Below are 142,742 nucleotides of genomic sequence, written 5' to 3'. Positions count from 1 at the left end.
TGGGCCTTGTTGATCCCTGGGGTCCTGAAACCTCCTCCATCCTCTGGGTGCAAAGCCCTGGCTGCTCTCAGTGGAGCTGCTGGCCTCACCCTCTTGGCCACAGCTCCTGGGCAGCACCACAAGTGTGCTGCTCTCCTGGACAAAGTGCAAGCACCAGCTCTGCCTGCACTTCCCCTCTCTGCCCCTCCCTGTCCTGCACATGGCCTGACATCAATCAGGAGGTCACATGCTAGGGCCTCCCCGTGCCCTTGAGGTAGTCCATCCCACAGTCTGCTCCAGCCTGAGTGAGCCCAGGTCCCACCAAGTGCCACATCATGCACAAAATGGTACAAGTTCTTTGCTGTGGTGTAGTGGAGGTGGTCTCCAGGCCAGGGTCCAGGAGGATTTCCATATCTACCTGCAATCTCACTAGCCTCATCTGCAGGTGACCTCAGAATCAGTATTCTTACATTTGTTGCCCATTTAGTAATTGAGTTATTTATTTTGGGGTGTTAAGTTTTTTTCTGGTCTTTCTGTGTTTCTGGATGCTAATCCTATGTTGGGGGACAAACTGGCAAATGTATTTTCACATTCTGTAGGTTCTGTCTTCATTCCTTAATTGGTTTCAGTGCTGTGCAGAGAGGCTTTCTATGTTGATATACACTTATTGATTCTTGGTTTTATTTCTTTTATATTTGGAAACCTGTTTAGAAATTTAGTTTTGGGCAAATGTGTTTATCTATGGAGTCAACAGTTTATTCTAACAATTGCAGATATTCTGGTCTAATTCTACCTCTTTCATTTACTTTGCTCCAAATAATTGCAGGGTGAAAGAGAGCATCTACTTTACTGTTATTGAAACCAAGTCTAAGTAAAAACATCATAGGAACCATCTGTAACAATGTTCAGGTGTTCATTGGCAGGTGACTGTGTTTTCGGGAGGATCTCAAAATAGTTGTTCTACACAGAGAGACTATTTCCCCAAATCCTACAGTTCAAGGACAAAAAACTGAGGTATGAATCACAGATGATGAGGATGATATTGAAAGGTAGATAGAGACACAGAGAGACACCAGGTAGACACATAGATTGCAGATAAATAACTTTATACACAGATAACAATTATATAAGATAGTTTATAGACATAGATAACTATGTAATAGATCATACGTGGCAGAAATATAAGATGATTATGGATAATATATACATAATAGATGATAGATAATGAAACAGAGAGAGATTAAAAGATAGATGATGAATAGACACAGAGAGCAACAATTGGTCTCATGTCCTTAATTGTACAGGAACACTGACACAATTTAAAAGCCTTCCTAACTGTGGCCACTTGGCATTGTAGTCAGTCTTCATCAGCACATTTGCTGGACTAGAGGAGGAAATTCTGGGCTTAAAGAATGGGAACCATTGAGAGGACTGAATTCTCCCAGGGCTGCAGCCTTTGTCACTCACCACAAGCCCATGCCAGGGCCTCTCCTGCTCCTTCTCACTCTCAGGTACACATTTCCCACCATGGCCAAATCACATGGGGTCACAGGGGCAGCCTGCACTGTCTGCACTACCAGGGGCTGTGTTTTTGTCACTGCCTCCAACATGGAAAGACCATCATGGCCACCACCTGTGATAATGGCCAGGTGGCCAACTGCTAGGTCTACAGTGCTATGGATGAGGGCCACTCCACAGGCCACAAGAGCTTAGACTGTCTGGTCTTTCTGTCAGAGAGACCAAAGAACAAGTGGAGCATGTTGATTCCCCAGTGTGACATACAGCTGATGGGGTCAGGGGAGGCCTGGTGCAGCCTGTGAGGCCCCTGTGACTCTCTTGTGCAGCCTCTGGGTTCACCTTCAGTAGCTACTGGATGAGTTGGGTCAACCAGGCTCCAGGGAAGGGGCTGGAATAGATCTTATACATTAGCAATAGTAGAGGGGTCATCAACTATGCACCTGGTAAAGGACCAATTCATCATCTCAAGACAACTCTCAGAACAGGTTCTACCTCTAAATTAGCCAGCTGAGAGCCAAGGGCACAGCCATCTATTACTGTGCTAGAGACACATTGAGGGGACTTCAGTGTGAGCCAAGACACAAACCTCCCTGCAGAGTACCCAGGGCCAGCAGGGGGCACTAAGCACACAGGAGATCACTACCAGGACAGGAGCAGGTGCAGATGAGGGTTGGAGGTTGATTTCCTGCATCTGGGGGCCTCTCCATGTATCAGCTTCCCAGGGGAGATTTGTGGGTTTGCCTATACTAATTCTGGATATCTCTTAAGATAATTATTCTGTTTTTGTTATGTATTTCCTCTTTTAAAATAGTGCATCGGTATTGTACTCATTTGGTATTTCAGCCAGCTTTTTTGACCTTGCCATTAAAGGATATGACCAAAACAATTTTAGGTAAATAAAAGTTTATTTGAGGGCTCTCTGTTTCAGAGGCCTTGATCTATACAAGGCTGACTCCATTCCTTGGGACTCAAGCTGAGGCAGAAAATCATGCAGAAGAGTGTGGCAAAAAGAAGCAGCTCATATGGGGATCAGAAGCAGAGAGAGGTCTCCACTTGCCAGATACAAATATATACCCCAAACCACACCTCAGTGAACAACTGTCTCCAGCCACACACCACCTTTCTCGAGTTACCACCCAGTTAATCCCATTAGGGATTAATTCACTAATTAGGTTAAAGCTATAACCCAATAATTTCTCCTCCAAACCTTCTTGTATTGTCTCACACATGAGTTTTTTGGGGACACTTCACATTCAAACAATAACATTGGGATTCATTTTGATATGATTATATAATTCATTAAATATAAAAGCTATTTTTCTGCCCTAGTGACTCCTCTTTCCTTCTCCTCAAATTCCCCAATTACTTTATTGATTTTTCTTCCATGTTTTATACGTTTGTTTAAATAAACACTATGTATATGTTTACACCTCTCTCTCTCTCTCTCTCTCTCTCTCTCTCTCTCTCTATATATATATATATATATATATATATATATATATATATATCTCCTGGTTCCTCCTATTTCCTGTCCATCCTTACTTGCCCTTAGTCACCTTCATCCTCTCCACTGATCTCTTGTATTTTCTTGGGATTCCACCTGCCTTTATTTTCCTTATTTGTTCTAGCTTCCAAATATGAGAGAAAACACTGTACCATGACTTTCTTGCCCTAATGTTCTCCATCTCCACTCTTTCATCATAATTTCATGCTTTCTAATGACTGAGAAGAGCTGCATTATTGGTATATGACACACATTTCCTTTATGCATCCATTATTGATGGGCATGTGGGCTGGTTGCATAACCTTGCTCTTGGGAATTGTACTATGTAAACCCAGAAGTGGCTGGGTCATAGTAGTTTGCTGACTTTAGGTCTTTTGGATAAATATCAAGTAACAGGAGAGCTGGGTCACAATGTGGCTTCATCCATGCTATTTTGAGAGATCTTCACCCTGCTTCCCTCAGGGTACCTCTCATCTGCAGTTCCACCAATGTGAGAGTGTACCTTTCCCCATGTTTTCTACAGCACATATTTTTATTTGTATTTTGATAACTACCATTCTGATTGAAGTGAGAAGTAATCTTATTGTCATTCTCATTGGCATTTCTCTGATTGCTAGAAATGCAAATTTTTTAAAAATATTTTTAGTGTGTTGTATTTGTGCTTTTGAAAAGTGTCTGTTATTTGCCCATAAGCTATTGAATTATTTGTTTTTGAAGGTTGAGGCTTTTGAGTTCTTTATATATTCTGGGTACTAATCCCTCTCTGAGGAGCAGAGCAGAGGTGTTCACCCAGTCTCTAGGCTCTCTCTCCATGCATATACATTTCTTCTGGGCCGTACAGAACCTTCTGATTGTCACCGTCCTCATTGACTGATCTTGATTTTTTTTGCACTTTATAATGTTGTTGGTTGGTTTATTTTTTAAGACTCTTACCCATGTGTTCACATCATTAGCCAACATACATGGTTAGTTTCATCTTTTCTGACTTGGATGATTTTCAACATTCTTACTGGCTTATTGCTTTGTCAGGGTCCCAGACTTTAGTGGAACAGGAAAGTTGAGGGGGGCTTTCTTGCCCTAGTTCAGTCTCAGGGGAAAGCCTTCACAGTCTCCCACTAAAGCAGGATTCACTTCACTGTTGTGTTCCTCCTGCGAAACTTTCATGTTACTTTGATCTTAGAAATTGCTGGATTTCATCCAGTGATAGGTTCTGTGCTTGTGCAGATACTCTCTTGTTGGCCTCTGTTGTGCTGAGGAAAGAATCACAGTGAACTGCTCCTTTATCTGTCGAGGCATCCCAGGCCCACCTGACAGGTGTGGCTCACTTACTGTGCTCTGCTCTTCAGTTTGCAGCTTGCCAGGATTTTTCTGAAGAGTTCTAGCACTGAGTTTACCATGGCTATTAAAATGGGTTTGGTTACTCTTCAGTCAAATACCTGGAGATTGTAGTGTGGGCAGGCTGACTCACCACTCTGACTAGGGTGAGAACACATGAAAAATCAGACTGGACTTGTGGCTATAGACCTGACCATAATCATTGCACACACACAAAAATACTTTCTCTACCATGGAGCCTGTGATGCTGAGCAGGTGTGGAATTTGCCTAAAACCATCTCCACATTCACTGCATGTGAAAGGCTTTTCTCCAATGTTAACTCTTAGGTGTGCAATGTGATTGGCATTTCTTCTAAAGATTTTTTACTTTTACTACACCCCTGATATCTTGTTACATTAGGATCTATCTGGTTTATAAAAAGGCTGGACTGATGGTGAATATCTTCTCACATTCACTCCATTCCTAGTGCCTTTTCCCCTATGAAATGCCCCTGCACTCTCAGTGCTCCCTGGAGGCTGCCCTCTGGTGAGTCCCCTGGACCCTGAACACACTTGAGCTAGCTGAACGTCCTTCCCACCTCCCTGCTCTCCAGACCTCTCCCACAGGTGGTTCTGCAGCTGCTCAAGGCTGGTACCCCATCCTCCTCTTTTAAGTGTTACTCCCCAGGGCACAGCATGGGGTACTGAGGGTTCCCACTTAGCTCTCCTCCTGTGGTGCCCTCTGTCCAGACGGATCCTCCACAGCCTCTGCTCTGTGCCAAGATCCCTTCACTATCCACAGGTGGTTCTGCAGCCTCAGGAATCAAGGTTAATTCCTGCCCCACAGAAGATGACATCAGACTCTCTTCCTGCTGGTGATGTCACAGTAGCAACCAGAGGCATCTGGTCTCTGCATGGGAACAAAATCCTCTTCTGTGTTGCCCTCTTGTTCTGGTCACTCTTAGAATGTCTTTAAAATATATGATTTTTCAACTCTACCCCTGACTAAACAAATGAGGACATTAAGTATCTCCTGTTTTGTTATGGGCTCTATAAGAAGAGGACAGACTGGAAGAGAGAAATGTAGGAGGCTGACCTTCAGGCCCGGAGTTCTCATGGTGGAGCAGCTGTGCAGGCACAGACACAGGCAGGCCTCAGACGTCCTCTGAGAACTTGAGAATCTCAGGCATCCCAGGGGTATGAGCAGCTTCATCACGAGGTGTTTAAACAGGAGTAGTGCAGAATAGAGTGACCTCACTGATCCTGGGGGAACAAGGATGGGAGCTGACCCTTGACCATGCTGCCCTTGCACCTGCAAGAGCCCCACAAGCACACCACACCACTCATCCAGAACCTTTCTGTGTGGCTGCAACTCACCTCTGCATGGCTGTGCACTCCTGCAGGAAACATCCCTTATTGGTGTGATGCTAGCAATCCCTGCACACTTGGCCTTCCCATTTCTGGATGGCTGGCAGGAGGAGGACCAGCAGGAAGCATGAAAGAACTCCCCAGCTTGTCTCCCGGTGCCTCTGAGAAGCACAAGGCAAACACTCTTCCTGGGAAAGATGGTGGCACTGCCGTCTGCTCCCTACTTGTACCCTAGGACTTCCTCATGCAAAGCAGCTCCCAATCTCAAGCTGAAAGCCCAGCCTTGGCTGAGCAGCCCCCCTCTCCTTCTCATTAATTCTTCATTGCAGCCTGGAGGTTCTGGTGCTGCTCCTCTGCCTGGTGACACCTCTCTTTGAGAATGTACAAGGATTTCCTGAGAAGGTTGTGGTTATGCAGGTGCTATTGTGATTAACAAGAGGTGATGTTTCTTGTACCCAGGTGTCATGTCCCAAGTGCAGCCCAGGAGTTGAGACCTGGCCTGGTGAAGCTCTTGCACACCCTGTCCCTCACCTGTGATATCACTGGATTCTTACTTCCCACCTATGGTCTGAGTTGGATCTGCCAAGATCCTGGGAAGGTCCTGGAGTATGCTAGAAGAACATATAGTGGTGGAAGCAGATACTATTACACACCTGTTCCTGAGCCCCCTGCTGTTCCTGAGGACTCCCTGATGTACCTGTGCATATGCTGGTTCTTTTCCCCAGATGTCTTTCCCAATTGCACCTGCAGGGGTTGAAATCAATACTCCTGAGAGTCAATATCACCAGGGACATTTCCAAGAGCCAGGTATCGTTAGAACTCAACAGCTTAATACCTGAGGATATGGTTGTGTATTCCAGTGGGAGACACCCAGTGAGGGAACTCAGTGTGCGCCTAGTCACTAACCTGCCTATAGGGGAAGCTCAAGACCACCATGGGGATCTAAGGACCACCAGGTGGAGCTGAGGACCAGCAGGGGGAGCTGAGGACCAGCAAGGATCTGAGGACCAACAGAGGAAGCTGAGGACCAGCAGGGGATCTCAGAATCAGCAGGGGACTCAGGGGACTCAGGGAGCTCAGGACAAGGAGGGGGAGCTCAGGGCTATCAAGGGTAGCTCTGCCCCAGGATAAGGTAAAGAACTGTCCAGAGGAGTGTTTGTATTAAGATATTTTGTCTAATTATACAAATTCCAATTTCTCTGTCTGATTGCAGTTCTTAAATGTTAAATGTTATTATCCGTAAGTAATATTCTGTTTTCCTACTCTGGGCCCATGTACTTGTGAGGTTCAACATTTTTCATGAATTTCAACATTAAATTCTCAGCCTTGATAACTATATCAATAAGTCTAAAGAATTTTAAATATTGTGTGATTCCTTCTCCTTATTTGCTGTGCACACAGAGAAAGAGGCACACCTGAGGATTTGAAGCAGCATCATAGGAACATAAGAACACGAGGCTTGCCTTGCTCCAGACTTCTAAAGCAAGAGTGTTTCAGCTTTGGAGGCCAAGTCAGACTTGCTCGTCCCTAGGATCCAGGTCAAACTCACATTTGAAACTGTTGTAGTTTTGCAGTTTTCCATAACATGAGCTGCCTGAGAAAGCATTTCCCACCCACACCCAATCCCAGGAAGATCCTTCACTGTATCCTGTTTTACTGTCTTCTGTTAAGAACAAAATTTCTTCTGACCACATTGGAGGGCCACATTCTCTGCAATGTCTGTGAATTTGGATTTGGTTATTTGCATTCATCATAAAGAATTTCCCAGGGGCAAGAAGGATGAAAAAAGCTGACAGAAAGCAAATGAGTTACAGGAAGTTTTTCTTCAGCTATAACTCACAGTGATCTTGGCAATGGATCCTGTCTTAATTAGTCAGCACTCTCAATGTTCACAAACTAGAGTAGAATCATCTGAGCTGAAAAGGAGGCCACTCAGAAAAGTTCCAAAGGAACGTGAGTCCTGGCTGCAGAACTCATGGAGGAGAATTGAGAGACAAGATATTGAATCCATGCACCTTGATCATAACAGAAATGCAGAGCTCAGCCTAAGTGAGACTGGATGGAAATGTTACCTCAAGCAGGGCCATATGAAGCCCTGGCAGGATAGAGTCTACCGTCTCACACTTGACACAGGTGAAGTGGGAATGAGAATCCTAAAGAAGAGTCCAGATTCCCCAGGTCAGGGCTAAGATCATCTGAAGATGTCTCCCCTTTAGTACGCCTGGAAGAATAGCTTTTTAAGTTAGAAGATTTTCTAGGACATAGAAAGTTCACCAGATGGCACTCATGAATTTAGGTGGTAAAATCATGGAGATGAGCAAGGTCTTGGGCTGTGGGCAAGGCAGGTCTCACTGCAGTGACACTGCACAAGGAACTGGACCTGGGGCTCCCTCCCTCACCCCATACTTCCCTGCATGCCAGCCCTGTCTGATGTCAAGCTATGCTGCTTGAGTAAACTCAGTGGTTCTCAGCCTCAGGCTGCAGCTGAGAGCTGCCTTTTCTCCCAGGACTCACACCTGGCCCAGCACCTCCCTGCTGTCCTCTCTGGGTGGAGACCAGAGGGCAGGACAGATGAGGGTAAGAGCTCAGAGCAGATTCCCACCCACTGCTGTCCACAGGAATTGGCTGGACAGTCAGGAGGACAAGCAGGACAGAGGGTGGGGGAGGGCATTGGGCACACAGCAGGATGAGACCCTGCTCACTCCTCTCCTGCTCAGTCTGTAGCCCCCAAATCTCACAGAGATGAAAGAGAAGAACTAGTCCTGAGAACAAAGGGGGGCTCTTCTCCTGGATGTGGGGAACCCCATCCTCAGCCCTGGGCTCTGTTCAGTCATCACTGAGGGCTTCTCCTTCAGGGCTGGGAGGTGAACCTGGGGCCTCTTACATGCTGGGCATGTTCCTGCCACTCTGAGACCCTCCCAGGTGCAGGGAGGAAGGGCTTGAAAGAGGCAGCCTGGGCTCAGGAGGGTAGGCTCCCCCTCTGACAGCCTTCCAGAACCCCTGAAACCACCTGCTCTCCTCTCACAGGTAAAGGTCCACCTGGGTTCAAGACAGGGATACATCTCAGGAGCACAGAGGACCTGGGCAGCCTGAACTCAGCCTCTCCAGATATCAGAAGAGCCTCACCCACATGCAAATCCCTCCTCCTGCCCTGGGTTCAAATGCCCTCTGTGCTGTGGGAGCTCCCAGCTCTCTGCTCAGACAGGGTTTAGTTCTCTGGAAGGCAGGTGTGGTCTAGAAGATGAGGCTGCTGGGTCTTGTCCTGTGCCTGGTCACAGCTCCCCAAGGTGAGTGTCCCCAGTGTCAGATCTGTATCCATGGGGAGGTTGTAGCTGCAGGTGACTGACAGGGTATGACTGTCTTTGTCCCCAGGTGTCCTGTGCCAGGTGCAGCTGCAGGAGTCAGGACCTGGCCTGGTGAATCCCTCGCAGACCCTGTCCCTCACCTGTGCTATCTCTGGTTACTCCATCACAACCAGTGATTACTGGTGGAGCTGGATGCGTCAACCCCCAGGGAAGGGGCTGGACTACATAGGGTACATAACTAGTGGTGGTGGTACCAACTACAGTCCATCCCTCAAAAGCCGAGTGTCCATCTCCAGAGACACGTCCAAGAACCAGTTCTCCCTGCAGTTGAGCTCCCTCACCACTGAGGACACAGCCACCTATTACTGTGCCAGAGATACAGTGAGGGGACCTCAGTGTGAGCCCAGACACTAACCTCCTGCAGGGCACCCATGGCCAGCAGGGGGCGCTCATCACACAGGGTCAGTTCCAGAGCAGGGTCAGAGGGAAGAAAGTGAAGTTCCCCTCATGTCCTGAGGTTTCTTCCCAGCCAGCACACCCCCTAACACTACCATGAATAGAGATTATTTACATCTTTCTTGTCTCAGAATCTCAGAAGTTTGTCCTTCTCTAAATCAGGCTTGTATGAAATTCTCTTGCTCAGCACAGGCTACTGAACAATATTTCTTGATGAACATTAATTTTTTTAACCTTTATTTAATTAATTTATTTATTTTTATGTGGTGCTGAGGATCGAACCCAGGGCTTCATGTGTGCTAGGTGAGCACTCTACAGCTGAGCCACAACCCCAGCCCCCCCCCCGAACATTAATTTTTTAATGATATTTTCTGCCCAGTGTCTGCAACGTAAACTTTATAAACTTATCTTTTCAGTACCAGGGTTTCATATCAGGGGGCCCTACCCTGAGCTCCATCCTAGCCCTGCCTCAGTTTTATTTTAAGACAGGTTCTCTCTAAGAGGCCCAGGCTGGTCTTGAATTAGTTATCTTCCTACCTCATCATCCCGAGTACCTGGGATTAAAGGTGAGCTCTACCACATCCAGGTTAACTTTATAAACATTTGATGCCATGTCTTATCCCCTCCATGCTCAGATGGATCCCCTGTTCTCTCCTCATGACACCTTCCCATTCTCAATCTGCTCAGTGTGCTTCCTGTTATGGGTCAGGTCATAGAACACATGTTACAGTAGAGCCCACATACTGCCAGAACCTTTCACCCCTGGGACCTTTGGCAATGTCTGGAGTCAGTTTTGTTTTCTCTTCTGTTAAAAAAGAAATTTTCCAAGGCAATTAGTTGTTAGGTACCATTGTAGCTGCCAAACCTCCAGCCATCACACAATACTACCCACAACAAGGCATTATTTGAACCAAATGGCTATGTACGAAACTGAGAAGCAGTGATAGAAAGGCCTAAACCCAGTTAAAATGCAGAGAAATATGCATATTCAGAATAAACTTTCATGTATGTGAGCTGTCTATCCTAGTGATGATGCTCTGTGACACCCAATTCCAAAACCCAGGGCTCCAAGTTCTGTATGGCCTGTGGACAGGGGTGACCTGAGAAAGGTCTTGAAGAGAAAGGGGCTCCCTTGGCAAAGACCCAGGAGGGAGCGTGGTCAGTTATGTAGGAGACTGTGGGAGCTGTAAGGTGGCTCTGAAACTAGCTCCAGGTCCCTGAAGACATGCTCTGCTCAGGACCATTCTGTTCCCATCTTGGTGTGAGGTGACCTCAAGTCCAAGAAGCTCCAGGACACGTGCTGGGGAGAGGCAGCTTGGAGCCTGCCTGGGTTTCCAGCCACTGTGGCTGGATGCAGGGTCACAGAGAGGGACACCCTGGGCTCTGTTACTACTCACACCAGTGTCTACCCTGTCCTGAAAGTCCAGCTCCAGTCTGGGTGAAGATGAACAGTGGCAATTTTGATATCCCAGATCATCCTAAGCTACTCCAGGTTCATTCCAGAATATTAAATTATTGGGAATATTTGAAAAATATGGGCTGGTTGACAGCTATGGCACTGATTTTAAATATAAAGTTTGCTAGTGGCTAAAATTTATACTACTAAAATTTGTAACAATGCTTGTCAATTCTACATCTATCGTTAACAATCTCATTTTTTAAAATTTCTTTAATTTTTTGTGCATTATAAAAATGAAAATTGTGTAGTCCGTTTTGATGTAGTTTTAAATGCATATACACAATTTTATAGCAGAGCAATTTTACCTGTGTACCTTGTATATCTTAAATTTCTCTGCCTGTCATCATCTTTTCAATTTATTATATATGTTTGGTCATACTAAAAGAAAACACAGGGGCCTGCTGGCCGGGAGCACCTGGGGAGCTGCGGGCAGCGGTCGGGAGGGAGCACGGGCCTGGGCCTGGCGCGGGCGGCTGCACGAGCAGGGCAGCCGAGCCCAGCGCTCCCTCCCCATGGCCGGGAGCAGGCCGAGTAGGCGGCGACGGCGCTGAGAGGCCAGGGCGGGGCTGCGGGGGGGCCTGAGGACTAGTGGAAGATGAACGCCCTCCTAGAGCAGAAGGAGCAGCAGGAAAGGCTGCGGGAGGCCGCGGCCTTGGGGGACATTCGGGAGGTGCAGAAACTGGTGGAGAGCAGGGTTGATGTGAATTCCCAAAATGAGGTCAACGGCTGGACTTGTTTACACTGGGCATGTAAACGCAACCATGGTCAGGTGGTCTTATACCTGTTACAGTCAGGTGCTGACAAAGAAATTCTTACCACAAAAGGGGAAATGCCAGTGCAGTTAACATCAAGGAGAGAAATCAGGAAGATCATGGGAGTGGAAGAATATGATAATGATGACGACACCCTTCCTCAGCTGAAGAAGGAGTCAGAACTGCCCTTTGTTCCCAATTATTTGGCCAACCCAGCCTTCCCTTTTATCTATACTCCCAGAGCAGAGGATTCAGCCCAGTTGCAGAATGGGGGCTCCTCCACACCCCCAGTATCCCCCCCTACAGATGGCTCACCTCCATTGCTGCCCCCTGGGGAACCCACCCTGCTAGGAGCCTTTCCCCGGGACCACCCTTCTTTGGCACTTGTTCAGAACGGTGATGTGACTGCCCCCCCTGCCATACTCAGAACACCAGAAAGCACAAAACCGGGTCCTGTTTGTCAGCCACCAGTGAGTCAGACCCGCTCCCTTTTCTCTTCTGTCCCATCTAAGCCACCAGTGACTCTGGAGCCTCAAAATGGGACTTATACAGGACCGGAGCCAGCATTCCAGCCATTTTTTTTTTTTACTGGAACATTTTCATTTAATATGCAAGAGCTTGTACTCAAGGTAAGGATTCAGAACCCATCTCTTAGAGAAAATGATTTCATTGAAATTGAACTGGACCGACAAGAGCTTACATACCAAGAACTGCTCAGAGTGAGTTGCTGTGAGCTGGGTGTTAATCCAGATCAAGTGGAGAAGATCAGAAAGTTACCAAATACACTGCTAAGAAAGGACAAAGATGTCGCTCGACTCCAAGATTTCCAGGAGCTGGAACTGGTTCTGATGATAAGTGAAAACAATTTTCTGTTCAGAAATGCTGCGTCCACACTGACTGAAAGGCCTTGCTACAACAGGAGAGCTTCAAAACTGACGTACTAATGCAGCAGGGACTTTTATCGCTGAGTATTGTGACAATGTATGTCACCTCTGGGGCAAGGACAAGCCATTGATCCAAAAGCCTCGGATGCCCACGAGGTTCCCTGGTGCCACTGCGTAGTGTACACTAACATCGTTGTTCTGCCAAGGCAAGAAGCCCCTGTCCCCCAGCAGCGGTGCCACTCTTCCAAGCCTCTTGGTGCACAATAAACCTATTGCTTGAAGCTCTGAACAGCTGAGAAGTGGTCTGGAGAGGCAGAAGCCGGAGGTTCTATATCCAGTGTGTTTTATGTGCAGAATGTAAGAGAGTTGTCTAAGCAGAAGCTGAGAGAGCACAGAACCTATTTCCGGCCACTCCTGTTGACAGTGCACCTGAAGGGCAGGGCGTGCCTTTCTTAGTGTTGCATGCTCTTGACTCTCCTGAAATTGCAAACTGACTAGAGAGGAAGACTGGGGAAAGCACGGGTACTGGACAAAGGGATTTTGGTGTGACTTGTGCTGTGAGGTTTCTTAGAACATATTTATAAATGTTACTCAGGTGAAAAGTATTTAAGTATACAGTTACCTAATTGTAAATAGGCTGTTAACCAAAAGCTTCCCCTCCCCCACTTTTCCTTTGCGAACACTCACAACTGCTTCTGTCTCCACTATCATCTCTGCTTTACCTCCTCTTCACGGTCACTAGAGGGCTCTCTGAGGCTTTCTAAAAAAGCCACTGCATTTTTACTGAGGCGATTCCTGTCATCAATGTATTTAATTGCACTGTTTGAGAAGAGCACAAGCATTGCCAGTCCGTGTTCTACATTCTCATTTTCCACTAGAAATGAAAAGCAGTTTTTGAGCCTGAATCTGTTGCTATTTTACAGGTTATTGTGGGAAATTGAACTAAAGGAGTTAGCATCTTTATTTTTGTAACAAAGATAAAGGTTATTTTGAAATTATTAGGATTTTTACACAACTCTGAAATCTGTTGCTTTTTTAAACAAATCGTTTGATCTTAGGAATTCCCCCTACTGCCACCACCAATCCACTCAACAAAATCAGTTGTGAGTCTACCAGACTTAAAAACAAAACTTACCTGATTAAACTATTGAGCATGGCATAAGAATTTTGTTCAAGAATGCATTTGAGGATTCTTTTCATTTTCTTCAGCATCATTAAGGTGAAAGAAAAGCTACTGTCTCGTTGAAACAAACAGCTTAGCTTTAGAAATCAGAGCTGCCCAGGTAGACAGGAGAGCAGGGGTTGAAGCCAGCTGTTGGAGAGCATCCCTGCTGTCTTAAGAAGCTTTCTCCCCATAGTGCCTATAGTTTCCAAAGAAACTTAACTTCCTGATTGTGTTAACTTAATTTTATTAGAACACTATAATTGAGTAAGAAGGTGCAGAAGATGTCAATGGAAGAGAATGTTGTACTAAGATAATGGCCTCCTGCTGCTGCTTAAGTACTGAAATGAGGCTGAGATATTCCTCAAGGCCAACTTCTTGGAGTCACTCTGTTTAATGACTTCCTCGTATCCCCTCCCCCCTTACTGCTGGTGACTTATCCTTGTGGAGTGTGCATAGCATAGTGAAGGTTACTTTATTACCTACTTTCTCTTAAGTGCTTTAAAGAAACCTCCCTTGTGTTTCAACCAATCAGAAACTACATTATCTAGATGTACTAACCTCTTCCTTCACTTTGAAAAGTTACAACTTACTGATACAATTAACTATGGTTCTATCCTTCAAGAAATGGTTCAGTATTAATTCATGTCTAAATTACTGGGGTTAAAACTCTTTTAGCCACCTAGATTAATTAGAGATTCTCAGAAGCAGTGGAGGCCCTTGGTTAGGAGGTGGCCTACAGAGTTGTTCTCCAGGCTCAGAAGCAGAGGGAGCAAGGGCTCTGCCCTACCCTGACCTCTCTCTCCATAGAATCCTCTGTGGTCAGTGACTCTGGCAGTGGGATTAGACTGCACAGTTGCTGGTAGGTGAGTTTAAAGTCTTAATCTATGCATTCAGAGAAATATTTTTATATGCTTTGTGTAATTTATAACAAGAGTTTTTTTAGCTTTGTTAACTGTGAATTCTCTCCTTCCCCACTGCATATTTAAAGCATGTGTTCACACTGGGTGTAAACATTCACAGAGGATTCTTTTCTTTGTGCATTGCTACTCTTCAAACATAACAGGTATTATTAAAATTAAATATTAACTGACCAAAAAAAAAAAAGAAAGAAAGAAAACACAACAGTTTTCCTTTGTTATATGTCTCTGAGGTTCTTATTGTACATTGTACAAATGTTGGTGTTTTAATGACTAAAAAGAACCCAATTGCATTCAGAGGGCATTTCTGAATGATTTATTTCCCCCAATGGTTTGATTTCTGTCTTCTTTCCTTCACTGAAACCTCAGGACTTGCTCTGCATTCTCACACAGTTCTTTCCTCGCCCAGGTGGATGCTGGGATCACTTTCCCTAAACACAATGCCCCTAACTTGAAGACAGCCTGTATTTGATGGCTTAAGCCTGTTTCTCTGAGTATAATACATGGATGTACTTATACAAATTAGATTTAGGACTTGAGAGTGTAATACATTTTGAAGGATCTGAATAAATAATGATGTGTTGTATATTGTTGTTCACACATGAGGGTGTTTGATCATCAACATCACTGTGAATGTCACCATTTCTTTCCCTCAGACACACAGCTGGCCATTCCAGCTTTATTTTCATGATTACATTAAAACCTTGTAAAGTCTTGTGAGGCAGAGGAGACAGCACCCTGACACAAGGGGTGCCAGGTGCCATGATGGGTCCCAGGCTGGGCACGCCCAGCTGTCCATCACCTGTCCCTCCTGAGTCTGGGGAGCCCACCAGCTGCTCTGTCCCACTCACTGTGAAGCACAGCCTGGCTGTGGGCCACAAGTGCCCTGTGAGCTGCAGAGCCCCAGTACAAGGCCCTCTCTGCACGTGGCCCTCACCACCCACCCTCACCCCCACCCTCCCTGCACCTTCCCATCTCCAGAGGCCACTGTCCTCTCTCTTTCCAGGACCTGCTGCAGTAGGCTACCCACATGAGTGATGGTGTGGTGATGGTCTCCCTCTGCCTGACTCATTTCAGCTAGGACCATGTGCTCCAGGGCCATGCCCAGGGCCAGGAAGGACAGGATGCCATTCTTTTGGCTATAAAATATTTCCTGGTCTGTGCATAGTGGATGTTCTTCATCCATCTACCCCTGAATGACTCCTTTGTTGATTGTGAAATGTGTTTCAATAATCAATGGTTTTCCAATAATTATTTGATGTACAGATTACATTTCTTATGGAAAAACACTCAGTACCTGGGTGGCTACATCATGGGTGAGACCTGATTTTATTTCTGATGAAGCTTCATAGTGTTCTCCATGACACAGTCTACATTCCCAGTAGTACCCTGACCCCTTCCACTGTGAGCATTTGTTATCTTCCTCCTTTTCAAGGAGCCATCTCACCAGGGAGGATTGAAATCTCCCTGTGGTTTTGTTTGCATTTTCCTGGTGATTTGTGATGTTGAGCGTTTGATAAGTTATTTGTGTTATTTCTATGTGATCTTTGATAGATGTGAACATAGGTAATTTACCCAAGTGCAGTAAACTGTGGGGTATTTGCTCTGTGTTATCTTTGGCTACTGAATTGTTGGCTTTTCCCACTCATTCTGCATTTCTGACCCTTGTTGGAGCAACAGCTTTCCAAATAAATTTTCTGCTAGTGTGTAGATTTTCTCCTCAGTCAGTAGCTTCCTTTGCTGTGGAGAATCCTGCTGCTTGATCTGTCCACTTTTACTCTATGGCCTTTGTTTTTAGGTTCTTATCTTATTTCTCCTCCTGTGTGAGCACCTTTCAGTGTCTCCTAAGTTTTCTTCCATGGCTTTGACATCTCAGGACCTGTGTGTAAGTCTTGCATTGATTTGGAGCTGAGATTTTACCTGGTGAGAGTGGGGGTCTAATTCTAATCTCCTGCCTGTGGTTGTCCAGTTTTCCCAGAGCTATTCAGTAAAGAACCATCCTTCCAATAAGGATTCCTGACCTTTTTGCTAGACCCAGTGGACTACATGTGTGTGGCTGCACCCTGTCATCAAAATCTCCTTGCATCTGTGTGTGGGTTCAGTGCAGGGCCAGCTCTCTAGGCTGCTGTCACCTGTGGTACATGTTGATGTGCAGGTAGAGATGAGACCAGGCAGTGCTATTTTGGGCGAAGGTGGCTTTGCATGTTCAGTTTCCCTTTGGCTCTCTGTGAGTTTTAAGTTTATGCTTTCTCTTTCTGTAAAGAATGTCACGGGAACTTTGGCAAAGGATGCATTGAATCCTCAGGTGGTTTCATGGGGTGTGTACAATCAACAGTATTTTTACTCCAATTCCATGAATTGGGATATCTTTCCACTTTTTCTGTATTTTATCTTCAATTGCTTTAAACGAATTTAGAGTTTACCTAATGGATATATTTCATTTTTTTGGATTATTTAATTCTAGATAATTATGTAGCAATTTTGAATAGGACTATTTCTTGAATTTTTCAACATGATTAATTTTTTTTTAAAGAGAGAGTGAGAGCGAGAGTGAGAGAGAGAGAGAGAGAGAGAGAGAGAGAGAGAGAGGAGAGATAATTTTTAAATATTTATTTTTTAGTTTTCAGTAGACACAACATCTTTATTTTATTTTTATGTGGTGCTGAGGATCGACTCGAACCCAATGCCCCATGCATGCCAGATGAGTTCACTACTTCTTGAGCCCCATCCCCAGCCCACAACATGGTTACTTTTGATGTATAAAATGTCACATTTTGCATGGCAACTTTGTATTTTGTGACTTTACCAGTTTGTCAGTTGTAACATTCAAGGTGGACTCTTTAGGTTTTTTTTGGTTTTTTGGTTTTTTTTTTTTTTTAAGGAAGTGTCTTATGGAACTAAACACTAAAAGAATTTAAGTAAAAGGCAGTAATCTGTATGTACACAAAATGATCATTCCATAAATATTTACATGAGGGAAAAGAGAGAGAATCACTAAAACTGAATTGCTACAGGTATGAAAATCCTTTCTCAAAGCATTTTTATTGAGGAATCATATAAGCTTTTAAAATTAAAATAATTGCAGAAACATAAATCTTAATTTCAGTTCTCAGTTCTTACTATTTAAAGGAACCAATAGGTCATAAACAGCCCAAGATTTCAAGAACCAACTATTCAGTTCAGTTTTTAATATCAAATCTTTTTTTTTCAGCTTTCATGATGAAATTAAATTTACAGAAGAGATAAAGAGCATGCTGAAAGGTATAAATACAAATTCCAGTTCATCCTCCTTTATAAAGGCTAGTCAGCCGCTCCACTTCTTTACAGGTGTCCATGCTCAAGGCATCTGCCTTCCTTCGGAGTCGATCATCACGGTATACTTTTGCTGCATACTGCATATCTGTTTTTTGCTTTCTTTCCAGAAATTATTTCAAATATTAGTCACATAATTTTCTTCTACACTTTTTTTTTACCGTTGGTAATAACATTCCTTTATATTCATTTTTAAAATGTTTGTTGACATAGTAAACAAGGCCCAAATTTTCTGTTTGCATTTTAATGGTTTGCTCTGATCCAGATCTGGGATATAAGGAATAAGGAAGATTGGAGACCATCAGTTGGCTAATAATAACACAAGAATCAGTAGGGTAATGGGCATCAGCTGGATAAACACAGAAAAACCTCCGATTCCTCTTTTTCTTCTCTTTCATGTCCACTATGTGGATGCTGATGTTGATGGCTATAACCAGCTCGGCCATTTGAAAATGAGTGTACACTACCTGAAGGAAATATATATTGAACAAAAAATATATTGAACAAGTCTTCTGGAGTTATATCAGCTTCACAGCCTCTATGGAAATTAAATCTGCCATTGTCTTGGTGATTACATGCTTGTTCTTCACTGCCTGTGAGATACACTGTTTTCCTTTTTCTGGATTGTTTAAAACAGCAGAAGCATTTCCAATCTTCTTAAAAGCATCTGTTGCTCCAGATGCATAGTTTTGTCTGGATGAAACTTCAAAGCAAGCTTTCTATAAGCTTTTTTCAAATCTTCATCACCAGCATCTTTTGTAACTCCAAGTACTTCATAGTAATTTTTACATTTGTTAATGCTGAGAACTCCCTCTACTTGGTCTTTGGTAAAGCATTTTCCACTTTCACCACCACGGGATACGCTGTCCTTTGTGCAGTGGGGTTTGCTGGGATCACTAGTACCTGATGGTGTTCCGCATGAGGACTATTTCCAGCAGTGCTTCATTTTTCATAATTATCTCCCACAGTGCTCTGTTCCCAGCTACTCAGGAAGGCTGAGGCAAGAGGACTGCTTGAGCCCAGGAGTTGAAGACCAGCCTGAGCAACAGCGGGCCCAGGGCAGAGGGTAGAGCTTCTGAAGGGAGCGCTGGGTTGCCGGGGATCCGGGCCTCCCTGGTGATCTCTTATTCCGGTTCCCCTCAGGACTTGCGCCTGGTTCCCTTTCCTTGAGAAGCGCGGCTACAACGGGGAAGCCGCCACTGCTGAGGAGGCGAGGCCAGCTAAGGAGCTCACAGCAGCCCAGGGCAACAGCAGCCATATGCAGAGAGGGGCGGGGACCTCTTTAGCTTTTTATGTATATAAAATTGGGTCATCTAAAACTGAAGTTCCTTGAATTCTCCTTCCCACTTTGAAGGGCCTTTGCTTCCCTGTCCTGTAAATTGCTATTGCTAAAGCTTGCAGTGTGATGTTGACTAGAGGTGGGCAGTCTGGGCTTCCCCCCTGCCATCTGAGAGACCTCTGGTTGGCCCTCATTTGGATAAGCTGGAGAGTGGGGATCTACAGCAAACCCTTAAGTTCAGACGCACTTCCTCCTCATGGTTCTCACATGTTCTGCACCACACAGGAACATGTGCTGGGATATGACCTCAGTAGTGCAGTGGGGACATGGTGGAAGGTCTCAGGGGCAGGCTATTGGGGAGCCTGGCCCAGGGTGTCAGTTGTTCTCTCTATCTGTGGATGATGTGGACATGCTGAGAAAGACAGGGCAGCAGCAGCATGGGCAGTAGCTGTGTGCCCAGGAGGATCACAAGACACATGTTCCAGACAGTGAGATGCTGTTTCCGCAGGTCCTGCACTGCCCAGGAGCAGGAAGGGAGGAACAGGTCACAGATGATAGATAGATAGATAGATATGCTCAGACAGAGGGCAGACAAATAGAGAGATACATGGTAGATAGATAAGGTATTTCATTGACAGATAACAAGGAAATGATAAAAGATGATATACAAATATAAATAAGTGACAAAATAATTTATCAAAGCTGATATAAATATAAGAAAATGATGATAAATAATATATTCATAATAGATGATTGATGATTCACAGAGAAAGATAGATGATAGATAATAGATACATAGAAATATAGATAGATATTTAGCTAGCTATAATTGGTCTCAGGCCCCAGATGATACAAGAACACTGCTCCAATTTTCAAGTCTTTCCTGTTCTTGACCACGTATCCACTTCCATATATTTCTTTCACCATATTCCCTGGACAGGACAAAAAAGATGCTGGGCATGGAAAATGGGAGAAATGGAGAGGTCTGAATTCTCTCAGGGCTGTAGCCTACTTCACTCAATAGAAGCCCATGGCCAGAGCCTCTCCTTTCCTGTCTCACCCTCAGGTACAGGTCCTGATCATGGCCAAATCACCATGGAGACACAGGGGCAGCCTGGCACTGTCTGCTCTAGGTGTGTGAGTGGCAGGTTCCTTACCCATTGACACAGCCCTGGGCTTGAGACCATGTATGCAGTCCCTGTGCTTGCTCCATGGCCCACTCCTGACTGGTCACTGCAAGGACAATTAGCATGGAGAGTGTGCTCAGCTGGGTTTTCCTGGTGGCTGTCTTAAAAGGTAAATAATTGAGAACCAGAGACCCTGAGTGTGTGAGTGGACAGAAGTGAGAGAATGAGTGTATGAGTGAGAGTGTCCTGACCAGGATGCTTCTGTGTTTGCAGGTGACAAGTGGATATATAGCTGTTGGAGTCTGGGGGAGCCCTCGTGCAGCCCTTGGGGGGGGACTGCAACTCTCCTGTGCAGCCTCTAGATTCACCTTGAGCAGCTACTGGATGAACTGGATCTGCCAGGCTCCAGGGAAGGGCCTGTAATGTTTTGACAATTTAACTAAAATGGTGTTAGCCCCTACTACCCAGACTCAGTGAAGTGCCAATTCACCATCTCCAGAGACAAATGCAAGAACCTGCAGTACCTGCAAATGAGTAGTCTGCGAGCCAAGGACAAGGACACCTATTACTGTGCCAGAGACACAGTGAGGGGTCCTTAGTGTGAGCCCAGAAACAAACCTCCCACATTGTGACCAAGACCAGCAGGGGGCGCTCAGCAATAAGAATCTCAGGGTCAGGACAGGAGCAGGTGCAGAGAGTGGTTGAGGACTGGTTTCTTGTTGTGTATTGAGGCTTTTTTTCTCTATCCCCCTGGGTCCTAGGCAATTAATACCTTTTTAATTCAGTTTGTATATTTCTATGATATCTTTGACAAAAATGTTTGTTTCCTTGTTTTTCAGGGTGCCAGGAACACCAGGGCCACTTAGAGCCCTATATCACAGGCTCCAACTTGAACTCTTGAAGAGGGAGGTTCAAATGGATTCCCACTGGGGCTTCCCCTCAATTCAGAGCCTCCCCATGGATCTTTTCTAGATTTATAATCCTGTTCATCTGCTCTCAATTCTACATTCAAAAGTCATCACTGTAAGGGAGCAGAGATTCACCATGCATAAGCACAGGGTGTGGCCACACCTGCTCCTGTGAGTGACCTCACAGTGAGACACACAATATCCAGAGCCCTCTGCAGAGTTGTTGACAGCACTTTCTGAGACACACAATCAGTCACAGAGTAGACTTTCTACTCTGGATTCAGAGTGAGGCAAAATGGACAGTGGGGTCCGGACCCAGCTCATACTAGGACACTCAAAGGTCGCAGCTCAGGCCCATCATCAAGGGTTCCTAAAGGAGGGCCTGATTCCAAGTACTGTCTCTGAAACCAACCAGTTATCAGAATTTCTGCTGTCATCAGGTTGCAGAGACACAGGAGAGCTCCATAGTTCAGCACAGGGCAGCCTGGCCCATGTCACAGACAGAGTTTATGGAGCCTGATCCCTCCAGAGAGAAGAGCCTTTAGCAGCCAGAGGAAGAAGAGGAGATAACCAGGGTAAGGGGGATCCCGGGTACTTTTCTGCTCTCAGCACTGTGTTTGAGCCCTCCTGCAGAACCATGAGGGACTTCTCCACAGTGATATCCAGGCTGGGGCCTTCCACAGACACAGAGAATTTGAGAGACACTTTGAATTCCCCACAGTGATGCTGAGGGAGTGCTGGACTGGTGCAGCAGGACTCAGCTGTCCTAGGGATAGGGGAGAGAGCGAGCCCCCACAGTGTCAGGGGTCAGCAGGGAAAGCTCCACCTGGATGGTCAAGAGTAACCAGCACCAGAGGAAGACATGCTCAGGAGCTTTCTCAGCTCCATACCCAGAAGTGAGGCCAGTGGGGCCACTGGCTTCAGAACCCTGAAGACACACTGTGCCCACAACCACCCTGACTCCATCTTGCTATGAGGTGATCTTGAGTCTGAGAAGCCCCCGGCCATCTGGCTGCTGGGCAGAGGCACCTAGGACAGTGCCTGGGTTTCCAGCCACTGTGGCTGGATTTCAGGATCACAGAGAGGGACACATAGGTGCCCACCCTATTGAGAGTCCAGCTCCAGTCTGGGTGAGGATGAGCATCACCAATATTTAGTTCCACAATACTCCCAGGCAACTCCTGCTTCACTTCATAAATTTAAATTATTGTGCTTTTTCCCAAAGATTTTATTTTTAATTGATTTTTTTCCCAAAAAAATTTTGATTGAGAGTCATAACACTTTTTTTGTATACAAAATAGATAAGTTTCTAAGTAACTTAGAGTTTTATATTTTATATCAGTGGAATCCATTTCTTTTTCAATCAACAAAACTTTTATATTTTTAATTATTTGTAATATTTTATATTGAGCATTATCATCATCTTCTCAAATTATAATTTATTTTTTCATACCAAATACAAATACAATGATTTTCTTTTGCTGTATATCCCTGATGTTTTCATGTATACCTAACTAACAATCATACCTTGTACAATATTGTTTTCATTGGTGAAGAGAAGTGATTTTGCATTTGATAAACATAGAATTTTTTCATTAATTTTTTTCCTTAGTGGTTGAGTTTATGTCTCCTTTGCCTCATTCAGAACTCAGAACTTACTCTGGGAATCTTGCTCAGCTTCTTCCTGAGCCCTGGTGGATGCTGAGATACCATTCCCTAAATATGGTGCCCTTCACTTTCAGACAGTTTGAGTTCTATAGCTTAAGCCTGCTTTTCTGAGTAGAATGTTTGGACAAAGTTATATACATTAGATTTGTGATATAACAGTGGAATACATATTGAAACCCGAATAAGCATTCATAGTGTATGTTGTGTTTCACACAACTTGCTGAGACTGCTTCATGTCCCTCTTGTCCTCTTTTCTGATCTCAGTGTCCTGTCTTGTTGGGCTTGGCTTGGATTTTATGTTAGCAGACAGGCATTTTGTTGGATTTCATGTGTTTTATTATAATTTATTATAATTTCAGAAAATTACTTTAACCTCCTTTTTTCTTTTTTTTTTGCTTTTTATTAAAAGAGAGAGACAGAGAGAGAAAAATCTTTAATATTTGTTTTCTAATTATCGGTGGGCACAACATCTTTGTCTGTATGTGGTGCTGAGAATCGAACCTGGGCTGCACCCATGCCAGGCGAGCGCGCTATCGCTTGATCCACATCCCCAGCCCCAGACCTGCTTTTTTCTAAGTGTTCTATATATATCATCTTGAACCTTGTCCACTCTGTATTTGGAGATTTCTGTTGTATGGGGCCCTCAATAGCATTTGGTTTCTGTCTTATGAAAACATTCCTTGGAACCACCCTGTGCTTTGATCCCCTCACATCTGGTTCCTGGCTCCTTAAATGACATCCAGCTCCCCTACTTCTTTCTGCACCTGAAGCTCTGTAACCTGATAAATTTTATTCCAGGCTGGGATTGCCTTAGGGGACTTAATCTGAGCTTCTCTCCAGTCTGGCTTTGGGCTCACATGAAGGGCCCCTAGGGAGGCCCTTGTCTGTCCCTACTGCAGTGGGGAGGTGGTCTTGGCCCACATTATCACCTCCCACCCACCACAGAAACCTGCCTCTCCCTGTTGCCAACTCCCTGTGATGCTTCTCCTCTGAGGACTCAGACTCTTGTTCTGGACTCTTCTCTTCAGCCCAGGATGCTGTTCCTGAGGACAAGGAGGGGTGGTCTGAGGAGTATTTCCTCCTTCTGTTCCTACTTTCTGTGAGGTTCCAGAAGAGCCCCTGGTATTGGATTGGTGGGTTGCCCTGAGTGTAACTGTTGCATGTGACAACATCTTTCATTACCTCACTTGGTGAGTCTTACTTTTTTCTCCAAGCATCATGTTCCCAATTCAGTCCATTTTCCAAGAAGTGACATTATTTCTCTCTTTCTTGTTGCTGTGGGAACTCCAGTGGGCACGCAGGTCACATTTTTCTCTGTCCACTCTTGTGTGGACAGCACCTGGCTGGTGCTACACCTGGCTCCTGGAGCTATGCTGCTATAACATTGGTGTGTGTGCATCACTATTCTCTGATGATATTAGGTCTGTGGATCAGTACTGAGGAGTGGAAACTGGTCCCATAGTAGCTTGACTCCTAGTCTCCTGGGTCTGTGGGCTCTCCTCACCCAGGAAGGAAGTCCACGGTACAGGGTAGAGGAGATTATGGCTGCAGAGTCACTAATCAAGACCTTTGGAGACCAAGAAAGAAGCAGTTCTGATTTTATTGCACAGTTACCTTGTATATATACTCAGGCAGCAGCTAAGCAATTTACAGGTAGTCACCAATATAATTTCTGGCCAACTTTCCTCCACAGCCCTGGTAGCCAGGTCAAATTTGCAATCAAACCTATAGTATGTTTGCTGTTATCCATGGACATTAACTGCCTGGGAAGGCAATTCCCCCCAGACATCCATTCCCAGGAGGTTCCCTCTACCTATCCTCTTGTTTCTGTTTCATGCTGTGAACAAATATTTTTGTGACCAGCAATGGAGGACCATGTTCCCTGCAATGTCTCTGCATTGTGATTTTATTATTTCAAATTGTCCCCAAGAATTATGTTTTATGAATCCCTGGACTTCAGATGTGAAAGAACACTGGGATGTGCCTTACACAGAAAGAATGTGAGAAACAGAATTTTTTTTTTCAATTGTGACTCAGAAATCTTGGCCAAGGCTCTAGTGTCAACAGGTCACCAATGTCAATCATCCATGAGTATGAGGAGAAATCACCTGAACTGAGCATGAGGCCACTCAGGACAGTTCCAAAGCAACCCACGTTATGGGAGAGGAAGTCAAGGAGCCTGCGAGACCAAAATATTGGATCTACGATATTTTGATCATAGCTTAATGAAAGAGAGCTATAAGTGAGCATGATGTTAATGTAGTAGATGGACATGAAATCTCAGGTAGGGCCAAGTAAAACACTGGGGGCTAGAACCCACTGGTTTACACCTGGATGAGGGGAGGAGAAAAGAGTGTCATGCCAAGGGTCTAGGTGCATTGCTGTGATGGTCTAACTTGAAGAATAGCTTTCTAAATCAGATGATTTTCTAGGACTTGGAAACTACATATAATGGCACACCTGGCTTTTTGGTGAAAACCTGGAGACCAGCAGGTCTTACCTGAGCCACCCCAATACCAAGAGGTGGGTGCTGCAGGCTCAGTGTTTGCAGGAAGTTCATGGTCAACACCACAGGGAATAAGGAGAGGAGCCCACATGTCTTATTAGGGTGCTGTGCTCACTCAAGCAGGAGAATAATTCCTGAACCTCATCAGGAAGTCAGCAACTACACCTGCCCTCTCAGTGACCCACCTCACTATAGACAGTGTCCACTGTTTTCTCCAAATGCTGGGCTGTGGGCAAGGCAGGTCTCACTGCAGGGATGCTGCACAGGGAGGGGGACTGGGCCTCCTCCCTCACCCAGCCTGCCCTGCATGCCATCCTGTCTGCTGTCAGCCTGGCTCTGCTGCTCTGGGGCACTCAGGGGCTCTCAGCCTCAGGCTGCAGCTGAGAGCTGCCTCTGCTCCCAGTACTCTCACCTGGCCCAGCACTTCCATCCTGTCCTCTCCTGTTGAGAGGAAGAGCTCAGGAATGTTGGTTTCTCCTCTGAAAGCCTTCCAGCACCCCTGAACCCAACTAATTTCCTCTCACAGGTAAAGCTTTACTTGGTTTCCAAGGAGGGACACACCTCACGAGCACAGAGGACCTGGGCAGCCTGACCTCAGCCTCTCCAGATGTAAGAAAAGCCTCATCCACAGGCAAAGTCCTTCTCCTGCTCTGGGTTCAAAATGCCCTCTGAGCTGTGGGAGATCACAGCTCTCTGCTCACACAGGGCTGAGATCTCTGGGAAGGCAGGAGTGTGTTCTAAAAGATGAGGCTGCTTAGACTCTTCTTTAGCTGGTCACACCTTCCCAAGGTGAGTGTCTCCAGTGTCTGACCTGGGTTGATGCAGAGGTTGTGATTGCAGGTGACTGATAGCATGTGACTGTCCTTGTCCCCAGGTGTCCTATGCAGGTTCAGCTGCAGAAGTCATAATCTGGCCTGTTGAAGCCCTTATAGACCCTATATGTCACCTGTCCTGTGTCTGGATTGTCCATCACAACTAGTGGTTATGGCTCGCACTGGATTGATCCTTCAGCCCCCAGTAAAGGTGCTGAATGAATAGAGTATATATAAAATAATGGTGGTACTAACTAGAGCCCATATTTCAAAAGCTGAGTGAAAGTCCAGAGACATGTTCAAGAATTAGTTTTTCCTGCAGCTGAACTCCCTGACTTCCCAGGACACAGTCATCTATTACTGTGCCAGAGCCACAGTGAGGGGACCTCAGTGTGAATCTATACATAAACTTCACTGCAGGGTGCCCAGGGCCATCAGGGGGTGCTCAGCAAGCTAAGGAGCAGGTTCAGAGGGAGGAGAGAAGAGTTTACCTCAGTCCTTGAGGCTCCTCCTCAGCCAGGACCTGCCAAGACACAATTTTGTATGGAAATTCTCTAGTTCATTCCTGTCTCAGAATCTCAGATGCTTTTCCTCCTCTAGATCAGGCTTGTCTATAATTCCATTGCTCAGCATAGGCTACTCAACATTATTTTCTGATGAAAATTAATTTTTAATAATATTTACTGCTCAGTGTATTTAATGTGAACTTTCTAAATTTATTTTTTCAGTACCAGGGATTGATACAATGGAGTCATAACCCTGAGTTCCATTATAACCCAATTTGAGTGTTATTTAAGTCAGGTTCTCCCTAAGAAGCCCAGGCTTACCTTGAACAAATTATCCTACCTCAGCATTCTGAGTACCTGGGGTTAGAGGTGAGCTCCACCACACCCAGGTTAACTTTATAAACACTTGATGCCATATCTTACCCTCTGCATTCTCAGCTGGATCCCCTTTCTCTCCCCATGACATCTTTTCATTCCCAATCTGCTCAGTGTGCTTCCTGTCATGGATCAGGTCACAGAATACACTTGACAGCAAAGCCCACATAGTGGGCCAGAAACTTCCACCCCTGTGGACCCTTGACAATGTCTGGATTCAATTTTATTTTCACTTATGTTAAGAAAGGGTTTTGCAAGGCAACCAGTTGTTAGAAACCATTGTACCTGCCAAACCTCCAGTCATCACTCAACACCACCCATAGCAAGGAATTATCTGAACCAAATATCTATGGACTGAACAGGGAAGCAGTGACAGAAAGCCCTAAACCTGGTCAATGCACAGAAATATGCATATTCAGAGTAACTTTGGTGTATGTGAGCGCCTACCTGTCATGATAAGGCTCTGTGACATCCACACTCCACACCCAGGGATCCAAGCTGTACATGGCCTGTGGACAGGGGTGAGAGAAAGGGGCACCCTTGGCAAAGACCCAGGAGGGAGAGTGGACAGCTCTGCGTAGACTGTGGGAATAACAGGTCAGCTCTGCCACTGGCCTCAGGACCCTGAAGGCACAGTTTGCCTAGTGCTGCTCTAACCCCATCTTGCTGGGAGAAGACCCTGAGCCTGAGAAACTCCAGGACACCTGGCTCCTGGCAGAGTCAGCTTGGATCCTGTCCAGGTTTCCAGCCACTGTGGCTAGATTTCAGGATTACAGACAGGGACAACCTGGGCTGTGTTCCTGCTCACGTCAATGCCCATCCTGTCCTGAGAGTTCAGCAGCAATCTGGGTGAAAATGGTCATGGAAAATTGTTATATCCCAGATCATCTTAAGTTACTCCTGGTTCATTCCAGAAAATTAAATGTTTTTTTTTTTTTGTTTTTTTTTTTGTTTTTTTTTTTTTTTGTATTTGCCAAAAGACGTTGATTGAGTGTTATAACACCGATTTTGCATATAAACCTTATAAGTTGCTAAGTTAGAGTTTTATATTTTATATCAATACAAGCCATTTCTCTTTCAATAAACAATATTTCCATATTTTAATATTTTATTTGAGAATTTTAATTATGTAATTGTGTTGCTTATTTTGGCATATTCATAGATGTATGAACAAAATTTATTGAAGAGTCTTTTGTTTCCTGCCTGTATTTTCTATATGAAATTTCTCTACCTGTCATTATCTTCTCAAATTATTATCTATTTTTATTTATACCAAATACAAATACAATGATTTTTCTTCTTCTTCTCTGATGTTCTTACATATACCTAAATAATAATCATAGTTTGTATAATACTTTTTTCATTGGTAAAGAAAAATGATATTGTATCAGATTAACAGAATTTTTTCAATTGCTTATTTTCTCAATGGTTTCATTTCTGTCTACTTTGGCTAACTGAAACATCAGGATTTGCTCTAGAGGGCTCACTCAGCTCCTTCCTGAGTCAAGGAGGATGCTGGGATCTCTTTTCCTAAACATGACACCCTTACTTGCACACAGTCTGTATTTGATTGGTTAAACCAGCTTTATTGGTGGGAGGTACTGGGGATTAAATTCAGGGACTCTTGAACAATGACCCACATCTCCAGCCACATTTTATATTTTATTTAGAAATAGGATTTCACTGAGTTGCTTAGTGCCTCACTATGGCTGAGGCTGGCTTTGAATTTGGTTCCTTCTGCATTAGCCTCCCGAGCCATGGGGATTGTAGGTGTGCACTACTGCACCTGCCTTGTGTCTACTTTTATGAGTATAATATTTGGACTTGGTTGCCTAAATTAGATTTAGGGATTTGACAGTTAAATACATTTTGAAGGGCCTGAATAAGGAATGAGCTGTTGTATTTTGTTTTCTTTTTCATGTGATGGTGTTTGATCACCAACATTACTAAGAATGTCAGCATCTCTCTCCATCAGAAACATAGCTAGTGATTCAAAAATTATTTTTATAGCTACAAAAATATGAGTTCTTGTGGAGTTCTTTTGAGGGAGAGAACAGCACCCTGACACATGGGTGCCAGGTGCCATGATGTATCCCAGGCTGTGCACACCCAGCTGTCCATCACCTGTCCCTCGTTGGAGAGGGGAACCCACCCAGCTGCTCTGCTCCAGTCTGCAAGATTAAAGAACACCCTGACTGTGGGCCAAAGTGCACTGTGAGCTGTGGAGCACCAGGACAAGGCCCCTCTGCATGGGGTCCTTACCACTCATCCTAACCCTTGCTCTCTCTACACCTTCCCATCTCCAATGGCCATAGTCCTCTTTTTCCAGATGCAGTAGTTTCCCCATATGATTGATGGTGTGGTGATGGTCTTCCTCTGCCTGTCTTATTTCAGCCAGATCCATGTACTCCAGGGCCAGGCCTAGTTCCAGGAGGGTCAGGATGCCATTCTTGTTAGTTAAATGACATTCTTCCTCTATTTATATCATATTTCCACATCTTCTTTAATGAAAAATGTGATGATCATACAAAGTGCTTCAAGAGCCATGGAACTGGTGTTAAGAACAAACCTCTTGGACTATATATACTAACTCCTATGCACATTGGGCAGAGGCTTGTCCCTAAGCCTTAGTCTGTCCCACCCGATGTCTCTGCTGGCCTCTGGCTATGTGGCACAGGGTGGCATCTCCTGCCTGCTGCCCTCAAAGCTGGCCCTGCAGATGGCAGATCTATGTGCTGTGGCCTTAGGGGGCTTTCCTCCAAGGCTCCACTGGCCATGGCATAGGGGGACTCTTACAGGGGCAATACCTGGAACAAAGCTCTGTCTGAGCTCCAGGGCTACCCAGGACATCCTCTGGAATGCAGGTGGGGGAAGACCACCTCCACACTTTTACACCCTATATGCCTGCAGAGTTAGCCCCACAGGTGCTGTCAGATTGGCTGTTGGGTGACTATTTCAGCTCCCAGATCTGAGCTGGCACAGACCAACACTTTGCCCAGTCCCAGGACTGCATTCACATCTTTAGATCTTTACTACAACCACCTCAGACCCCTGCACCAGTGTGTGCTGAGTCCAGTCTCTACTGCTCTGAGCAGCTCCCATGGCTGATGGTTTACAATGAGAGAGCTACATTGCAGCAGGTTCTGGAAATGCAAATATCAAGGTGCTGCTCCTGACCAGGCCTTCCTGAGGCTGTACCACCTCATGGCAGAAGGCAGGAGGCAAAGAGAGGCAGATGGTTATAAATGACAGAATGGTGCTGGGGTCACACTGGGGGTGCAGTTTGCAAGAAAGGCTCTCTACCAGCCATATGAGAAACCAGGTGGCCATGCCCATGATGTCAGTTTTATTATCTATTCTGGGACCACGTTGACATGGTGAGGGTTGCAGAGCAGCAGCATTGTTTTCAGGTGACTGTGCTTCCAAGATGATCCCAAGACAGTTGCTTCCCCTAATTCTGCAAATCACAAGAGGAGGAAGGGAGGCCTAGTTCACAGATGACAAATTAGCAAGGGGGTAAGAAAGATAGATAATTGATTATTGATAGAGTATATATAGATAGATGAAATATAATGGTAGATAGATTGATAGATACCACATACATACTGAACTAGAATAAATTAATCCTCACCCTGAAAACATCATGAAGTCCATATGGACACTGGCTGGTCCATCTCCCAGGCTTGTCACAAGAGTGAGCTAGACAGGGCCCTATGTGGACTCAGCTTATGACAACTGAAAGTGAGGACAGAGATTGAATTTCTCCCTGTGCCCACCACAGATGGCAACAGCATGTGGACCTGAGGGCTTTGTGCCAACTGGATGCTCCTGAGCTGAAGGAGGCCCTCACAGGGAGGCACAGCCTTCCCACTGCAGGGAGCCTCTGAGGACCTCAGCTTGATGCCTCCCTGGAGAGCAGGTGCAGCAGAGGGGAGAAGATGCTATCCAAAATATTTGTGAAACCAAGTACTTTGCATGAATTAGAATTTTGAGGACAGGGATGTTTGAATCATACATTACAGTTGTGTTGTATATTCTTTTATCTCATTTTTACATTTTACATCTTTTATCATTTTCACTTTTTAATTTTATTTTTCTTAATATTAAGTGTTTGGCTTATGTACTTATTGTCTCCCATTTCTGATCTCCCCAAAATCACTTTCTCTCTTCTCCTGCTACTAACCATCATCTTTTGATTCCTCTTTCTTACTTCCTAAGAACTAATAACTCTATAATCTCACCTTCTACCCCTTCAACATCTCATTCTTTGTCCACCATCAGAAATTGTAAATCCTTTTGCAAACATACTGTTTATATTGTAGAAACATACTGTATATTGTGACAAAAATATACATCTTAATAGCAGCCAGTTTGTTTAAGGTTGTATATGTTTTGTATTGGGATCTGTTAACCTTGTTCTTCCCATCAAAGAGAGATATTGGAACCCTGCCAGGACACTATAAGCTTATAGGGTAAGGTGATGAGTTGGAATCCAACAAAATCCCTGCACATAAAGTGGGAGCTGAACTTAGAGAACACTCTCATATTAGATGCACAGTTTGGGGACTGGGCCATTTAGACAGAATTTCTCTCTCTCTTCACAAATGCTCACCATCACATATGTGACAAAAGTCAGAGCACATATTATATCCAATCTTTTATAAAAATATTTTTTAGTTGTTGATATACTTAAATTTTTAATTTATTTATATGTGGTGCTGAGGATCAAAATTAGTACCTCACACATGCCAGGCAAGTACTCTGCCACTGATCCAGAACTCCAGCCCCAATATTGTATCCAATTTTACTGTTGTTGTCTTTGCTTGTGTGTCCTGGATAACAGGGAGTATAGAAGATAAGGAAGGCTATACTTCATGTAAAAACCACCAAAGTGTCAGTATTGTGTACTCTCAGGATAGAAAAATGATATCTATGTTCAGAGAGCAGTGGAAGAGAAAGCAGGGGCTGTGCTGGGCTCAAACATGAAGACTCAACACCCAGAGCCAGAGTGGATTCCAGGAGTGAGACTGGGCATCAGGAAGAGAGAAGAGTCCTGGGAGAAGGTGTTGGGCTCAGGAAGATGGGCTCCTGTCAGGTTTTTAGCCCCCGCCCCATTCCCTCCTGACCTGTAGGAGATATTGGGAAGAGCACTTCCTGACCAGGATGAACCAAGAAAGGAAAGGATCAACTGACCGCTGGCGCTCAGTCCTCCCCAGCAGGAGGACAATCAGATGCCTCAGGGAGACCAGTCAAAGCAGGATCTCAGCTTATTGATAAAACATACACAGCTAATATAATGTACAGGAGCCAATCAGGATAAAGATCAGCAGGGTGGGGGAAATTCACATGTACACTCATCCTACAGGTAGGAGCTGTCCACGAGGGCAGAAGGGTTCTGAGCCTATCCTAGAGGTGGTCTGATTTTTGGTCACCACCCAGGCAATGCCTTCTGGCTGATTGCCAGGTGCTATCTTAGCCACATGTGGCCCCAGGACCAGGAAGCGGGTAGCAAGTTAGGTTTTCTCTTTTCTGATGCAAGATGCCCCACATGTTGCATGCCCTACATCAAGTTAGGTTTCCTCCTTTATGATGCACATGCCCCACATGTTACATCATGCCCTACAGGCTCCTCCTCTGATAGCCTTCCAGCACCCCTGAAACCACCTGCTCTCCTCTCACAGGTAAAGCTCCACTTGGGTTCCAGAGAGGGACATATCTCAGGAGCACAGAGGACCTGGGCAACTTGCCTTCAGCTCTCCATATATAAGAAGAGCCTCACCCACATGCAAATTCCTCCTCCTGCTCTGGGTTCAAATGCCCTCTGGGCTGTGGTAGCTCCCAGCTTTCTGCTCAGACAGGGCTGAGGTCTCTGGGAAGGCAGGTGTGTTCTAGAAGATGAGGCTGCTGGGTCTTTTCCTATGCCTGGTCACAGCTCCCCAAGGTGAGTGTCCTCAGTGTCAGACCTGGGTCTATGTGGACATTGTGACTCCAGGTGACTGAAAGGGTGTGACTGTACTTGTCCCCAGGTGTCCTATGCCAGGTGCAGCTGCAGGAGTCAGGACCTGGACTGGTGAAGCCCTTGCAGACCCTGTCCCTCACCTGTGCCATCTCTGGATTCTCCATCACAATCAGTGGTTACTGCTGGGATTGGATTCATCAGCCTGTAGGGAAGGGGCTGGAGTGGATAAGTCTAATATGTTATTATGGTAGCACTGCCTACAGCCCATCCCTCAAGAGCCGAGTGTCCATCTCCAGAGACACATCCAAGAACCAGTTCTCCCTGCAGCTGAGTTCCCTGACCACCCAGGATACAGCCACATATTACTGTGCCAGAGACACAGTGAGGGGACCTCAATGTGAGCCCAGGCACAAATCTTCCTGCAGGGCAACCAAGACCAGCAGGGGGTGCTCAGGGTCAGGACAGGAGCACAAGCAGAGGGAGGAAAGAACCTTGGCCCCCAGTCCTGAGCTCCCTTCCCAGGCAGATCCTCATGAGAATAACATTCATAGTTGTTTTAGAGAAGTCTCCTCCCCTTGGACATCACTCACGTCTCCTTATCAGGTATTATTTGTCAGGAGTCCCCTCTCTCAGTGCAGGCTGCACAGTCTTGCCTGTTGTTGGCCCTTTCTGTGCAATGACATGTACTGCATGGAGCCACCACATGAGCTGTGTGAATACTTCTTGGTTCAGGGGATTGCCTCCACTCTCAGAAGGTCTTCACATCTTCCCCTCCCAGTGTCTCTCACAGTCCAGTGTTCCCAGTAGTCTTCCTGTGACTGATCGAGATGCTAATGGGGCCAGCACAGTTTACTGATTTGGGAAAGCAATTAAACTATGATTTGGAAGTTTATAATAAAATTAGTGCCTATGTTAGAAGGGCATGGAGGGAACTACCTACTAAAGGAAAGAAAATCTTAGATTTCAGTCAAATACAACAGGAACAAGAGGTAAAATTCTTGGATTTTATGGCTCATCTGTATTAGGTTGCTAGCTGCATAGTAGGTGACTCTAATTGTTCTGAGGTGCTGGTCAAACAACTAACCATTGAAAATGTCAATTATATTTCTCAAGAGATAATATAGCCACATCCTAAGAAAGGGATATTTCTGAATTTATTCACCTCTGTTCCTATGTAAGTCCCATGCATTTACAAGATCTCACAATTGCAGGGACATTAAAACAGGCTCTACAACCTCCATCCAAGAGACACAATTCTCAGAGGCAGTGTTTTAATTGTGGAAAAGCTGGATACAGGGCTAGGGACTATGGATTGCCATGAAATCAGGGAGGTTCACATGATTTTCAGCAGCACCATTGGAGGGGCAACCACATGGCATAGGGAGGCCACGTCCAGAATGTCATAAATGGCCAGCCTCCATTTAAGGCACCACTGGGAAACATGAGGCAAGGCTGGCCCTGCCTAACAGTAAGGGCATTGAAGTATACTCAAAAGGAGGAGCCAATGGCTCCTAGTCCTATGTCATCATGCCTGGCCCAATTTCTTTATGCACTAGCCCAACTGGCCCAACCATACAATCCCTCAAGAAGTTTCTGGTCCAAAGGCCAAGACCTTGGAGCTCTGACTAGCCATGGAGCTAATTTTAACTCCTGAGATAGGTCCTAAACTAATTTGTACAGAGATTTATAGGCGACCATGCCAGATATGATATGTTTATTACTAGGATGCAGCAATTTGATTCAGAAAGGTATTCCGGTATTACCAGGTGTTGTTGAAGCAAATTTTGATGGGGAGATTAAACTTACATTTCAATCAAATTGCATTATTCAGCTCTCTCCAAAAAAATATAATTGAACAGATTTTATTTTTGCCTTGCTGCTCTATAAAGGGAAATCTAGGGACTGTCCAAACAGAATTCCAAATCCTGAGTTCCCCTACTGGGCCTACTGACCTCAACTGATTAGATAAGAGTACCCTCTATTGGATTTTAAAAACAACCATAAAAATTTCAAAGGCATAGATATAGGAGCAGATAAATCAATTATCTCCAGCAGGTACAGGCCCTGAAAATGGCATTTAAATATTGCACCTGTCAGTATAGAAGGGATTGGTCAAATTTCACAACCTGCTCAGAGTGCTCAATACTTTCGATGAGAAGATAAAGATGATAATTAAGGACTCTTTAAATCCTATGTCCTGGATACATTGCCAGTACATTTGGGGGGACAAGATATTCTAAGCAGCATGGATGTATTATTAATAACTTCAAATTCCATATACTTGATCAAGGATTTATTTCTCTTAGAGGATTTGAAGGGAATCAGCAAGAAGGTTATTTGTCTATGACTCAGTCTCCTCAGTGAAGACAATTTAATTCACTCAATCAAAAATTTTGATAGGAGCACTGATTTTCTCCTTGGCCCCAAAAAAACAGCAGAAAAAATTAACTGGCTTACAAAAGAGCCAATTTGGGTTTGTCAGTGGCCCTTAACATGGGAGAAATTTCAAATAGCGAATATTGTAGTCCAAGAACAACTTCAAGTTGGCCATATAGAGCCTACTTTTCATCCCTGGAATACTCTAATTTTTGTGTATAAGAAAAAAAATCTGGAAAATGGAGGCTATTATAAGATCTTAGGGCAATTAATTGTATTATCAAGCCATTGGTAGCCTAACAGCCTAAAAACTTCCTTCTTCTATAGTCATTCCTTTTGATTATTATTTAGTTGTAAAAGATTTAAAAGATTGTTTTTCACTACACCATTACATCTAGATAATTGTAAGAAAGTTGCTTTTAGTTTTCCAGCTGTAAATTTCAAACAACCAGTTAAGAGATTTTGCTGGAAAATTTTGCCTCGAAGTATGTGTAGTAGTCCAATCCTTTGTCAGAACTTTGTAGCTCAGGCTGTTGCTCCTGTAAGGAAAGAATTCCCTGGTGTGTATATTATCCATTATATGGATGATATTCTTTTGGCTCATGCTAGGCCAGATGCATTCTTAAAAATAGAAACTTCACTTACTGCAATAGGCTTATGCATAGCACCTGAGAAGGTACAAATGACCTCTTCTTTTGAATGTTTAGGTAATGAAATTGAAGGATGCATGATCTGTCCTCAAAACTTACAAATAAGAGTTGATGGTTTACATATCTTAATGATTTCCCAAAGTTACTAGGTGATATTAATTGGCTGAGTTTAAAAGTTTAAAACTAGTCTGTGAAGATTTGAGTTCTTTGTTTCAGATTTTACAGGGGGATCCTTCTCCAATTTCTCCTTGTCAACTTACAACAGATGCAAAGATGGCCATAAAAAGGTTGAATTTGCTATTAAAACTTCTCAGCTTACTAGAATTAGCCCAAAGAAGCCTATGTATCTGTTAACATTTCCCACTGCTCATACTTCTACAGGAGCGATATGACAATCACTGGGAATTATTAAATGGCTCCACCTAGCTCATTCTCCTCAAAAATTATTGACCCCATTTCATGATTTTATTGCTCAGTTGGTTATTAAAGGGAGAACATGAGTTTTACAAATGGTCAGGTCAGAACCTAATGTTATTGTTGTACCTTTTTCTACTCCACAGAATGATTGGCTTTTCCTAGCCTCTAATATTTGGCAAATAGATTTTGCAAATTTCCCTGGTCAAATAGAAAATCACTACCCTCATGACAAAATTATTCAAGTTGCTTGGTAACTACCTTTATTTTCCCAAAAATTGTATATGCTTAACAAATAGTTGAGCACTAACAGTATTTACTGATAGGTCAAGATCAGGTAAAGCAGGTTTCTTTAGCTGTGCTTATACAGAGATAATGCAGACATCATATACTTCTGCACAACAAGAAGAACTTCAAGCTCTCATTTGTGCTTTAGTTCCTTTTTCAAATGAGCCAATCAATATCTATTCTGATAGTTTATACGCAGTTGGAGTTACAAAAAATATTGATACATCGACTATTAGGTACACCATAACAAGAGTTATTAATTTTTTTCATACTTTACAAAAGACAATTCAAATGCATCACCATCTGTGTTTCATAGGCTATATATTAGCTTATTCAAACCTTCCAGGTCCTTTAGCATCAGATAATAATAAGATCGATAAACATACTGCAGTTTGTTACTAAATGTCTTTATATGATTTTGTGTAAGCCTCACATTCTTTGCATCATCAAAATGCTTCTACTTTACAAAAAAATTAATATTAATAGAGAGAAATCTCATGAAATTGTTCATTAAATGCCCACAATGTGTTATACATATTTTATCTTTACCATATTTTCATCTTTACCAACTGGGGTTAATCTCTGTGGTTTATGACCAAATCAGTTATGGCAAATGTATGTAACTCACATCCCTCAATAAAGCAAATAGTGTTATGTTCATATTATTGTGATATTTATTCTAGATTTATTTTTACTACAGATCATGTACAAGAAAATAGTTCATTGCCTAGCTGCTTTTGCACCATCAGGATTTCCTTTGCAGATTAAAACTGACAATGCTTCATCTTATACTAGTTCTTCCTTCCAGCAATTCTGCCATCATTTTTGTATTGAATATAAAGCAGTTATTCCTTATAACTCTCAAGGTCAAGCCATTATAGAATGAGATCATTTATCTATTAAGCTACAATTACAAAAAGAGAAAGGGGGGAATAAGCCCCCCCCCAAAATAACCTTAATCATGCTTTGTTTGTTTTAACTGTTCTAAATTGTTACTCTGAAGGTCACACTGTAGCTGAGTGAGAGATCTTCCATTGCAACAGATCCCTTGGGCCAAGTTTGTGGAAATATTTACAAACAAGTCAATGGAAAGGACCAGATCCAATGATAATGGGTGATAGAGGTTATGCTTGTATTTTCCCAGAAAGTTTATCCTACCTGGGTACATGAATATGCCATTAGACATAGAGAACCTAAAGCCAAGATTCAAAGGGCTGAAGATCAATCCAGAGATGTCAGCCTTGGCTCCCAGCAAGAAAAAGAAGCTTCCTGTACCACCCTATTTACCTGAAGGAAGAGGGGGATGAAGAAGGCCTAGAGAGACCCAACAGTAAAGTTACCATCATGGAAACAGCTGAAGAACCTAATGCTACAGGCTGAAGAGATGGCTCAGCAACAAGGAAGAACAAAGTCTCCAGCTGTGCTGTTTGTAACCATGCTAGCTCTCTTGAGCTGCAGGTAAATAGAGTGGTACAGAAAGAAATATTAAACATATTTTCTAGATCCGTCTTTAGTTCACTGAGTGGTGTGAACTGAAAGATTTATCCCAGTATTTACCAATGACTCATAAATAATAGGAGGTTTTACAGACACCCATAATCCTCCCAGCCATGTGACTGAATTTAATTGTTCTGGCTATAGTGGTCAGCTACCTATATGTTGGTCCCACAATAAACATGCTGTCTATGGGTACCTTTTGAGGAAAAGAGAGAATTTGGGGGTCCTAGAAACTCAAAGCCATATGTTAGAACAGTTATTAAAATAGGACTTTCTCATAACAGACCAGTCATATCTGAAGAACATCTGCCAATACCTCACTGTTCTAATTGTTCTGCAATAGAATTTGACATCTTTCCTAAGTAGGTGGATTGTTCAAACACTTTGCCAGTACAACATAGTGCCTAGAAATAGTGGATGCATTTTAGACTGGTCCTTAAGAATTGAGGAAAGACAATTACACAAGGGTGCCATAATCCCTAGAGGCTTTTTAAATAATATCTTGACCTCCAGCAAGGGTGGCATCCAGAAAGATGTTTGGTGTTTGATTGCTGCCTCAGAATTTTTGTATTTTACTGTATACAAGGTGTACAAGCAGACCTATGTTCAATCTCTTTAAGTTTTAAATACTGGAAATGTGAGAGTTAAGAGAAAAACTGATAAATATCTTGTAGCTTGTAAAAAAGTGCAATTTTGTTAATTGTGTCACCAGATATAATAGAGGGAAAGAAACACTGGAAATTCACCAGCCCTCTTTTGTTCTATTTCCAGCTAACATCTCAGAACCATGGTATGCTGATGCTGGTGCTACAATGTTACAAATGCCTGCCCAGTTTACCAGACCTAAGCAAGCTCTTGGTCTCATAATAATTTAGGTGGCTGCTTTGGTTTCATTCATTGCTTCTCTGGTCACAGCCTCAGTGGCCATATCTCAGAACACTGAGCATGCACATTTTCTTAATAGTTTGGCTCAAAACACTTTCAGAGTGTGGGGAGCTGGTCTGAATGACCCCCATCTTCCAGTCCTGAAGCAAGAGGCTCTGATCAATCACTACATTTCATTGTGACTTGGGTATTGTCCCAGTTCAGGAAGCAGAAGTCATGTCTTCAGGTGTAGGTGTGTCACACATGGGGTTGAGTTACACTCACCTACTCTTTTATAATCCTACTCTTTTGCCCTGTTTGGGATAGAATGTTCCATGGAAACTCCCTTTGTGTGTCCCCTTCTCTTGCTCTGTCTTTGGGTGTGGCCTTCCTAGATGTCAGTCAACCAGCTGACAGCTGACATCACAAAGCTAGATTCAACACCTTGAAACCTGACCTCTTGCCTCATTTGAATGGCTTCTTCTCAACAAATGGATTAAGCATGTTCTCTCTTTCTCTCTCTCCATGGACTTCTAAGGTCAGAGAAGCCATCACAGGACCCCTCAAAAAAGGTATCACTGTCTCTTGTGTGAATATTTCCCTGTAGCCCAGTTCACCTGGAGTGACCCGGAGTGTTTCAGTCATGAGAAATGTGACATCAGGGCCCTCTATAATCAGATAAATATTGAGAAAAACATTGAAACTAAGCTAAATGCTTTAGAAGTTAGTGTCATAAATATTGGCAATGAGCTCTCCACTTTAAAGTTCAAGGAAAGGCTCAAATGTCATGCTTGGTATGAATATGTTCTCCAGTGGAACTAGGAAAAGATTAAAGACCATCTATTAGGTATTTAACAGGACAATAATAATAGCCTGGATCTTTTGGAGTTACATCATCTTATTTCAAGATATATAAAAAATATAAATAAATAAAATTGATCTTTTTACCCTACATCTTTAGCTGATCAAATATTTCAAGAATTAAATGGCATTAATCCTGGAAACCTATTGAAAAGTTCTGCATGGTATATTATTGAACTGTTATCTTTGCTATTAATTCTCTTTTATATTGTGACAATAGGATGTTGTGCCTTTGAACAAGAATCCAGAAACTTAAGATAACAGCTCATCATTTATTTAGTCTTCCAAAGCAAAAAGGGAGATATATCAGTGGCTGTCCTGAGGAGGAGCTGAGCATGTCCTCTTATCCTTGAGTAATGAGGGTGTGAAACTGGCCTAGCATACAGTATGAGGCAGGTGGACCTCACCTTTGCTGGGCTAGAAAGTGCAGCTCTGAAATTGAGTGTCACCCAATGGAACTGGGTTATACTCCCACTTTTTATCTAACATAATGCCTTTCCTTATGTGGCTGGACTTTTCTATTAAATGTCTTTCCCCTAAATAAAGACAAGGGTTCAGGGTGTGCTCGCTCTCTTGCCTCTGGCCTCCCTTTCTCCACTTGCCTTGCTGCATGGGAATTGAGGTCTCAGAGTCATCCCTGGCCTGCTCAAAATGCATTTCTGTGTTTGTGTGGTCTTTTAGTTGCCAACCCAATTCACGTGGAGTGACCCTGACTTCATCGCCTGTGTAGGATGTGGGTGATATTAGAAGTAAGAGCCAAATATCGGGTTTTTGAACCCTTTGATTTAACTTCAAGCCTTGTCCTTAAACATCTAGCAAGTCACTCTTATTAGTCTTACAGTAAGAGTACTTGGTTTTAACTTTAATGTTTATAATTCCACAATTATTTTTATCCCTTTTAATTACTATCTGTCTATACAAGATGATTTAATGTCTCCAATAAACTTAGGTTGTGTGTATGTGAAGCAGTGCCTCTAAAAGCAGGCAACAGTTATAGAGTTTATAAGAAAAATAAAAAGTTAAATTAATAAGAATAAAAACATATTTAGTTTGTACATAATTTTGAACCTTGGCTGAGTTATACATTATATCCCCAGTTTGAGATTATAATAATCTTTACAATAAAATCAGCCTTTCAAATATAACATTAAAAGAGCTAAAGTCTGGCCTATTTGGAGCCATTTTATCATGTGGTAAGATGGAAAGCAGAGACTTCACTCAGGTGAGACTCTTCACAAATCTTAGGTGAAGTGTTTTAGTTCTGAAGCTGATTTTTACCTCTTTATTTGATATCATTTTATAAAGTTTATATATTGTTTCTTGAGTCTATATGAATATTACTAACACAATATGACATCACATCTAAAAAATGAAACAAGGAAAGGCCAAGAGAGCTTTTAAATTTTGCTTTGTGGGAAGAAGGGGCATAATGTTTTATAACATTAACCTTTAGACAGATCAGATTCTTGTTATCTTTTAAAAATACATTTAAATTTTTATCTCAGTGTATAATTAAATTCCCAATAAAATTTGCTTATCTTTATAAATCTCAAATTACCATTACAGACAAGTTTAGTATGGAAAGTAGAAGCTTTATGAAATGCTCTTTTAAACCTTTTTACTTTAAAGACTTGTATATCTGAAAAATATGAACACATTTAATATGTAATGAAGAATATCACAATTACATTGATGTTTTTATATTTTTAAAGAAAAATCTACACTTTATAATATAGTACAATACTCTATAATAAGAGTTATTGTTTAACCAGAGTTGTATAAACTAGTTGCTCTAGAGAATAAAACTTAACAGACACAATATTAGGAATAAATTAACATTTTAGGAAATCCTTGTCATTTTAACATAGAGATTAAACTTTGGTTTATATATAGTATGTTAATATTTGACTTTAGGGGAAAACCCTGAATAGTTTTATCTGCTTGCATTATTTATATATAACCAATTTAGTTGCATACAAACTTTTAAAAATTTACCCTTTATTTACATTTATTTATTACTTAATTAGATCCTCTTATTGCTTACTTAGATGTATTACAATTTTACCACATAAGACTTTTGTTTTTACCTAGACACTTTTTTTCCTTTTAAAATAAAATTTAAAAATGCAATGATTTCCTTTGCTGTATGTCTCTGATGTCCTTAAAAATATGTATGTAATAATAGTACATTGTACATTTTTATGTGTGTGTTTAAGTGAACAATATAGATGTTTTATCAGCATTCAAATGGCATTTTCTCTCAGGTTTACTTTCCACAGTGGTTTAGTTTCTGTCTGCTTTGTCACAGTAAAACCTAAGGACTTGCTCTGGGGATTTATTTAGCTTTTTCCTGAGCCCTGGTAGATGCTGGGATCATGTTACATAAATATGACTCCCTAAAATGAAAAGTCTGTATTTTATAGCTAAAGCCTGGTTTCCTGGTAATTAAAATTGCACTGGTCATGTAAATTAGATTTAGGGATTTCACAGTGGAATATATTTTGAGGGACTTGAATAAGATATGATGTGTTATAAGTAGTTGTCTTTTTTATTGATTTTAGTTTTTTAAAATACATGACAGTGAAATGCATTACTATTCTTATTACACATATAGAGCACAATTTTTCATATATTTGTATATAAAGTATGTCACACCAATTTATGTTTTTATACATGTACTTTGTTTTTTTGCATTACAATTCTTATTACACATATATACCACAATTTTTCTTATCTCTGTATATAAAGTAGGTAAACATGTTATTGTATTTCTCATGTGATGTTATTTGATTTTCAACATCACTAAGAATGTCAGCATCTCTCTCCATCAGATACTGGTGGTGATTCCAGCTGTATTTTCATACTTACACTGAAACCTAGTCCTAGTGAGGCAGAGGCCAGTACCCTGACATGGGGTGCCAGGCGCCATGATGGATCCCAGGCTGTGCAAAAATAGTAATTTGTAAAGTTAAAGTATTATGTTTTATAACAACTAATGATATTTTGTTTCTATCAGTAATACTTCCAAGTTTTAAGTCTTTTACCATTTTATTTAAGCAGTATAATTTTACAAAATCATGTGGCTTTTGACATATTCATAGATGCATAAACAAATTTTTTATGAGGAAAAATTGCTTTCTGTGCATTTGGTGTATGTGAAATTTGTATACATGGCAATAGTTTCTCAAATTATTATTAATTTATCTTTATGCAAATTATAAATACAATCATTTTCAATGATTGTATATCTCTGATGGCCTTACACATACCTAAGTAATAATCATGCATTTTACAATTATTTTCACATTACTGAACAAAAATAATATTTTTTAGGCATTCAGAGGGCATTTCCCCAAAGGTTTATTTTCCCTGTGTTTTAGTTTCTGTCTCCTTAGCCTCCTTGAAACCTCAGGACTTGCTCTGAGGGCCTCACTCAGCTCTTCCTGAGCCTTGGAGGGCACTGGGATACCTTTCTCTAAACATGACACCTGTGACTTGCAGAGTCTCTGTATTTCATGGCTGAAGCCTGGTTTTCTGGTTATGAAATTTGCACTTGGTTATATAAATTAGATTTAGGGATTTTACATTGAAATATGTTTTGAAGGACTTCAATAAGGTTTCATGTTTTCTATGTTGTCTTTCTCATGTGATGGTTTTAATCACCAACATTACTAAGAATATGAGCATCTCTGTCCATTAGACAAACAGCTTGTGATTCTAGCTGTATTTTCATAATTACTCTGAAACCTAGCTCTAGTGAGGCAGAGGATAGCACCCTGACATGGGGTGCCAGGCGCCATGATGGGTCTCAGGCTGTGCACGCCCAGCTGTCCATCCTTGGTGTGGGGAGCCCACCAGATGCTCTGCCCCAGTCACTGTGAAGCACAGCCTGGCTGTGGGCCACAGGTGCCCTGTGAGCTGCAGATCCACAGGACAAGGCCTTCTTTGCATGTGGCCCTCATCACCCACCCTCACCCCAGCCCTCTCTGCACCTTCCCTTCTCCAGGGGCCACTGTCCTCTCTCTTTCCAGGACCTGATGCAGTAGATTCCCCACCTGAGTGATGGTGTGGTGATGTCTCCCTCTGCCTGACTCATTTCAGCTAGGTTCATGTGCTCCAGGGCCATGCCCAGTGTCAGAAGGGAAAGGAAGCCATTTTTCTTGCCTCTAAAATATTTTCTGCTCTACACATGGCACATGTTTTTCATCCATCTACCCCATACAGGATTCCATTATTGATCATAAAAAGTGCTTCAAACATCATGGGACTTGAGTTAGAGCAAGTTCCTTGGACCCCACATTTCACCTGCTATGCACAGTTGGCAGAGGTCCTGTCTCCAACTCCTACCCTATGACTCTGCAGTCCTCAGGCCATGATGCACAGGGTGGCATCTCCTGCCTGTTACCCTCCAAGCTGGCCCTGCAGCTGGCAGACATACAGCACTGGGGCCTTAGGGGACCTTCTCCCAGGATCCTCTAACCAAGGAACTAGGGGAACTCTGTGTAGGAGCTATATCTAGAATCAAGCTCTGCCTGAGCCCCAGGGCTATCCAGGCCATCCTCTGGAATTCAGGTTAGAGAAGATACCTGTGTGTCTGAAGAGTTAACTCCATGGTTGATTCCAGGTTGGCTGCTGGGTGGGTATTCTAGCTCTCAGATTAGAATTGGCACAGACCAACCCTTTACCCAGTGCCAGGGCTGAGTCCACCTCTTTAGATGTTTACTATGCCCACCTCAAGTCCAAGCCCCAGTGTGTGCTGAGTCCAGTCTTTGCTGCTCTGAGTAGCTCCTGAGACTGGGTGTTCACAATGAGAGAGCTGTACTGCAGCAGGTTCTGGAGACCAGGGTGCAAACATCCAGGTGCTGCTCCTGACCAGGGCTACTGATGCTGCAGCACCACATGGCAGGAGGCAAAGAGAAGCAGACGGGACTGGACCCCCTGATTGATGCTGGGATCATACTGATGTTCAACATACCAGGAAGGTCCTCTACCACCCCAAAGGGAATTTGCCTTTTAGAGTGATATTTGTTCCACTCATAGAGCACAGCCATAATACCCATCACCTGCTAAATGCCCAGTCTATTTTTTTATAAAACACGGTAAATTTCTCCAGGATTTGGTGGAGAAGAAGTTCAACCATGGCCTCCAAGAAATGCATCAATTCTAAATGGGAACCAACTGCTCCAGGCAGGAGACACTCCTCTGCTGAGTCTGAGAGTTGAGGAAAGTCCACAGCTCTGTGACTTGGTGTCCAGCAGTGCGGTTCCACTCTCACAGTGATGTCTGGGGAACCAAGGGCATCTCATCTTCATGAGCCATGAAGGGTACACAGGGTATTTCCACCATGTGACCTTCCTTCTCCTGTGACTGCCTGAGCTGACAGAGAGCCACTGCATATCTGTTGGTCAAAGGGAGCCACCCTGGAGCTGGCCTACCAGGGACAGGGACTCACTTGATTTATTCTGCTTAAGCTCAGGACCTTTTTAGATGTCAGTTCCCACCTGACTTCTTACTCTGTAGGAGGAGATGGGATGTGGGTGAGCATCTCTTCTACCAAGCCCTCTTCAGGTGCCAGTGTCATGGGACACTGGGCCTCCTGCAGCTGCAAGAAACGTCCACCAGGGGGTGCAGGGAGCCATCACACCTCACTGTCCCCAACCAGTACCTTTCCAGAAGGCTCCCTCCTAGCCTCCCTAGCTCAGGTGTCAGGCTTCAGGTCTGAAGCCAGTTATTGCACTGACCAGGAGTAATTAGAGAGAAGCACTGAGCCTGAGCTGCCCTGAGGGGGGCCTGGGACAAGTGTGGGATTCCTCCTGAGTCCCAGGAGACACTGGGGTTCAGGGACAGGGCTCCACCCAGGCAGGGCTGGTCCTCTCCAGCTCTCCTTCCCCACTTGAGGACTCCCAGGGCTGTGCCCTCGACACACCTGGCTTCCAGAACAGGCCTGGGTCAGAGGCCAGCCTGGGAACCATGGCCTGTCCCCATCTGGGCCACACTGCCACCTCTCCTCACCCTTCTGAACCAGACTTTCCAGAATGAAAAAAAAAAATCTCCAGCACCAGGCAGGGGTATCTGACAGCAATAGATTTATTAAGTATCCCCCCAAAATATAAACACAAACCAGTAAAAAAACAAAACAGACCATGAAACATCAGGCCTGGAGCCACAATGAAAGAGACAATGAGCCACACGACATGGACACGGCCTAAGTGGGAGGACAGCCCAGTGGACTCCTGTGGGTGGGGTGGGCCATAAATACTGAAGGACAGCATCAGAGCCCTGGAGTGCTGCGGCCTGGGAAGCAAAGCTGGGGCAACACTGTGGCTCCAGGGCCCTGGGCCAGATGCTGCGGCCCGGCCCTGGCTGCAGTGGCCAGGCACCAGCTGGGAACCGCCTCACTTGGGGCCCTGGGCCTCGGACTCCTCCTCGTCGTCCTTGTACATCTCGCCCTCCTCCTCGGCCGTGGCGTGCGTCCTGTTACTGCTGGTACTCGGATACCAGGTGGTTCATGTTGCTCTCTGCCTCGGTGAACTCCATCTCGTCCATGCCCTCGCCCGTGTACCAGTGCAGGAAGGCCTTGCGCCGGAACATGGCTGTGAACTGCTCCGAGATGCACTTGAACAGCTCCTGGATGGCCGTGCTGTTGCCGGTTTCTGACTCACCCCCTCTGCAATGTGGGTTCACCTGCCCAGGCTGCTGGGCCCTAAGTGCATATGTAGCAGGAGAAACTTACCAAAGATGAAGTTATCAGGCTTGAAGAGGTGCCCAAAGGCCCCAGACTGGACACTGTCCATGGTTCCAGGCTCCAGATCCACCAGAATGGCCCGAGGCACATACTTGTGAGCTGAGGGGAGAGGGGGGCTGCTCAGTAATGTGGGTCTCAAGGGCTCCTCACTTCCTTCTAAATCCTGCCATGTATAAAATGGTTGATACCTTAGATGGCAGTCAAGTTGTGCATCCCTGTTGGCAGGCTGATATTTCACCAGTTTGCTATGGAAATCACTCTGCACTGGTTACCAAACAGCCCCCAACCAAGCCCTCCAGTGAGTGGGCTCTGGGCCCTCCCCCAGCCCGCTCCTCTGGACTGTACACCTGCCCTCTTTGCCATCAGAGGTCTGCACCTCACTCTGTGCTGGCTGTCAACTGACTTGTCATTTTCATTCTGTGAGTATGAATTCCCCATCTCCAGGACACCTGCTAGCCTCTGGGCCAACCAGTGGTGACAGAGGTGTTAGGACTCTGCTCACCCAGGCACCTGGTTCCCAAAGGCAGGTGCTAACAGGAGGCCTCATTATAGTAGACGCTGATGCATTCCAGTTGCAGGTCCGAGTCCCCCACATAATTGCCACTGGGGTCGATGCCATGCTCATCACTGATGACTTCCCAGAACTGCAAGGGAGGCACAGAAGAGTCAGCGAGCAGCCACATCCAAGGCTAGGACCCATCCTCCTGGGGCCTTATAACTCACAGCCTATGAGTAGGAAAACCTTGTGCTCTCACCTGTCAGACAACCCACTGCCTGCATGACCAGGCTGCCCAGGGGGCCCAGGGGTAGACCAGGGCTCAGCCCACATAAACCAGGTTCCCAGACCCAGCTTTGCACTCATGGGCAAGGAGATAACACTTCCTGGGCTATATTATTCCTTCTTTCTAGACAAGGGAAAGCAGGCCCAGATCTGTCACATCCTTTAGCCACTACGTGTGGCCCTTGGCATCAGAGTAAGCAGTGTTCAGTGCTGGGGCTCAGCCCTGCCTGTCATGGTTTGATTGTGAGGTGTCCCCTAAAAGCTCACATGTGAGACAATGCAAGAAGGCTTAAAGGAAAAATAACTGGCTGGGGATGTGGCTCAAGCAGTAGCGCGCTCGCCTGGCATGCGTGCGGCCCGGGTTCGATCCTCAGCACCACATACCAACAAAGATGTTGTGTCCGCTGAGAACTAAAAAATAAATATTAAAAATTCTCTCTCTCTCTCTCTCTCTCTCTCTCTCTCTCTCTCTCTCTCTCTCCTCTCTCAGTCTCTCTTTTTTTTTAAAAAAAAAAAAGGAAAAATAACTGGGTTATAGCCTTAACCCAATTAGAGACTTGATCCCCTGATAGGATTAACCAAAGGCCCGTAGGGTTAGCTGGAGGAGGTTGGGTCCCTGGGGGCATGCCTTTGGGGTATATATTTTGCATCTGGCTGTGGAATCTCTCTCTGGTTTCTGATCATCATGTGAGCTGTTTCCCTCTGCCATACTCTTCCACCATAATGTTCAACCTCACTTGAGCCCTGAGGAATGGAGCCAGCCTTCTATGCACTGAGACCTCTGAAACGGTGAGCCTCAAATAAACTTTTCCTCTTCTAATTGTTCCTTTCAGGTCTTTTATTCACAGCAGCAAAAACTGACCAAAACACTGTCTTAGCCAAGCAGACCCACAGGGACCCTGGGAGCCAGTGTGAGCAAGCACTCCCAACTGAGTCTGCAGCTGGGCTACTGGGGTCCCATGTGGGAATAACTTCCCTCAGGCCACCCTCACCTTGCCATCCACATGGAACCTGACAATGCTAAGGCTCATGCCCTACCACCTGCTGCACCCACCTTGGGGAGGAACACACAATGCTTCTCAAACTCTGGTCCCACACCTGCAGCGGAGCAGGGTAGGTAGCACAGGGCATGTGCAGTAGCACCGTGATTGAGGACTCACAGCTTGGCCCCACTTCTTCCCAGCTGTGTGACCTCAGGCAGGTCACCAGGATTCTCTGTGCCCTGGTGCAGTCTGTACAGTGAGCTTGATAACAAATCTATAGGAATACAGTGAGCTAATCTATGCAAAGAAAATTAACAGTTCATGGCAGATGGTTAGTACCATGCAGAACTGTTAGCCCACATGCTGGCACACACCCTAGATGAGGGAGCATCAGAAGAAGACACTTCCTTGGGGCACAGCATCTGCCTCCTAAGTCACATGTGTAAGACTCCAAGAATCTAGGATTGTGAGGCCCCTCCCATCGCCTCCGCTCTGCTCCTCGGGGCTGCAGTGACTTCCAGATGAGTTACTGGTGTGAAGCCTTGGGAACAAAGGGCCTCTACATAGGAGTCATGTGCTGGTGGAAGAGAACAGTTTGCATGTGCTTATCTATATTTGGATGTCTCTAAGAGAGACACAGAGAGTGGTGCCTGGGGTCCTGGGCTGGGAGAGAGACTGCTTTTCACAGACTATTCTTCTTTGGTACTGTTGGAATTGTCACGTGAACACATTGGCTTTTAAAGTAAGATTCGTTAAAAATAAAATTTTAAAAAGTCCAAAGAGTATGAAGAAAGCATTTACTAATAAAAATCAGGAAAAATGTTTCCTGGAAGCTTATCCCAAGAGACTGTTTTCAGGGGTCACTTCTCAGCAAGGAGGAGACTGGATTTCTTTCTCTCTTGTGTACTTTTGCCTTTACTAAGTTTTATTGTTCTCTTAGCAATAAGTGTGTGTTGATTTTTAATTATAAAATTAAAAACACAGATGGGTTGGAGGCATTTAGAGGTGTTCTTCTCTGACCCTGGAGGCTGTCTTAAAGAACTGTTTGGTTGCTGACAGTCCAGAGCCAGGGCCCTTGATCCATTAGTCTGGAGGGCCCCAGCCTCTGGCTACAGGGCCACTGTGAGAGGAGCTCAACAGTGTGTGTGTGTGTGTGTGACAGTGCACGCAACTCAGTCAGTGGTAGCCACATGTCCAGTGAGAAGCCTCAACCTAGACAGACAACGATACCCACAAGCGACTGGCTCAGCCTTGACAAGAAAGCCTTCCATGGATGTGGGCTTCATTGGTCACAAGGTCTTCAGTGCTATTTAAAACCATATGTGCAGGTAACTTAAATAAAATGGATCGGAAGAACAGAAAATGGTGTCTGGGCTTGGAGAGCAGGACCCAGAAGGGAAAAATGTTTCCTCATCTGCAGTGCTTCTTTCTTTTTGACAGAGCCTCAACATGTTGCCCAGGCTGGCCTTGAACTCCTGGGTTAAAGTGATCTTCTTTATTCCCCAGCCTTTACCAGCAGCTGGGACTACAGATCTAAGCCACCGGACTCTGCAGTGTTTCAACTTATCACAGGAAGAATATATTAACCATTGCATTTTTTTTGTTGTTGTTAATAAAAAATTGCTGGGCACAGTGGCATATACCTGTAATCCTAGGGACTTGGGAGGCTGAGGCAGGATGAGAGCAAGTCTGAGGTCAGACTCGCAATTCATAAAATTGACTTGACTCAAAGTAAAAAAATCAAAGAAAAAACTGCTGGGATGCAGCTCAGTGGTACAGCTCCCCTGAGTTTACCACTCAGATTAAAAATCTAAAATAAAGTTTTATGGTTAAAGTACATTATGTAACATGTTTAATAATCAGAGCAATATAACTTTGAAAATTAAGTAGCATCATCACAGAAAAGAAACTGCCAGATGCAGCATGGATCCTAGGTTCTGGGCCCAGCCTCTCTTTTCGACCCCAGGTTGTAAACTGCAGGCCGAACCAGGGGAAGGGAGCCCAGAGGGCAAGGGGGAAAGCCCCCTCCCATTGGCTTACAGGGCAGGCCCCGCCCTGATGCCCCGCCCAGTAGCGGATGGAGGGGCGTCGCCCAGGCCTCAGGCGTTCTGTGGGGCGCAGACAAAGAGGACTCCAGGCTGGGTCCAGCGCTGCCCGGCCATAGACGGGAGGAGAGTGGGGTTGGGGCCTGGACCCAGCCTAGGGAACCAGGGGGAGCCCTGTCTCGTCTGCTGGTGGTTGCGGGGTGGGGGGCGGGGGTAGGGTGAGTCCCCGCCCACTATGCCGTGACCACGCCACTTCTGCAAGACCTGGATTTAAAATCCCTGCCTGGCCCAGCCCATGGCGTGATCCCAGACAAGTGACTCAGCTTCCCGGAGCTGTGGTGTTCTCATCCTCCGGGGCGGGTGATGCCCATCTCGCCACAGCCTTCAAGATGACAGAAACAAAGCCACAACTACGGTGCTGATTCCCACAAATTACTAAGGCTCTGCTGCCACTGACCCTTCCCTCCTCCGCTCACCCACCCCAGCCGGGCACCTCCTGGAGTCCGCGGCCCTTTGTGTTGAGCGTGGCCCACCCAGGGACCCGGGAGGAGGAAAAAAGCCCCTGGCCCACCTGCAGCTAGTGGGCAAAGCTCCTGATCCCCACCGCGGCCCATGGCAGGGAGCTATCTCCCGCTGTACCAGGGACCGGCAACAATAGACAAGAAATTTCCTGTGGTCTGGGGTAGATGCTGAGCAGATGAATCCTTCACACAGGGCCCTGCCCAGGGACCTCCAGCTTAGGACCCCTGAGAGCAGGGTTGGGGGGCTGCAGGAGAGAAGTGCTAAGTTGCTTCACACCGATCACTGATCACCACAAAGGGGAGAAAGGAAAAACAAAGTAGTATACCCCCTCCTCTGAAAATTTGCCTCTGTTTGCTTACCCCCACCCCCTTTTAACTACTGAGGATTGAACCCAGGGCCTTCCATACACCAGGCAAGTGCTCTACCTCTGACCTACATCCCCAGCCCTTTTTATTTTATTGAGACAGAGTCTCACTTAATTGCTCAAACTGGTCTCAAAGGTGGGATCCTTCTGCCGCAACTGGGAATTATGGAATAGTTGAGGTTAGAGGCTGCGCTACCACACCCAGCCAGAAATATTTTTTCTCATTGTTTTTGTTTTGGTACCAGGGATTGAACCCAGGGGCGCTTAATCACTGAGCCACAACCCCAGCTCTTTTTAAATTTTTTAAATTCTGAGACAGGATCTTGCTAAATTGCTTAGGACCTCACTAAATTGCTGAGGCTGGCTTTGAACTTGTGATCCTCCTGCCTCAGTCTTCTCAGCTGCTGCTGGGATCACAGGCATGCACCACCATGCCCAGAAGGGGAAATTGTTTTTAAACAAACATAAATTAGTAAAAACATCTCAAAAGGAATAAAAATAGGAAGCAAACCTAATATTCCATAGTCCAGTGTCTGAAGACACTGTCCAGCACTCTGTAGGCTGCATAAGGAAGTGGGTGTAGACTTGACTGAGCTTTTGTCTAATGTGTGCCTGTGGGATAGAAGTGCTGGGCCAGGCCTAGCAATAGCAGCAGGGTCACCAGGCAGGCCTCAGGGCTGCCATCCTCTCCACCCAGCACTGACCTCTGACCCTCCCAGGAGCAGATGTTCAGAGCAGGCCTGGTCCCTGTGACCACAGTAAGGAGTGTTCAGCTCCTCCCATCAAGTCAGGGCAGCTGTCACTGACTGCACCAGGAGTCCTGATTAGATCTGAGAACCCTAGCCCTCAAGCCTCCCCTCCCCCAGTATCCCTCCTAGAGGGACACAGATGTCTCTTCTGGTGATTAGAGGATCTCCCCGTACTGCCCCACCCCCTTCAGAGGCATCTCCACCCTAGAGCCAAACTTGCAATTTACATGTCAGCCACATGGCTGTCCCAGCCCATGGTAATTAGCTTTCTGTTCCTGCCTGGTTACCATGGCAACAGCCTCCAGGGGAAGTTCTTGTCCGACCCCTTCCCCTCCAGGAACTATCTCCCCCAAGGCCCTCTTGGGAACTAGCTCCACAGCGACCTTGAGCTGGGTCCCTGGCTTAGGTCCTGACAAAGCCACCTCCCTCCACACTGTTGTTCTAAGGGTAGACCCTTCCACCCACCAAGCCCAAGCCCCAGCTCTGCAAGGGACAGAGCTAAGGGGTCAGCCAGCTGCCTTAAACCTGCTGTGTGACCTTGGGCAGGGGTCAGCCTTCCAGGACTTGGGAACAGGAATGGCTATCTCACAGGCCGGGTGGGGATGAGGACACCTGAAGTTCCCTGCAGAGGCACACACCAAACCTTTCCTTGCCTCAGCCTTGACATCTGTGAGATGAACTAACAAGGAGAAATGCAAAGGGAGGCTGCAGCCCCCTCACCTGCAGCTACCCTTTGTTCCAGTGTCCAAGCTACAGGAGTATAGACCCTGGGTGGGCCCGGTCCAGGGAGGTATCCCGCCTTTGTCCACAAAGAGCAGGGTTGAGGGAAGAGTCCAGTTCTGGACCAAGGTCACCCTAGTCCAGGCCCAATTCCTCCAACAAAGGAATAGGGTGGGGCTAGGAAGCTAGGGTTTTCAGAACAGGGCTGGGTACAGGAGGGCGGCTCTGTCCCTTGGAGGACATCCCGTTCTTTCAGTGGAGGTTTGGGCAGAGGGAATCATCATAGCTTTGGGGGAGAGCCCACCCAAAGCTGCTCACCCTATCCATCTCACTCAAGGCTAAGGTGCGGCCCCAAAGAGGGCCACGCCCAGACAGTCCCGCAGTAGACCTGCTGAGGCCGCGCTGGGGAGGGAGAAGGTATAGATGGAGCTGAGGTTTAGCAGCTGACGTGGGCTGCCCGCCAACAGTCCGAGGTCACCTGGGCAGGGGCAGAGGAAAGGCGCGGGTGGGAATCACAGGACGAGTATTTCGACGCCCCTGCCGCCCGGCGGGGTACCGCGCTCATCCCTTTGTCCCAGACTGGGAGCGGCGCGGGGTGCAGCCCGCGGTGCACCACGCCTGGCGGACGCGTGGCCTCACCTTGGCCCCCATCTGGTTGCTCCCTCATGCTGGCTGCGTCTGGCCGGGCGGTGGCGAGCGCAAACGGACAGTCGGGCGGGCGGGCTGCAGAGTGTCGGCGGCCCACCGCCACCAGCTCTTATAGAGCGGGCCCCGCCCCCGCAGGCCTGACATCAGCGGGCGCGGCCAATCCCAGGGCGCCGCCGCACAATGCGGCACCGGCTCTGCAGCATCAGCACCGCACATCCGGGCTCCGCCCTCGCAATGCGGCGCCTACTCCCGCCGCCGGGACTAGGCCGGGCCTGGCGCCTCCGAATGGAGGGACTGCCTCCCAGAGGGTCCGGTTGGGCGAGTGGGGACTCCAGGGAGGACAATAGAGCTCCCCTGGGCCCTTGGACATCCCTCCCTGAGGCAGCTGCCCTGTTGGATTCCACCACTGCTGCAGCCCCACCCTGAGGCTTTGTGAGTAGGGTCTTTCTTCTCATCTGCTTAGGAACAAACCCCCATCTTCCTGGATCCCTATCTTGTGGCAGACAAGGTATTCTGGTCTCTGCCAGGTTCGTAGGGGTGGGCGAGGCAGGAACCCACTAAGCAGGCCACCTGCAAGAAAGCGAGCTTCAGACAGGACCCAGAAACATCCGAGTTAGGAGACTATGGGAACAGAAGGGCAGCAGGTTATGTATGCAGCTCAAAGAGTCCCTGACCTGGCAATGGAAGGTGCCACCTGCCCTTCCTCCCCGAGGGTTGCCATGAGGAGGCGTTGCACTCCTGGTCATTCCCAGCGCCTGGCAGGCAGCCCTTGCTCCATGAATATCCGCCTCAGGAATTGTCCTAAAAGTAAATAAGCCAGGCACTGGACCTACCAGGGCAAAAGACAGAGGACAGCAGTTTCTGACTCATTTCCTGATGTCACCTGTATCCTTGAACTCTTGGTATAAGTGAGGGTAAGGAGGGGACCTGGAGCCATCTGGAACCACCTACTTAAGGAGACTGTCAGAAGAGGAAGGAGAGGATGTATCTGCCCTGCATCATTCTATTCATACATACTGCATTGTTTAATATTCATCTAGGGTTAGATATTCCAATGACACCTTATAATGAGGTCCTCATGGAATTTTGATGACAGAAATCCCTTAAGAAGCGTCTCAGGCAGCACCACAGTGTGTAGACCCTCAAGCATCATTCACTTCAAAGCCAGCAGCTGAGAACAAGCTGCAGGCGCCTGTGCCCTCCATTCTGTGCAGGAGTGCTGTGTGTTGTAGTTGCGTCTCTCTCCTCTCTCCGGAGAAGCTCCCTGGTTTGGCAAGCATAGAAATGGGTCTTTTGTTCTCAAGAGATGCCCCTCCCCCACAGTTTGTCCGTGATGTGGCTTTCCGTGGTTGGTTTCCAGCTGTCCCCATTCAAGGAGTTCTGGTGAGTATTTGGCTGTGCCTCCTTGTCTGTGCAAGGGAAGAAGCTTGGAACCATCCATAGGCCTGGAGTCCCTCTCTGCCAGATGGCATCAGACCAAGCCAGCTCCCCCTCTGTCCCCAGAGGGCTCTGGTGCCAGGCTGAAGGCTGACTCACTGTTCTGTCTCCCAGCAGAGACTGGCCTTGCCTGGAACCAGCAGTCTGGGCTGCAGCTGACAGCAAGGTGGGGGCTGCTTACTAGACCTGTCTGGGAGAAGGTTAACAGGACATGATAGCTCCCACCAAGCCTACCCCAAGGAGGAGGTCTGCTGATGTCCAGTGTCTGTGCAGGAAAATTAGGTGGGCTTAGTGAGAAGCCCAGGTTGCTTCAGAAGAGGGACACAAGGGTCCACAACTCTCTAAAACCAAGCAGTATAGTTCACCCCAAGATGCCCACTGCCTTGGACTCGGTTTTGGACATCCTGAGTCCCCAGACAACCTCACCCCATTCTCAGAGGAGATGGTGGTGAGGCTGCACCTGGGCACAGCATTATTACCAACTGTTTCCTGGCCCTGCACTCCCAGGCACTGGCCACTGATTCAGACGGGCAGCCTCTTCTACAGCCAGAGTGTGCCTTTGCTGGATCCCCATGCCTGGGGTGAGTGTGGTGCTGGATTCCCAACTCTCAGGTTTCCACTGAGCCTGCAAACTGGAATGGATGCTCAGCCCCACTCTGGTGGACACCCCTGTGAAATAGGCCCATTCTGCAAATCCAGTCCCCTAGCTCACTTCTGAAAGCAGCCTGCCACACAGCTGTGGCTGGATCTTTCTGGACACAAAGTCCTTTCTCCTGAGGCCCTGAACAGGAGCAGGGTCCCTTTTCCATGGCTCCTATTGATCTTCCTGTCCCAGCTGCTGAGGGCACAAGCCCCAAGAGCTGGCAGTAAAAACCAAGTGATGGTGGGCATGGCCTAGTCACAGGCAGAAGCAGAACTCCTTAAGACAGAGAATGTCTCTTTAGGATCCTAGGATCTGCCCCTGCTGCCCAGTAACCAAGCCCCTCCCCTCCCTAACTTCCTCCATTTCCCACAACTTCTTTTGAGGGTTGGTTTCTGGAGGTCACACTTACCCCTCTCTCTGTCCCCGGATCTGTGCTTCCACACCTTTAGAGATCATCTAGTCTGTCCTTTGGCAAATGGGACCAAGAAGGGAAGGGCCTAACCAAGGCCACACAGTCTCGGGCCACTGGATACCTTTGTCTTACTCTGCCCAGCATCCTGGCCTTGATTCCAGCAGCCACTCTCCCTGCTCACCAGAAGCACAGCAGCACCTCCTTGAGTGTCAGGTGGAGCTCCCAGCTGCGGAAGGCATAGATGAGAGGGTCCACAATGGAGTTGCATATAATGAGGGCCAGGAACAGGTTGAAGTTCTTGAAGACACAGCTGCAGGCAGGGTGCTGGGGGCAGAGAATGATGAGGGTGAGGTGCAGGAAAAAGGGCCCCAGCACAGGAAGAAAACACCCAGGAGGGTAGTGAGGGTCACAGCGCCCTTCAGGCAGAAGCCCTGGTGCACTGGTTGCTGCATCTTGTGGAGCTGGGCAATGCCCTGGGCATGCTGGCACTCCCGGGCAAGCATGTGGATGTAGAGAGCTGCCATGAGTGCCAGCATAGCCAGAAAGAAGGTGACGAGACAAAGCAGGACAGCTGCGTGGTTGTAGTAGGTGATGAAGAGGATGCTGGAGAGGATGCTGGCCTCCCAGATTGCCACGATGGCCCCTCGTGCGCGGGGCAGTGTCACAATGCTGTGCGTAGAAGATGGAGATGTAGGGGTCCACAGCAATGGCACCCAGAAAGCAGAGGCTGGACACCATGGAGCCACAGGTGAGCACGTCCATGACATTGTCCAGCTGCTGCACCACAGCGGCTGGCGTTGCCAGGGCACCCACCTCCAGCAGCAGGAAGATGGCAGTCTCCAGCACATTGCTGGTGCTCACCAGCAGGTCAGACAGGGCCAGGCAGCAGATGAAGCAGTACATGGGAGAGTGCAGGTTGTGGTTCTTGGCGATGGCCACCACCACCAGCATGTTCTCCACCAAGCTCACCAGCCCCAGGCCAAGGAAGAGCCCGTCAGGAATGGACACCAGCAGGCACTGGGGGCCCATCTGGTTGGTGGCCAGCCTGAGCTGAGGGGTGGCCGTAGGGGTGGAGTTGAGAAAGCCCAGGAGCCTCCTCTGTACAGGCATAATCCTGTCTTCAGAGCAAGAGGGGTGGATGGAGGGTCCCAGACTCCAGCTGTGTCAGGCTCCAGGCACCAGCTCAGCTCATGGTGCATCGGGTGTCATTCACACCTGTCCTGTTCCATCCCGCTCTCACACTTGCACTCACCCTCTCCCTGGCTGGACAAAGTTTGGCCTTGGCATGGCCCCAGTAGAGTCCAGAGACTTCCTGGCTGGGACCCTGAGTTCTGTGGTGTGGACCTTCTGCTCAGGGAATCGGAATCTCAGTTCACAGTGCCAATGAAGCTGGTCATCCACTGCACTGCCAACCTCTTCTCTGGAGGCTGCTGTGGTGGGGACCTCATCTGCTCCGGGAGCCTCTAGGTCACCTACCTCTGATAACTCTTCCTGGCCTCCTGCCTCCCTGGGCCAGGGGTAGGCTGAGGTCCCAGGAAGAATGGAGCCTTTCTTTAAAGTTGTCCGCGGAGCCCCTCCTCCAGAGGGTGGCACATGATGGAGGTGCGACTGAGCTGCGTGAGCACCCCGGGACCGGCCGCCAGGGGTGTCAGCGGCACCCAGCAGGCGCCAGAGCCCAAGGACCCCTGGGCACAGCGCGGGGTCAAAGCCATGCTGACCTAACCCGTGCTCCTGCCCCTGCGTCATCAGTCCTGCCTCTGAGGACCTGCCACTGCGCCCCCTTCTGAGAAACTTCTGATTCTCCTGCAGCCTCATCGCGGCTTCCCTGTGTTCCCCGGTGCTACTGGGCTCTGCTTCATGGTGGGAGCAGCTGCCAGCCCACCCTGCCAGGCAGGAGGCACGTCGCCTCTGGGGCATTTTTAAATTTTTTATACTTTTATTTTATGTATTTATTTTTATGTGGTGCTGAGGGTGGAACCCAGGGTCTCACACATGCTATGCAGCCACTCTACCACTGAGCCACCACCCCAGCCCCATCTTTCTTTTTGAATTTTTGCTGAGAGTGGAGCCCAAGGCTAGTGGTCTACCAGAGCCACACCTGCCATCCTGAGAACTTGTAAAATGATTAAAATCTCAAGAAACAGTTGGCAAGGCAGGAGCCACAGCCTCAGCAGAGGCTCAGCGCTAGACATACACCACAGGAGCACCTTGCCATGCCAGAGCGGCCACAGCCCCCAACTGTAGCACTGCTGGGGCTGTGGGGGGGCTGTTTTCCTGGCGGCTGGCCAGATGCATCCGGCTGAGGTCTACCAGCAGCCTGTCACCATGCAGACTTGCTCACTCACTGGGGCACCAGCTGCAGCTGCCTACCCCTCCCTGGTGGCACCCCCATTTCTGCTGTGGGCCTACAGGACCTGGAGCTGGGGTCCACATCAGGGCACTCTTGTCTCTGGCCTTAGTGGGCCACAGCCAGTGATGGCACCTTGAGAACCATTTACAGCCCTTGCCTGGGTGGGGAAGGCAGTCCAGCTCCCATTTGGGTATCTGCTAGTGCCCCTGCACTTTCTCGGGCAAGATGTGTTTGTGTCTTGCATTACTGGAGACTGTACCCAGGGTCTCGCACATGCTAGGTAAGCCCTCTACCAATAAGCCATATCCCCAGCCCATTAAAAAAATTATTTAGACTCTATTTTGTGGTACTAGGGATTGAATCCAGGAGTGCTCTGACACTGAACTATATCCCTACACCTTTTTTAAAAAAATTTATTGTGTGTTTACTTATTGGCAGAGGAAATGAACCCAGAGGCCCTCTACCACTGGACCATACCCCCAGCCCTTTTAATTTTATTTTAAAGCAGGGTCTTGGCTGGCCTTGAAGCTGTGATCCTCCTGCCTTGGCCTCAGCCTCATGGACTCACTGAGATGATAGGTGTGACCACTGCACCTAGCAACCCTGAGGTGTTTTGAAAGCATTGGTTTCTGCAGTACGTGTGAGAATCCATTCTCTCACTCCTTCATCTATCCCACTGCCAGACACCTCGGGCCACACCATGCCCGTACACTGGTGTGTGAAAGCACAGGATAGCGCCCACTAACACTGGTTGGACACTCCTTACATCCCTACCCTGCAACTCACCAACTCCTCGTGTTCACTGTGGAGCACTAAGTACAACACAGATGGAACCCACAGATGACAAACATCAGAATGATGGCTTCCCCAGCCTGAGGACAGCCAGGAAGCAGCACCCAGACCCACAGATTGAAGAGTAGCCCACGCCAGAGTAGCCTCAGGTCCCTTCCTGCCTGCTCTTGCAAGCCACTGTCCTGACCTCAACACCACAGGTGAATTTTGCCTTTCTTGGAATGTCATATAAATGGAACCTTCTGGTTGGTATTTTGAATCACTCTGAGATTCATCCTTTTTATTGCAGGTAATTAAAATCCTCCCACTTAGTGTGGTGTCCATTATGTGAGCAGATCATGCTTGCATTTGAACAGCTTCCAGCTACAGGGCGGACCAAGGTGGTGTTGGAGGCTTGGCGCACATCCCCTGGGGAACAAGGGGCAATGTTGGTGCCACAAAGTGTCCATCCTTAGTGAATCTGGCCATTTTCCATGTTGGTGGACTGCTTCTTTCTGGCAGCTCACCAGTCCCACAAGCCTTCACGGAGAGCCCGCATGGAGGACGGGGCCCACATACTGCCACACCCTGAGCTCAGCTCTTTGCCTCCATGACCTCTGCCCCTCATGGAGAATGGCCCAGGGGAGCGGGTCCCAGCATGAGGGCTGTGCTGCAGCACTGGCCCAAAGCCACATGCAGCCCAGGCAGCAGCAGCTGCAGACCACTGTGTACCTCGGGGCAGCAGCAGGCAGCCCACCCCGCCCCCTGCTTCAGGGCCCCTTAACAGGGATGTGGATTTCCACTTCCATGAACAAGGCCTTTGAGAGGGATGTGTTTCTCCCCATCCCTCCTCTGCCAAGCCTAAGACTTCAAAGGCATGAGACTGGGGTAGCCTTTGGCAGAGGTGACCACATCCTTCCTCTCACGAGACCCAGCTGGCGGGCTTAAGAAACCAGACAACCCTGCCTCAGGACTCCCTGTCTTGGACCTCACTGGACACTCCTGCTGCAGGCTTCGTGGGAAGGAGCCCAGTACAGCTGATCTGGAGACAGTCACCTTTTGGCTTGTGACAGCAGGGAACATGGAGAGAGCGGCCTTGGGCTGTCTGTGCCCTGATGAAGCCAGATGGTGCTAAGGCTGAGTGTACCCTGACCTGGATGTCCTGGCGCCCAGTGCAGCTCCCAGTCTTGCCCCAGATGGACATACTTGGCCCTCACGGAGTATCCTGGTGCCCACAGGAGGGCAGTGCACAGCAGGCCTGCCCCACACGGGGAAAGTGGGTCCACTACCTGACCCTCATGCCCAAGCACAGCTTCTCAAGAAGGGCGTTGGCCACATCTTGGCAATGTCAGCCTCCTCTGAAGTCCCTGTCTGGAAGGTGACAGGGAGGTTTGCTCCTGGGTGCCCACCTTGTCTAGCTTGGTGAGAAAGGCCAGAGCTGGTCAGCCATCCTGCCCATCACACAGGTCCTCCTGCTGAGACCAAGTGGTCCAAAGAGGAGCCAGGCCTGCTTGGCAGCTAGGCCTTCGTGGCTGTTCAGAGATGTGAGCAACTCTAGAAGAGTGCTCAGCTGTAGCACTGCTTAAGCCCAAGTGCACCGTGAGGTGCTGTGGGCTCAGGGCCTCAGGAAGCAGGCCTGCAGCTGAGCCAGTCTCTCGAGCCCAGGGCCCTTCTCTCTGCTTTAATGCTAGAGTGCTGACCATCCATTTCAGAGTTCCCTGGCTCCTGGATGCAGGATCACTGCTGTGGCTCCAGATATCACATATTTGGATTGAAGGCAGGAAGAGGAAGGGTACACTGCTTGCCTGCCATTTTCAGAGAACAAACCCTTTCTCAGTAGATTGCCCCCACAGACCACCCCAACTGTGGAAGCTCGGGTGCTGCCCAACCTGGAGATGGGTGCAATCCCCTACCAAACCCCGTTAGGCCAACATTGAAATTTGGGACTGCGCCTCTTCCTGGCCCCTCTTGGGTCAGAAGATCAGCACTGTGAAGGGGGCCCAGGAGAGAACTGGCACAGCACACAACCCCTCAATTTCCTGACCCTTCCAGAACTAGACAGGATATTCCTCTGTTGGTTACTAGGGACTGAAAAGCATGCTATCCCTGAGCTACATCCCTAGCCCTGACCTCAGCCTCCAGAGTTGCTGGGATTACAGGATTACAGGTGTGGCCAACATGCCTGGCTTGGGTCACATGATCTGTCCCTCCAGTGGTTAGGCACAATGGCTCTGAGGCTCTGGTGTGCCCTGGCTGTGTGGCCAGCTGTGAGCCAACCCGGGGGTCTTATTGGAGCTCCCAGTTATCCCCAGAACAAATGTCCATTAACCTGTCCTATACCCACCAATCTGCCCTCAACAACTTTCTTCCTAAACTTGCTTTTTGGGCTTCTCCTTCACCTCCGGACACTGCTCCTGAAGCTTCCAAGCTTCCTTCCTTCTCTCCATGTCTCCTCCCCTCCCTCCTGCCTTCCTTCCCTCCTGTGCTGGGGATAGGGTCTGGAGCCTTGTACATGCCAGCCCAGTGCTCTACCCCTCAGCTGCGTCTCAGCCCTCCAGTTTCCTAATACAGTACCGGGCTGGGGCTGTAGCTCCAAGGTAGAATGTGTGCTCAGAAAGTTCAAAACTCGCAAGTTTGGAGAGGCTGCAGTGTCCAGCTGAGGGACCCCACACACACATTATCCCCAACTGCTCGAAAAGAACTGGGCTGTGGCCTGAAGGCCAGCCATGTAGACATCTCTTCTCAATACAAGCCTGGAGATCCCACACCACCAGGGATCCCCCTGGAGCCCTGTGTTCCAGATTCTGGTGTGGGCTGCACATGGGCCAGGGCTGGCTCTGGACTCCTGAGTGCTGAGGTGGAGTTGAGTGTTGGAGGAGGAGCCCCCGCAGCAGGGAAGAAACCCATCCATGTTTGCAGGGAACAGAAGACACGGCAGACGGTACATTCAGCACTTCTACTTCAGGGGACTGGTCAATCCAGACCATAACAGAATCAGGAACATAATTGCACAGCGCTGGGTGCAGCAGCCTAAGTGGCTCAGTCCCAGTCCCCCTCCCCCTCGGGGTTGTCCTCCCGCGGCGCCTCCAGGTCGTTGAAGTGGAAGTTGGCCATCATGTCTCGCATGGCCAGCATCAACCGGTTCAAGCCTTGGTTATGGTTCAGACCCCCAGGCACTCCTTCCTCTGGCCTCTCCCCCTGCAGCAGTGAGACATGTCTGAGCAGGGCCTCTCTGTGCTGGGACTGGGGACCTGGGGCCCAAGCAGGGAGATGCGTCATCAAGCCCGGGGTGGCCTACACCCCAGCACGGGAACTGGACCCTCCTCAGGTGCCTGTCGAGGACATGAAGCTCTGAAAAACCAAAGGCACATGTCTACCCAGGCCAGTGCGAGTTAGGGGGCCGAGCAGCCCTGCAGCTCCCAGGAGCTGTCGGCCCCGCTCCTGCACTGCCCAGCATGGTGCTGATGCTGGACATCTGCATGCAGACGACTGGCTTGAACCACTCAGCACAGAAGCTGAGACATGCCCAACCTACCTCCACAGTGTAATTTGGCAACAGTGACCGGAAGAAGAGGGCAACTGTGTTTCCATGGCTGACAGGACTTAACCTGAAACAGGAAGTCAAGAGAAGTCATAAAACAAAGCTAGACTCCCCTTGACTCCTCCCAAGGCAGGTCAGGGTCCGGCTTGGGGTGGGGCCATGGACACCCAAGGACAACTGGGAAGGAAAGGAAGGGGCCCGGAGGTGGCTCTTCAAGGAGCCTAGTCTGTGAAATGACCACACCCAGGCTGTCCTCTGCCATGGCACAGGCCTTGTTTCCAAGAAGAACTGCAGTCTCACTGGGCATGGTGGCCATGCCTGTGCCAGCGACTTGGGAAGCTGAGGTAGGTGGATCATGAGTTCAAAGCCAACCTGGGCAAATCAGCAAGATGGCCCCAACATTTAAAAAAGTGCTGGGGCTGTAGCTCAGGGGTAGAGCACCCAGGTTCAATCTCCAGCACCACAAAACAGTAAAGGGCTGCAGGTGCACACCTCCTTCAGCACCAGGCCAGCAGAGAACACAGCCACAGGCAGGGGATGCCATGGCCACTGTCTGCTGGATGCCAGGGCCACACCCATGCTCTGAGGAGGAGAAAGTCCATGTGGGCAGAGAGCAGAGCAAGGTGCCTCTCTACCGCTGACCAACGACCTCCTCCTGAGCTACTGGGGAGCTTGACACAATGGGCTTCACTGTGAACACACAGTCTCATTACAACTTCTACAAAGTTGGTGGGGAAAGGTGGGGCTGGAAGGCAGCCTGCCTTAAAAGGGAGGGCTGCCAGCAGCTCTGGGGCTTACCCCAGACAAGCAGCTCCTCAGCACATTTTTTCCCCTGCCAGGATGGAACCCAGGTCACACATACTAGGCAAGTGCTCTGCCACTGAGCTAAACCCTGGACCTTTTGATTTTGAGAAAGGGTCTTGCTAAGCTGTTGGCCTTGAACTTGTGATCCTCCTGGTCTCAGCCCTGAGTATCTGAGATTATAGGTGTGGCTCTAACACCAGAAGTAAAGGTGAAAGGGCTCTTGTTGGCTCTGAAAGCTGCCCACACTCCAGGGGCAGCCTGTAGGCGGGCTCTGATGTGTTTCTTTGTCACTTTCTGTCCCACCAACCCACTCTCCTTGCCCAGCCTCATGGGCCTTCTTGCTCCCTTCCTGCTGCTCTGGGTATCTCTCAGTGCACTTTGGACCTTACCCTTATCTCTAGGTTCTACAATTCTCATCTGTTCCTACCACGGCAGCTGACCACAGGCAGAGTGGCTTCTTATTCTGCTTCTCACTGCGTTTTGTAGTATCTGCTACAAAATCTGGAAAGAAACGCTCAGAGTTGGGTGGATATGTGCAAAGGCAGCTGTGTCCTGAGTGTCACTGCTGCTCCCTCTTCCCTGTGCCTGACCCCTGGCCTTCTGGGCTGCCTTCGGTGGGCATCGAGCCCCGGGGAGCCCCGAGGCACTAACCTGGGTCTGCACAAGCACAGTGGGGGTGAGGGCATTACCTCTCTGGTCTGACGTAGGAGTAGATGTTGTCCAGGGGAGGCAGAGGGTCAAACCCCATCACAGACTGTGTGGTCACATCCTTTAGAAAGGGGAGAAACGGTGATGCTAGAGCCTTCTGGGGCAGGTCACTCAACAGAGAAGGGGAATGGGCTTGGCTTTCTGACCCTGAGCAGGGGCATGGTGGGAAAGGTCAAACACACAGGAAGTGCCCACGCATGCCATGATCAAACTCACTGTGGTGCCCAAGCCACACAGCATGGGCTGAACCACGTGTCACACAAAGCCGGCACAGCCCTGTCCGGCCTCTCTACCCTCTCCCGCCAGCACCACGCTGTCACTACTCATCAGAACAAGCCTTCCTGGCCAGAAGAGGTTTGAAGTGCTATCCTGAGGATCAGCAGAGCAGCTTAGGTAAATTAGTGGTGTCGAGGGCCCCAAGGTACCCCCTGTCCTGGCCGCCCTGACCTGCCTCTTCCTACGCACCTGTGGTGCCCTTGAGGTTTCCCCACAGCAGCAGCCTGCTCTCAGCAGTGTTGCATGCAGGCCTGGCCACCAGCAAGGCACATGGGGCCAAGACCATGGGTGTAGCAGCTCCTGGATTGACCAGCACCCCAGTAGGCTGAGGGAAGGTACTCATGCCCCCTTTGGCCTCACCCGCCCTCCTGCCTGTGGGCTACCAGGAGCAGGAGGGGAACAGTCACACAGCCCACCATCACGCCCTCCTCCTTACCTGGGGAAGCGCAGCAACAGCCTCCCTGATCTCCGAGAGGATCACATGGCGATGGATGTTTCTGGGTGCACGCTGGTAGAGCATCTGAGGCCTGAGGCCAGGGCAAACAGCATCAGATTAACCAGTGCCCACCCTGAAAACTGCTAAGCCCTTCCTCCCTGGCAGGTCTCCATCTCCCAAGGATGTCCAGCTTCACCCCCAGACGGCCAGGCAGTCAGTCCATGGTGTGCTGAGTGAGTCTCTGAAGAACCCGAGTGTCACTACAGCTGCAGCATAGGGCCTGCCCCTGCTGGACACAGTGGGGCGGAGAAGTTGCACAGGGAGCAGAACGTGCTCCTGCCCATTGAAACATCCCCTCTAGTGTGGAGAACAGATGAGTGCACAGTGAATACTGGCTGCGAGGGCCAGGGTGCCAGGGCCCCCACTCTCCCATCATTTCTTCAATTTTACTTCCACAGCAGAGGGCTTCCTCTGGGCAGTTAGGGGAGACTCCTGGCCAGCACAGATCACAGAGTCCTCACTGTACCAGCCAGCCTGGCCACAGCAGTCCCAGACCACAATGCTAACAGGGCCAAAGGCCAGACCATGGGTGGGAGTGGGCCAGGGATGCTGCTTGCTGCTATCTCTGCCAGCAGGTGTGAGCCTGGCACCTGCTATAGCAGATGTGAGAACCAGGCGCATAGCAGTAGGCAGGACAGAATATGGGCAGACCCATGCCACACCTACAATCCCACCTGGACAGTGGCAGCAGCCTTGGGGTCTACTAGCTCACCCACAGGAGAGCAGGACTATGCCAGCGGCAGCAGACATGAAACCACTCTGGCCCACAGCATCTAACATCAGAGGGTGCCCAGAGAGGGCAGGAGGGGCTGACCTGCACGAATACCCAGCATCTCACCTGTTCACACAAGCCTCCACAGCGGGGTCCCCAGCGTCCACTGCCTGAAGAACCTCACGGACATTTTCCTCCAGCCAGCTCATGGTGGCAGGCTTTTTCCAGAGGAAGTGCGACCTCCCGAGGTACAGACTCACCAGCTGGGTCAGGGCAGGGGGCTGGCTGTGGGAGCAAGGCCAGGGTCAGGGATGGGGGGCTGGGTGGAGCAAGGCCAAGGTCAGGGATGGGGAGCTGGGTGTGGGAACAAGGCCATGGTCAGGGAAGGGGACTGGCTGTGGGAGCAAGACCTGGGGCAGGGATGGGGAGCTGGGTGGAGCAAGGCCACGGTCAGAGATGGGGGGCTGGCTTTGGGAGCAAGCCTGTGTTAGGGATGGGGAGCTCGGTAGAGCAAGGCCTGGGTCAGGGATGGGGGGCTGGCTCTGGGAGCAAGACCTAGGTCAGGGATGAGGAGCTGGGTGGAGCAAGGCCAGGGTCAGGAATGGGGGCTGGGGGAGCAAGGCCTGGGTCAGGGATGGGGGACTGGCTTTGGGAGCAAGGCCAGGGTCAGGGATAGGGAGCTGGGTGGAGCAAGGCCAAGGTCACGGATGGGGAGCTGGCTGTGGGGGCAAGGCCAAGTTCAGGGATGGGGGCTAGGTGGAGCAAGGCCAAGGTCAGGGATGGGGAGTGGGGTGTGGGAACTAGGCCATGGTCATGGCAGGGAACTGGCTGTGGGAGCAAGACCTGGGTCAGGGATGGGAGCTGGGTGGAGCAAGGCCAAGGTCAGGGATGGGGAGCTGGGTGGAGTAAGGCCTGGGTCAGGGATGGGGGGCTGTCTCTGGGAGCAAGACCTGGGTCAGGGATGGGGAACAGGCTGTGGGAGCAAGGCCAGGGTCAGGGATTGGGGACTGGCTGTGGGAGCAAGGCCAGGGTCAGGGATGGGGAGCTGGGTGGAGCAAGGGCAAGGTCAGGGATGGGGAGCTGGGTGTGGGAGCAAGGCCTGGGTCAGGGATGGGGAGCGGGGTGGAGCAAGTCCTGGGTCAGGGATGGGGGACTGGCTGTGGGAGCAAGGCCAGGGTCAGGGATGGAGAGCTGGGTGGAGCAAGGTCTGGGTCAGGGATGGGGGACTGGCTGTGGGAACAAGGCTTGGGTCAGGGATTGGGGGCTGGCTGTGGGATCAAGGCCTGGGTCAGGGATGGGAGCTGGGTGGAGCAAGGCCAAGGTCAGGGATGGGGAGCTGGCTGTGGGAGCAAGCCTGGGTCAGCGATGGGGAGCTGGGTGGAGCAAGGCTTGGGTCACGGATTGGGGGCTGGCTGTGGGATCAATGCCTGGGTCAGGGATGGGGAGCTGGGTGGAGCAAGCTCTGGGTCAGGGATGGGGGGCTGGCTCTGGGAGCAAGACCTGGGTCAGGGATGGGGAGCTGGGTGGAGCAAGGCCAGGGTCAGGGATGGAGAGCTGGGTGGAGCAAGGTCTGGGTCAGGGATGGGGGACTGGCTGTGGGAACAAGGCTTGGGTCAGGGATTGGGGGCTGGCTGTGGGATCAAGGCCTGGGTCAGGGGTGGGAGCTGGGTGGAGCAAGGCCAAGGTCAGGGATGGGGAGCTGGGTGGAGCAAGGCCAGGGTCAGGGATGGGGAGCTGGCTGTGGGAGCAAGCCTGGGTCAGCAATGGGGAGCTGGGTGGAGCAAGGCTTGGGTCAGGGATTGGGGGCTGGCTGTGGGATCAATGCCTGGGTCAGGGATGGGGAGCTGGGTGGAGCAAGGCCAAGGTCAGAGATGGGGGGCTGGCTTTGGGATCAAGCCTGTGTCAGGGATGGGGAGCTGGGTGGAGCAAGGCCTGGGTCAGGGATGGGGGGCTGTCTCTGGGAGCAAGACCTGGGTCAGGGATGGGGAGCTGGGTGGAGCAAGGCCAGGGTCAGGGATGGGGAGCTGGGTGGAGCAAGGCCAAGGTCAGGGATGGGGAGCTGGCTGTGGGAGCAAGGCCAGGGTCAGGGATGGGGGGCTGGGTGGAGCAAGGCCAAGGTCAGGGATGGGAGCTGGGTGTGGGAAGTAGGCCATGGTCATGGTAGGGGACTGGCTGTGGGAGCAAGACCTGGGTCAGTGATGGGAGCTGGGTGGAGCAAGGGCAGGGTCATGGATGGGGAGCTGGGTGGAGCAAGGCCTGGGTCAGGGATGGGGGACTGGCTGTGGGAGCAAGGCCAGGGTCAGGGATGGGTGACTGGTTTTGGGAGCAAGGCCAGGGTCACGGATGGGGAGCTGGGTTGAGCAAGGCCAAGGTCAGGGATGGGGAGCTGTGTGTGGGAGCAATGCCTGGGTCAGGGATGGGGAGCTGGGTAGAGCAAGTCCTGGGTCAGGGATAGGGTACTGGCTGTGGGTGCAAGGCCATGGTCAGGGCAGGGGAGTGGCTGTGGGAGCAATACCTGGGTCAGGGATGGGAGCTGGGTGGAGCAAGGCATGGGTCAGTGATTGGGGACTGGCTGGGGTACAAGGCCTGGGTCAGAGATGGGGGGCTGGGTGGAGCAAGGCCAGGGTAGGGATTGGGAGCTGGCTGTGGGAATATGGCCAGGGTCAGGGCAGGGGCCTGGCTGTGGGAACAAGGCCTGGGTCAGGGATGAGGAGCTGGGTGGAGCAAGGCCAAGGTCAGGGATGGGGAGCTGGGTGGATCAAGACCTGGGTCAGGGATGGGGAACTGGGTGGAGCAAGGCCAGGGTCAGGGATGGGGAGCTGGCTGTGGGAGCAAGCCTGGGTCAGTGATGGGGGGCTGGCTGTGGAGCAAGGCCTGGGTCAGGCATGGGGGGCTGGCTGTGGAGCAAGGCCTGGGTCAGGGATGGGGAGCTTGCTGTGGGAGAAAGGCTTGGGTCAGGGATGGTGGGCTGGCTGTGGGAATAAGGCCAGGATCAGGGATGGGGAGCTGGGTGGAGCAAGGCCAGGGTCAGGGATGGGGAGCTGGGTGGAGCCAGGCCTGGGTCAGGGATGGGGGACTGGCTGTGGGAGCAAGGCCCGGGTTAGGGATGGAGAGCTGTGTGGAGCAAGGCCTGGGTCAGGGATGGGGAGCTGGCTGTGGGAACAAGGCCTGGGTCAGGGATTGCAAGCTAGGTGGAGCAAGGCCAAGGTCAGGGATGGGGAGCTGTGTGGAGCAAGGCCAGGGTCAGGGATGGGGTGTTGGCTGTGGGAATAAGGCCAGGGTCAGGGATGGGGGACTGGCTGTGGGAGCAAGGCCATGGTCAGAGATGGGGAGTTGGGTGGAGCACGGCCAGGGTCAGGGATGGGGAGCTGGGTAGAGCAAGGCCAGTGTCAGGGCAGTGGGCTGGCTGTAGGAGCAAGGCCAAGGTCAGGGATAGGGAGCTGGCTGTGGGAGCAAGGTCAGCTTGTAGGATGGGCGCTGGCTTTGGGAGCAAAGCCTGGGTCAGGGTGGGACCTGACTGTGGGAGCAAAGCCTGTGAGCAGATCCCCTAGCAGGACCTTCTTTAGCAAAAAGAGGCTGTCTCTCAGCTACTGATGGACAGTTCACCTCCTGAAGGGAGGGCATACAGGTCTGCGACTTCGAATTGGTGCTGTCTGTGCTCCTCAGCTGACTGAGTTGCTCAGTGTACATGTGTGTCTGCAGAGAGCAAGTGCAGAGGACGAAGGCTGGCTAGGGGACGGGGATTCTGGGGTGGACCCCCATAACATGTTTTTATTTCATTTATGTTTTCTTTTTATTTCTGGTACTGGGGATTGAGCCCAGGGGTACTCTATCACTAAGCCACATCCCCAGCCTTTTTTATTTTTCATATCTTATATATTTTTAGTTCTAAATGGACACAATATCTTTATTTTATTATTATTTTTATGTGGTACTGAGGATCAAACCCAGTGCCTCACAAGTTAAAGGCAAGTGGTCCACCACTGAACCACAACTCCAGCCCCCTTTATTTTTTACTTTGAGACAGGGTCTCGCTGAGTTGTTGAGGCTGGATCCCCCTCCTCAGCCTCCAGAGTTGCTGGGATCATAGGCTGTGCTACTACACCTGGCTGTCTCCTCTGTATTTTTTATGAGAAACATGAAAAAGGTGATATGTGCCAATGCAGAACGTGGAACATACCAGCAACGAGAGCCCCTCTGCCCACAGCCAGTGCCTGTGGGTCATGCTGTCTGACCTTAAGCCCTGCTGCCCACTCCTGTCAAAAGGCATCTAGTGAACCTCATTTCTTAGGCCAGAGGCCATTTACTTGACCCACCAGTGTTTCTCTTCAGATGTAAGGTGACCCATATGTGGACACAGACTCCAGGCCTTCCTTAGGGGACAGTAACCAACATCCCCAGGGGTTTCCTGTCTCCGAGATTGCCACCAGGCTGAAGCAGGTTTCCAGGAGACAGAGCCACACACACACCCTGACCCTGCGGTGCAGAGCGTACCTGCCACCCCTCCACTGCCCTGAGGATAAGCGAGGGCCCCCAGGAGGCGACGAGGATGCCCACCAGGAGTTATCCCAGCAGGGCACCAAGGCTCTACCTTATCTCAGCATCTGGTCCAAAGAAGCGGTGATTGGAGATGGTGGCATCGGGCCGCACACTGCAGTACTCGAGCAAGGGCATGAGGACTGCAGGAGGAAGCAGAGGCTCAGGTGCTCAGTGGCCAGGACAAGGACCTGGGGCCCTGTGGGCCCTGATCACAGACACGACTGGAGTCGTGACGTCACAGAGGCTGCAAGGCCACGGGGTCCTTGAGTCTGACCAGCGTTCTGAGCTGCTGCAGGGGGAGTGGCTGAGGATGGGGGTCCACAAAGGATGAGCAGGTACCTATGCACCCTGGAGGCAGACCCTTGTACTCCAAGTGCCCTTCCACATCTCAGGGAGACTTGCCATCACCCTTCAAGCATGAGCAACAGACCCTAGGACAGACTGGTGGGAGTGGGGTCGGCCAGTGCCCTGGAGGAGGTGACCCCACAGGGCCCCATGGTAAGGACAGTGGCCAACACATGGTCACGGGCTCTGGGTGTCCAGTCCTCTGGGTCAGGGCCTCTCCAGCTCTAGTACTGTCCCCATGCAGTACTCTCCGGCTGAGTAGGCAGGGCTTCCCTACACTGCCCACATGCCGAGACCATGCCAGAGGCAGCTGCTGGGAAAGCCGGCCTACCAACTGCCTCCCAGGGACAAGCCGCAGTAGGGTCTCTCCTGAGGGATAGCCATGGCAGCTCTGTTATTCAACGTGGGCCCTGTGGCCCTGTGGCCCCCACCTCGGCTGGCCTATCGAGGGCTCCCAGTTGCATCGAACCCGAGAGGGACAGAGGTGGCTGCTGGGATGATGGGCTGAGCCCTGAGTTGGTGAGCTGGCTCTGCTCCTGACAGGGAGCTCTGGACACTGCAGGTGGGTCTGCTTGTGCTCGCTTCCACCCAGTGCTGGGGCCTCTCCATGGCTTCGTCAGAGCCAACAAAGCAGTGCTGACTCTGGGACTTCCCCTCAGAGGGGCAGTCACCGAGTGTGTGCACACCTCTGTCACAAACACTCCTACCCTCAAGCGCAAGGACGGCCTCCTCTAGAGGGTCACTTCCTGTGTGCTTGTGGAGAAGGTTCGCCACCCACCGCCTGAGTATGCAGCAGCCCCCTGGGCCTGCCCTGGGTTCAGATAGAGGCCTAGTGTGTGGGGGGGCACCCTGGAAATGCAGGGCCATACCACACACTGCCTCTGGATCAGGTCCAGGCCCCGCTCAACCCTCTGCTGCTGTTTCTCTCCCTAACACTAAACACCAATGTGCATACCCTGTATCTCTCTCCTGCCCTGTAACTAACAGCAAAGTTAGTGGACACACAGTTTGTCCCTCACCCAAGGCCCCCTCCCACCTGGCTGGCATGCAGTTGGCCCGCTGAGGTGGATAATCAGCTAACTGCAACATCAGCAGTTTTAAGGCCGGCTGGAGAACACATCTTTCTTTAAGCACAAGGCAGGGCTGGGACCAGGTCTCCACCCTCAGGAAGAACCACTGCACAGGCCAGCGTGGTACCTACCTCCAGGGAACATGGTGTGTGCCTGCTGGATCAAGAGGGAGGCCTTCTCTCTGGCAGAACTGAGCTCATGCTGGGGGAGGTCTGTCTGCTGACTCAACAGGAAGTATGCCAATGCAACCGAGAAGGCAAAATTTGGGAGCTGCGACAGGTTCCGATGAGCCTACAAGGGAGCGAGAGGCCAGGTGAGGGGCCTGCCCTCTGTCAGGACCAGGTGCACCACAGTGATCTGACAAAGCGGGCCACCCCCACACCTGGATGGAGGACTTGCTCCACCTGGGGGTCTTCAATGTGCAGAAGGGCAACGTCAGTGGGAAAAGAGCTCTGTTGAGCCCCTCAGGCTCAGCACTGTGGGGGACAGGAGCGACTCCCTCTCCCCACACAGCAGGGTCCAGAGTGAAGGCAGCCAAGCTATGACTGCCCCCACCTAGAGGGCCACTACCCTCTTCAAACATTTCCCTGCCTTTCTCTGTGTGCAATGTAACAGACATGATCTACTCCATGCTTTTCCATTAACAGGGAATGCTCGTCTCCACAGAGTTCTGTAATCTTATAAACCACCACAAACATTCCTCTGTGGCTGGTTCTGGGGACCCCGTGGGTTTCTTATAGCCATTCTCCTGAGCTCCTGGAATCTATGTAAACTAGATCCCTGGAAGTGAGACTTCTTGGCCAACTGTATAAAGAGTTATGTGATTTTAAATGATTTACCTGTTTTCCATTACTTATTTTTTATGAAAAATGTTTTTCTTTATTCACGAAAAATATGTACTGTGAAAGGTTCAAGCAGAAAAGTAGAACAAGTAGAGGTGCCTCCCCCTCCGCCCCTCCTAGGCCTGAGCCCCCTCTGGACAAGCTCTGTTCAGCTGTTTGTCCCACTCAGTTTGCAGCTGCTACACTAAAGCGAGAGGTGAGACTGATCTTCACATGTGGAGCCTGACCCAACACACCTACACTGCTGCTTCGACTTGTGTGCACACCCCACCTGTAGCAAGATAGTGCATGCTCTCTAGCACTCAGTTAAGCCCAAGACAAACCCCACTCTCCTGGGTCTGGGGCCCCAGGATGGCAGGTAGCATTTATGTGCAACTCTGACCTGGAACATGTAACCAATCGTGACTACCCAGACTGTCGTCCCCACACTCGGGACCTAGGGTCCCTGTCAGCCCTGCATCACAACCTCCCTCACTGAGTGGCTGTCCCTTTCTGTGCCTAGCATGCCCAGCTCTGTGGTCTGCCTGACTGTCCATTACTAAGCACCATCTCTACACGCACACTTGGTGCAGTTGTGTGCTCATCTTGGGGTTCTGATGCAAGGCTGCTTCCCTCTGGGAAGACCTGATTCTGCTCAACAGCAGAGATGAGGGAGACTAAAGGGCAGGATGTCCCTGGAACCCACCCTGGCTCTGCTTCATGGCCTCACTATGGCTACTAGTCACACTGCAAGCGCACACCTACCTCCCACTCCTGGAAGAGTCGGATCAAGTACTCATAGTTCCGGGCCCGCAAGGCCAGGTGGTCGACAAGCAGCAGCATGCACAGCGAGTCCTCGCCTGGCTCAAGGCTTCGCAGGCAACACAGTGAGGGAAGAACAAAGAGAGCAAGGAAAATGTCAGGGCCCAGAGTCTCTGCAGCCCAGAAGCCCCTGCCGTGAGGACTGGCAGGAGTGGATCCCTGGTGGACACTCACCTCAGGATGAGCTTGCAGAACTCCAGTGCGGTGCGCGGGCAGCCACGCTTCTCCAGGAAGCTCATCTGCTTGTAGAGGGCAAGGTAGAAGCTCCTACGTCCAAAAAGGTCCATGTGAGTTCAAGTGGCAGCAAACAGCAGAGCAGCCTCTGAGGGCCACCTGGCTCCATGCCAGTGTCCAGGTCCTCATACGAGTCTGCGAATGCATTTTGTGTCTGGGGAGAAGCTTTGTGTGTGCCTGAAGAGCTGAACACACACCAATGTACTGAAAGTTTTTTAAAAATTTTTGTTGTTGGGGATGAGATTGTGGCTCAGCTGTAGAGCGCTCACCTAGCACAGGCGGGACCCGGGTTCGATCCTCAGCACCACATTAAAAAAAAGGCCCTGTGTTGTGTCCATCTACACCTAAAAAATAAATATTTAAAAAAAGGGTTTAAAACAATTTTGTTGTTGTTGTAGATGGACAGAATATTTTTTATTTTATTTATTTTTATGTGGTGCTGCTGAAGATCAAACCAGTGCTTCTCATGTGCTAGGCAAGAGCTCTGCCACTGAGCTACAGCCTCAGCTTCCTGAAAACCAAGCTTTTTGAAATCATTATCTTGCTTTTGGTTTGCTACTTGTTATTCAAGGCAAATGAGCTAAAAACGGTTATAATTATGATCTTAATTTACCCTCAAATTTCAATGGCGCTACTGTTGGGTACATAAAGCTGTGTGACTTATTTTTAGAACTGAGAGTTTACTAGAAAAAGAAACCAGTGGAGAAAGTCTAGACAGAGTGCCCGGTGCAGCCAAGTTGCTGCACTGAGACAGGGCATGGTGGCCATAAGGTGGGGGCCATGCCACAGCCAAGCAGCGCTGCCCAGAGCAGAAAGAATTCACACAGGACAGCAGGGAGACTGCTGCGGTCATACAGGCTTGCCTCGGGGCTGATGCCAGAGGTGGTCAGCACAGAAATGTCATAAAGCAGAGCATAGACCCAGGTCTGCTCTGTCAGGCTGAATCTGACTTAAGCATCACTGATTTAAGAATCAAGACACAGGCCTGTGAGGCCTGCAGAAGTATCCCAGGCCCACAGGGAGGGCTGCCCTCAGGAGAGGCAGCTCACCTGTTCTCGGGTCTGCGGTAGTCCAGCTGGTGTGTCCCACTGGTGAGACTGAACAGGGGGTGGAAGGCACACTCCATGCTGTACAGCGCTCGCTCTGTGGGCAGCAATACAGAGGCAGGAGTCAGCCACAGTAGGCGCCTGCAACTCCCAAGACCCCAAACAAGCGAAGCACTGGAAAGAAGGGGTCACAGAATTGGGACCCTGCAATGGGACCTCCTAGGTTTCCCTGGTGCCACGGCATTAATTGCAGCCACAGAACTTGTGAGCCTGAATGAAAAACGCCCTCGACACCATGGGGTGCAACTGCCACATGTCCTGTTCATGCCCAGTCCTCAGGTGATACAAACACGGCCCAGACACCCACACCAGCGTGCGCGCAGACACGGAAGATCAACCAGAACCACCAACTGATGACGGATTCGCCAACCACATCTGTCCAAAGGGGGAGTACTACCCATCCAAGAGCACACGCAAACCTGGGTCACACCACACATGGGGCACACAACCATGGGCAGAGACCACGCACAGTGCTTCCACTGAATGGCTCCCCACATAGGTAGGGCCATGGAGAGTCTGACCAGAAGTCAGGGGTTCTGGGGCCTGGGGGAAGATAGAAGATGGCAGGCTGTTTTCCTGGAATGGACTGCAGTGATGGCTGCCCAGTTCCGGGACACACTAAACCAGGCATGACACACCTTCCACAAAGTGCTACATGACAACGTCCTGCCACCTGCATCTGCTCTAGTGGCGAGAACAGGCAGGCTGCACTGCCTACTGGGTCTTACCTATGAGGTCTCGTGCCATCTCCTGATCCTCTTGAAACCGGCAGGCATCACTGAGCTGCAGGAGTGAGTCCACATGGTAGGGGCTTGTCTGGAGCAGAACCTACCAGAAAAGAAGGGCAGCTCTGGAGGAAGGTCACAGGCAGGGACCCACAGGACACCCCTGCAGTCCACCAGACCTGTGCACACCAGGAGACATGATCACCAGGTGACAGACGAAATTCCCTTTGGACTCCAGGTGTGCACTGCTATTACCCAGCCAAGGCCTGGACCTGGCTCCAGGTGGGAACTGGAGACACTGCCTGCCCAGTGGGGCTGTCTTGGCTCCCAGATCTCAGGACAGAGGACTGAAAGCAAGCAGGTTCCCACCCCCCCTACGTGGGGGACATGGGGCCAGCAGGATCTACATGCTCCCCCTGCCTCCCCAGTGAGGCCCAAGACAGAGGAAGCACCTGGGAAGGACCATAGTGCCACTACACGCAGCTCCCAGCAGGACAGCACCTGAGTGCCAAGTCTCCTGAGTGCCAAGTCTCCACAGTGCTCCTTGGTTCCGGGGGCCCCACTGCCAGGGGAGCAGCTGCCCAGGCACTCGCCCTCCACCCACTGGCAGCTGCGGGGCCCACACACCACAATGTTGTTTGGCTCCATGGACTCCACGGCCACCAGGAACTTGTGCTGTGCCTGCTGGTACTTCCCACTGTGTTCAAACGCAAAGAAAGAAAGGCCTTTTTTCGACTCCAACGGCCGCATAGACAGACCTGGCAGGTGAGAGTGCACAGAGAGGGTGTGCTGGAGGCCAGGACATGGCGCCTCTACAGAGCACAGTAGCCCCAACAGTCTCCCTTGTGCTGTTCTCAGAAAGGACTCTGTGATACCAACCCACTCGATCTGAGGGGTCTCACAGGTCACCCAGGCCTGGGGCTGGGCTGCCTCTGGGCCAGAGGCTGACATCCGGGGACTCTCTCAGAACACCTGGGCCTGCTTCCCACTGCTTGCTTGGGCTGTCCAAGGAGCTGGCCTCCGTCTGCTTTCCACAAAGACTCACTTCTCTATAGAATTCAGATGAGCTCCGGGAAAGGATGGAGCCGAAGTGGCCCAGGACAACAAACCTCAGGGATGGGAGTATGGAGGTCCATCTGGGTGCCCGATCACGTCTGGTTGGGACCAGCAGCCAGGGTGGCTGTGAGGGGCTGGGGCAGGAGGCGTGCAGTGGGCACAGGGCCAGGTCAGAGGCCTTGGCAACGTGTAACCCCTGACCAAATACGGTTCTGCTCCTTTTGTGTGACTGTGTGGAGGGACCATTTCCTCTGGTTAACCTGAAAAACTCAAGTCTGCTAAGACAACCGCTAAATGGCCAGTGGTTCTCATGGGCTTCCCCTGAGCTACTCCCTCCTGAGAGCCCGGCCCAAGGTCCAAGTCCTGCAGATTGAGACAATGAGCCCCTATCTCTACCATGTTCGGGTTCCTTTGCTAGAAGGGCAAGAGGCCTGGTGGGAACAGAAGATACATGAGAGGCATCAGGGTTGATCCTACAAGCACAGGTCCCGAACTCCCAGGCGACCCTCACTGGGAGTCCAAGGGGATTCTTCTAGAATCCCCAACCCCACAGGCACACCAGGTGAGGTGCGTTGGTTACCACCCTCCACACATGTCCTCCACACACCCATGACCTCTTCTACAGTATGTGCCACATCAACCTGCAGAGGGCTGTCTGGATGCTTCTCTATGCTATGCAGCCGATGCCCAGAGAGGGCATTCACTTCCTACCCTGCACCTTCTGCATGGCTGTTTTCTTTAAACATAAAACTATCTTACATTATTGATTTTTTAAAATATTTTTAGTTGTAGATGGACACAATACATTTATATTGCTTATTTAGTTTTATGTGGTGTTAGGAATTGAACCCAAGGCCTCATACATGCTAGGCAAGTGCTCTACCACTGAGCTACAACCCCAGCCCCCAAATTATCATAATGTGAAAACAAACTCAAGGGCTGAGGATGCAGCTCAGCAGCAGAGCCCAGCCTGGCATGTGTGGCTTGGAGGGCTCGGGCTCAGTGCCAGCACACACACAAAAAAAAACACTTAAAAATGCAAGCCTCTGTTCAGCTGCTTCCTGTAGCATGGCACCCAGAGGACGAGGCAGACGGCAAGGAAGTTGAGAGCTTCTGCACAGGCCAGGCCAGCTGGGGACATACAAGCTGCTGCACCCTCAGGAACACCATACCTCACACACAGCTGCACATGGTGCTGCAAGGCCCACCCAGAAGGCACTGAGGCCAGCGTGCCAGCCCCCTGCTGCAGGAGTGACAGACTCACCTGGCTTGCTGTACCGTGGCCAGGTGCTCTTGGGAGTCGTCAGCCACGTGCACTTGGGGTATACACGCTGCCTCTGTCGCGGCCTGGGGAGGAGGAGACAGGCACAGCTTTACCTCCACGGGCCAGGGGCCAGGCTGGCCACCCAATCCCTCCAGCTCTCCCTGGAGGCAGAGCGGTGGGCAGGGGGCACACAGGGAGGGAGAGCAAAGCACTGCTGCGTGAAGAGGGGACCCCAGCTGCGACCTGTGCAAGCAGCTACCATCAGGTCCAGGGGAACAGGGAGGCCAACAGTCCAGCATGAAGGCAAGAGGGACAAAAAGGAAACAAAAGTGAAACCCTAGAACATGGTGCAGAGCAGGAGCTTAGGGCCACTGAAATTCCCTGAGCAAACGAGCTGCTTCCTGTGGGACAGGCTGCACAGGAGGAATGCCTGGCCATGGCCAGAGGCAAATTAGGGAAGTGGACCTGTGACCCACACCCCAGCAATATGACTCCAATCTTTGAAAAGGAAAACATGGAAACAATGAGGAGAACTGAGGAGGAAATTGGCATATTTCTGCAAGGAAGAAGACCGAGAGCAGAGTGTTGAGGGTCCTCAGGCACCCAGCTCCCTGCGACTCTTGTGTGAGCGACAAGTTGAGGGTACCAGGCCCCCTTTGGGCAAGAGTTCTTAGCTGCTGTTAGGGGGTCTGGCTCCCTTGCCAGGTGGCATCTTAGCCAGGCCTGGAAGGGCTGCACCCTGAGCTTAGTGATGGGATGTGGATGTGTGTAGACCAATCTCTAGGCTTTTCAACAGTGCCCTATTTCACTAAAACAAAACAAGGAATAAGGAGCTGGACTACCCGGAACAGGACAAAACAGCATCTTTCTTTTCTCAAAAAGAGACATGAAAACTGTGTGAGAAGAACAAATACACAAAAAGAAAAGCATGGCCAGAGGCTGAGAGGCACAACATGGCACAACTCTGCACACGCAGCAAGCAGTGGAAAGGAAACCACAGGTGCCTGGAAGTCTACAGCATCCTGGGCACCGCCAGGTCTGTCTGAGGTGAGCTGCCAGCCAGAAGTCTAGGGGAGGGGGCAGCCCTGACGGGTGCTGGAGGGAGGGTCAGGAGGAGCACCTTAAGGGTCGCAACACAGGGGGTGTGGAGACAGCACAGACAGGGGGAAGGGAGCAGACCCCATCTGTCTCAGGAGGAAGTCAGATTCCCCCCAAAGATCAGTGCACAGCTATATGGAAACCCTGAATGGTCACCAGGAAGGAGGAACAGAAAGGAGCTAAGGTTTGGTCTCTGAACAACAGGACAAGGGTGGGGGACCAAGAAGGAGGGAACCACAGCTTTTCACTGGACATACTTCAGTAGGACTTAAATTTTTGAAGAAACAAACAACAAAAAAGTGTGCTACTATAAAGGTAGTGAGCTGACCTGGTTACAGACCTGTGGTCCTGGCTGCCTGGGAGGCTGAGGGGGAGGCCCATGCAGACTCATGAGTGTGCGACCAGCCTGGGAAGCACGGAGGGCCTCACCTCAAAAATAGATACATAAAACTGAAATATGTGCAGGGGGCAGCTAAGAGGTGTGTGGCTCGGAGGTGTGTGGCTGTGGGTTCACTCCCTAGCACCACAAAAACTAAAAAACAAATGTAATTATTAACTAATGACTGATAATAACTATAATTTACAAAAATAAGATGATGCAAAAATGTAACACAGGGGCAGGCAGACAGAGCTGGGCTGAGCAGCAGAACTCGGCCTGAGCAGCGCAGGTAGTGGCTCATGTAAGTGCTTTTCACAAATAACCCAAAACACACAGAAGTCAGAAACCCATGAGTCCTCAAACACTTAAAAACAAAAATACAAGGCAAAAACTGTTAAACACAAGGAAAGTGGGAACAAACGAAGTCTGAAAACAATCCTTGGCCCACTCATGACCCAACAGACACCAGTCAGACAAGGGCACCACGTGCACACCTCACACAGTTTCAAGGCACTGTGTGGTCGCGGATGTAGCAGAGGACGACTGAGTGCAGGTGGGCCTCGGCGGCACCGTTCCTGGGAGGGCAGCTGGGCAAGGCGCAGGTACTCGAGGAAACCCACAGTGGGCCACTTCTCGGAGGGCTGCATGGATGCAGGGGGCCTGCAGCCAAGGTGTGGACACGCCTATCCTTGGCCTAACAAAGAACCCTGTGCATCAGGCACAGAAGACACCTGGGACTTCGACATGCCAAAGCCAGCACAGCTTCCTCAAGAGGCGTGCAGAAAGGCCGGGGGACATGGCCACAGGTGTCCTCTACACTGCTTCAGAGCTTTAACAAAAAGCATTCAGCTCTATAATCAGAAAACACATACTTAAAAAGACACAAGCTTCCGGATGTTTCGGTACGGAGATGGAGAGTGGAACTCCCACCTCCTACAGAAAGTCCCAGGATGGGCCCTGACTTCCCCTGGAAAAGCCAAGGGACACTCCACTGCCTGCTCACCATCAGCTGACACTGCAGAAGCTGACTAGCCAGGAACGAGTTAGGTGACATAAAACTGATCTCAGAACCCCAACTTTTTGTCATTTTTCCTGCTGGTAGAGAAACAAAATGGATCTGGCTAAAATTTCAGGATTCAAAGTTTAACAGCTTGTAGGACCTTTTTAAAATATGGAGTGCACAGTTGAGAAGGTGTGAAACAGCCTGGCCTCCTGGCGTCTCAGCGACCCGCTCAGGCCCTGGAAGGCTCCATCTGTCCAGTGTGGCTTTCAGTCCTCTCCCCCAGGGTTTCCAATGGCTCCCCCACCCATAAGAAATGAAAGCAGGTAAAAACAGCTTGAGAATGCAGCTACTGTAGGCCTTACCTTTGATCCCCCAGGACCGCTTGAGCACCAAAATACCGTTTCAGTTCTGTGTCTGGATTCAAGTGTCTAGAATGTGGGAAATGTGAGGAAGAAATATTAAGTCAGGCTTTCCTACAATGACTCGAAATTGCAGAAAGCTAAGTAAGAGTCCAGCCAAAGAACAATGACTTGGGGCTTGAAAGGTGATTTCTAGGCCTGCTTTCTTTAAATCTGCCACCTGCAATAGGACCTGACCACTACTGGCCCCATGGGGCACCCAAGGGATGCAGTGGGTCACTGCTAGGAGAGAACCTGGGGTAGGTCTCCCCTGCGGGTCCAGTGTTCATCTGCCAGGCTTCGTACAGGGAGCATGCACCCTGACGCAGAGTGGAGGGCCTCAACGATACAGGCAGATTGCTTGCCAAAGCTGGCAAAGATCAGGTTTCATTAAGCATCCACCAGACCAAGAGATGGGTGATCGTCCAAGGGTGACACTACACTGGTACAGCTCAAAACGCCTCATGAGACATACAAAGGCAAGCTGTTTGGAAGTCCTGAGCTGGGCATGATGGTGCCACACCCGTGTCTACTCAGAGGCCAAGGCAGGAGGACTCCTTGTTAGAGGCTGGTCTCAGCTACTTAGCAAGCCCTAAACAAGCTAACAATACCCAGTCTCAAAATCAAAAATAAAAAGGAACCAGGTGCAGTGATGCTCGGGTATAATCCTAGCATCCAGGAAGATCGAAAATTTGAGGACCGCCTAGGCAATTTAGTGAGGCCCTAAGCAACTTGGTGAGATCCTGCCTCAGAAAAATAAAAAGGGCTGGGGATATGGCTCAATGGTAAAGCACCCCTGGATTCAATCCTCAGTACCAAAAAAAAAAAGTCCTTTGAAACACAGATGTCTTTTCCTTACTTCTTTCTCCTTTTTTCTACTTCCTAAATGTTTAATAATGAACTCTTAACACTTCTAAATAAATAAAGACAGCAAACTGTCCTCTTTCTAAATCACTCCTCCGCGTCAAAATCAGAGGCCAAGGCCATACCTGTGCTCCACATACAGGACATGCTTCCTGGAGCTCAGTGGTGGGGGACTCAGGCGGCTGAGCCCACTGCCATCCTCAATCCTCTCAAAGATGCAGTCAATATCCTCCAACCCACTTTCCTAAAAGCCCATAAGGAACTGTTAATCGCCACACTGGCTTCACTCCAAGTGCTGTGACAACCAATAACAAGGAGTTACTTTGAAAAGTTATTTGGTATGTACTTTCTAAAAGATGATCTAGAGATGTATTATAGGAGGAAGCTCAGAACCATCACTAATCCAGAAGGCCCTGGGAACCATTGGGCCAGAGAGCCACACTTCATGTCTCACAGGTGAGCTCACATCCTCAGGTGAATGGAACTGGGACCTGTGACTCCAACTGAACAGCAACAAAGCTACCACTTCTCTTCAGGACAAACAATGAGACAAGGAGGGTCAAGGCAAGAACGGAAATGTGCTGACTGAGGGGGATCTGGTCTGTGGGCTTCCACACCCAGCACCCCTCATGCACTGGCAGGATGAAGGCTGGGTGAACAGCAACAGGGAGCAGGGCTGGGAAGGGACTCTCCCTGCAGAGGGCAGCTGGGACACGGAGACTAGGAGTAGGCCATGACAACCAAGGAACAAAGGGGCAAATCACAAGCAAAACTGTAGGTGACTCTTCTTTGCCCTTGACCTCTTAGATAGTTATACTCCTGACAGGAAAAAATGAAGACATCAAATAAAATGGTCTTCTCCCAGCACCACCGAGAGGGACACGGCCCAAGGGGCACGGAGGGATTGGGCAGGGGCCAGTCAAGTCTGGTCGCATACCGAGGCTTCTCCTGTAATGTTTTTCTTATTTTTCTGCTTCCTTTTCTTCTTCCGGAGTTTTCCACTTGCATTAGACTAATAAAAATAAGATGTTTTAATCAATGGAGAGAGAAGCTAAATCTTAAAAACTGAGAACCAAAGCAGCAAGCCAGCACCACTTGGGGCTCCTGCAGCCCCCCCTCACATCCTTCTACAGCAGGACCCTGCCCATACCCTCTGCTGTCAGTGTGGCCTCTCTTTCCCACCCTGCCCTGCTGCAGAGCTGGTCCAGGCTGCCTGGGGCGCCCACCTGCCCCTGACTGGGCCAGCTCCTCTGGGCAGCGAGAAGCTCCTCAGGGACGCTTCACCAGAAGTGGTTGCTCCCAGAAGGCACAGAGCTGCCTGGAGCACAGTGGGCAGCAGGCAGGGCAGGGACCTGCATGCAGTACCCCTGGGGCTGCCACTGATCTCAAGGACTTTAGCACAAACTTCATCAGGGTTCCCACGGAATCAGCCAAAGCAAATTCAGAAAATTATACCTCCAAGAAAAAGCCAAAACAGGTGGCACGTGGCAGGATGCCACAGCCCTTCCCTGACATGCCAGCCTCCTTGTTACCATGGGGTCCCCATACCTGCTCCGGGGGTGCAGCCTTGGCCACATTTCCTTCCCGCTTGGTCTCTGGGTTTCCACGCTGAATCCTTCCTTTGTTCCCTGACACTGCAGCATCTGTTAACACACAACCAGACTTCTCTCCATTCACCACCGGGTCATCCTCAAGATCCTCAACATTTATCTGGAGAAACAAGCCGAGGGCATTTCTGCACAGGGGTCACAGTGTTCGTGGCGAAGTAGAGCTGAGCCAGACGTGAAGACGACTTGCCATGCCTGTCACCCCAGAGACTCTATTTGGGAGGCTGAGTCAGGAGGAAGGCAAATTTGAGGCCAGCCTGAGCAACCTCAGTGACAAAGTGAAAAATAGAGGGCTGGGGGTATAGTTTAGTGGTACATCACCCCTGAGTTCAATTCCAATACTTCAAACTAAAAAAAAAGGGGGCGTATAATAAGGATTATAATTTTCTAATATTGTTCTTGTTCATGTTAAAATAATTTTGTCCTCAAGTCTGATGAGGCAATTCTCCTGTCCCAGGCTCTAGAGTTACTGGGGTTACAGGCATGACCACTTTGCCCAGCAGGGAGTTTTGTTCTTGATGCAATCAACATCAAATGACTAATTGTTGTTACCACTCTGGAAAACAGCATGGAGATTCCTCAGAAAATCTGTAGTGATACCACCATTTTACATAGTTATCCCTCTCCTCAGTTTATACCAAAGGACTAAGTTCTATAATGATACAGCCACATCAATGGTGATAGCAATTCAATTCACAATAGCTAAACCATGGAACCAACCTTGGTGCCCTTCAACAGATGAAAGGACAAAGAAAATGTGATTGGTGTATGTATGTATATATATATATGTATATGTGTATATATATATATATATATATATATATATATATATATATACACACACACGCATATGTGTATATGAGTGTATATATATATATATTTATATATCTATATAAAAATATATACATTTAAATTTCATTGTGTGTGTGTATATATATATATATACACACATACATGTGTGTGTGTGTATATATATATATATATATATACACATATATATATACACACAATGAAATATTAATCAGCTTTAAAAAAGAATAAAATTATGGCATTGCTGATAACTGGACAGAGCTGGAGAATATGATGCTAAGCAAAATAAGCCAATCTCGAAAAACCAAAGCGGAATATTTTCTCTGATATGTGAATGCTAATTCATAGCAAGTGGGAGTGGGGTGGCTAGGAAGACTAGAAGCGCTCTGGATTAGATAGAGGGGAGTAAAAGGAAGGGAGGGGGGATGGAGGTAGGAAGAACAGTAAAATGAATCGAACATTATAACCCTATGTGCATATATGACTACATGAACGGTGAAACTCTACATCATCTACAACCAGAAAACAAGAAGTTATACTCCATTTATGTATGATGTATCAAAATACATTTTTTTTTAAAAAAAATTACTTTTTAGTTTTTAGATGGACACAATATTTCATTTTATTTTGTGGTGCTGATGAAAACCAGTGCCTCATGCATGCTAGGTAAGCACTCTACCACTGAGCCACAGCCCCAGCCCCTGTCAAAATGCAGTCTACTGTCATGTGTAACTAATTAGAATAAATTTTTTAAAAATTTATTTATATATGACAGCGAAATGCATTACAATTCTTATTACACATACAGAGCACAATTTTTCGTATCTCTGGTTATATAAAAAGTATATTCATACCAATTCATGTCTTCATACGTGTACTTTGGATAATAATGTCCATAACATTCCACCATCATTTCTAACCCTATGCCCCCTCCCCTCCCTTCCCTTCCCACCCCACTGCCCTATCTAGAGTTTGTCTATTCCTCTCACGCTCTCCTTCCCTACCTATGAATCAGCCTCTTTATATCAGAGAAAACATTCAACATTTGCTTTTGGGGATTGGCTAACTTCACTCAGCATTATCTTCTCTAACTCTATCCATTTACCTCCAATGTCATGATTTTATTCTCTTTTATTGCTGAGTAACATTCCATTGTGTATATATGCCACATTTTTAATTCATTCATCTGTTGAAGGGCATCTAGGTGGTTTCCACAGTTTAGCTATTGTGAATTGTGCTGCTATAAACATTGAGTGGCCGCATTCCTGTATTATGCTGTTTTTAAGTCTTCTGGGTATAGAACGAGGAGAGGGATAGCTGGGTCAAATGGTGGTTCCATTCCCAATTTTCTAAGAAATCTCCATACTTGCTTTCCTTATTGGCTGCACCAATTTGCAGTCCCACCAGCAGTGTATGAGTGTTCCCTTTTCCCCACATCCTCACCAACACTTGTTGTTTGTATTCATAATAGATGCCATTCTCACTGGAGTGAGATGAAATCTTAGAGTAGTTTTGATTTGTATTTCTCTAATTGCTAGTGTTGATGAACACTTTTTCATATATTTTTTTGACTGACTGTATATCATCTTCTGAGAAGTTCAGGACAAATAATTTAAAAAAAATAAAATGACTATCACAGGTGTGGTGGTACATGCCTATAATCCTAGTGGCTGAGGCTGATCGCAGGTTCAAAGCCAGCCTCAGCAACTTATCAAAGCTGTAAGCATCCTAGTGAGAACTTGTCTCAAAAGAAAAAAAATTGGGGCTGCAGTTGTGGCTCAGTGGTGGAGCATTCACCTAACATGCGTGAGACACTGGGTTCAATCCTCAGCACCATATAAAAATAAAATAATAAAATAAATATATTGTGCCCACCTATAACTAAAAAAATTATTAAAAAAAAAGAAAAAAAAATTAAAAAGGGCTGGGGATGTGGCTTAGTAGTTAAGCACCCTTGGGTTCAATTCCCAGTACCAAAGGAAAAAAAATCAAATGACTATCAAAAATAAAGATGACACAGTGTTGGCAAGTTTAAAACCACCACAGCATTTCAAGTCTTTATTCCAGCCTAACAGCATCAGCCTGAACACTGAAATTTATTTTTAATTTTTTTTTGTTATTTAAAGCACAATTTAAACGTATTTCAATTACCATCAGGGAACAGCAACTATACTGTACACGAAAACAAGACAGACATACACACATAATTCTTTGAAAGGGACTGAGGGAAAATTTTTCAATGCAATAAAGTAAACTCATGATTTTTAGGTATCTGGTTTCCACCAGCATGTCAAAGTAGCCACTGGTCCCAAATACTAAGACGTCCTGCTGCAGAACATCGTTTCTCAATGGCTGCACTGCACTGTCACCCCTTAGCATATGTGCGTGCACAGGGGGGTGGGGGAATGTTTCCAGTCCCCTCTATGGAATGTGTCGTGTTTGCACAGAGCCTGTGCACACCTGTGTGTTCTGCCTCTCCTCTGCATCACCACAAACCTAACCTAACTCAAATCCTGTCTCAGTAGCCTGCACACTGTGCTGTTCAGGGAGCGATGACAATAAACACATCTACACACAAGCAGCACAGCTGTGAGTTTGAGACATATTTCGACCTGTGGCTGGTGGGAGCTGCAGGTATGGAGGGCCAACTGCATCAGGTTACGTGCCCCCTGTAAGCAAGCCAGCCCACCACAGCACTTAGGTCAGCTATGAGGTCAGGCCAATGCATTCACATTCCAGCTGTGCAGTCATGAAGCAGCTCCATGTCATGCACACCTCTGCTTCCTCATACAGAACACTAACAAATGCTGTGTGTACAGGACATATGCATGGTGCTGGGGATCAAACCAGGGCCTGTGCATGTGAAAACACTCCTATTATTTCCACCTATGAGTTATAAAGGCAAAAACCCATAGAACACTTGAATTGACTGAATAGAACCTCTTTGGAAATCCACAGGCAGCAGCGAGATGAGCAGCCACATGTCTGCCCAGGTGTCAGTGCTCCATGCTCACAGAGCAGCCTGGGAATCCACCACAGGTAGCAAAATGTGAAGAGATGGTTCACAAAAGAAGACAAACAGGGGCTGGGGTTGTAACTCAGCGGTAGAGCGATCACCTAGCACATGCGAGGCCCTGGGTTTGATCCTCAGCACCACATAAAAATAAAATATTGTGTCCATCTACAACTAAAAAATATTAATAAAAAGAAGACAAACAAATGGACAATAGGCACATGGAAAGACACCCAACAACATCTTTATTGAAATGTAAATCAAAAGCCAGTGAGGAGCACTGTCCCTGCTGAGGGCTGGGGGCTGGGGGCATAGGCTGCCAACACCAATTCCCTGGAGGCTGGAGCACCTTCAGCCTCGCACAGCCCATAGGCAGGTGGAATAAAATGCTGGAGGAGCGCTCAGCACCTGTTGGTCCAGGTATACACATCCACTCCCGATGCAGCAGTTCTCCCTGTAGATGCCCCATCAGCCAAAATGAAACCCAAACCCACAAAACACCTGTCCTTAGAGCTCAGCAACTCCAGGCAGAGCAGCCCCCAACCAGAACTGAGTCAGTCCCCTGAAACACCACGGATGAACACCCTGCAATACACTGCTACTCAGCAAGAAGGAGCTGACCGCGAAAACCCACAGCCTGCATGAAACTCAAAAGCACAGGCTAAGCAAGCGAGGACAGAAGGAAAGAGCACATTCTGGAAGACTCTGCTGGTGGGAAATGCAGACACAGGCAGGACTCACACACACGCAGGGAAAGGGGGCACACGCTGCAGGGTGGCAAGCTCTCAGAATGTGGTGTGGCACTCATGCTGTGCATGCCTCTGTCAAGACTCACTACAATCCCCTGGGGTGCATCTGACTGCACTTCATCTGACTTAACTTCAGTAAGCTGTCTTTAGGACCCCCTGACTGAGACAGTAAAGGTGATTTCTAACCAAAGCCAAAGGAACACCCATGAGCCATGCATGACACCAAGGTCCACACTCTAGGCGGCAGGTGGGGACCAGGCCTATAGGTGTCTGCGTCCATTTACCCGGGAGGCTTTTCTTCTAGAAAAGCTCTCTTGCTTCCTCCATTTCAACATCACATCATTTCCGTGCTTGCTGAGTGCCCACTGAGGGCCCAGCATGTCTTCACCACAGTCCCACAAGGCCAAGGAAAGCATCCCAAAGCTTTCATCAGGTATCTCATCAATGCTCCTACATCCAGAAGAGGTGGATCCCACATTGGAATGGAAGTCACAGACTCTACAGCCCAGGAGCCTGCACACTGAGGAAGACATGCCTTCAGTCTTCCAGGAGGAGCTCTGTGCATGCCTGCTGGGTGGTGGGGACACACAGCTAGCAACAAAGTCCTTTCAGGAAGCAGACACTTCAGCCCCAGGAAGAAACCCATGCAAAACACAAAGAACAAACAAGTAATGTATACAGTATGTTCGCAGGTAACTGCCAGGAGATGGAAAAGGGCCAGAATAGAGGGAATGGGACTGTAGGGCAACTGTGACCATAATCAGACTGTATGGTGGTGTGACGGGGAAGAGACTCTGCCTCTGAGGGAGGAAAGATCCAGCCATGTGTTGGTACTTGAACGTGGGGAACTGTAGGCATAGAGGGCAGCAAAGGAAGGGCAGTGTGGCTGAGCAGAGCAGGCTAGAAAAGTGAGTGAGGAGAGCTGTCTAGGCAGCCTGGACAAGCAGAGGTGGAGACTGGGAAGAATGGGTCACGACCCTGTGCACTTAGAGCCACGCAGGACTTTTCAATGGTTTGCACAAATGTCAAGAGACCAGGGACATCTTCCAGGTGGCTGATCTTGGCATGTGGTTTTCAACAGAGACAGGGAAGCCTGAGGAGCAGGTAAGCCCTAGTCTGTAAGGTCAGGTGCATTTGGACACATGGATACAGATATAGAGTTCATGCACAAATCCAGAGACTGGGAAGGAGACCTAAGCCAGTGATACTAATACCCTTAGAAAGCAGGGGCCAGGGGTGCAGTTTGGTGGAAGAGGATACTTAGCATGCATGAGGCCCTGGGCTCAATCCCCAGCACCACAATGCAAGCTCCCAGCAACTGGAGAGGCTGAGACAGGAGGACCACCAGTTTGAAGCCAGCCTCAGCAATTCAGTGAGACGTGCAGCAATTTAGCAAGACCCTGCTTCAGTAATAAAATGCCCCTGATTCAATCCCCAGTACAAAAGTCAAAACTAAACAACAACAACAACACAACAAAACACCCCACACAACAAGCAGAAGGCTTACACAATCACAAAGCCCCAAGCCAATCTCTTGGACCAGAGTGATTTCAAGGAGGGATTCACATAAGCATCATTTTTTCCCCATTCAGACATACAATCATCTCTTCTTTTTTTTTTCATAACCCTGAACACCTCTATTTCTCTATTCACCCACCAATTTTCACCAGCAGGGACAATATCATTGTGTGGTTTAGAGAGCACAAGGTTCAAATAAAAAAGCCTAAATTTAATTATGTGTATGTGGGTTTTTTTTTCTGTTTTCTTCTTTTGCAGTGCTAGGGATGGAGCCCTTGCCTCCAATGCCTGAGGCAAGGGATCCAGCACTGAGCCACAGGCCAGTATAAATTGAAGATGTCACCGCTGCTGTCAACATCACCCCCCTTCCCAGACTGTGAGGAAGAAATGAGTGGTACCCAGAACATGTAAATGCCCTCCGCCTCGGAGTTATTCTTAAACACAATCTGGAGGGCATTTGAATAAGGACCAAAGGTTTGTGAAGTGGCAGACTTCACAACTGATCCCGAGCTGGTAATAATGGGACAGGATGAAAAGCGGTGCATCCTGAGAGTTGTCAGAAACAGGACTGGCAAGTTTAAGGGCAAGTGGTGTGCTGTCTGGGATGTTTTTAAGTCATCCCTGGAGAGAAGGGAGTGAAAGTCCAAGGCAGATAGTAGTTGCCAAGTGTCCATAATTAGGGAACCCGGGGATGGACACATGAAGTACCTGTACTACCATATCTCTGTGTTTGAAATTTTCCATAATAAAAAAGATAGAAAGAAATAGAAAGCTGGGGAGAGTTACTTTCAGGCTAAGAAACAGAAGAGATCGGGTACAGACAGAGAATTCAAAGAAGGGACTTCAGTCCCACCTCCACCAGACTATGGGGTTAGACCAGCTCTTAAGTGGCAAGGTCAATAACTTCTAAAGCAAATCCCCAAACTATCTAAGGACAATTTCCATACACCACAATGTCTTTTAACATTATAGCCTTTTAACTTGCCAACTCAATAAAAACTCAGGGGCAACTGAGACTGATAACAAGGTGAGCAAAACAGTCATGCTACCTGCCAGCTCAGAGAAGCCACTATCAGATAACCCATACAAACGAGAAACTACAGATGAGGCCTGTGCTAAGGGGAAAACATTGTGGCACCAGCGGGCATTTCACTTTCCTTTACCTCCCTGTAGGGGACACCTAGGTGAGGGAGGCAGGAAGGAGCAAGATACAACATCCCCGGTTAGGCAGAGGTGTTATGAATAAACCGAAAGGTTTTGGAGATGCTAGACTATGAAATCTAGGAAGACCCTAATCAGGAAGCCCTGCCCCACCCCTTCACTGCAGCGCAGTCAACAGCCACACTCTGCCCTGGCACTCTGTCCCTGGACGCCGCTGCCCCACCCTCCCCTCTGCAATGAGGGGACCCCCTCCTTTCTGACGCCGCCCCTGCTCACCCCAGCCTCACTTCTAACATCACACACCACCGTCCCCACAGCAGCAGCCGCCCTCCCTGCAGAAGCGCAGTCCCATCACTCATCCCCTTCACTGCGACCCCCTTAGCCGGTCCTGCCCGCCACAACCCCTCCCACCGTACACCCTCCCCGCTGTAGCTCAATTTCGTCAACCCACCCCAGCTTTCCCCTTTAGTCCCACCCCTGGAGGTCAGAGCCACACCCTCTTAGCGAAGCCCCCGCCCTGCCCAATGCAGCTCAGTATCGTCACCTGGGCCCTTAACTGCTCGCCCCACCTACTTGGCCTTTAGACCCGCCCCTAATCGGCACAGCCCCACCTTCTCCTCTGCGACCCTACCTGCCCTCGACACCGTCCCCGCTCGCCCCGGTCCCTCCCTAGCCCCGCCCCTTACGTCATGGCCCGCCCTCTCCACTGCAGAGCTGCCCGTAGCCCGGCCCCACCCATGACATCAAGACCCCGCCCACCAGTTCACCGCAGTACAGACCCAACTTTACACCCACCCCGCCCTCCCATGACGTCACGCTCCGCCCCCCCCGCCCCCCGCCCCCAGTTCCCACAGGTTGACCGGCTCCTCACCAGCTCAAACCGGTTGTTGACTTGGACACCATCCTTCCCTGAGGCCCCCCCCCACCCCGTTTTGGTCCTTCTTCTGCGTCATCATCATCATGGAGGACAAACTGCAGGGCGCCGGGGCGAGGGGCTCCTGGCCGAGCTGTTCCCCCCTCAGCCTCTGGAGGGCCCGGTGCGACACAGGACCCGACAGCCTGACGTCTAGAGAGAAAGAGAAGGAAGAGCAGAAAAGAATGGCCAGCGAGCCTGCGCACTGAGGGCACGCTGGCGCATGGCGCCTACGCGCTGCGGCTCTCCGCAACTTCTTCCCTGTCACCATTAGCACCAAAGAAGGTGCAGGCGCTTCCAGGTGAGAGTTGGGCGCCCTTGCGTACAGTGCTTTGGGTTTTCGAGTGTGCTGGGTACAGATGACCTGTTGTCATGGGGCCTGGGGCGCATAGGCTCAGAGAGACCCGCAGCCTTGGCCTAGACCCAGACCCAGAGGGCTGGAGGCCCTGGTAGGCGGGTAGGGGAGGAAGGAGTGCGCGCAGGCGGGCGACTGTGGCACGTGGGTGGTCAAGGGGACGGTCTGCTGGCAACCACGTGTCTCATGGGGTCTACCTGTGTGTCGTGGGCTCCGCGCCCCCTGTCAGCCAGCCTCTACGCTGCAAAGAGATAGTTCTCTACTGAATAGGAGTGAGCACATCTAAACCGAGAAGCTTCCCAGAGTTCGATTCCCAGACACCCTTCCACCCCACAAAGCGCGAAGGGAGATCTTGAGTTACTCTGTGTGGAGGGACAAGCGAAGTGTTGGGCAATGACTGAAGACTTCTAGAGACCAGTCTGAAGGAGTCTGGAATAGGAGTTATAGAGTTATAGAAGCTGTCAGTTATGTTCCTTCAAATCCTTTTTTTTTTTTTTTTTTGGTGCTGGAGATTGAACTCAGGGCCTCAGGGCACTTGACCACTGAGCCACATCCCTAGCCCTATTTTGTATTTTATTTAGGGACAGGGTCTCACTGAGTTGCTTAATTCCTCGCCATTGCTAAGGCTGGCTTTGAAGACCGAAGTACTGGTTGCTCTCTTTGACTTTGCCTTGCAACTCACTGCCTGAGTAGTCTCAGGAAGAGCTTTGTGTGGGTGCTATAGGCAGCTCCCCTGAGCTGAGCCCAAGATATGTTCCCACTATTTGTACAAGGGATTTCATTGCTTGTATGGATCAGAACCTGGGTCTACCCATGGTTGGCAATGTGAACAGATGTGTTGCCCGGTGCAATTTCTGCATCTGTAGAATCAGGAAGTAATGGCAATAGTATTTAGCTCCCAGGAACATCTACCCTTGAGAGTGCTGCACAAACATGAGCTTTGTAATTTTTATTAATTTTAAACATAATCTTTTTATTACCAGTTCTGACAGGAAAATTCCTAACCCTGTCTGCATGTTTTCTTAATTTTAAACAGGAATAAAAATATGGGGACAAGGAGCTGTCCAATGCTCAGCGGTTCTCAGCACCACATGAAACAATAAAATAAAGGTATTGTGTCCAACTACAACTAAAAAAATAAATTTTAAAAAATGTGAGTATACGCAGTCTGTGAGGGGGCTCAAAGTAGTGGGAGTTGGTGATTTTTATTGGCTGCTCTAATTTTATGTGTTTGAACTTCATGAACCCAAATGATAGGAATATTTTTTCCCACAAGCCCATCTATTACCAGTCATATTCCTTCTGGGTCTCCTCCAACCCTGGGCAGATGTTACAACTTGGAGTCAACAGGATTCGGCTAAGGTCTTAGCATATTCCTGAGTGAGCATCCAGATACTTCACTTTCCTCATCTGAAAGGTGAAGTGAAGACCATACCACCTCAGGGTGTGTGTGTGAGGAGGAAGGTGCTCAGCACAGAGCCTGCCTGGAGCCACCAGCTCCCATGAGCCCCAGGCACATCATCTCCTTGGAGAATGAGGGCAACAGGCTGAGAAATGAGACCAAAGGGTCCTCTGGACCAGCAGGTGCAGCCAGTGACCTCAGCAGCTCTTCTGCGTGCAACTCTAAGATGACCAGGTTTTATGGACAGAAGTGGGCCCTGGAACCTCATTCTGTGATGGGCACCCTTATAGTGGAGCCAGGGAGGACTTTCTCTGTCCTGAAAGACAGGTAGTCCTTCAGAGCCAAGCTCCCACCTTGAGAAAATATACTAACTGCCACAACTCAGTCTTTGTACATATCCCAGGCTGTGAGGCCAAGAGTGGCCATGTGCACCTGTTTACAGAGCTGCTTCTCCCTGTACTAGGACCACCCAGTGTTACTGGGCCCGTGGGGCCACCGAGGAGTGAGTGGTCAGGATGGAACCAGGTGTGGTAGGGCCTGGAGGGAAGAATGACTGGGGCAGAGTCAGAGAACAGGCTTGGCCTCTGACCTCCCAGATGGAGACCCAGGGTGCCTGAGTGCCTCCCAGGATAATCCCACTCCTCAGAGCCTTCCCAGCTGTCTCTGCTGCCCACACCTCTTGTCACTTTTGGATCTGAATGTCCCCCAAAGTCTCGAAGCTTGGTCCCTAGGTGGTGGCACTATTGAGAAGAGGTGGAGACTTTAGGAGGTGGGATTGTTCAGAAGAAGTGGCCCACTGGGGGCATGTCCTTGAGGGTACTGGGACCTTAGCTCCTTCTTTCCCTCTCTGCTTCTTAGCCACCATGAGGTGAGAAGCTCTGCTCTGCCGTGTGCTCGCCACTATGATGTGCTGCCTCACCACAGATCCAAAGTGTCGGGGCCAAGCCATTTTGGATAAAGTGCCACCACCTAGGGACCAAGCTTCAAGACTTCGGGGGACATTGCAGATCCAAAAGTAACAAGAGGTATGAACAGCAGAGACAGCTGTGGACCAAAGTAAATACTTCATGCTCTAAGTTGTTTGTCTCAGGCAGTCTACACAGTGGTGGAAAGCTGACTAGCACACAGAGTTGGTGTGGGACAGTGGGGTCAGAGCCTCTGGAGCTGGTTTCCAGGAGGAACTTAAAAATTAAGAGAAGCATTCTAGGAAAAGCTTAGAGTGCCATAATCTGAGAATAATGGGCAATTATGGTTGGAGCACATTAGCTAGAATGCTGATAGGAATGTAGACATTAAAGACTCCTCCTCTGTCAACCTCATCCCTACACTACCCCATCTCTTTCTCATGGTATTGTAAATTCTAAAGAAAGCCCTCTGCTAAGTCTTTCCTCACCTCAGCTCAAAAGGTAATTGTCAATCCAAAAATAAAATGCAGACACTGACCGCAGGAGGTCAAGGTTCCCTTTAATGTGATAAGGAGGCAACAGAGGTGAGCATGCTCTTAGAAAAGGGATTTTCTGCCTTTTGAACCACTGTGCCCTTATTCTCCCCTCTAAAAACTGCTCTCATAAGCCCCCAGAGATGGAGATTTGAGACAAAGCTGGCTTTGAGGCTGTTTCCTTTCAGCAGTCTGTCTCCTGAGCTTTTGTGGAGCGTGACAAGGAGTGGAACCTTCCTTCCCTGTTACACTGATGAGGTTTCAGGTGAACAAGGACTGTTGGGAATTGGACCAGAGGCCACACGGATGACACTCTGGCAAAGAACTTGTCTACATTTTGTCCATGCCCTGAAACTGTGTGAGGCTGCATTTAAAGGTGATGGACCAGTGTTATTTTTTTATTTTTATTTTTTTTGGTGGGGGAAATTTCAAGGCAGCACAGCATTCAAGCTACAGCATGGGCATTGTTGGCTGATTTTAGCCAGGGTTGTCATGAGAATTGTGTGCAAAAAAACATAGCAGAAAGATTTGAAAAACTTGCAGTTTGGCCAGAAAAGAACCAAGTGTAATTTGGGCCACCGAAGTTGTGATTGCTGAAGACTTAAATTAAAACAAAGCCAAACCAGTCACGGTGGCATAGACATGTGATCCAATTGACTTGGATGGCTGAGGCAGGAGGATTGCAAGTTGGAGGAGAGTCTGGGCAACTTAGCAAGACCCTGTTTCAAGATAGAATAAGCTAGGAACGGTGATACACACCTGTAATTCCCATGACTCAGGAGACTTAGTGAGGCCCTCAACAATTTCGTTAAGATCCTGTCTCAAAATTTAAAAAAATAAATAAATGAAAAGGTTTGGTGACATGGCTCAGTGGTAAAGCACACATGTGTTCAATCCCCAGTACCCCTACCCTGAAAAAAATCCCCCAAAAGATAAAATTAAAAAGGAGGCTGGAGATGTAGCTTAGTGGTAGAGCTCTCCTGGGTTAAATCCCATGTATCACAAAAATTCATTCATTAACATAAATAAATTCCAGGCTGGGCACAGTGGTGCACACCTATAATCCCAGCAACCTGAGAGGCTGAGACAGGAATATTATAGGTTCAAAGCCAGCCTGGGCAAATTAGCAATACCCTGTCTCAAAACACAAAACAAACGAAAAAAGGACTAGCGATGTAGCTCAGTGGTAGAGCACCTCTGGGTTCAATTCCAAGTACTAGGGGAAAAAAAGTTAAAGAAGCACAATTGTAATCCCAGCTACCTGGGAGGAGGCTAAGGCAGAAAGTTTGCAAGTTCAAGACCAGCTCAGCAACTCAGTGAGACTCTGTCTCAAAATTTAAAAATAAGAAATGGTTGGGCTTGTATTTCAGTGGTAGTATGTAGGAGGGTCCTAAATTAATTCCCAGCACCAAAACAAACAAATAAGGACATTGCATTTGCATCTGAACAACAGGAAAGATATTTGAGAGCACCTCAGGAAACGGCCAGACCCCACCTATCTCAGGCTCAAGGGTGTAAAAGAAAAAACTCATAGGAGAGCGTGCACGGCTTACACAGGGCCATACGGTCCAGGTGGACCCTGCTACTGTTTGAGCTGGTGGCAGATCTTGGCATCATCTTTGTGATGCTGGTTTTGCAGGAATGCAGAATACAAGAGTTTTGGGGTCATGGCTCCCTGGCCACCAGGAGGTAAGCAGCTCTGCTCTACCACATGCTGCACACTATGCTGCTGCTTCACCACAGGCCCAGAGTGATGGGGCCGGACAGTGTGTGGCAGGGTTGGGACCTGAGCATGAAGCCCCAGAAGGGTAGTGTGTGAAGCTGCGAGAGAAGTTAAGAGATGCCAGGAGCATGGCTCATCTACCAATGAAAACTGCAGGCAGCAAGCAGAGCCAACCCAAGAGAGTGGCCCTCTGGACTACCGATGGCAAAGCCCAAACCCTTTAGGGCCTCACCCACCCTGACAACATGCCCCAGGTGCCAGACATGGAGCTACAGTACTCAGTGTTTGCCTTGCTGGGTTTTGGTCTTTCTTTGGTCTGATCCTTCTGTGGTTTTCTCCTACTCCTCCTCTTCAGAATGGAATGTTCACCCTGTACCATTGGTATACTGGACATATGTAACCAGGTCTGTTGTTTTTTTAAATAGGTGCTCACAGTGAAAGTTGGCCCGAGTCTCAGAAGAATTTTGGATGTGTACCTGTGTTGCTAGGATTGAACCCATGGGATCCTAAGCACTAGCAAGTGTTCTGTCTCTAAGCTATTTTATTTTGAGACATGGCCTCGCTTAGTTGCCTAGGTTGGCCTTGAACGTGCAATCGTCCAGTCTTAGCCTCCCAAATAGCAGGGATCATAGGCATGTGTGCCATACCTGCAGCATCTTGGACTTGTGAGGAATGCTCAGACTGTCGAGACCAGGGGATTCTTGGAGACCAACTGAATGCATTTTGCATGGTGTGAAGGGCACCTGCCTCTGGAGACCTGGGGTGGAGATGGGTGGGGAGTCTGGATCTCAGGCGCCCCCCAGAGGCAAGGTGTTGAAGCTTTGGTTCCAGGCCGATGCTGCTATTAATAGATGGTAGGAACTTCAGGAAGTGGGGCTTCACTGGGGGACCTGTTGGGACTTGTCTCCTCTCACTCTGCTCCCTGGCCACCACGAGGTAAGCAGCTCTGCTTTGCCACATGCTGCGCACCATGCTGCTGTTTCACCACAGGCCCAGAGTGATGGGGCCGAGCCACCATTGATTGAAACCAGGACCCAGAATAAATTGTTCCTGCTTTTAAGTTGTTTGTCTCAGATATTTGTCACAGTTGTGGAAAGCTGGCTAACACACCCCCTGGGGAGAGCAGAGACAGGCAGGGTGCTCTGCTCCACCTGGGAACCCAGGTGCCGTATCCCAGCCTGGACATCTTCCTGGGGAGGGAAATCTGCCAGTTCTCACTCTTGAGGTGGAGACAAGAACTGGAACAGAGGCCCGGAGCTCTACTACCTAGAGCCTTCTGCCCTCCATTCTCAGTGAGAAAATCTATCCCTTCCCCTCCCTGCTCCTCCAAGGAGTCCTGAAAGGAAACACCCTGGCCAGGGTCTTGGAGGGAGCCTGGCCCCAAATGAACGATGGGGCCAGGAAACCATGTGTATGAATATATAGGCTGTGTGTTTATTATATAAAGGCATCTGGTATGTATATGTCCATGCACAGTTCAGGAGCACGGCGGGCAGCCGGGCCCAGCACTGGGAGCAGAGCCTCAGCCTGGAGCAGGCTGGAGCCAGGTCCCTTCCCGGAGGCCTGGCCACCTTGGGCCATCACTGGAAGTCAAGAGTCCTGTTGCTGGGGACGTAGAGGGACTGAGTCTGGCGGCTGCGACGCGGCGTGGCGTTGAGAACATCCACACTTTTGCAGCTGGAGCGCACGAAGCTGGTGCAGTCACTGCAGACATCCTTCAGGGTGCAGCCGTGGGCGTAGATGTGGGGGAAGTCCTCCTCCACACTTCGCCACTGAGGCCCCTGCAGGGATCTGGGGCGGGTGGGGACCCAGAGAGGACTGTCAGGCTGGGGAGCCAGCAGGGCTCACACATCCTAGGGGCCCTGCAGTCCCCTAGGCTCTCCTGCTGCCTGCCCCTCCCCTTCACCACCACAAACCCACAGAGTCCTGGGGAAGCAAAATGCCTAGCAAAAAGCATCCCAGAAGGGCTCTGGACAGGAACTGGAGTTCTGGGTCCTGACCACCCCAGCTCAGTTTCCATCTCACCACTATGCCTCCCCACCCCTCCAAAGCCATCTGAACTACACCTCCAGGGGGCGTCCTCACACAAGTGAGGCCAACCCCTGCTCCTGCTCCCAAGTCCCTGCAGAAGCCTGACCACCACAGACACCAGCACCCAGGCCAGGGAACACACTGGAAGACGTCTCTCCTTGGCGCCCTCACGGTTATGGCAGTGGGTGCCCTCTGAGGACTCTCAAAACCCAGTGTGTAGACAGGGATGTGTGCACACTTCTTAGAAGGCATCTTCATCTGCAACAGAGGGAGGCGTGGCAGGCCCCACAGGCACTTTGGCTCGATACCCAACAGGACCTCCTTCCTGTCATACCCCAACAGTGTCTTCTGCTCCATGAGAGAGGACTTCTTAGGAGTGGGAACTGTACCCCTTTATACCAGGAAGGGTGCAATGTGAGCCCTAGACACAATCGGTGTTCAACACCGGGGAGGAGGAAGTTGGTACTGTCGAGGGTGAAACTTGAGGAGGGTGTGAAAACAGGTGGGCAGAGGCCCTCCTCAGTGGGCTTGTTTCCAAGCTGAGGCCAATGGACACGATTCTGAGCGACACTGTCTGTTCACCTGAATTCATGCTGCATGTCACCGGGCCACAAATGCAACGACAGATCTGGGGTAAGGCACTCCCAGGAAGGAGGCTTCAAGAGGGGCGACCTCCTCACATGGAGTGCTCACTGCTTCCTAAAAAGCCGAGCAGGCCTGGAAAGTGTAGGGCAGGGTCTGCCTGGAGGAAGTGATGGTGAGGTGCCTGTGGGGCTGGAGCGCTGGTCCATGCCCATCCCAGCTGGGAGAGACCCTGCAGATCCTAGGAGATCCTCACCTTCATGCTACAGGAAGTGCAGACGGCTCTGGAAGAGAACAGAAGAGGCAGTGAAGAGACCCAGGAAGGCACAACTGCCTCCAGGCCCCTGGGTCCCACCCCAGACCCTGCAACTATCCGTGCAATCTGCCTGATGCCAGGTGGCTCTGGGCTTTCACGGTTCACTCCTGGCTCTTTTTCTCCTCCTCCTGGTCTCCCACCCAGTGCCCCTCAGCCCCTCAGTTTGCTCCTGGTGCATCTGGCTGTAGTCTTCATGCATCCATACTGGGGTGTGCCAGACCTGCCTCACTGAGAAGCACCACCTAAGCACAGGCCTCTTGCTGAGATGCTCCGTTTCCAGCATCATTGAACATGCTTGTAGTCCAATGCCCCATGTTATATGGAAAGGTTTTCTTATAGAAGATTCAAACATCAGTGTTACGATTTACCCACCCACAGAGGTGATCTCTGTTAGCAATACAGCCTTCATCCTCCAAACTCTTCTAGACAAATAACAAAATTATTGACAAATGGAAGTGAGGTACTGTGTAAGCTATTCTATAAAGATACACCAACATCTCTTCTCCATAGTGAGAGAAATCATCCAGACTCATTTTTTAGAACAATGGGCTATGTCCTCTGGAATGAATGTCCTACATTGATTTTTCCATCAACAAACCCCTGGGTTGGGGCTGCAGACTTGGCTCAGTATTGGAGCATTTGCCTAGCATGTGCAAGCCCTTGGGTTCCATCTCTAGCACCATATTAAAAAATAATAACAGGGGCTGGGATTGTAGCTCAGTGGTAGAGCACATGCCTAGCATGTGTGAGGCACTGGGTTTGATATATATATAAATAAATAAAGGTCCATCAACAACTAAAAAAATATTTAAAAAATAATAACAGCCAAACACAGTGATGTACACCTATAATTCCAGCAACTCGGGAGGCTGAGGTAGGAGCATCACAAGTTTGAGGCCAGCCTCATCAGCTTAGTGAGTCTCTAAGAAACTTAGCAAGACTCTGTCTCAAAATAAAAAAATAAAAAGGGCTGGGGATGCGGTTTAGAGGTAAAGGGCCCCTGGGTGCAATCCCTAGTACCAAAAACTCAACAATACATTATCATTAATTTAAAAAAAAATTTTAATTGTTGACAGATCTTCATTTTATTTCTTTTTTATATGTGGTACTGAGAATCGAACCCAGTGTCTCATACATGCCAGGCAAGTACGCTACCGCTGAGCCACAGCCCCAGCCCAGTTGTCATTAATTTTGTTTTATTTTTTTATTTTTTGTTTGCCTGGCAATCTCTGATTGGATACCAAGTCATTTTTTTTTGGGGGGGGTATGTTTTGTTCCTTTTTATTTATTTATTTACTTTATGGTCCTGGTACTTGCGATCCTCCTGCCTCAGCCTCAGTTGCTGGGATCAGAGGTGTGCACCACCGCACTCGGCTATTCCCATTCTTCAGCTGTGTTCTGGGAAACAATGAAGAAACTTGGAAGCAGTTTGGTCCTTTCAGGTCTTTCCATAATGACCTGTCAGGCCTGGAGAAATGTCGACTCCAGTGACTTACTCTTCACCTGTGTGGCGAGACCCGCCTGCCTTTCCACCCCATGCTCCAACATCATGGCACTCCAGCGGTAGCTAGTGGACACCGACATGACACTTGGCCCTGAGTACCTATCACTTTCCTTTAAGTCTGCAGGTGCCCCTGCCACGTGGACTGGGAATTGAGCCTAGCAGGGCTCTACCATGGAGAGACATCGCCAGCCCTTTTCATTCACTAGGATCACAGTATGTGCCACCCTGCCTGGTTGTTCCACTGAATCTTTAGGACACAGGTAAGCGGACACTTCTGTAAAGGGCAGGACAGTGAACATCTCAGATGTGGCTAAATGAGAAATGCGTAAGTGCATGGCTGTGGGTGTGCTCCGACTAGCTTTATTTACAGAGCCAGTGGTGAGCAGATGGGCCCAGGGGCTGCCTGCCAGGGCCTGCCTTAGGATGGATTTGTCCCTAGCCATCTCCTCGCACCTCTCCTCCAGCGGCTCAAGGAGACCTCTCTGGGGGCTTTCTATGCGGCTGTGCCCTGAGGACTCCGCTGCCAGTCCTCCCTCCACACTAAGCCTTGCCTCCTGCCCTGAGGAGATCCTGGCTCAGACCCCACACCTAGATGCTTCCTGTGTGTTGACAGTACCCTGGAAACCACCATTTCCCATTCCGCCATCTTGTTCCAGCTGGAAGGTGCCTGTGACCCCATCTGGGTTGAAGGTCAGAGCCCCTTGGCTATTTATGTTTAATTTAAATAGAACTCAAAATTCCATTCCTCAGCCTACTTTTCCCCAAGACTACCATCTTATGGTCTTTAGTCACAGGGAGGAGCACGGAGGGAGGAGGAGAGACCCTCACATGTGTCCTCCCGGCCTCAAGAAGCCAAGGAGATGCTGCTTCAGCACATACGTGCAGGTCTATAGGAAGGCTGGCGTTGCTACTGAGAAGAAAAGCCCACAGAGTTCCTAGGCCAACAGGAGGGTCCAGGGCTAACCCACCTGCCAACAGAGCCACCACAAGCAGGTCAAGGGCAGACTCCTGCCCAGAGGGCCCCTGTGTGTCTGGCTAAGAGCCCAGGCAGCTTCCCACAACACATGAAGGAAATCGATGCCCAAGAGACAAGTCCCTATTTCCACTGAAGCCCCTGCCTGCTCTGCCCAGGAAGCCCACTGTGGGAATCCATGGGGGGAGGCTGAGTCCCACAAATCCACCCCTAACAGATGCAAAGGAAAAATACCTCCTCAGTGGCACTGACCAATCCCAAGGACTCAACAGCCACGGCAGGTGACAGAATATCCCACCATCACGTGGGTTGCCCACCGCAGGCCCACTCCTCTTCCTCCTTGTTAATTGGTAGCCAGGTGCACTGAAGGCTCACCTCTTGCAGAAGAGACAGGTGGGCGGCCAGGAGAAGAGTGGGAACTTGGCTCTGCAGCAGCAGCAGATCTGTGAGGGAAGAAGGCACGCTGGGGCTCAGCTGTGTTCACGGCCCACCAAGGTCCTGTCCACACTGGCCTGCCCCTGACCTCCCATCAGGAGAGATCCTACCTTCCCCCTCTTCAGGCTGCTGAAGAGCTCCTGGTCCTGGGCGAACTTCTCCATCTTGGCCTTCACCAGCACGCGACGCACACCCACCACCTCCTCCACAGTCAGGGCCAGGCTCTCCACGGGGTGGTGGACCTCCTGCACAGAGGGTCCTGCTCACGCAGCCCAAGAGCAGGGCCCCACCAGCTGCATCCCTTCCTGGGGCCAAGCACTCTGTGGCTTTCTGAAGTCAGACAGCTCCCGCCTTCTCTGAGGAGGCTTTGCTGCAGCAAGACTCCCCTGCTGGCTCTCCAGCTCCCGGTCCCCACCCTTGGCTGCCCGTGCTCTCCAGCTCCCCAGCTGCCTGAAAACACACACCCTGGGCTGATCCACACCACCAGAGGACAGGCTGTGGTGCACGCCTATCATCCCAGAGACTTGGGAGGCTGAGGCAGGAGGATTGCAAGTTCAAAGCCAGCCTCAGGCAGAGAGAGGCGCTAAGCAAATCAGCCCTATCTCTAAATAAAATACAAAATAGGGCTGAGGATGTGACTCAGTGGTCCAGTGCCCCTGAATTCAACCCCAGGTACCCCCTCCCCCCAAAAGACTGCCAGAGTCCATTTCAAATCTTCCTCCCCTTGGAAGTCTTCAAACTGAGCTCCCTTTCCTCTCCACTGACCATGCAGTAGGTGCCCTGTCCATCCAGCATGGCACGGAGTCAGCCTGGTGCTACCTCCCAGTGCTCAGCACGGAACTCATTGTGGACCTCACTGAGCTTCACTCCTCTGTCCATGGGGTGGATTTCAGCTCCTTTGAGGGAACATATATAAAGCCCATAGCCCGGTGCTGGGCACACAGAGCTCCAAAGGCCAACTGTGTTCCCAGGGCCCAGCCTGTGAGTGCCAGAGACAGAGCTGGGAGGGCATCCTGTCTGGGTCTTCAGCAGGCCGTCCGTATGGGGCTTCGTGGCAGGGGAGAGGATCTGGACCCTGCTTTCTTCTCCACTTGGCCTAGAGCCTCTGGCTTTGGGTCCAGGCTCTGTGCCCATTGCCATGGCCAGGAGTTCTGCTGTCAGGTCAACCATGGCCTGCAGGCAGGGGAGGCACCGTGTGTGCCAGAGCAAGCCTGGCAGCCACCAGCTCTGATTTTGATAGTCAAACTTTTCAGAAGCACTTCCAGAATGTTAAAGCTGAATTTTAAAACATGTCTCTGATTCCTGGACCCAGAAGTGGTTCTCAATTCTTCTCCCCTTGGGAACACGCTGGATTTGATGACTAATGTGCAATGAATAGTGGAAGCATGGCTGAGACCTGATTGTCAAATACACTGCAGCTTTCACCTGGCCCTCTCCTGGTCCACTTGCTTGGGGGACGCAGCCACCATGTGGTGAGGATGTTCAGTGGTCCCCAAGGCTCTGAGTGGCATACCCCTAGCGTGAGAGAAGCTGTCTGGGCAGCAGCTCCTGCAGCCCCCAGACAGCCTTCAAATGACACTGCAGCCCCTGCTGATAACCCAACTGCAAGCTTGGAAGACACAGCCAGGGCCCTGACATTCAGAAGCTTTAAGGAATAACAAATATTGATTTTTTTCTTTTTTTTTGGAGTGGGGGCGTACTAGGGATTGAACCCAGGAATGCTGTACCACTGAACTACATCCTAGCCCTTTTTTTAATTTTTATTTTTACTTTTGGTTGGGATACCAGGGATTGAATTCAGGGGCACTGGACCACTGAGCCACATCCCCAGCCCTATTTTGTATTTTATTTAGAGACAGGGTCTCACTGAGTTGCTTAGTGCCTCACCATTGCTGAGGATGGCTTTGAGCTCACGATCCTCCTGTCTTAGCCTCCCTAGTTGCTGGGATTACAGGTATGCACTACTGTGCCTTTATATATATATATATATATATATATATATATATATTAATATTATATATGTATATGGCATTGAAACCAGATATGCTTAACCACTGAGTCACATCCCCAGCTCTTTTTATGTTTTACTTTGAGACAAGGTCTTGCTAAGATGCTTATAGCCTCACTAAATTGCTGAGGCTGGCCTTGAATTTGTGACCCTCTTGTCTCAGCCTTCTGAGTTGATGGGATTACAGGTATATGCACTTCATCTGGGCTGGCCTTGAACTGTGGTCCTCCTGCCTCACCTGGGATTACAGGTGTAGCCCTCACACTTGACAATAAATGTTAATTTTTTATACCTTTATTTTGTTTATTTGTTTTTATGTGGTGCTGAGTATTGAACCCAGGGCCTCACATGTGCTAGACAAGCTCTCTACCGCTGAGCCACAACCCAGCCCATATTTTTTTTAAATATTCATTTTTTAGTTGTATGTAGACAAACAATCTTTATTTCATTTTTCTGTGGTACTGAGGATCAAACCCAGTGCCTTATGTGTGCTAGACAAGTACTCTACCACTGAGCCACAACCCCAGCCCCTAAATGTTAATTTTTAAAAAGCCAAATGGGGATAACTGTTTGGGGAGTAGGGTACTAGAGATCGAACCCAGGGCCTTGCACATGCTAAGTCATGCCTACCCATTTATTGATTTATTTGTTTGTTTATTTTAAAAAATTTTTGTGCCAGGAATTGAACCCCACACTCTTAGCCTCCCTAGTTGAGGGAATCACATCCCCAGCCCTTTTTACTTTTTATTTTGAGACAGGGTCTCACTAAGTTGCTAAGACTGGCTTTGACTTGCAATCCTCCTGCCTCAGCCTCCCATGGCTGGGGTTACGGGCCTGTGCAGCTTGAGAAGGAATGTTAATGCAGGAACAGTAACTAACCCTAAAGGGACAAGGGTCACCGTCCAGTTAAAATCAACAGCACTGCCTTCCTTTCACACAGAACACTTTTCAAAGCATTTCCACACCCATTCTCAGAGGGGTGTCTTGCTGCCAACCACACCCAGCACCCCTCCACCTGCCTGAGTGCCTCTGAAGCTCCGTTCATTCCTGTCACCTCGCTTGATAGAATCATATGTTGACAGGTCTGGGGCGGGGGCCTCAGGACAGGGGTAGGCAGAATCTCTGCACCACCCTGCATAAGACTTGGTCTCTGCTGATAGACTGAGAACCAGGGAAATCTTGGCCAGGTTAGGGTCTCATCTCTCAGCATGTATGCTACACAGAAGGCCCAGGATGCAGCCTTCAGGGCTCACAGCTGCCTCAACTCACACACTCTATTCTTGGGGTCACAGTGCCAATGTGCTCCAGCAGGGGGCAGCAAAGACCAGTGTCCCAGACAGCACCAGCAGCACAACCCGAGGCTTCGGGGACAAGGCCAGACCCAGCCAGACCCCAGGAATGGAGCCTGGGTCTCCCTAGCAACAGCTGGTGTTCAGACATCATAAAGATTCACTCAAGAGGTCCCCACAGGACCATCACTCACCATCCACAGGTGCCTGGCGTCTGGTGCAGAAGCCTCAAGTCTGTCTGCTGAGCTCAGGCTGCTGAGCTGGGGGGAGCTGGGATCCGGCTGGGATTGGACACTCACAGGACAGGAACCTGAAAGAACACAGGCCTGTGAGGGTCACCTGGCGGAGTGCTGGTTGGAGGGCTGTGGGTGAAGGGGGTGGTGTGTGCCTCTGTGGGCTAGGATGATCAAGTTGAGTCAAGTAGAAAGCATGTCCCCCGTGTGGGGACCTGTACCAGGGTCCATGCCCTGAAGGGTCCTTCTACTGAGCCCCATGACAAGCCAGCATTAAGCCCCCGCGGAGCGGCAGGCAGTCTGAGCACTGGCAGGCACACACCAGGAGGGTCCCCTGCCCACATGTATGCTGGAGGCTCCAGGGCAGGGGAAAAGGGACAGCTGGCCCAGAGAGAGACCTGGGCAGCACATGGTGTAGAAAGGCCTGGCCCAGCCTCCCACCCGGAAAGGGAATCATCAGGACCAATGGGTTGTCCCGAGAGTGGCCAGAAGGCTGCAGGGCTGCTCAGGGGACCATGCAGGCCACCAAGAGGCCGGCCATCCCTGGGGGCTGACAACCCACTACCTGACAGCTCTCAGAAGAACTAACCCTGCCTGGCCGCAAGCACCAGCTGATGCTCTGTGTACTCCAGCGGGAAAGGAACCTGTGGAACGACCCACATGCCTACGAGGGACTCTTCTGTCCACAGAGAGGACTGTGAGCTGGCTGGTGTCTGGCCAGGCAGCTTCCCTGCTGTGTGTCAGCTGCCTTGAGATACAGTGAGGCTGGAGAATCAAGTTCTTGAGGAAATGTTTTATAGTAAATGAAAATGTCCTCAAGTGAGAAAGGGGGTGTCAGTGGGAGACTGAAGGTCTTATTGCAAGTAGCAGCTCCTGTACCCTCAGGAGCTGCCTGCTCAGGATGGCCTGGGCCTGAGCTGCCCTGGGCAGATCTGAGGGGAAGGTCAGGCAGGAGGTGGGAGCAGCACTTGCCCTGGTCTCGAGTGCTGGGTTTCCAGGTGTGCACGCTGCCTGCTCAGAGCTGGGGTGGCTCCGTCCCTCCTGGGGGCTGTGTGGCTGGCTGCAGGCCAGAGGCCATTTCATTCCAGAGCTGAGCCAGGTCATGCTCCGAAAAAGAGCAGTCCCGTTTCAGTGCCACCTCCCCACAGGGCGACTCTTCTTCCTGCAGACACGTCAGATAGCCCTGCCCTGGCCACGATGCTCTCAGTGCCCTGCCCATCCCTGACTGAGGCACCGGACCCAGGGGTGGTACGAGGTCCACAGACACCCTAGGCTGCCCTCCGCCCACTGCTGGGCTTCCCATCTACTAGAAAGTTCATAGCAAGTGCCTTAAAAACCCAACCCTCCCCTGAGGTCTTTAGAAAGTCCCGGAGAGTTGTACAGGAGAAAGCTGAGCCCACCAAGAGGACCACCACAGGAGTCATCTCCTGTCCTCTTGGGAAGGGGAGGGCTGTGGTCAGAGGGCAGCCAGAGTGACAGCTTTTCTTATCAACCAGGGACTGATTAGCCTTCTGGCCCCAGATGATGGGTCACATCTATTCTCAGCTTTTTTTTGCTGTGGGAAGAAGTGGTCCCAGGCCACTGTCTCAGCATCCCAAAGCTACTTCTGAGCTGCCAAGATGGGATAAGGGCCCTAAGCCCCCCTGCCACCACTGGCCAGTAGCCCTGGCAGTGGATGCCCCACCCAGCTGAGCACTGTGGCCCCCTCTGGTCCTCAGGAGCCTCTGTGGGCTCTGACCTCAGATGTGGTCATCTCCTCCATCTCAGCCAAGGTGGGTGCCTTGAGCAGGACTCGGGGTCGCGAGTGCTGCACACTGCTCCCAGCATCGGGAACGGACAGGTTGATGCAGGAAGTGGACTTGACATCGCCAGAACAGACACTGAGGATACAGGGCAGAGAGCCGAACCCTGGGAGGCAGGAGGCCAGGCAGGTGGGACGTGAGTGGGGAGGAGGCGCACAGGACCCGTGTGGCCAGCCTGGTAGACAGGGTTTGGCTTAGTTCCCTACTTTACAGAATGGAAGCCTGAGGGCTCGTCAGTCACTAACAAATTGGACACCCAACCCGAGGCGCAGTGCAGGCTAGCCCCTCAGAGACAGAGTACAAGGACTGCAGATGGTCTCCACTCTGACCGGGAAGATCAGGTCTCAGACATCTGAATAAATGCCTGATTTTCCCAGACCCCAAAACTTCGGTTTTATTTTGTTTTCTGCCTAATTGTTGAAATTTATCATAGCAAAAAGTACAAAGTCAGGTCAAAACCCAGAGTAAAGTCAGGGCACCTTGAACTTCACAAGGCCAGACTACAAACTGGGACGTCCTCTACCCAGGATCTCGTGGAGCCGACACCGACTCCTGATTTGTGGAGTCACCAGGGGAAGTGGGGGACTTCATCCAGGGCCACCTGGGGTCTCTTCTCCCATCACCCCTCCTCTTGCTCACCACGGGTGCCCAAGCGCTGGTCCCCCACAGGGCGCAGCCTCCGCTCCTGCTTGATTTCTTCCAGGATCTTCTTATGCAGGGTCCTCTGCTTCTGTGGCAAGGGGCGCAGCCTTCTCTCTGAGACCTGCAAAGAGGATGAAGCATGAGGTAGGAGGGACTTAGACAGTGACAGGGGACGCTCAGGAGTGGGGAGATACTCAAGGTTCACAGGACACAGGGCGCTAACTCTTGGCTCTCCAGGAAGGAGTGCTACCCAAAAGAGCTCTGCCTGCCACAGGCATTGGGGGAGGTGACCAGCACCATCCTTCTAGAAGGACGGAGGTCCGGGGCCCATGCCCAACCTTCCAGCCAGGAGACAGGGAGCAGAGCCCACCCCATGGTTCGGCAGAGGTATGCTCAGGCCCCCCTTGCAAGTGAGACACAGGACAGCACCAGGGCTGGAATGCCCTGTAGGAGGCACAGCATGGGCACTTGCTTCAGCGGAGGCCGGGAGAGGATAAAGTCCAGGATAAGCTCATATGCATCCTTCTTCACTCGTGGAGGGATGTCCCCATCAACCTGCCGCAAAGAAGCCCCAGCTCAGACCGGGGCTGACCTGAGTTTGTAGGGGTTGTCTGCTGGTGACTGGGAGGGCTCACTCAGCCCCTGACACAGCCTGGCCTTCATTTCTGACCTGCCTCTGATTGCATTGGCTCCCTGGGACCAAGCTGTCTCTAGGACAGGTACATGGCAGGTAGTCAGCTACCACCTCCAGTACTCACACCTCTAAGCCCAGCCATTTGATCTCTCTCTACCTTGGATTCTTCTAGAAAGGAGCTTGCTAGTACCCACCTCAAAGGGTTGTCACGGGAATGAATGAACCTGTTCATTTAAAATTCTAAGAGTAGCTGGGAGCTGTGGTACACGCCTGTAATTCCAGCAGCTAGGGAGGCTGAAGCAGGAGGATCACAAGTTCAAAGCCAGCCCTGCAACTTAGTGAGGCCCTAAGCAACTTAGTGGGACTCTCAAAATAAATAAATGAATGAATGAATGAATAAATAAATAAATAAATAAATGGTGCTGGGGATGTGGCTCAGCAGTAAAATTAATGATAATCATAAAGTTCCAAGAGTGGCATCAGCCCACGCCAGGGCTGCTGGGTGCTCCTTAGGTGGAATAGCCCTGCAGCCTCAGTTCCAGGCCTCCAGGGCGATCTCCGTATTCCCCATCTTCTTGGTCAAACTGTGTCCCCAACACAACATTGAGCTGTGGGGCCCGAGGGCCACACCTGCCTTACTCATGATCTGTGTGCTGTAAGGGGCTCAGTGTTCAGCCTAAGGAGCCAGGGCCCCCAGCAGAGGCGGGCAGGAGCTCGGCGCTCACCATGACCTTGCGCAGCTGGTAGTTCCTGGTGCGGATGTCCTGCATCAGCATCTCGAAGGGGGTGAGCTGGAACTCGGTGGGCAGGGGGTTGAACTCTTGCTTCTGCACCTTCTTGAGCTTTACCCCATGGCGCAGCTCCCGCATGAGCTGGACCCACAGCCGGGCCTGCCCCAGAGACAGACAGGGCCCTCAGCCTGTGCAGCCTCCCGGCACAGCCCTGGGGTGACTCTCCTGTCTTACCCAGTCTGTGTGTCCCAGGTTGTCCAGCTCCACCAGCGGCTTCTCCACCTGAGGCTCATCCTCCCCCAGCTTCTGCAGCATCTGAGACCACACATCTGGTTAGTCCAGAGAAGGTGGAAGGTGGCAGACATGGGACATGGGCTTCCTCACCACACGGCTACTGCTAACCAGCTGAAAGGGGACCTGTGGAGTCCTGACCCAGGCTGTGGGGCTCGGGAAGATGTCTGGGAGAACCACGCTCTCCACCTCGGAACCAGACAGGTACCTGTCCGTCAGCTCTAGATGGCTCCTTCTGGGTAGAGGCTGATGAGAATCTAGTACCCATGTGGCACCTCCTCCCATCTCATCCACATACCCCAGGGAGGTGTGGCAGGGGTGGGAGCTCGGATCTCAGTGCACACAACACCTCCTCAGGGGCACCTTGGCCGGCTATGGCCCACACATTCTCCTGAGACATTCACAGCTGCTCCTCCACCACGATCCCCACGGGAGGCCACATGGAACCCAGCACCTCAGAACCTGCAGCTGGACCTGCCGCAACATGGCACAGGCTAGGTCCTCAAACTGTTTGAGCAGATGGTGGTGGGTGCAGGCCAGTGTGGTTGCCAGCAGGTACGGGGGGGGATCATTCCCAAACCAGGAAAAATGCCAACATCATGGTGAGGGCCAGGAAACATCCTGGCATTAGGGACTGTCAGGTGACTGTTCTGGGCTGAGAATTTAGGGAAGGCTGCTGGACTAGCTGCCTCGGTTGCCCTGCATCTCAGTGGCAGCCTGACTGCTCTGACTCCCCTGTCCTGAAGAAGCATCTGCCCTTCAGTCCACAGCCACTCTTGACCAAGACAGAACCGGTTACCCTGGCTGCACCCCAAACTACTTGCCAAATGGCTCTGAGACACTATAAGAATTACTGCCAGCTCAGAGAAGCACAAGGCATGCCATTCTAACAGCAGTCCCCAGGTGGGAACTGGCCAGCCCAGTGGCACAGGGAAGGAGGGTGGCTCTCCCATCCTGAGCAGGCTGCTTCTCTCCAAAATGCCCACCTAGACTAGCACAGCTGCACCCCACCGAGGGACCTGTCTCTGTGCCCCCTACCACCAGTTCCCTGAACTTCAGGCCAATGGCTTGACGTCCAGAGTTGTGTGTTCCTGCTGAAACAGGAGCCTTGCTGTCTGGGTGAGAAACTGAGCAACAAGACACAGGCTAAGTTCAAGGAAGGAGGAAAGCATCAGGACCACCAACTGTCTGTGGAGTCGGGAGAACACCCCTAGGATGTCAAGGAAGAGCTGGAGAGAAGGTGGGATGACCACAGGAACAGGCCATGGGCTGGTAACCTCCCCATCTCGGCATGTGAGAGCTGCAGGGGAGGCTGGCAGCTCCAGCCTTTTCTTAGGACCCAAGGGTCAGTGAAGCTGCCAAGAACCCCTCTGTATTAGAAGGAAAGAGCACCCAAAAAGGTGAGGGTGGAGTCAGGGACCATACCAGTTAACTCCCAAACTACCTTCCAACACCTAAGCAAAGGAGTGCAGCCAATCTCTCTGACCTCTCCAGGTACCCCTCTCTCCTCTGTGGAAAGCTGATGGGCCCAGGGTCCCTGCACTTAGGACACTGCCAAACAAACCCATCAGCTCCCTTTGAACAGCACCAACTCCTCCAGGAGGGGCTGGGAGCTGGGAGCTGGGAGAGCAGACTGCACACCATCCCTAAGGTCCAGGGGGATCAGGACAGCCCCAGAGGAGAACTGTGGCTTGGGAGCCCAGGGAGACCAGCCCTGCCCTATACTGGCTCTGCAGCTCCTGGCAAGGATCCAGCCTCCCAGAGCCTACATCTGCCCACCTGCAAAATGGGCCCAAACTTAGAGGGGTACCTGGAGAGCAAGGCCAGGCACAGCACATACCCACAGGTACCCCCACGGAACTGCCCACCCACCCCACTTGAAGGATCTGTGTGGTTCTGAGAGGTGGGAAGGGACTGCCATTGGCATTGTCTTCAGAAGAAACTGGGACCTGGGGAGCAAGTGGGGGCAGCAAGCAGGACTCCCTCACAGAATCATGACAGCTGGCTTAAGGCAGCAGGAAGGAGGCTCGGGCAGAGGCTAGGAGCCAGTTGCTGCCTCCCTAGGCCTTGGTTCCCTTCTCCAAAAACCTGGCCAAAATGTATGAGGCTTCAGCACACAGCCCAGAGCAGCTGGGGCACTCCCACCGAGGGTCAAGGTACCCACTAGTCACCCCCCAGATCCCCTTCGGGTCTGGCCATCCGCGGGCCCCACCTTCAGCACTATGTTCCCAAGCTCACCTCCTTGGCCTCCCGCACCCTGGCTAGGAAGGCCTGGAGCTCCAGCGTCTCCACAAAGAGTGCGCGGCACACAGCCTGGTAGTGGGCCTGCGTGCCCCGAGGGTCAGTCAGCCGCACCGCGCACAGCTGCATGGCCTGGGAGAAGGTGCGCAGGGCCCGGGGGCCACCGTCTGCAACCTCCTCCTCCTCCTCTGGACCCCCGTAGCCCTTGTCCGCTGCCCCACAGCCGCTGTCCTCACAGTCGCTGTTGGCCATGAGGTCGATGAGCCGCTCCAGCTGTGGGCTGAGCTCGCGCTCCTCGCTCTCGTCCAGGCCCCAGTCCAGTGCGCTGTAGATGGCAAAGCCCAGCGACTGCACCATCTGCAGGACAAAGAGGGGTTGGCGCAGGCGGCAGGCGGCAGGGAACAGTGCAGGGCGCCCCAGAGCTGGGCAGGCTGCCAGCCCCTTCACAGGCGGGGAGTGGCCAGGCCCAGTAAGAGGCCAGGAGGGAGGAGCTAACGGCCCACTGAGGGGATACACCAGGTACAACACGGTGAGGTGCGTGACTGAAGGGACTGCCCGCGGCACACCACTTTGCAGAACAGCTTGGCCCCTCGCAATCCAACAGACGTGGGACCAGTGCCTCAGCAGCTCTCTCCAGGTGCTGAACTGATGGGTCCGGAGCGCGGCCACTGGAACGTTCTCCAGCTGAGAGTGAGACTGCACTCGGGACACTCACAGGGAATGCTACCACACAGCAAAGAGGAACCAACACGCAGTCCCATGTGCTGATCCAAGGGACAGGATCGGCAGAGAGCCTTCAGGACACACCGTCCCTTCCAGGAGCCTCGGGGAGCTGAGCCTGATCAGATGCAGAGGGTCAGGGGCTCCCTACAGGCATCCTCACTGGGGTGCCACTGAGAGGGGTGGACCTTCCAGAGGTTCCACTGCAAGGTCTTCTGCTGGAGTGTGCCCTCGGAGGGAGAGTGCAGCCCAGCCCTTCCCTCCTCTGCCCTGTGCTCCCGCCATGAAGTCCTGAGCCACACCGGCCCAAAGCCACAGGGCCAACTGCCATGGACAGAAACTTGGACACTGTGAGCCAAGATGAACCTTTCCAGGTACTTGAGTCTCAGAGGCCGAAAGCTGGCTGACCCCAAGCCAGACATGGTGAAGTCTGACCTAAAAAGTCATCACACTGGAGTGGGTGGTGGGTGAGACGAGGGGATCACCAGGCAGGGTGGGTGGGACCCAGTGCCGTGGCGCCCAGTGAACCAGGCACCCCGGGCTGTTCTGCCTGCTTTGGATAAGCTTGAGGCTCTCCGAGTTCTTCACCTGTTGGTTCGGTTTGGTTTGTGGCACTGGGTCTGAACCCAGGCCTCCAGCATGCTAGGCCAGCACTCCACCTCGGCTACACCCCTGCCCACAGGAAGTGTTTGTTGTTTGTTTGTTTGTTTGTTTTTTAAGCTCATTTTTAAAATCCGTGAGGTCTCTTGGTGGAGGCCTCTGGGCTCAGCGCCTCTCGGCAGGGAACCCTGTTTCCACAGTCTGCCTTTAGGGGCCTTGGGACCAGAGGTCTGTGGAGGGGGAGCCGGTCCTGACACCTCTGCACAGGGACTGCCCTGCCGTGCACAAGGTCCTTGCTCAGCATCTGGAAGGCCATCCTCAGTGACGGCCGCCATTTTAAGAGAAAAGTTTTGCTTTCCTGCCCCAGGACCTTCCTGAGAAAGGCTCACCACTCCTCACACCAACCCTCATGCCAACCCTCATCAGGCCCACCCGGCTCTGGTTCCCAAGCCTTCCCCCTGAAAGTCCCAGGACCCCAGCCCGTTTGCCCTCCCCCATCGAGATGGCCGTTATCTGTCAGCTCTGACGAGTGAACTCTCGTGTCTCCCGGCCTGGCTCTGACTTTCATCCCTGGCTTACCCTCTCTCCTCCCCTCGCCCTGGCCCACAGGCTCCCTTGGAGGGCTGGGTGTGCTCCCAGCACTGTGACAGGCCACAGCTCTGAAGAATGCAGTGGACAGCAGGGCCACCCCAGCCTCAGCCTCAAGGTGGCCCACCTTCTCCCCTGGATGCATCACTTCCCCAGGGAGTCCCTGTCTGACTCCTGCTGAAACTCTTCCATCAGGTAAGTGAAGAAACCCATGGTCCCAAGTCTAGCTCCCCCTTCCCTCTGGTGACTCCTCAGACATTTCTCCAAAGATGATCTTCTCTGTGACATCTCCTGGTGACCTGCACAGGATCTTCAGAGGTACTGACTTTGCAGATATCTGGCCCACCAGTGATTTGGGGTGGGTGGGGAGGACTGGCAAATCATCCCAGTTCCATGTTCAGAAGATGGCAAGAGTCCCATAATTGAGGCCAGCATCTGCCTCCTTGAGAAGAGTGAAGGAGGAGACTTCTGATCCCCGACTAGGCATGGCCATCACCCCTTGCCAGCCTGACGCATCCACAGAAGACCAATGTTTAGCCAGGCTCGGTGCACATGTTTGAATCCCAGCAGCTAGGAGGCTGAGGCAAGAGGCTCACAAGTTCAAGGCCAGCCTGGGCAACTTAGTTAGACCCCTGTCTCACAATAAAATGAAAAGGGCGGGGTACAGTTCGGTGGCTCGAACTCCCTAGCCTGCGCAGGTCCGGGCTCATCCCCAGCATACGACCTCCCTGTGATCTGCTGGGCATTGCTCTTAGTGCTAATGGACTTTCATGCTTTTCTTTTATGACATGGATCAAAAGGATGCATTTACGCAAAGACACTCTCCTAGTCGGAACCTGGGCTGAGCCTGGTGTCACTCTTCTGCTTGGCTGTGGACAACCCACCAACACCATCTCTCATCTTGCAGTTTGGGGAGAGAGGCACAGAGAGGTCAGGTTGCCTGGGCACAGCTTGCAAAGAGCTGGGCCTTTGCTTGGCCAGGCCTGGGTCTGCTGTGTAGAGTCCTCAGCCTTGTCCCTCACAAGGAGGCCACTGCCTTCTCCGGGAACCTTCTGGGTCACCTGCTTCAGGGCCTCTAGCTTCCTGTGTGCCCACCTCTGGGAGCCTGGAGAGCCAGGGCCTGCACCATGCCAATCAAGAACAGGTGGCCAACCCAGTGCCAGGCAGAGGGCCAGCAGGAGTCCATGGTGGCAGTGGGGCAAAGGGTGGCCCCCTGGAGGCCACCTCAGCATGTCTGTGCCTTCTGCAGACGAACATCAGGGAAACAGCTCCAAGCCACACCCTAGACTCTAGAGCAACAGCCACAGCCACAAAACTCTAGCAGAGGGTCACACCTGACAGGTGCCAGCCTGAACCCGGCCCAGGCAGGCGAAACCTGGGGTCAGGGGGGCTCCAGCAGGGCCTCAGGGCCCCTCCTGGGTGCCACGGTGATGGGGCAGGCAGGAGTTACAGTCCCCTCGAATTCCTGGTGAACCTTTTGGCCTTTGGGTATGGGCCAAGAATGAGCGAGGAGGTGTGAAGGGCATCTCACTCCTACTCCGTCTGCCTCGAGCTCCAGGCTGGCTCTGACGGTCTTTCTCATGCAGACCGCCCACCCCATGGACAGGAGGACAGACTGAGGGCACAGGAGGAGAGCCCCCTCTTCCTCCTGGCCTGAGCTAGTGCCACTCTGGGGAAAGTGCCAACTGCAGTCAAGTCTTATCTGACAGCTGCGTCAGTGAAAGGTCTTCTGTGCCTCCAGTCATCGGAACTCTCTGGAAGTCAAGAATGCTCGTTCCCCATAAGGAAAAGTCTAGGCAGTTGGCCAGGCTCAGAACCTCTAGCCCTGCCGGCATTCCAGCACTGGACAGGCTCAGCAGCCTGGGGGTGGTCAGAAGCTGCAGGGGTCCTGTGGGCACCTCGTGCAGCCTGAGTAGCCCCAGTCGAGACGAGGTGCAGGCAGCTCCCCTGCTGAGGCTACTCACTCTGAAGTGCACCTGGGGCCTCTGAGAACAACAGTCCTGACTGGACTGTTCCCATACACCGTTGTTGTGAATATTTATAAATTTTTAGTTGTAGATGGACCCAATACCTTTATTTTAATGTGGTGCTGAGGATCAAACCCAGTGCCTCACACATGCTAGGCAAGCGCTCCACCACTGAGCTATGGCCCTAGCTCCTCTTTATAAATCTTTTTAAAACTTTGGAAAGTGGGCTGGGGATGTGGCTCAAGCGGTAGCGCGCTTGTCTGGCATGCATGCGGCCCGGGTTCGATCCTCAGCACCACATACCAACAAAGATGTTGTGTCCGCCGAGAACTAAAAAATAAATATTAAAAAAAAATTCTCTCTCTCTCTCTCTCTCTCTCTCTCTCTCTCTCTCTCCTCTCTCACTCTCTCTTTAAAAAAAAAACTTTGGAAAGTTTTCAAGTAATAGACTACTTGGGAACTCTGCACAGCAGGGGCCAGCTGCCACCCAGGAGCACTGCACTTGGGAAAAAGAAACTATCCAAAATATTATGCAGCCATGAAAATGGATGACTAACCACCACAGGGCAATGCAGAGGAGTCTTGGAAACACACAATTGTTTGAGGAATCTCTATGTAGGACAAGTACAGAGCTGGTAAATAAACTCGGCGATGTGCTACTTGAATGGCAGTATTCCAAGGTGAGGGACTATGGGAGGTGAGACACACTGCTAGTTTCTGGGTTCTCAACAACAGATGGTATATGCTCTTCTGGTCTGTGCCCACCTCCCCTGAGTGTGCCACTGTGTTCACTGTAAAACAGGTGTTATATTAGAGCAGTGGTTTAAAGACACAGAGAAGAACCAAATCCAGGACGTGATCTCAGGGCAGGTGGGAGGAGGAGGAAGGGGTTGGAGATGTGGGCTGGGTGGGAATTCCTTGGCTTCTGTCCTTGGCTGGTTTTCCTGTTTGCTCCTGAAACTCACACCCAGCCCCCAGCATTGTGCCTGTGAGGCCAACCAGGCAGAGGTCATCACCTACTTCCCTCTGGGTCAGTAGCAACTCCTCCCTTGCTCCTGCCCCAGAGCCCTTGACACCCTGCTGGGCCCTCACTGCCTGTCCTCTGTGCACAGCTTCCTCCCAGGCCCAGTGAGGCCCTCTGGGTGCTGCGCTGTCCTGCCTCGACGAACAGCTACAGGACTTAATACGGTGAGAGTGTCCATTATGCAACGCAGGTTCACTCTCACAGGATCAAGTCGTCTTTAAAACTGTTTTCAGTACCTGAGCTTCTGAGCTGGCTGGGGACACCATCGTGGTCATGGGCTCTGCAAGAAAAGACAGCGAGTCAGGTTCCCCCAGCCACCCCAGGACCCAAGGACAGGCTGCTGCCCCTGCCTCAGCTCACCATGACCCCAGGAGCCCACAGACTGAAATGGCCAGCTGAGCCCACGGGAAGGTGGGACGCCCCACCCCCCGCCCATTTCCCTGTAGGAAAATACAGTAATCCCCCCACTCTCCCAAGGAACCCCAGAAAGTTCATTGCCAGCTGAGCCACCAGGTCACTTGCAAGGCCCTTCAGGAGCCAGCTCTGGGAAGGACACCTAGGTGCCAAGAGTGACTGTCCCTTTCTGCACTAGAGAAGGCAGACCCCAGTGCTCCCCAGTGCCTGCTCAGAAGAGTGGTCAGCAGTGCTGGTGAGTGGGTCCAGGGGCTGGGGTCCAGGCCTGCTTGGAGACAGAGGGAAAGGAGGGAGCAGCTCAGGTAGGTGGTGGCTGCAGGCAAGAAGCCGCGGTCTGAAGTGAGAAGCTGTGACGTTGGGAACTGAGGTGGCCTGCCTCCAAGTTACACTGTCGGAAGAGACTTGGGCTCAGAGGAGCTGACAGGCTTTGCCTAGCTAGGAATGTCCACCTCGGACTGCGACTCCTGGATCTGAGGCCCACATACAGGCTCAGTGTGATGCTGAGTGGCGGCAGGTAGTGAGTGGCATTTTGCAGGTGCTCATCCATGTATGCCGAATCCAACCCAGGAAGTGAGCAGCTCAGGCACCCATTCACAGATGAAGAGATAGAGGCTCAGAGATGACCTCCTGTGCTCCAAGGTATCACAGCTAGTGGCGGGGAGATAGTGCCAGAGCAAGGCAGGGAACCCCAGAATCTGGACCACCAGTTGCTGACCAAGCCCCCAGCCCCCCAGGTTCCAAGGATGCCACGGAATGAGATGCAGAAACCTACCCACACATACGACGTGCAGGGGCACTCGAGTGGGCATGGGAGCTTCACCGCCTTCACTCCTACTAGAAAGAGGCGAGACGTGGGAAGACAGACCTCAGGACAGTCTCCGCACGAACCTGCTAATGCCACAAACACTTTCAAAATGCCATCAAGAGCCAGGAGGATTGCCCAAGATAAAGGAGACTGCCACCCACTGCAGTAATGGGAACAGTCCAGGCCAGCATCGGTGAGGTCAGGAGAGGCCAGCAGTGTGCAGCAGGCCACAGGCTCTTGTCCTGGGCCAGCGTCCTGCCTGCTGGGCAGTCAGGGAAGCTGGCAGCCACAGCTGGTCCAAGTAGTGGGGAGGTAGAAGCATCAGACCCAGGACCAAGGTGTTTCCTGGAGGCCAGTGCCTGGGTCATGCTGCTGGTTGGGAAGGGCAGGAGGGGCTGACCGAGAAGGGTGGCCAGCCCTTCCCAGCTCTCTGCACACTGATGGCACACGCAGTCTAGCTCTGCAGCCAGCTCTCTGTGGAAATGCTTTCAATGCTTGTGTTGCTGGCTCAAATAGTTCATATATTAGCAAAAACAACAACAACAAAAAAATCATGCCAACATTAAAGTGTCTGTGAATCTTAATTGTTTGCAGTTGCAAGGACTTAGGAACTCTCCAGGGTTTGATGAGCAGGCTCGGCCTGCTGAGATGGGGGTGAAGGAGATCTCTTGGGGAGGCGGTCACAAAACTCCAGCAAGTTCCAGCCTCTGTCAGCCACTTGGTAGGGGTGGTGCCAGGAATCCCCCTCTATGGTGAGGAAACTGGGGCTCAGCAGACTCAGAGATCTGCCAGAGTCCACCCAGCTAATAAACTGCAGAGCTGGGTCCCCGCGAAGCCAAGCACACTCCTGACCCACCCACCCAACAGTCCAGGTACGACTGCCCGGAGCTGCCCTCACTGGAGTAGACAGAAGCAGAGGGAGGCAGCGGGACCCAGGAGATCACGTGTCTATGGTGAGACCTCCAGAGGGGAGATGGAGCCAGACACAGGCTCCCACCACCACTCTCTGATCCCTGCAGTGGGCGGGACCACTCAGCCACCTCCTCCTGCGAGAAGGACACCCTCGCCAGGGAAAAGGAAACCCACTCCAGATTCTCTTGCGTGGAATGGCAAGTGAGGAGAACTGAAGCGCTCGGCACTCCTCTGAACACTGTTCCTGTGGTGGAAGGACAGACTGCACCTGGAGGAGAGGTGCCCAGAGGACCTTCGCAGCTGCCCCCAGCAGCCTCCAGAGGAAGCGCACAGCCCTGCGTGGCAGGTGAGAGGAGGTACCTGCACCTCAGCCCCGTCTGCCCTGGGAGGACTGGAGATGTCAGATCCTGGCCAATCTGTGGCCCTCAGGCTCTGGGTGTCCTCCCTCGGACCTCACTTTCTCACCTGCAGGACAGAGGTGACACCTACGTCTAACAGTGTCACCTCAGAGAGGTGCAGCAACAGAGGCAGAGAAGCTTCCCGAGGTGGAAGGGTTTGCAGAGCACCTACTGCGCTGTGGCAGGGCCTGGAGTCAGGACAGCCTGCCCAGAGTGTCGTGTGGCCACAGCAGGCTGCAGAAACACAGCGTATGTGAGCCTGGTAGACAGGAGAACTGGCCGCAACCCAGGAAGGCCACCACCAAAGTCTCTCAAAACCACGGTCCCGGCCTTCCGAGGTAGCAGGTCTGCTTCCCGAAGCCTTGCCACACGGCATGATGCCAACTGCCACTCACTGTAGCACCTTCTTACCACAAGACACTGGAAATACATACACACACACACACACACGCACACACACAGGAACAGGGCATCCTGGAGTGGAGTGGGAGGGCAGAGGGCAGCTCTAGGTTTCAGAGCAGAACCCGTGTGCTGGTGTGCATGAAACTTTACACTGTGGCTAAGAGGCCAGTAGGTGGGGACCATAACACAGGGCTCTGGGATGCTACTCTCTCTGCAAGTTCTGAATTTGGGTCTTGTGGACGCACTACAGAGTCAAGAAATCAAATCATGCAAAAGGGTGCCACTCAACGTGCAGTGCTGCCCTGTCTCAGAGGTGGGGTGGAGCCCAGAGCCAGCAGACTTTGGACCCAAACACCCTGTGTGCTCCCAGAAGCCCAGGGTCTCCACCACCTCGGTCCCCTCTCACGGGGAGACACCACCCCCCATGGTCAGGGTGAGTGAAACACACCCAGTGTCGGTGATTTCAGGCTCTCCACAAAAGCTTGTTCCACAGTCAAGACTCTAACTGCAAGACCCAGTTGGGCCCTCTGTGGAGCGTCAGCCTTCAGGAGCTGGAGGATGCCCACAGGCAGGTTCAGAAGTCGCAAGCTCTGTTTGTTCAGCAAACATAGAGCTCTTTGGGTCAAAGGGATACAGGTGTGTCCCTCCTTCTGGGTCACTTCTGCCAATCCTTGGGCTGAGATCAGCACGATTCTCCACATGCTCCCCAGGGGCTCCCCTCAGTCCACTGGGCAAGGATCTGAGAGGAGACCCAAGTCAGGGGATTCGAGAACCTCGGGTGGAATGTGGATTCTAGAACCACTTGGAACATTCCTGGGCCCCTGCAAAGATCTACTGAAGTGGAATCCGTGGGAGGGACCAGCACAGGGTGGTTCTGACCACTGGGGTGGTTCTGACTGTTCAACAGGCGTAGTGGGGCCCTGACAGCAGAGGGTGGGGTGCAGAGACTTATCGAGGAAGGTGTGCCAGGGTTCATGTTCCATCATATGTAAATTTCACATCAAAAGAAAGAATTACAAACAAACGCTAATCTCTGGTAACAGCACACAAGCTGAAGTATTTAGGGGAAGTAGATTGATGTGTATACAACAATTTCCTGGAAATGCATCAAGAATGAGCCAGGCGCCATAGCACACACCTTAGTCCCAGCCACTCAGGAGGCTGAGGCAAGAAGATCACAAGTCCCAGGCACACCTAGGCCATTCAGCAATACCCTGTCCCAAAAAATAATTTTTAAAAATAGGAAAACAATAAAAGAAGAAAAAATGGAGAGCGACATGACACCCAGATGTGAGGGTGGAATTGGGAGCGTACACACCTGCAGGCCCCCTGACTTCTGCGTGGCATGGCCAGGGGACACAGGTGGCAGACGTAGGCAGGACAGCCAACAGCTAACCTAAGGAAAAGGCTATTCTGTATCTATACCCTCTTAAGACAGAAGAAAATGGGTTTGTGTCACCTCGAGCCGGAAGGTCGTGGAGATCTGTCCTGAAGCCACAGATGCCCACACTCTCCTTTCTGCTCACCCCTCAGTCCCTGGAGACGAACCAAGGCAGATGCACAGGGGGAAAGTGGGATTCCCTGGGAGAGGACAGAAGCCGAAACAGTGGCTGGGAGCTTCCTCCCGCTGCCCGGGCCCCTTGTGCTTGTCTGCCTGGCGAGCAGACACCACTTCCAGGCCCCTCTCCTCCCTCTTAACCGGGCTTTTGCATCGCTCTGAAGGGTCAGAGTTAAACCCTGGCAGCCTGTCCACAGGGTTTAACCAGGCCTCATGCCAGGGCCGGACCATCCAGTGCCCCAAAATTCCTGGTGCTGCACTAGAGTCAGCTCTGTCCCATGTGGGGCAGAGAAACCCCCCGTGGATGCCAGGCAGGCAGCTGGTGAGCATGTGGAGGATGCGGCTGGAAGGCGACAGCAAGCTTAACCTCACACGTGACGTGGGGCCCCCCAGGCTCCTGGACATGTGGAGCCCTTTCCAAAGTCACAGCACAGGTTGGGTGGTACCAGCTAGGACAGGCACCTGGGCCGCCCGTGTCCAGGATTTATGGGAGGGCCAGCCTGGCATGGGCAGCGTCAGAGAGGTCACACACACAGAAGGTGATCGTCCTGCAAGGTGAGGCTTGCTCAGAAGATGGATTACAGAAATCTGTCTGCAAATACACCTTGCTCACCCCCACACACACCTCACAGTGACTGTCTGGCAGCCCTCTTCCAGAAAGCAAAGCTCAGGGACAGGCGCTGACCATCAAGAAATGTGCAGCGCAGCAGCACAGGCCTCCACTGGCACCCCCAAGATGGTCAGTCACACACCTCTAAGGCACAGGCCATCATCACACCCACAACTGTCAACTCAGGTGGCTGTTTTCCTGTGACTTTGGGTTTCTCGGCTGCGGAAGAGGCTCTTAACAACATAGCTCTCCCAGGAGGAGTGACCCCAACACCTCAGCACCTATCCTACAAGCACCTCTCAAGGTTGGCTCCCATCATGGTGAGGAAGGAAAGCTCCCACCCTCCTGGGTGGCCTCTGTCACCCTTCACCATGACTGGACTAAGTGGCCCTCAAGGGCAAAGAGCACAGCTGCAAGAGCACCTGCAATAGCCAGGCAGGTGGCATAGCTGTGACAGGTACCTCCAGCCATGGCCAGGGCTGGCAAGGACCCAGCTATAAGAACCACCAGGAATGTTCTGACAGCCAGGAGACTTGGGAAGGGGAATTCTCTCTGGAAGCAGAATCTGACCTTTCTGACCAGCTCCAGCTTCTCCCCAGCATAACTAAGGACACCAGCCAAGGCAAGACCACTCAAAGCTCATCTGCACACATCTGGGCAGGGGGGATGGTGAAAAGAAGATGACCTCAACAGACTCTTCTGGCCACTGGTGGAACTCAGGGACCTCCAGCAGCAGAGAGAGCCAGCTGTGCGCTTCCTGATCCCAAAGTCCAACCACACTCCTCAATAGCAAAGGGTCCCATTTCAGCACCTGGCAGGAGCACGCTGGGCCAGGAGACACACAGCGAAGTGTCTGTGGCTGGCACAGAGGCCAGCTCAAACATGCAGCAGCAGCACCCCTGGCTGTGACTTGTGGGCCCAGGTGCAGCGGACCCCCTGAGGCCAGAGCCTGCTCTTGAGCACTGCTGGGGGAGAGAGTGAAAGACAAGTCAGCCCTGTGGACACTGTGGTCCAGTTCTGGGCAGGTGTCTTTTTATAAATTTATTTTTTATTTTACGGGGTACTGGGAATTGAATTCAGGGACACTTGGCCACTGAGCCACATCTCAGCCCTATTTTGTATTTTATTTAGAGACAGGGTCTCACTGAGTTGCTTAGCAGCACCTCGTTTTTGCTGAGGATGGCTTTGAACCCATGATTCTCCTGCCTCAGCCTCCTGAGCCGCTGGCAGGCCTGGACAAATGCCTTTTAATGGCCTTTGTGTTAGGAACCTGGGGCTACAACATAAAAAGGGAAGGCCTTGTATCCACTCAAGAACGAAGAACTAGCAACTGCTCCAGAGAACCCTGGGGATAGCCAGGCTCAGACCCACAGTCCACCCCAAGTATAAAGAGTGGGGCCTGACTGAAAAGGTGGAGCATCAAAAGGCAAGAGCTGGGGATGGAGCTCCAGGGTGGAGTTTGGACTTACCATGCAAGAGACCCTGGATTTGAACCCCATCACCAAAAAGAAAAGTGGGCCAATAAAAACGAATAAAAATATATTTGTGTAAGTGAGTGTGAGTGCAAGGCAGGAAGTAAAGGGAGAGGAGGCAGCCATGGCTCCCCTCACCCCAGGGGCACCTAGCACCAGCCTCCACTGTCTCCTGGGCATCTTCCTGGAAGAAAGCTGGGCCCGAAGCTGGATGCTCCAGGGGCCGATGCCCAAGTCCCACTTTGCAGAGCACCTTCCCGTGGGGCAAGCCACCCTGGGACGGCAGGAGGTGGATCCACTGAGAGCGCTGCAGGCCACCTGACCACTGGCTGTGCTGTGTACGGAACGGCTCCACAGAGCTTCACCTGATGGAGTTTCCTGAGTCCATTTTAAAAAATAATCCTTTCCCGATCTTGAGGTTTTAATAATGGCCTCTTAAAAATAACTCCACATGCTAACACATTTCCCATTCTTCCACTTAAAAAAAAAAGAGAGAGGCAGCCAGGCGCAGTGGCACATGCCTGTAATCCCAGTGGCTCAGGAGGCTGAGGCAGCAGAATTGCGAGTTCAAAGCCAGCTTCAGCAACTTAGCAAGGCCCTATATAACTCAGTGAGATTCTGCCTCAAAATAGAATACAAAAAAGGGCTGAGGATGTGGATAAGTGGCTAAGTGTCCATGGATTCAATCCCCAGTACCAAAAATAAAATAAAGGCAGACAGAAGTCATAAGCCATCACCATTGTGAGGAATGTTTATGAACAGAAACCAGACCAGAGACCCTGTTCAAACAGAGATAAGGCTCTTCAATGCACAGGCCTGTACTGAGCTTTGACTCCTCAGTCAGGAAGTGCCACTAGATCTGTGATGACTGCCACATGGGCAATGACTGGGAATCAGCAGCACATAGAATCCTGGGGGAGAGAGAGAAACAGATGACCCACATCCCAAGCATGGCCCTCTGATATTTGGGACAGAACCAATAGGAAGCCCAGCTTGGCTTGCCCACAGTTCAGGGAGACACCAGGAAACCCCAGGGATAGCTGCTATGGTTGTGGGCAACAACTCACCACTCCCACTCTGCTTGGGTTTTCCCATCCTTAAAAATCAGAGGCTAGACTATACACTCCCTGCAGTCCTGTCCTGCTCTGCAGAGCTGGGAGCCAGACCCTAGGGTATCACTTATCTCCAGGGCTGGGGTAGGCCCAGGGAGCATCTTATAAGGAGGACAGAGCCTCAGGAGAAAAGCTCTGTGAGTATGCAGACTCCAGGTGAGAGCAGGTCACTGTGCACCTGCCCCTCTGCCCAGTCTTTGAAAGACATGGCAGCACAGTGGTTCAGAGCATGAGTGCAGAGTTCAAATTCTGCCCCTTTCTGAGTGATTTTGGACTTTCTGAGGCCTGGGCCTCAGCTGACCTGAGAGTAAAGTGGGAATAATACCATGATGTCGGTGCTTACTATTTCCACCCATCAAATCAATGTATCAATGCTTTTTGTGCAAAATTCAACTTGCAAGTGTCACAGGCAGGGGTTGGAAGGAAGAGGAAGCTGAGGGAGAAAGCTGCAGGCTCCTGGGGGGGACACAGCAGGCCCCTCCCCACTGTAAAAGGCAGTCACTGTCTGCTGCCTCTGCTGGGCTTTGCCCTGCTCCTGCCCCGTCTTCCACAGAAGCCTGCTCCAGAGCAAGTGCAAGGCCATAGCTGAGGACTGGAGGGAGGTCAGGCTCCAACCAGTGCACACAGCCTGCCTTTGTGCTCACAAAAGGGTTTCAGCTTTGGGGTAATATCATCCTATGCGCCATATACAAACCTTCCATTCTCCAGAGAGGAAAACAACTTAAAGGGGAAAGTACATAACCAGCTAAACGCACCACTTTCAACAGACCTCAAACATATTTCAGGGGCTAAGTTGTTGGTTCTTTTGGATAAAAAAAAAAGCAGATTTTACACTCTCCTTGCTCCCTCTCAATTAAACCCAGGAAACTGGTGTGTATTCCGCACAGATTCCCAGGAGGCAAGCCCCTCCCCCAACCTCCATGAAAGAGCTAGCCTGGGGACATTCTGTGTCCTCTCCGTGTCACTAGAGAGCAGCAAGGACTCTTTGTACCCACAAAGCCTTGCATGAGCCATATACTGAGGGCTGCAGAACCCAAAGCCAGGAGGAGTGGCCCAGGGGAGAGCAGGGAACAAGAATGGCATAATGCCTGCTTCCCGACTTCACCCCAGGTACTAGCAATCTGGCCAAAGCCCCTTCTCAGCCAAGGAAAGCGTGCCCCGCCACAGAGCAGCTGGCCTTGATGCCATGAGAGACGGGAGGACGAGAAGGGGACGATGAGGGGTCCCCAGGTCTGGAAAGGCCAGGAGGGCAGTGCCTGGCCCAGCGGAGGTTCCAGATCCAGAGGGCAGGGGGCCTCCAGGTCCAGCAGCCAGTCAGGAAGGAGGAGTCGGATCCAGCAGCAGGACGGCGCAGTGGGCGCCAAGGAGGTCGCGGTCCCTTTCACCAGGGAACCACCCAGTGAGCCGCCGGCGCGTCCCGGCCGCCTCCGGCAGCCGCGGGCCACAACCCGGACGCCCGCTGCGCTCACCCGGCTCCTGCCGTGCGCCGACCAAGCCGTCCTGGTGCAGCAGGATGTCCCCAGTGTCGTGGATGCGGCGCTGGCCGCCGGGCGCGCCTGGCAGGCCGCGGCAGGCCTGGAAGCACACGGCCCACGCCTGCTCCTCTTTGATGGGCTGCTTATACACCTTCAGCACCTCCTCCAGGGACAGCTCCCAGGGCTCCCGCCGCGCCGCCAGTCCCGCGCGCTCCGGGGGCCGTCGCGCTGCAGCCGCCGCCGCCGCCGCCAGCCCTGGGCGATGGCCGCCCATCATCGCAGCCCGCGGGAGCGTCGGGTTTCCATCACCGCCGCCGGGCACCGCCAAGCGCGGGGCGGGTCCGCGCCGTCCGCATGCCGCGTCATCCCGGCGGCCCCGCCCCCACCGGCCGTCGCAGGTGGAGCCGCGGGTGCGCAGGGAGGCGGCGCCGGGTGCCAGAGGACCAGCGCTCTGGGGAGGGAGGACCGGGACGCTGCACAAGTGTGGGAGGGAGGCCAGAGTGGGGAACCCGAAGGGGAACTTGAGCCCAGCGGGCCGTGTGGGAGAGGGAGGGGCTCAGGGAACTGGGGCCAGGGCAGGACTGAGGGTGGGGCGCTGACCCAGGCGATCCAGGCCCAGGCCAAGAGACTCATTCCTGATGGAGACGTTCTGGAAGACACCCCACTCTCCCCAACCCCGAGCTCAACAGGTCTACGCCCCAGCCTGCTCTGGGCTCACTGTAGGCTGGGCTCCTCTAGACCGGCCTCCGGTGGTGGACACACCACAGTGATGGGGGGCGGGGCTCCCACACTGAGAAGCGAGTCAAAGTGCTGTGAACTCTTTGGAGGGCCTGAAGCAAGGTGACCCCAGGAGACTGCTGGGGTGGGTGAGGGTGAAGGTGACCCGGGATTCGGGCATGAAACACTTAATAGATGACCCTTTCTAGGAGGGAAGGTGTGTCTGCTTCCATCCCTTCACGGTCCCTGAGACAGTAGACACATGAAGACACAGGGTTGGCCAGAGATAACAGCACCCACCCACTCTGTTTCAGGTCCCCTACCCACAAGTCAGGTGGTGTGCCAGCCAGGGACCTGCTTTGTTGGGGTTGATCCAGAAACCTCTCAGTGGTAGTCAGCCAGGAAATGCAAGTGGGAAATCACCAGGAAGCACAAAACCCAGGTTCCCGGGACTGGAGATCTGACTAGGGCCGGGGTGATTCCTGGGCCGCTGGGTTTAAAAACCTCAGCAACGAGGCCATTTCACCTGGTTTGAAGGGAACTTATGGAGGTATGTTTTCACCTGGGGCCCCACTGTCGGATCATCCCTTCTGTTCTTTTAATCTCAAAGCAGAAAGGATTTTGTTACATGTGAGTCATATTTTTAAAATCTTTTTGTTTGGTTTATTTATTTATTTATTTTTAGTTGTTGATAGATATTTATTTTGTTTATTTACACGCTGTTCTGAGAATCGAACCCAATACCTCACACATGCCTGGCAAGTGTGCTACCACTGAGCCCCAGCCCTGTTTTATTTATTTTTTTATGTAGTTCTGGGGATTGAACCCAGGGCTTCATGCAGGCTAGGCAAGTGCTTTACTACTGAGCCACCTCACCAGCCTGACACATGTAAGTGTGACTAGAGTTTTTATAATCAATTGTGGGGTGACTTTCACATCTTTCCTTGTTCCCCAAGCTTATGAGACATGAGATGCAGGAGCACCGGTACTTTGTAGAAGGAAAGTGGAGATGAGAGAAGGTAGAGAAAGATGGCACAGCCTGGGGCTCAGGCTCAGCTTCCCCAATCCTGCACCCATGAAAGGAAGGAATTTCAAGGGTTGCTTCTGAAGGGTAGGCCACCTAGCTTCTGTGAAGCGTCCTGTGTAGAAGAGAATGCCCACACCATGTCAGGTGGCTCCACGGGAATCAAGACTTGGGATGGCCTCACTTCTTACCCCACCTCAGTGGAAGCTGGGTGTGGCTGCACTGTGGCTGTGCTGCTCCCCGTCTTCCTGGTGGCAGGAGCATCCCTGGAGGTGCAGCCACAGTCATGGGAGAGGATGGAGATGGTAATTTCCCTAGTGGGAAAGACGACACCTGCCCTCGTTCTTGGGGGTTTGAATGTCCCTAGCTGACCACAGACTTCAGGGTTTCTTTGGATGAGCAGGTGCCTCCAGCAGCTTCCTCACTGGGCCAGGGCCTGGTAAGACTCATGTCTGGCTTCCTCAGGGGCCTGGAGGCCACCTACTTATAAGAGTCCTGTGACCCTTTCTCACCCAGCTTCCATCACGGCTTCAGGGACCCCTGTGCGCTTCCTCAGATATCAGCCAGCAAGATTCAGAACTAAGGAAAAAAGTGGGACTTGGGTTCTTCTTACTTATGTCCTGAGGATTTGTTACTTATCTAAAAGTTTATCCCCCTGTGCATGACCAAATGAGGTAGCAGAAGTGTTGGCCAGTGCTGGAGACGCTACTGACACATCCCCCAAAAGGATCAGATGAGACCCAGAAATTGGCCCAAGATGAGAAGTCTTCTGACTTTTTTTAGTTGTAAATAAACAGAGCACCTTTCTTTCTTCCTTTCTCTCTCTCTATCTGTCTCTGTCTCTCTCTCTCTCTCTCTCTCTCTCTCTCTCTCTCTCTCTCCTCGTTTTTCTTTTCTTTTTTCTTTCTTTCTCCAGGAACTGAACTCAGGAGCACTTGACCACTGAGCCATACCCCCAGCCCCATTTTGTATTTAGAGACAGGGTCTCACTGAGTAGTTTAGCACCTCGCTTTTGCTGAGGCTGGCTCTGAACACATGATCCTCCTGCCTCAGCCTCCCGAGCCACTGTAATTACAGGTGTGTGCCACCGAGCCTGCTACCTTTATTTATTTATTTATTTATATGTGGTGCTGAAGTTTGAACTCAATGCATCACACATGTTAGGTAAGCACTCCACCACTGAGCCACAGCCCAGCGCATCTTCTAACTTCTTCCTCTTTTTTTTTGTTTTGTTGTTGTAGATGAACATATTCATTCGTTCGTTCGTTTGTTCCTTCCTTCCTTCCTTCCTTCCTTCCTTCCTTCCTTCCTTCCCTCCTTCCTTCTTTCCTTCCTGTCTTTCTTTCTTTCTTTCTTTCTTTCTTTCTTTCTTTCTTTCTTTCATGGGGGATTGAACTCAGGGGCACTCAACCACTGACCGCATACCCAGCCCTGTTTTGTAGTTTATTTGAGACAGAGTCTCCCTGAGTTGCTTAGTGCCTGGCTAAATTGCTGAGGCTGGCTTTCAACTAGTGATCCTGCTGCCTCTGCCTCCTGAGCTGCTGGGATTACAGACGTGTGCTACCACATCCAGCCTGTCTTCTGACTTCTTAATTGTGGGTTTGCAGCAAGAAATATTTCAATCTTGTAGAGTGGGAGGCTGAGAGTGACTTTTTTTCTTTGTGGTACTGAGGATTGAACCCAGGTTCTTGTGCATTCTAGGCAAGGGCTCTACCCCTGAGCTACATCCCTATTTTTGTTTTTATTTTGAGATGGGGTCTTGATAAAGTGCCCAGGCTTGTCTTAAACTTTTGATCCTCCTTCCTTAGCCTCCTGAGTGGCCACCATGCTCAGCTCTGAGAGTGTGACTTTTAAGCTGATGATCAGAACTGAAGAGTAAATCTACTCAAAACCAGAGTAATTGGCTCATGGCTCCAACAACTAGATGCAACTGTTATGTCCTGTGGTGAGCTCTCGATACCTTGATGAGTTCCACAGTTAGTTTCTGAAGTCAAAGTTAGCCATTTTCTCCAGCTGGGAGAAGCACTAGAGCTAAAATATACATTTTTGCTCATCAAGAAAGAAACACAGGATCTCAGAATCAAAGAAATATCAGTTCTTCCATAACTTTTACTTGCCATCTGGATTTTAGAAATAAATCAGTTTATTTCCAGCTATTAAACAGAGATTGGGGACGGGCACATGGCACATGCCTGTAATCCCAGCAGCTCAGGAGACTGAAGCAGGTGGATCGCGAGTTCAAAGCCAGCCTCAACAAATTAGCAAGGCCCTAAGTGCCCCTGAATTCACTCCCCAGTACTGAGAGAGAGAAAGAGAGAGAGAGAGAGAGAGAGAGAGAGAGAGAGAGAGAGAGAGGGACTGGGGCTGGGGCTCAGTGGTAGAGTGCTTGCCTAGGCACTGGGTTCAATCCTCAGAACCACATAAAAATAAATAAATAAGTAAAATGAAGCATTGTGCCTTTTTTTTCCAAGAGAGAGAATTTTAATATTTATTTTTTAGTTTCGGTGGATGCAGCATCTTTGTTTTGTATGTGGTGAAGAGGATCGAACCCGGGCCGCACGCATGCCAAGTGAGCACGCTAACGCTTGAGCCACATTCCCCAGCCCACGTTGTGTCTTTCTACAACTAAAAATATATTAAAAAAAAAAACAGACAGGACTGAGCTGGGTGCACTGGCACATAGATGGAATCCTAGCACCCCCAGTGACTGAAGCAAGAGGGTTGCAAGCAAGGCCAGCCTGGGCAACTTGTGAGACTTTGTCTCAAAATCAAAACTAAAAAGAGTTGGTGTGTGGGGCTGGGACTGTGGCTCAGCGGTAATCCACTTGCCTGGCATGTGTGAGCCCTGGGTTCAATTCACAGCACCACATAGAAATAAATAAAATAAAGATCTATCGACAACTAAGGGAAAAAAAATTTTAAAAATAAAAAATTAAAAGAGTTAAAGAGTTGGTATGTAGCTCAGTAGTAAAGCTCCCTGCTCAAGCCCCAGTACAAAAAATAAAGGTTAACTGAGAGTATAATAAAAATTGGTGTAGGTGAATCATTAACCCAACTTGGAAAGCTATTCCTATATTTATAGGGTCACTTGTAGCTTACTTCATTTCCAGTAAATTAGAAAATAGGGTGGTATCCATGACTCTGCCTGGGGACACACTAGAATCCCTTAGTGCTTGGAACTGGATCATCACTTTGCTGAGTTTCTTATTTGCAAACATACTCCCAAAATAGTCACCTTTGGTGTGAGCTGTTCTGCTCACACTGTTCACAGCACCAGGTACCCTGGAAAGCCTGGAGAAAGAGCTGTGAAAGGCCCACCTCTGTTCCTGGGGGGGGCACATGGGGAAACAGGCCCAGTGCTGGACACGAGCTTCGAGCGCCCCGTTGGTTGCCTTTTTGCATGCTCTACGCAGAGCTTTGAGAAGATTCTACATGTCTTCTCCAAGGAAACTGTCAATCTTGGCCCCTGGGGGGCATTGCCAGGGGAGGACTATTAGCTGACCACTGTGCCGGCACAGGTTGGAAAGCTCTCGGGATTTTCCTATGAGCATCTTCGCAGATGTAGAGGCTGGAGGCCAAAAGGTGATGTGGGGACTGGGTCCCCAGGTGTTCTGTGGCTACAAGTAGAGACAGTTCTGGGGCACTGAATTCAGGAGTGTAAGGCTCCTGGTGTAGCAAGAACACCCACAGTGCCTGGGCACAAATGTCAGAGTGAGCCATGCAGAGACAATTCCAGAGCAAAGACCTTGTGCACCAGCCCACACATAGGTGGGATGGCTTCGCCTGTGGGGAGTAGAGGCAGAGATCCTTGGGCCCACACCTCAGGAAGTCAAGTTCAGATTCAAAAGCAGGTCGGCTCCTCCCCAGGGATTCTGTGCACACCATGCAGTGAGCAGCCGAGCTTTTGCCAGGACTGAGAGGCCCTGAATGCATTCTTTGTCATGCTCCCTGCAGCCAGGCAGGGCCAGAGTTCAGGGGTCTGAGAGGAAAAGCTGAAATGTGAGAAGCTGGGGTTTTGTGCTGTAGGTTTATTTTGGGATAATGATAAAAGCTGTGAATCCCCAGGGAGGCCAGGTAGAGCCAGGCTGTGCTTGGTTTCTGGAAGGAAACCCAGGAGAGCTGGGAGGAAGGGCTGTGGGAGCCAGGGCTGCAGGGTTTCTGGGCTGAGCAGAGGGAAGAGCCAGAGAAGAGGACGGACTGTTGGCACTACAAGGGTCCAGGGCAGAGCCAAGATGAAGGTGAAACAGTGGACACACTTCAAATGGGGGTGGAGGGTCTTCTCCCTCCATTCCTGGCATCTCCACCCTCCCTGCAGCTCAGGATCAAAACTCTCAGCTTGGGATCCTGGCAACTCTGGGGTTTGAGGCAGGTGGATCTCAAGTTCAAGGCCAGCATGGAAAACTTACTGAGACCCTGTCTCAATGTAAAATAAAATAAAAATGGCAAAAGAAAAAAAACTCCCAGACTCTCTCGTCTAGTAAGATCAACCTCCAAAACAAACAGCTTCTGAGAATTGGCAGACCCTGGTTGTCCCCTGCTCCTGCTGGTGGCCCTCAGCCTGTGGTTGACATGCGAGCCCAGAGCAATGCAGGGCCCCTGGGAGCCCAGGTGGCCCCTGCCCTCCACCCTAGCTCTCAGCACCTGCAGTTCTCAGTCCCCCATGGCACTGGCCGCCTGTCCTCAGCAACCACGTCCTACTTGTGTGTCTGTTCCCAGGGGCCTGGTCACTTCAGGAGGGCAGAGCTGTGTCCTGTTTTGCTTTTATTGTGGCAGCATCCTCAGGCCTGGAACATGCTGGTGCTGGGAAGGGCCCAAGGGAGTTGTGGATGGGATGCCAGGGAGGGGCGTGCTGACTGGAGCCGAGGGAGCGCCTCCTGCCCGTGTGCATGTGCGCACCCCTCGACCGCCTGGTGAGCACTCTGCTGCTCTCACTTCATTCATCCTCACAGAATCCCACCAGGGAGGTAGAAAAGGCACCATGATCTCTCTTCCCAGATGAGAAATGAGGTGTAGATTGACCTTTTGGCTACCTGTGAGTTCACAGGCGAGGCCAGCTTTCCTCATTCTCAATACAGGGATCTCTCTGGAGGCCATGCCCACAGGCCACACTGGCCCATTCTGTTTTGGTAAATAAAGTGTGATGGTCACAAAGGCATCTCCAGCTGTGACTTGTCATCTGTGGTTGCTGTCATGCTGCTGTGCTGGAGCTGAGAGGCTGTGATGGAGACTGTGAGCCTTGGAGCTGAAGTACTCGCTCTCTCTGCCCTTTGCATGGGAGTACACAGACTGTACAGGCAGCAGTGGACCTCCAAAGTGCTTCTCAGGTGCTCAGAAGTCCCAGGTACCCTCTGTCAAGGTTCCTTTTGTGACACAGGGTGCATTCTCCCCTTCATACCATGCTAACACAACAAGGGTGCAGAAACAGTGGGAGTTATGTGGGTTCCTGGGGCTCCCAGCACAGACAAGCAGCAGCGTCACATCTTCCTGCAGTTCTGGGGGCCGAGGCCAGCGTCTGCAGAGCCAGCTCCTCGGGGGATCTGGGGTGCTCTGTGCCTGGGGCTGTCTTCACCTCTCACTGCTTCTTCTCTGTGTCACCTTTTATTCTGGCCTTTATTTGGACATTGTCACTAGACTTGGCTGGTTTTTGTTGTTGTTGTTTTAGCATTTTTTGGGGACTGGGGACTGAGCCCTCCTGCACAAGATCTAAGCCTCTTTAAAAAAAACCTTAGAGACAGGGTCTCAAACTGTCCAGGCTGGCCTCAGACTAGTGGTCCTCCTGCCTCTCCCTCATGAGTAGCTGGGATGACGGTCATGGCCACCACCACTCCTGGCAGGAGACAGGATCCTGCTGCAAGCACCGGAGGGTAGGCCCCTGAACTTCCACAGAGGGAGAGGCGCATGGCCAAGCAGTCAAGGCCAGGAGGGTGTGTGTGGTCTTGACCCAGGCATGTGATACTTGGAACACATCCCCTGCTGAGAAGAGCCTTCAGACCTCCAGGAGTTTGTGCACTTTAAGGTTGCCTTGCTAAAAGGAGATGAGGGTTGTTAGACAACTGGGGATGCTGCATAGGCCAGGAGCCATCAGAGTGAACTCAAGGGAAGGCTGCATCTACATGCATGAGTGCTTGCGGGGAGAACACACAGGTTATTTATTTGAGGCAGGATCTCAAACTCCTGGACTCAAGTAATTCTCCTGCCTCAGCCTCCTGAGGAGCTGGGTCCACGGCCTGGTGAAAGTGCAGATTATAAAGCTGCAATTAAAACTAATTGTGCTAGCGATGGTGGTGCACCCCTGTAATCCCAGAGTCTCAGAGGCTAAATCAGGAGGACTGCAAGCTGGACCCTGGCTGGGCAACCTAGCAAGACTGTAGAAAGAAGGAAGGAAGGAAGGAAGGAAGGAAGGAAGGAAGGAAGGAAGGAAGGAGAAAAAGAAAAAAGTATTTGTAAAAAAGAAAGCCTGGGCTGAGTGCTTTCTGTAATCCCAATAGCTCAGGAAGCTGAGGCAGGAGGATCAAAAGTTCAAGGCCAGCCTCAGCAACTTAATGAGGCCCTAATCAACTTAGCAAGACCCTGTCTCAAAAAATAAAAAGGTCTGGGGATGTGGCTCAGTGGCAAAGTGCCTCAGAGTTCAATTCCCAGTAGAAAAAAAAGAAAGAAAGAAAAAACAAAAAAAAGAAAGTCTGAAAGAGAGACACACAATGAAACATTAGTCTCTGTTGTGATTTTATTTTATTTTTTGGTATTAATGCTGGTAAAGATGGCACTTCTCTTCTGGGAGCTGAGGTCCATGATGCACTGAATGGCACGAAGAACCAGCACCTCCAATCCCTGAAGTGGCTCCATCTCTCAGCCAATGAAGAAGTAACAGCCCACTGGCCCTGCTCCTCCTCATCCTGTGTTGAGCCCATAAATATGAACACCCAGTTCACTCTCTTACTCTCTTGCTCTCCTCCCTCCCTCCCCCTCCCCTCCCCCTCCCCCTCCCCCTCTTCTCTTCTGAGACTGCCTGCTACAGTCCCGCCAATAAAATCTCCAACAGGTAAACAGTTGTTTTGGCTCCTTGAGTTTATGGAGCTTTTCCACCGTTCCTACATTAGGGATTGAACTCAGAGGTGCTTTACCACTGGGCCACATCCCCAGACCTTTTTAGTTTTATTTGTTTTATTCAGAGACAGGGTCTCACTAAGTTGATGAGGCTGGCCCTGAGCTTGTGATCTCCTGCCTCAGCCTCCAGAGTCACTTGGATCATAGACATGTGCCACTGTGCCCAGCTTCTTTTGTGATTTTGAGTGGATTAATATTTTGTGTACCTTTAGATTAATTTGTCAATAAACACATATTAACACTTTACTACTGAGCTGTATCCCAGCCCTTTTTATTTTTTATTTTGCTAAGTTGCCCAGTCTGGGCTGGAACCTGCACCTTCCTGCCTTAGCCTCTGGATTCTCTGGGATTGTAGACCCAATATATATCAACTCTTCCATAATGGAGGAAAAGTCATTTTCAAAATGGAAGAAAAGAGGGTTGTGGCTCAGCGGTAGAGCACTCGCCTAACAGGAGGTAGGCACTGGGTTCAATCCTCAGCACCATATATAAATAAATAAGTAAATAAAATAAAGTTATTTTAAAAAATGGAAAAGTTTTCACTTCTCATTCTGAGATGATGAACACAAAGCAGAAAAGTTTATAGAGGTGTGGACTTGTGTTGAGTGGGTAGTGTCCCAACCAGGCAGTGACTGAGGCCAGACTTTCCTGTCACCTGGGTTTCCTGTGGCACTTGAGATGATGGGCAGCGGAGACCTTCATCCCCACTGAACCCACAACACACGGTGCCTGGCCACAGTGCTGGCTTTTATTGAATGTTCTCTTCTGCTGCCCTGGGACCCTTCGGGGTCAGGCTTTCCAGTGTTCTTTTTGAGGTGCAAGCTATGCTTCAGCCCTCTGCCTGGCAGTGCCGCCTCCTGGCTCCTCCTCCCAGCTGCTGCACTCTGAGCTGCGGCTCTGTGTACTGGCTTCCTCTTAGGCGAGCTTTAGCAGAGCAAGGCAGCGATGGCTGTCTCAAGCCTGTCCTGAGGGCTTGCTCTTGTAGACACTGTCCACACCTCTGCCTCTCAGGTGGCTCAATTCTGGGAACCCACTGACTTTATGTTACTGGGTGGCTGACATTTCGCCCCACCCCCATCCTCTTTCCTACTATTGATGAATAGTGTTGCTGAGAAGGAAGAAAGTTATAGAATTAAGCTGAAATGCTGTGTGTGCACACATGCACCATGTCTGCCCATTCACATGGGGTGTGTGTGCATGTCTGAAGTGTGCACATGGTGTGTTTGTGGGGGGGCACTGTGTGCCCCAGTGGGGGTGAGTGGCAGCTACAACAGGTTTCCCCACAGACTCTCCCCACCCCTGCCTTCTCTTACCTGCCTCCACTTCCCTCACCACCTGCTGTCCTTTTTCCCTCTTAGAATCTCAGGACCAATTAACAAAACCAACCATTGGTCAAGCAACCAAGAGGTTTTATTCTAGGCCAAAGAATAGGCGACATGGGACCCATGACCCTCAGATCCGCTCCTTGGATTCTCCATTCTCCATCAAGGCTGAGAAGGGCACACACAGGTCAGCAGAGTAGTGGAGGGCAGCTGAGGGAGGGGTGAAGGGTCACGTGGTTTCCAGGGAGAGGTGAAGTTTCTAAGAATTTGTGGGCTGCTCTTTTAGCTCCTTTGATGGTCTCTTTTGGTCATCCTGGTGACGTTAGCTGTCACAGCAGGAGAGGACAGGAGGCTGTAATCAGCCTAAAAGTGAGTGCAGGTCAATGCTCTTTATACCCCTTTCAGAGCCTGGAATGAAGGACCTGGACTGTAGGCCTCAGGGAACTTCCCTTATCCACGACTGTCTCCACCCATCCCCCCCTCCCCACCCATCACTGTCCAGGCCTGCCCGGTGCTGAGCATGGAGACATATGTGGTGGTACCCACGATGTCCCCAGTGCAGGTGGAGATTTGTTATTGCAGCCCAGAGGGAAGGCAGGAAGGGAAAATGTGGAGAGCATGGAAGGAACCTGGCCCCACCCACAGCACACGCAACCCCTCCCCGCTGTCCAGTGGCCCCAAGGAGCTTCCCTTATCTACAGCTGTTCCCTACCCACCCTCCTGCCCCCCCAAATGAGGCCACCTCCAAATTTCCTCCCATGACCTCACCGTGCTAAACCTATAAAACCTTGATGAAGCCCGCTGCCATTTTCCCCTTGAAAATGGGCCCCTCAGTTGTTAATAAAGTACTGCTGATCTGCCGAGTCTGTCTTCATTTCTTTTATTTGGTGCTGGAGATTGAACTCAGGATCACCTGAAAACTAAGCCACATCCCAGCCCTGATTTGTATTTTATTTAGAGACAGTCAGGGTCTCGATAAGTTGCTTCGTGCCTTGCTTTTTGCTGAGGTTGACTTTGAACTTGTGCTCCTCCTGCCCCAGACTCCCAAGCGGCTGTAATTACAGGTGTGGCCACCATTTCTTTTTGTATTCTCTTTCATTGCTTTCAAACATGGCTGCTCTTGCTGCTGAAGCTGGCCAGGTCCAGCTTTTTCTGTGCTATTGTAGTGGCATCCCCTCCTCCACAGAAAAACTTGATTGTCACATTCCTCATGACTAAAACACCCAGGGTCACTGCAGGGGGACTGGGCTGCATGAAATAACCAGAGACAGAGATACCTTTTTCTTTGGGTCCGGTGATGGCTCCTCTGACCTTCGTGGTCCATGGGAAAGAAGAAAGGAGCAGATGCTGAACCCTTTTTACCGGAGAGAAGCCATCAAATGAGGCCAGGGGTCAGGTTTCAGGGGCTGAGTCTAGCATGTGATGTCTGCTGTCAGGTTGACTGACATCTAGGAAGGCCACACCCAAAGCCAGAGTAAGAGAAGGGGACACACAAAGGGAGCTTCCATGGAACATTCTATCCCAAACAGAGCAAAGGGGTGGGATTACAAAGGAACAGGTGAGTGTAGCTCTACCCCAGGGTGTGCCTATCAGAAGACTGGCTTTGCTATCTGGGTGGGGTGGGGTGGGGGACTGAGTCACAAGTCCTGGCACTCCGTGTCAGACTACAGTGGTCTTTCAGATCCCCGTGTTGCATCAGGACTGGAAGGCGTGGTACCTCAATGTGGCTCCCCACAATTAAGCTTCTCCAGAAATCTTCGCCATAATCGATTTTTGGACTATCAGCAAAAGAACCTCTACGAAGGAGTTAAGAGTGGTTAAGCCTCCTGTTTCCTGCTGCTCTGACTTGTTTGGTCTTAGACCTGAAAGAGATCGACACTCCAGTGCTGAAAACCCCTTTGCTAGTTTTTCATCAACATTATGGACTCTCTAGTGTAGTAATGATGTAGATAATACTTTGTAGAAGTGTGATTGCAAATGCAAAGTCTGAGAGGAAAGACAGATCCTTTCACAAGACCTCCCCTGCGCTGAGCTCCACAGAGGTGTTTACATTTCAAAGAGAAGAGGTTACCAACTGGGCTCCCTGGTAACAGCTGGCCAGGAGCGAAGGGGAGAAGCAGCTCTCCACTTCTCAGGTGCTGTCCTTAAGGGCTAACCTGCCCAGAACAGTGAAAGGAAAAAAAGGAAGCTGCTTTTGTGTGAACTTCTTCAGAGTGAGAGCTTCTGAGCCCCTCCCCTGACATGCTGGGTATCAAGTTCTGGAACTGCAGGAACGTGGGGTTCAGGGGCACTAGAAAGCTGCTCTGTGAGTGCGGACAGCCACTGCTCTCCACGGGGGGACAGCCTGGTCAGTTACCTCATGTTACTGACAATAAGTCTCTTGCATGAGATTCAGGGCGTGGCGTGGTTTTTGGACTTTGCGTGGACTCTCTAAATGTCCTTTCACTGATGCCAGTGACTCAGATTAGGCTCTCCCATTGACCTTGATCTCTCTTTGGGGATCTGAGCTGCTCTGGGATCCTATACTCCATCCTAGACCATCCTCACCTTGAACTCACCTTCCATCTCACTAAGTACCAGCTAATTCAGATAAGTTCCCCTGCCTTTGATCAACTCAAATGACCTGCCAGTTCAGGAAGTGACCGTTGAACATCCAGCACTCCTAGGGTTCCCATTCACAGGCACCCCCAACCATTGATTGAGTCTATGGGCCGAGAAGGCTCCCCCCACCCCCAGCAAAAGATCTCTCTCTGGGTCTCAGTTCTGTAAAGGATGATGAAAAAGCTCAACAAGCCAAAACAACCATTTACCTGTCTGAGATTTTATTAGCAGGACCAGAGCAGTCAGTCTCCGAAGAGGAGGAAGGAGAGAGAGAGGGAGGAGAGAGAGAGAGAGAGAGAGAGAGAGAGAGAGAGAGAGAGAAAGGGAGGGGGAGGAGAGGGGAGAGGGAAGAGAGGGGAGAGGTAGGAGAGGGGAGGGGGGAGAGAGAGGGGAGAGTAAGAGAGAGAGGGAGAGTAAGACTGTAAGAGTAAGAGAGCGAACACGAACCCGGTGTTGATATTTATGGGCTTAACACAGGATGAGGAGGAGCAGGGCGAGTGGGCTGTTACTTCTTCATTGGCTGAGAGTTCACACCACTTCAGGGATTGGAGGTGCACCATTCAAACTTTGCAGCGCCATTCATAGGGATTGGAGGTGATGGTTCACGCGCCTTCAGTGCGTCATAGACCTGAGCTCCTGGAAGAGAAGCACTCTGGGCGCCATCTTTACCAACAAGTTCCTCCTTTGGCTCAAAGCCCTGGTGCTGAGAACCTCGTGGGCCTTAGCCCCAGCTGCATCCCTGAGGCAGTGAGGACTCCAAGAGTGGTCAGCTCTTCCTCATTCAGTGTGAGAAGACACAGAGGGATGCCTGCGCTGCTCCCTACCAACTCTCTCTTGCCATGGGCACAGCCTCCTCTGCCATCCCCTTGGACACCCCTTGGGTTGCTTTTTAGCAAATTTAGACTCACTCCGCTTTACCCCTGACTTAAAGGTGTGAAAACTAATTCACTCTGCAACCAGATTGGGCCTCTGGACCTTAGAAAATGGTTCCAAATGGTCACTTAAGGCACTCTAGATCCCAACATTTTGAGGGACCTTTTTAACTTTTGTGAGGGCTTGGGAGATGAAAAGAAATCCCCCTCTGCTCCTCTTGTTCTCCAGCCCAGGTTCGGCTGACTCTGGATACCCCCCCCAACCTCAGGACCCTTCCGAAACCCCAGACTTTGACCCCGCTGACGAGCCCCTCCCTACCACCCTCCACCATCTCCGACCCCTCCCGGCCTCCCTCACCTACTTTCGGTCACCCTTTACTTGCTCTGGCTCTGGCACGGACCCCTCTACCCAGCTCACCCCTCTGCTTCCCCTCTGTGAAGTAGCAGGGTCACAGGGAGTTGTTCAGGTACCCGTCCATTCTCCCTTAGTGAACTCTCCCAAGTCAAAAGAAGGCTAGGGTCCTTCACCTCTCACCCTTCAGGGTACATTCAGGAATTCCAAGACCTAACCCAGTCACATGCTTTCCTTTCCAGGATGTTCCTAGGATCCCATCCGACATTCTCCTCCCTGAAGAACACAGGCACATTCGGGAGCAGGCCAGAAACTATGCCGGGAAAGTCCACCAAACCTCCCCGTCTCACCCAATTGGCACTGAGGTAGTTCCTGATCGTGACTCCAACTGGGACTATGATTTGGCTGGAGGGATCACTGGTAGGAACCAATTCATTACCTGCCTCATGGCAGGACTAAGAAAATCAGCCCATAAAGCTATGAGGAACTCCAAGAGGTTATTCAGGACAAAAATGAATACCCCTCAGTATTCTTGGTCTGCATTACAAAGGCCCTTTTACAGTTCACCTACCCAACCCTGAAACCCCAGACAGGAGACAACTACTAATGACCCATTTCTTCTCCCAGAGCTTTCCCGACATGAAGGATAAACTCAAACACCTAGAGAGGGCACCCTAACTCCACAAGCAGAGCTTCTGGAAGTGGCTTTTAAGGTCTATAATGGGAGAGATGAGAAGAAATACCAGATGCTGGCCAAGGCCTTTCAACCTGCCCCAACCACTGGCACTTTGGCATCCCCACTCCCTAAAAGGCAGCCAGGGGGACCCCCTGACCCCTCCTTCAAATGTGGTCAAATGGGTCATGGGGTCAGAGTATGTCCGGATCTCCGAAAGCCTCCTGGGGCATGTTCCAAATGCCATCAGGAAGGCCACTTGCACCAAGAGGTGCAAGGCCACCCGGCTCTGATATCTTTCCAGTGGATCTTCTAGGTCTGGCAATGGATGACTGAGGAGGCCCAGGTCCCCTCATCCAACCACCACTTCTCAGGAGCCCAGGGTAACCATGGTGGGGGCAGGTAGTCCCGTCTCTTTCCTTTTGGACACTGGAGCCACATAAGTCCTAAAGGAGTTTTGGGGACCTACTTATGTGGGGAGCCACTCCAAATGCACACCCCTTTAAGTACTGATGCACCATGGGGATCTGAAAAAACCCTGTAGTCTGGCACGGTAGAGCCCTGACTTGTGACTCTTCCCTTGGTCGGATAACAAGGCATGGCCCTTGTAGTAGGCAGCACCCAGAGGTGTGGAGCTATACTCTCCTAATCCTTTGTAATCCTATCCCTTGCCTCATTTAAATGGCTTCTTCCCATAGACCCTAAGTTCAGAGGAACCATCACAAGACCCAAATAAAAAGATATTTCTCTGTCTCTGTGTGATTATTTCAGCCACCCAGTTCACTTGGAGTGATTCTGAGTGTTTAGTCGTGCAGTGTGACATACTTCTCTTTCTTGTTCTTCTATTGTCACGCTGAATGACTAGCATTTTCTTCCCATGATTGGTAGAGGCTCTGTCGGTCACTTTTGTAGTGATCTGGTCATTTTCGTAGTGGCCTTAGATGTTGCCCCAATCCTCAAAGTAGCAGAATGTGTCTTCATGCTAGGTGTGCCTTCCTACAGCCCCATGGATCAACTATGCTCACCTGTTCTGTTGTGCTATTACCCCTTTGCCCTGTTTGGGATGGAAGGTTTCATGGAAATGCCCTTTGTGTGCTGTGTGCCCACTTCTCTTGCTCTGCCTTTGGGCGTGGCCTTCCTAGATGTCAATCAACCTGCTGGCAGCAGACATTACAAGCTAGACTCAGCCCCCTGAAATCTGACCCCTGGCCTCATTTGAATGGCTTCTCCTCAATAAAAGGGTCAGCATGTGCTCCTCTCTCTTTTCTGCAGACTCTTAAGGTCAGAGGAGTTGTCAAAGAACCCCCCCCCAAAAAAAAAGGCATCTCTGTCTCTTGTGTGGTTATTTTGTGCAGCCCAGTTCACCTGGAGTGACCCTGAGTGGTTTTGTCATGAGGAGCTCGACAGAGGACGGTTGACCAGCCCCTACAAAGACCTTGGCTTCTCTGCATGCTCCAGGGCATTGCCCTCTCCCACTCCTTCCTGATTCCCACTGCCCAGTTCCTCTTAGGCAGGGATCTCCAAAGTTTGGGCTTCCATTACCTTCACTCCTGAGTCTCAGCTCGCCTCCATTACCCCCCCTGCTAGTAGTCCAGACAAATTCCACGGATCCCTCTTACCCCGAGTCTGCATTAGAGATTCATCCCTCTATCTGGGACTTCCAAAAGCCCTCCACAGCCATCCGCCACTCTCCCTTGATAATACATCTCAAGGACCCCACCTATTTCGCAGTAGGACCCCAATACTCACTTTCTCTCCAGAGCCTCAGGGGTCTCAAACCTTTGATCTTCTCCAGAAAGGCCTCTGTGCCAAACGAACTCCCCTTTCAACACACCCAACCTAGCAGTCAGGAAACCAGACACTGCAGACTCATACAGGATCTTGCTTCACAATACAGCCGTAATCCCCTGTTATGCTCGTATTCGGGACTCCCAAAAGACCACCAATCAACACCAGCAAAGAGGTGTTGATGGTGAGCTAGCTCCATCCTCCGCATGCACACACAGCAACTGGTGATGCTGAGAGGCCCCGAGCCCAGGGTTTGCAGCAGTTTTATACATTCTTTGGAGAAGGCAGGGATCCCCACATACGTCATAACATCTCTTAGCAAATCATCACACACCATGGGGAAAATCAAATCACAACTCTAAAACATGATTAGCACA

The 142,742-nt window shown here is 50.2% G+C and overlaps 2 protein-coding genes and 5 pseudogenes across 2 annotated transcripts; 2 read left to right on the top strand and 5 right to left on the bottom strand.

The window, feature by feature from the left end:
• The first annotated feature begins 8,924 nt into the window (after positions 1-8,924).
• On the top strand, positions 8,925-9,402 carry LOC144252815 (immunoglobulin heavy variable 4-30-4 pseudogene; annotated as a pseudogene).
• A 2,096-nt stretch (positions 9,403-11,498) lies between these two features.
• Positions 11,499-12,924, top strand: LOC144252824 (ankyrin repeat domain-containing protein 40 pseudogene; annotated as a pseudogene).
• Positions 12,925-17,902: 4,978 nt separating this feature from the next.
• LOC144252814 (dnaJ homolog subfamily B member 14 pseudogene) lies at positions 17,903-46,466 on the bottom strand (annotated as a pseudogene).
• A 34-nt stretch (positions 46,467-46,500) lies between these two features.
• LOC144252820 (tubulin beta-4 chain-like) lies at positions 46,501-53,583 on the bottom strand. The gene is made up of 4 exons (XM_077794921.1): positions 53,572-53,583; positions 47,304-47,412; positions 46,753-46,867; positions 46,501-46,690 (listed from the first exon to the last, which is right to left on the bottom strand). The coding sequence occupies exons 1-4, from the start codon at positions 53,581-53,583 to the stop codon at positions 46,501-46,503; spliced, it is 426 nt and encodes a 141-aa protein (XP_077651047.1).
• A 2,666-nt stretch (positions 53,584-56,249) lies between these two features.
• Positions 56,250-57,182, bottom strand: LOC144252836 (melanocyte-stimulating hormone receptor-like; annotated as a pseudogene).
• Positions 57,183-62,232: 5,050 nt separating this feature from the next.
• Positions 62,233-91,450, bottom strand: LOC144252813 (ribosome quality control complex subunit TCF25-like). The gene is given in 21 exon segments (XM_077794920.1): positions 62,233-62,391; positions 62,729-62,801; positions 64,228-64,307; positions 64,959-65,049; positions 65,857-66,015; positions 70,322-70,409; positions 71,816-71,975; positions 73,271-73,376; positions 73,502-73,594; positions 74,611-74,704; positions 75,396-75,495; positions 76,020-76,150; positions 77,713-77,795; positions 80,555-80,620; positions 81,580-81,698; positions 82,392-82,466; positions 83,003-83,164; positions 91,184-91,236; positions 91,239-91,301; positions 91,304-91,378; positions 91,432-91,450. Coding segments are annotated over 21 exon segments (2,049 nt in total).
• Positions 91,451-97,723: 6,273 nt separating this feature from the next.
• On the bottom strand, positions 97,724-128,176 carry LOC144252812 (protein spire homolog 2-like; annotated as a pseudogene).
• Between the last annotated feature and the right edge of the window lie 14,566 nt (positions 128,177-142,742).

This window comes from Urocitellus parryii, unplaced genomic scaffold, assembly GCF_045843805.1.
Source record: "Urocitellus parryii isolate mUroPar1 unplaced genomic scaffold, mUroPar1.hap1 Scaffold_60, whole genome shotgun sequence".
NCBI classification, from domain to species: Eukaryota; Metazoa; Chordata; class Mammalia; order Rodentia; family Sciuridae; genus Urocitellus; species Urocitellus parryii.
This window is presented reverse-complemented; position numbering and strand designations above follow the sequence as displayed.

Coding starts and splice junctions, on each gene's coding strand:
- LOC144252820 (XM_077794921.1), bottom strand. Junction 46,868..47,303: donor CTACTATAATGAGGCCTCCT/GTTAGCACCTGC, acceptor CTCTCCCCTCAG/CTCACAAGTATGTGCCTCGG. Junction 46,691..46,752: donor GATAACTTCATCTTTGGTAA/GTTTCTCCTGCT, acceptor CCCACATTGCAG/AGGGGGTGAGTCAGAAACCG.